Source organism: Mauremys mutica, chromosome 1 (genome assembly GCF_020497125.1).
Source record: "Mauremys mutica isolate MM-2020 ecotype Southern chromosome 1, ASM2049712v1, whole genome shotgun sequence".
Lineage (NCBI taxonomy): Eukaryota > Metazoa > Chordata > Testudines > Geoemydidae > Mauremys > Mauremys mutica.
The window spans coordinates 60080675-60224853 of NC_059072.1; the positions used below are offsets into that span (position 1 = coordinate 60080675).

General features: G+C 41.8%; 1 long non-coding RNA gene across 1 annotated transcript; it reads left to right on the forward strand.

Moving 5' to 3' along the window:
* The first annotated feature begins 1130 nt into the window (after window positions 1-1130).
* Window positions 1131-103240, forward strand: LOC123366741. The gene is made up of 3 exons (XR_006578170.1): window positions 1131-1249; window positions 99162-99232; window positions 103003-103240. It is a non-coding gene; the product is annotated as an uncharacterized LOC123366741 (long non-coding RNA).
* Window positions 103241-144179: the final 40939 nt, after the last annotated feature.

Sequence of the window (144179 nt, forward strand, 5' to 3'; positions counted from 1 at the left end):
AGGAGAATGGTACCTCCTTTGCACTGGCTGGACCAGGTGCAGGGCAATGTAGAATCAGGGCCAATGGGTTGAGAGAGCTCCCCCATATGTGCTCTAGATCTATATATTTATTAAGAAAGCTACCAGCGGGTAGGGTGAACAGATAGCAAGTGTAGGGGGTAATAGGAGCCTATATAAGAAAAAGCCCCCAAATTGGGACTGTCCCTATAAAATTGGGACATCTGGTCACCCTACCAGCTGAAATAGAGAGAGACTAGGAGCTAATAAGGGGGGTACCTGACCTTTGCTATTTTACAGCTCAGCTATATTGAATGAATGTTTAGCTGCTGACTGGAGCTGCTTACTGCTTTTCTTTATCGTTGGAGCATTCCCAAGGTCCGGCTCAGCATTGGGACCTATTGTACTAAGCAAGGTTAAAAACAGACAGGGAGATGCCCTGTACTGACAATCTTTAATTCAGAGAGCGAAGTGAGCATGAGGGGGTAAGACATTGTGGGGGAAGAGTATGACATGCAAGCAAAGGCAGACACACAGCGTGTTGGCTCAATCACTTTGCCTATTTCCTTGCTCATGTATGAGGAGCAGTGCTCAGCAGCCTGTGCTAGTCTAGGGGGAGGGGGAAGGTGCTTTCATTACAACAGGCTGTTTGTTTGGAGGAGGGCCTGACTCTTACTTGAAGTAAACTGATGTAACTCCATTGATTTCAGGGATGTACATCAATGTAGAATGTGGCCCAGAAGTTGTATGCAATACCCCTGTGCTAGGGAGTGTAATTTTAAATGGATTATTTACATTAAAACATTACCGTTTAAAGGCAGATGCTGTGCTTGTGAGAAAGCCCCAGGAAGTGGGTTAAGAAGGGTGCTATTAAACTAGCCTGAATTACAGCCCAACTGACACACGGGGGGGGAACCTGTCTGCTCTAATGGCTTTACCACTTTGGCCTAGTCCTGCAATCAAATCCATGCAGGTGGACTTTTTGCACGTGCAAAGAGCCCCGCTTCACAAGTGCTTGCAGGACTGGAGCCTCATTTGTAATGGACACATCTGTGTAAGTTGGTGGTTCATTGCTACAGGACAGCAGCAGCAGCAGCTTTGAAAATTCCAGCCATTTGTTTTACACAGGCAAACTCAGTCATCTATCTGTGCAGATGTTAGACTCTAGCCAGTGGATTTGCAAGTGAGCACTGGAAAAGCACAAGACTGGAGTGAGGCTTCATTGAAAATCAGTCCCAGCTGAGATGCCAAGGTATGTATGAAAAAAGCCCTCTGGCTGTCGTATATTTGTATAGGTTGTCTTATCTTATTTGTCTATACATTTTATTTAACCTTCTATATCTACTAAGTGTCCTCAGGAAAATGTAATTTATACCAGAAAGTGATTACTTCTCCTAGCTATTTACTCAGTACATCTTACATTTAATGAAAGCTGGGATGCAAAAAGGTCAAGCAAGTTTTGTACTGGCCTCAAAGTAATGGTTCTCAGACCAAATAATTTAAAAAGTCCATTATGGTATTTAGCTTTTACATGTTACCTGCACTTTCATTCTTCACATCATGGAAATGGTAAAGGTTCATAGGAATCTGCAGTATTCAGCATGAACTTCCTGTGGAGCTCTCCAGGTAACTTTCAGCTGAATTTCCATTTAAAATATTAATTATTAAAATCATTTTATATTTCAACTTTTTAAAGCTCTCCCTGCTCATAGGGAACAATCCTCATTTAATTCAAACAGTTTCTTCATATACATAATTAACTGTCTATTTTATATTTCACCTCCTTAAGCACTTCTTTTTAGGAAGATTATTTAAAACCGAGTATAAAGGAAAGGGTCAGAAATGTAGTCTGGTTGCACTGATCAGTAAATGGGATCTCTCCTTGTCATTGAAGCTATCAGGAGATCTCTCTAGAAACTAAAAGGAATGGCCCTGAAACATTCCTTTAATCAAAGCCAGAAATGTAATTGCTACTCTGTTCATGAAATCTGCAGTTTAACAAAAGAAATGAAAGGTACCCTTGACCCTCTCCTCCTTCAAGACTCCACAGCTGAGTAGTGAACTGAAGAGAATAAAAGCTCAGGGTGGAGACTTCTGAGGCAGTGGTTCCTGTCTCACTCTCAGAAACTTGAGTCCTCAAGGGGAGAGAAAGCTTTACTTTTTAAAATAGACTGAGAAATGAGGCTGTCCTACTATCCTGAAATGAAATTTAAACCTCATCACAGGCCAGCCTGGCATGTTGAAGTCATTTATGCTGCTATACAAGAATTTTAGGGTGAGACCTGTCCTTGGCTTTCCAACTATTTTGGTGTAAGAATCACTGGGCCTAAGTTTCCACTACCTTTCATGTTGTGTAGTCATTTACACCTGTGCAAGATGGTTTTAATGCTACCAGGTCAGAATTATCCACTCACTTCCTTACACACACTTTGCACAGATACAAATAATTATGTAAGTTGCAAGGCATTGGTGAATGAGGACAATTAGGCTGCTGTACTGAAAACAGCAAGAGGGAAAGTGAATTCAGATCCTCCCATTTTCTCTCACTTTGTCTTTAATTGAGGTTTAATTTTTTACAATGCTTTCATCAAAGGTGTCCTTTAACAGTATCTCAGTGGTAAGTAAATTCTTTCAGTGTCCATAAAGTTTCCATAGCTGCTACTTTTAGAAGTTTAGACTCAGTGCTACTGGGGACAGATGGGCTGGTGATGGAAGGGGACAGAACTCGTTAAAAAAATATGAATTTCCTCTCACACTAAACAGGCTCTGACTGGCAAAGAAATGAGATGTCAGTTACGTCACCTGCTTGATCGTTTTATTAGCTCTCCATGTGAATCATGTGTTCTTGAAAGCATTCCCAAGCCTGGTGCTAAGAGCTATAAATTTGTCATCAATAATTTGGGGGAGAACTGAAAGATTCGTTAGTGCATGTGTCTAAACCATGAAACTGGTTGAATAATAGGGAATGTGCAAGCATGTCTTAAAAGCAAAAAAATGGACTTTAGCAAAACTCTATGAAATGATACTTTATCTGTAGTTGTGGACCAAATCCTTGCCTGGTGTAAATCAGCATAGTTCCAGTGGTTTTACATTTGGTGTAAATGACTAGACAATATTCAGATAATGATGAGCTCAATAGAGCCACACCGATTACGCTACTGAGGATCTGTCCCTGTGTTCTTCACAGGAGCAGGGGAGATTGATGGAGGGTTTTTCTTCAGTCATAGTGCTGGGAATGAAGGGTTCCCTGAGCTACTGATTGATTAGATTCAAACTCCACTTCTAACTTCCATGCTACCAGGAAAACTAGGATTATGTTATGGGCTGGCTCAGCAGCCCTTACTCTCAATGGCTTCAATTCATCACTGCTCTCCATCTTCTGTAATCATTTACATGAATGCAGAAGAGTGAGTAAAATACTTCTAATCTGATCTTATAGCCAATTACACTCAGTTTGCACTCGCTTATCCCTGGGGTAAATGGCTACATCAAGTATGGCCAATCCAAGGCTTAATACTTATTCATTCAAATAGTCTGGGTGAATGTCAATGGGAGGAAGGGTTTAAAACCAGCCTCTGTGTTCTGCCCTGTGCTGGTCTGAGGAGTCTGAGGGTACGTCTACACTACGGGATTATTCCGAATTTACATAAACCGGTTTAGCAAAACAGATTGTATAAAATCGAGTGCACGCGGCCACACTAAACACATTAAATCGGTGGTGTGCATCCACGGTCCGAGGCTAGCGTCGATTTCTGGAGCGTTGCACTGTGGGTAGCTATTCCGTAGCTATCCCATAGTTCCCGCAGCCTCCCCCGCCCCTTGGAATTTCCGGGTTGAGATCCCAGTGCCTGATGGGGCAAAAATCATTGTCGCGGGTGGTTCTGGGTAAATGTCGTCAGTCACTCCTTCCTCTGCAACAACCCCACCTGTTGATTCCGTTCTTCCCCCAGCCTTCCTGGGCTACCGTAGCATTGTCCCCCCACTTGTGTGATGACACAGTGACTTGTTAGTGAGAAATGAGTGGAAGGCAGCCTCCAGCTGCTATGATAGTCCAGACAGGACATTAAGCAGTGTGTAGGAGAGGAGCCCAGCATCCCGCTGCTAGTCCAGGGGCAATTGAATCTTTTCTTTACACATGAAGGGTGGGGGCTGATGGAGCTCAGCCCCCTGTTGCTATGATGAAGACGGTTACCAGCCATACTGCACCATCTACCAGGAAAAATTAGGGGCAGGCACCCTTGATCGACCTCACTGATGCTAGTCGGCATGGTTACCAGTCCTTTTGCACTGCACCATAAGGCTGATGAAGAGGACGGTTACCAGCCATATTGCACCATCAGCCACCCGTGGTGGGGGGGGAGTGAGGATGTTGGTGTTGAGTGCTGCAGCATCGCGTCTATCTGCAGCATTCAGTAAAGATAGGGTGACATGTAAAAGAGTCAAGAGAGGATTGTTTTCCCTTTCACTTCTAGGGGTGGGTGGGGGGGTGCGTAAATTGCCGAGCTATGCCCTGACACACCGCGGACACTGTGTTTGACCCTAGAAGCATTTGGAGCTCAGCCAAGAATGCAAATGCTTTTCGGAGACTGCAGGAACTGTGGGATAGCTTGAGTCCTCCAGTCCATGAGCGTCTGTTTGATTCTTTGGCTTTCTGTTACGCTTGTCACGCAGCAGTGCGCTGAGTCCCTGCTATGGCATCTGTCTGGTGATTTTTTAAAAAATGATTTTGAATTTCGTCTTCTGTAACGGAGCGCTGATAGAACAGATTTGCCTGCCCTTACAGCAATCACATCCGCATGGTCCATGCTGGAGCTCTTTCTTTATTTTGATTTTTAACTGCATCGCCACACGTGCTGATCGGAGCTCCACGCTGGGCAAACAGGAAATATTCAAAAGTTCGCGGGGCTTTTCTTGTCTACCTGGCCACTGCATCCGAGTTCAGATTGCTGTCCAGAGCGGTCAGTGGTGCACTGTGGGATACCACCCGGAGGCCAATACTGTCGATCTGCGGCCACACTAACCCTAATCCGATATGGTAATTCCGATACTAGCGCTACTCCTCTCGTTAGGGAGGAGTACAGAAACCGGTTTAAAGAGCCCTTTATATCGATATAAAGGGCCTCTCAGTGTGGACGGGTGTGGCGTTAAATCGGTTTTACGCTCCTAAAACCGGTTTAAACGCTTAGTGTAGACCAGGCCTGATATCACAGATTGCTGCTAGAAAATAAATGCTGAGGGAAGAAGTGGGTCGTTCTTTGCCTGACTTTAATTCACTGCCCCCAAATGAATGTGCATCCATAGTTCTAGAGAGCTGGTCAGAAAATCCTTTTTTCCCATAAAAATGGAGAAATTATCACCTTTTTTCTTTTTTGTTGAAAAATCATTTCCCCCACTTTTTCCAACCAATTTTTAAGAAAGTTTTGTCTGAATAAAAAAAATTCAACATTTATCTCTAGATTTAAATAATTTAGAGCAGCAGATTAGTCTCAGGTGGTTCCTGGGGTGTGGTTAACAGGTCAGTGTAGTAAAGTGCTCATGGCTGGAGTTAACTGGTGTACCCAAAGTATTATGTGATGGAGTTATGCCCCAACTCTCCCTTACTACTTGTCTGGTAAGTGGGATTTCTCCCCTGCCCCCTGAATCCCACCATCTCTTGTGATGCAGTTGAATAAAGTAGCAAGTTGCCAGCCTGCTGTACCATCAGTACCAGGGATCGTTCTTGTTGAATTGAGCGGTCCCTTTATAAAAGTCAGGTTGAGAGGATGCGAGGTGGCATAAAATCCTCTTTTAAACTACCCTGATCCTGCTGTACTCTGTTCAGACACGTCTCCCTGCTCTGTTTTAGAGAAGCCTGAGGACTGTTTTAACTTATTTTGGGATACAATGATTAGAGGACCAAAACTACTGCTAAGTTTTGGGCTGGGTCTAGGGTATCCCAGCCATGTCTCCCTTTCCACAGCTACACAAGAAGCGAAAAGGGATAGAGACATATGAAACATTGGTTCTACATCTCTGGAGGATCACCATGGTTTGATTTTTGGTGCTTTGGAAACTATGCTTTAGCCAAACCCCAGGCTAAGCTTACAGCACAGTATTGGAGTGGGAAGGTCTGATGTGTTATCTTATCCTGTTGCCTGGTCCATGCCTGCACGAAAAATACAGATCCCATGACTCTATCTGAGAGGGGGATAACTAGAGATTCCCTGTCTCTGAAAACACACTCTACAATCGAAAGAAATGTGTGAGCAGCAACAGTAAGCAAATAATGGCTGCTGCATTTGCCTCTCAGTTACCAAAGCAGAGAACAAAGGGCTATAGATCAAGTCAAAAATTCTGTGGTAGTCCAAGGGATCTTAAAAACTACTCAGTTCTAATGGGCATAACATACCATACAACAAAAGCAAAAAATAAAATAAAACCACCCAAGCAACCCAACAAGCCATACCTCACTCATTGTTGCACTATACATTAAAAGAAATATACCTACTGCAGCTAGTGGATCTGATCACCAACCTGGGACAATCAATCAGCCACACCGGTTTCATTTACATCCCCTTAACACAGGGCTCTGTTTATTCTCCAACACAGCCAGGGGGACATGTAGAAGAATAGCAAATGCAATAGCCTTGTTCCTGGCTGAGAGCGCGGGGCCCTCTGGCAACCAGAGGTTGTAGATCTCTCCAGTCTAGGGATGTCTGCTTGCTCTTTTGCAAGCAGCCATCTGCTGCAGCCACAGGAGAGTGTACGCTCAGCTCTCCCCACAACCCATGGAGCTGGGGCCCAGTCATTCAGTACTGTTTCATCACCTGGGAGAGCTGATTCCCAGCACCTGCCTTCAGGCTTCCCTCCAGAACAGGGCCCTTAGAGAGGCATGTGGTGGTTGATCAAATGGGTTCTGATGGGTTTGGTAGTAAAAACATCACCAAAGTCTCCTACCAGCTCCCTGGTTTCTTCTTATTGTGTTTTCTCCTGGGGTACCTCTGTGCCCCTACACTTGGGTTCCTAAGTCTCCATTGAATCAGAATCTAATTCTGCTTCAAGAAAGTTCTCCACAAGGTATACTGTCTCCTCCAGGCAAGTTGGTCAGTGGCAACAGACCCATTTTTGGGTCCTACTGGCAGGATCTAGCAGAATTGCTCCATATTAACCAGCTTAACTGTTTCCACTGAAGAACATGTTTCTGGTTTCAATCAATGGAAGTAAAAGTCTCTCAGCTGCTGCCTACTGCTGTAGGCTAGTAGTCTGGGGTAAATGGTTCCCATCTGAATCACCATTGATGCCTTTCCTCACTGAGCCTTAGGCAATCCAATATGGCAGCCTTAAGCCTCTTCTTGTCTTTTTTTCACACTTCTACCCGAAGCATAGTAAATACCACAGTATTTAGTGGCCCACACTTTCTGGGGCCACTAATGGGCCTCAACCCCCCAACTAAGGTTTCTAAGAAGGCCTCATGGTCATCTTATGTCCCCATCTTAGAGAAGACTCCTCCCCGCCCCCCACACCAATCTGTATTCAGCAGACAAAGCATGAACTGCTGCTAGTTTTCCTGTTCCTGATGTGTTTCTTGCTGCCGTAACTGCTGCTGCACCAGGACCAGCTGCAGCTACTGGGTTGCTGTTGCTGTCCCATCCATTTTATTAGAGCTTCAGGATCCATAACTACCACTAGGTAGTGCCACACTATACCCATATTCTCCAACTCATGTAAATTGGGACAAGTAGCCTCCTCTACTTCTATTTGTAGCCCCTTTCCTCAGGGCTGTTTGTTCTCCCAAACAGAACAAAAAGAAATGTAGAACAATACCAGAAGCAAAAGCTCTGTTCTTGGTTGAGAATGTGGGGCCCCTTGTCCTCTGTAAACCAGAGGGTCTGGACCTCCCCATCCTGGGGAGGAGAGGTGGGCCACAGGGCTGGCCAACTGGCCTGCCTGCTTCCCTCTTGCAACTTTATGCTGCAGCCATAGGCAAATGTACTCTCAGCTCTCTCCTGATCCTTTACCCCCTCAGACACCTGGGGCCCTCATTTATATCCTCCAGCCTGGAATCAGACCCAGTCATAGAATCATAGAATCTCAGGGTTGGAAGGGACCTCAGGAGGTCATCTAGTCCAACCCCCTGCTCAAAGCAGGACCAAACCCAACTAAATCATCCCAGCCAGGGCTTTGTCAAACCTGACCTTAAAAACCTCTAAGGAAGGAGATTCCACCACCTCCCTAGGTAACCCATTCCAGTTCTTTTTCACCCTACTAGTGAAAAAGTTTTTCCTAATGTCCAACCTAAACCTCCCCCTCTGCAACTTGAGACCATTACTCCTTGTTCTGTCATCTTCTACCACCGAGAACAGTCTAGATCCATCCTCTTTGGAACCCCCTTTCAGGTAGTTGAAAGCAGCTATCAAATCCCCCCTCATTCTTCTCTTCTGCAGGCTAAACAATCCCAGTTCCCTCAGCCTCTCCTCATAAGTCATGTGCTCCAGCCCTCTAATCATTTTTGTCATAAGGTGCTATTTAGTTGGGTCAGCTAATTTCCCAGCACCTACCTTCTGGGCTTCCCTCCATAACAGGGTGGGCTGCTTCCTTCTCTCCCTGGCCCTTAAAGGGCCAGACCTTCTGTTACACCTACATTGTATGTCTTTACTTTTTTTGCTACATCAAAACTAAACATTGCATGCACCATTAAAAGGGACACTCAGTGTCCAACAAACAAGCACATTTAAGTAGCCACCAATAAGAATATTTAGAGCTGGAAATCTGAGCTGACTCTCCCACTTTACCTCATGCTGCTTTATCTTCTTTGACTGTAGTATTTATGCTTAGTGACACAAGAAGGAGCTGGAGCATCAGCCCACATAGTCTGCCTTAAATATAAATTTGAATGAAGTTCCTCACATTTTTTTTTATCTACAGTTGTAATTGAGGTAATACACTGATCATCTAGAGACAAGCCCATTAGTAGAGTTGGCCAAAAGTCAACAAATGAGAAATGCTGCATCATGTGTGTTCTGAAAGTAATCTGTCTAATTTGCTCAGGGAATATTGCATCAGAGAGGTACTTTTTTGTAACAGAAGACACACAATTATTAGGCATAAGACACTGGTCAGGTTTAGTGAGAAGGGAAAAAGAATAATTGGCTTGCATCGTATTTCCTCTCTTTGTCAATAAAGACACTTCTATGAGATCTGCTTGATTTTGTTTCAATTCTTCCAAAGCTGTAAACATTTTTTCTTCCCTCCCTCATGCTTTACAAATGGATTGTGCAGCAGTTGTTGCTATGATTGCTTTCCTCTCTTTCCTCTCCATTTTTCCCACCTCAAAGTCATGATCCTACTTGTCTTCCTTTCATCTCAGAGATAAGAGTAAACAATACTAATTGTTTTCCCTTGACCATCAGTAAAAGGAAGACAAAGGGATGCCTAAGATAGAGAGAACTGAATGATTGGTAAGGCTTAAAAACCAAATGTTGGAATCAATCCACAAATTACATTTTTGTATTTATATAAGGGTTCTCAAACTGGGGGTCGGGACCCTGCAGGGGGTCACAAGGCTATTACATGGGAGGTTGCAAGCTGTCAGCCTCCACCCCAAACATCACTTTGCCTCCAGCATTTATAATGGTGTTAAATATATAAAAACGCGTTTTTAATTTATAAGATGGGGTCACGCTGAGAGGCTTGCTATGTGAAAGAGGTCGCCAGTACAAAAGTTTGAGAACCATTTATATATATTTTTATTAATTTTTCCAAATACAACAAATAAACCAAAATGATTCTGAAAGAGTATTTGGCTTTGAAAATTAGACTTGATGTTTTTTAATTTCCTAGTTCTAGACATTTAAATGTAGTTTTGTCTTCTCAGATCATTATCTTCTGCAACATAGGTCTCTTCCAGGATCCTCTATCCCAATCCCAAAGAAATGCTTTTCTTGGCACTTGGAGATATTGCACTTTGAATATACCAGGCTCAGTATTCCTCTGGGGGTGCAGGGTAGCTTGTTCCCAGTTCTTGAGGGATGACAGTATTCTGCATTAAGTACACTGGCAGTCTAGCTATGTAAGGTGTGGAGATGTGCATCTTGGCCTATGTGAGGATGGTTCGGAGGAAAGGGAGCAGGGATAAAATGTGTCATATGAGTATCTAGCAAAGGCAGGCAGGAGGTCTGATAAGCACATTGCTCCTTCTGAGAAGAACAGAAACATACCTCCTTCAGAAATGATGTACCAGTCACAATGTGGATGCATAGAATCTGATTCTCCTCTGCCTGGCACTTACATATGCACAAAGGGAGTGTAAAACACTACTGTTCTGCTTGGCAGTATTTTACTCTCACTTTGCATAGATGTAAATGACTGCACCAGTTGCCAGGCTGTGAATAAATGAGTAGTAATGACTCCTGAGCTTGTGTTGCATTTGAACAAATAACCTAGAGGTGAAAGACTGCGTATCCTATGATTGATTCCTGAGCCATCCCATCTTAACTTATTCCAAATGCAAAGTGGAAAAGAGAGTTGACAGTTAAAATTTTATATTGCATGCAGGAATAGCGGCATTACATATGAGATTTGCTCATTGGTGTGTATTCTTTCTGTAGTAATCAGAAAGGAATAAAACTGGAATTCTTGCCAGCTGACAAGATAATCAAAACATGGACTGTGCTCCTTATTCACTTAGGGTATGTCTACACTACAAGACTATTTCGAATCAACTTAATTCGAATTTGTGGAATCGACCTTATGAAGTCGAAGTTGTGTATCCACACTAAATACACTAGTTCGACTGTGTGAGTCCACAGTAACGGGGCCAGCGTCGACTTTGGAAGCGGTGCACTGTGGGAAGCTATCCCACAGTTCCCGCACTCCCCGCTGCCCATTGGAATTCTGGGATTTCCCCCCAATGCATGCTGGGGGGAAAAATGTGTCGAGGGTGGTTTTGGGTAACTGTCATCATTGAACCGTCAATCATCGCCCTCCCTCCCCGAAAGCGGCTGCGGGCAATCTGTTCGTGCACTTTTCTGCTCAGTGACAGCGCGGGCGCCACAGCACTGCGAGCACGGAGCCCACGGCAGTTATGGCCGTTGTCAACTCCTCGCACTTTATCGTCCACCTCTTCCACAGTCAGCTGCTGAGAAATCGGGCTACTTTTCAATGGTGCTGCGAGCACTGGTGGACCATGGGGGACGTTTTACCAACATCAACGTTGGGTGGCCGGACAAGGTTCATGACGCACGTGTTTTCAGGAACTCTCGTCTGTTTAGACGCCTGCAGGAAGGTAGTTTCTTCCCGGACCACAAAATAACTCTTGGGGATGTGCAGCTGCCTATAGTGATCCTCGGGGACCCAGCCTACCCGCTAATGCCCTGGCTCTTGAAGCTCTGTGCAGGCGCCTTGCACAGCGACAAGGAACTCTTCAAGTACCAGCGAGCAGCGTGACCTGTGACTGTTCAGTTTCTTTACAGAAAAGCTGAACCTGCCCCTGTATCTTTACCAAGTTACTGCTGACTAGCATCTGCAGTTACATACCCCGTCCACCCCGCTTCCCCCACTTCCAACACATGTTTAAAAATAAAACAGATGGTCCACTGTGACTTTACAAAGGTTTCTTTATTGATGACTTTGCGTTAAAGGGTTGAAACTGGCACGCAGACTGTGCTGGGTAGGGTGTGCGGTGATGTAAAGACCGCCTCTAAACTCGAGGAATGACAGGCTCCTGCTCCCAGAGCGGTCCGCAGTGCCGGACTGGTTGTTTCAACGGAGCCTGCCATCCCTCTTTTTTGGGACTCTGTGTGCGGGGGCTATGTGGCCTTGCGGCGGGGGAGGACGGATACAGATTCCTCTGCTGCGTGGCTCTGTGGTCCAGGACAGGGACCGTTGCATGAGATCTGTAACCCCCCTCCCCCGCTACAAAGTCATGTACCCCCCCCACCCACACAGAACCTGCAAACCACCTCCCATACCGACCAGGGTGCCTACTGACTGCACTGTGTGTGTGACCTGCTGCTGATCCTGCCCCCGTCTCTGTACCCTGCTAAAGGTGACTGTCCTATGCAATACCCTACCCCCTTCCCCACCCACCCCTTCAAACGCAGCGTTGTGTAAAAAAGCATGAGGGAAACAGTAATTAACAGCAAAGTATTTTTAATAATTAACCAGACAGTCAGGGGATGAAACTGGGATTGGGGCTACGGTGAGTCAGGAAGGGAAGGAATTCTCAAAAATTAGGGTATGAGAGCTTTTGGGTACTTGAGCACTCTGCTGGGGTGCAGTGACAGTTTTCGCGGCCCCTGGCGCCACTCCTTCTGGTTACTTTGGGTGACGGGAGGTATGGGACTTTGTGGCGGGGGAGGGCGGTTGCAGATACACTGCGGGGGGGCTCTGTCCTCCTGGCTGCGGTCCTGCAGAACATCCACAAGGCGCCGGAGCGTGTCCGTTTGCTCCCTCATTAGTCCAAGCAGCGTTTGAGTCGCCTGCTTGTCTTCCTCACGCCACCTCTCCTCCCGTTCGCTGTGTGAGCGCTGCTGCTGAGAGAGGGTCTCCCTCCACTGGCTCTGCTGGTCCGCCTCGGCTCGGGAGCACCCCATAACTTCAGCGATCATCTCGTCCCGTGTCTTTCTCTTTCGCTGCCTAATCTTTGCCAGCCTCTGTGACGGGGATGCTGTGGCAGGTCTGGAGACAGTCGAAGCTGTGTGATGGGAAAGAGGGAGTGAATTCCTTGCAAAGATACATTTTTGCGAACAATGAACACAGTCTAGTCTGTGTCTGTGAACAACACCATGCACAGCACCTATCTCGTCCGCACTCCTGCAGCAGGCAATCCGGAAAGCATAAACTCTGCCCCTGTTCTACCCCATCGCAGTGTCCCCTGACCCTTGCACTTCTGGGTTGAGATCCCAGTGCCTGATGGTGCAAATTTCATTGTCGTGGGTGGTTCTGGGTAAATGTAGTCAATCATTCCTTCCTCCGGGAAAGCAATGCCAGACAATCATTTCGAGCCCGTTTTCCCTGGATTGCCCTGGCATACGCCATAGCGTGGCAACCATGGAGCCTGTTTTGCCTTTTGTCACTGTCACCGTATGTGTACTAGATGCCGCGGACAGAGGCGATTCAGCAGCGCTACACAGCAGCATTCATTTGCTTTTGCATGACAGCACAGATGGTTATCAGCCATACTGCACCATCTACCACACCAATGTAAATTGGCAAGGTGATGACGGGTAGCTGTCCTATTGCACTACACCTTCTGCTGCTGTCATAAGTGCCCCTGGCCGAGATCGGCCGGGGGCGCAAAAGACAAAACTGGGAATGACTCCCTGAGTCAATCCCTCCTTTATGGTATCTAAAAATAGAAACAGTCCCGCCTAGAATATGGGGCAACTGTACTAGGGTTTTAGTGTATCAGAGAACTACAGAGCACAGCCGCTCTGTGTCAGATCCCACAGGAATGACGAGCTGCGTGCCATTCACAGGGGGTGCCCCTGCAACAACCCTACCTGTTGCTTCTCTCCTCCTCCAGCCTTCCTGGGCTACCGTTGTAGTGCCCCCCATTTGTATGCTGAAGTAATAAGGAATGCAGGAATAAGAAACAGTGACTTGTTAGGGAAATGGAATGAGGGTAAGGCAGCCTCCAGCTGCTATGATAGTCCAGGCATTACAGAATCTTTTCTTTACACATGAAGGGCGGGGGCTGATGGAGTTCAGCCCCCTGTTGCTATGATGAAGACGGTTAGCAGGCCGTCTACCTATGGGCTGATGATGAGAACAGGTAGCAGTCCTATTGCACTACATCATCTACCGCAAGGCTGATGATGAGGACGGGTACCAGTCGTATTGCACCATCAGTCACCCATGAGGCGGGGGAGGGGGGGCGAGGATGCTACCGTAGCGTGCCGCAGCATCGCGTCTACCAGCAGCATTCAGTACACATAGGGTGACATTTACAAGAGTCAAGAGACGATTTCTTTCCCTTTTCCTTCTGGGGGTGGGGGGTGGCTGTACATTGACGAGCTATGCCCTGAACCACCGCGGACCCTGTGTTTGACCCTAGAAGCATTTGGAGCTCAGCCAAGAATGCAAATGATTTTCGGACACAGCGGGAACTGTGGGATAGCTTGCGTCCTCAGCCCCCCCTCCCTCCTTCCCTCCATGAGCGTCCATTTGATTCTTTGGCTTCCCGTTACGCTTGTCACGCAGCAGCGTGCTGACTCTCTGCTACGCCGTCTGTCCGGAGATTTTTTTAAAATACTTTGGACCGGGCGTAACATTACGGTAATTTTCCTAATTAGATGCAGGAGTCGCCGAGCGAGATCACCCTGAGGATGGTCACTGAAGGAGATAGAGAGTGCATGCTGCGTGAAAGCCAGCACAAACCAGGGCCCTATGCAGCCGTGCTCGGGGAGGCAATGCTCCCTGAGTACCTCATGAAAGCCTCGCACGGAAAGGTGTGCTACTATGGAGCACCCAATAAGGCAGCTCTCCCCAGGAACCTCCTGCGGAGGCTTTTCGATTACCTCTAGGAGAGCTTCGTGGAGATCTCCCAGGAGGATTTCTGTTCTATCCCCATATATATAGAGACCTCCTTTTCACATACTTCAGATTCCTGTTATATTAAGAATTAAAGTTTACATGTTTAAAGCACTTACCGACTGATCCTTCCCCTGATTCAGGGTCCGGGTTAACGGCCGGGGAGGGTTCGTAGGGGCTCTCCGTGAGAGTGATGAAGAGATCCTGGCTGTCAGGGAAACCAGCGTTGTAAGCGCTGTCGCCTGCCTCGTCCTCCACAAACCCTTCCTCATCTTCCCCGTCCGCGAACATCGCCGAGGAACTGGCCGTCGACACTGTCCCATCGTCAGAGTCCACGGTCACTGGTGGGGCAGTGGTGGCAGGCTCCATAGCGTCCGTTTGCCGCTTTTATTTTTTGGTAGCCTTGTCTGGGGTCCTTGATTTTCACGCGGCGCTGCGTTGCATCCCGGCTGTATCCTCTGTCTCTCATGGCTTTGGAGACCTTCTCGTAGGTCTTTGCATTCCGTTTTTTGGAGCGCAGCTCCGAAAGCACAGACTCCTCGCCCCACACACCGATCAGATCCAAGAGTTCCCGGTCAGTCTATGCTGGGTCCCTCTTTCTATTCAGAGATTACATGAACTCCTCTGCTGGAGAGCTCTGCATCGCTGCTGGTGCTGCTGAGCTCGCCCCGATGTCCAACCACGAAATGAGATTCTAACTGTCCAGACAGGAAAAGGAATTCAAATTTTCCTGGGACTTTTCCTGTGCGGCTGGTCAGAGCATCCAAGCTCGGACTGCTGTCCAGAGCGTCAACAGAGTGGTGCAGTGTGGGATAGCTCCCGGAGCTACTAAGTTCGATTTGCATCCACACCTAGCCTAATTCGACATAGCCACATCGAATTTAGCGCTACTCCCCTCGTCGGGGTGGAGTACCGAATTCGAACTAAAGAGCCCTCTAGGTCGAATTAAATGGCTTCCTGGTGTGGACGGGTGCGCGGTTAATTCGAATTAACGCTGCTAAATTCAAATTAAAGTCCTAGTGTAGACCAGGCCTTAAAGAGTAAGCATGACTGGATATTTTGCATCCAAGAGATTTAAAAGAGCAGGGTGAGAAGCATCCTGGACCACTAATGTTGATTTTTTTCTACAAGTTTTGGAAGTTCCAGAAGTCTGGAAGAAAGCTAATGTTATGCCAACATTTGAAAAGGGTAAATTGGATGAGCCAGGTAGTTATAGGCCTGTCAGCCTGAAATTGGTCCTGGACAACATAATGGAGTGGCTGATATAGTACTTTATTGATAAAGAATTAAAAGGAGGGTAAGGTAATTAATGCCAATCAACAAGAGTTTATGGAAAACTGATTCTGTCAAGCTAACTTGATATATTCTTTAATGAAATTACAAGTTTTATAAAGGTAACAGTGTTGAGGTAATTGCCAAATGTCTTACAGAAGTCTATGTCACAAATGACACGTTGATTAAAAAGCTACAAAGATATAAAATTAACATGACACCCATTAAATGGATTAAAAGCTGGCAAAGGAATAGGTCTCAAAATGTAATTGTAAACAGGGAATCATCATCAAACAGGTGTGTTTCTAGTTGGGTCCCCCAGGGATTGGTTGCTGGCTCTAGCTATTTAACATTTTATTAATGACTTAGAAGAAAACATAAAATGACTGATGAAGTTTGTAGATGACACACAAATTGGGGGAATGGTAACTGATACAGAGCGATCTGGATTGCTTAGTAAGGAGGGTGCAAGCAAACAATATCCATTTTATTATAGCTCAAGGTAACTGTATATGTCTCAGAACAAAGAATATATGGACATACTTACAGGATGGAAGACTTTATCCTGGGGAGCAGTTCCTCTGAAAAATATTTAGTGGTCATGGGGCATAATCCACTGAACATGAGCTTTCAGTGCAATGCTGTAGCCAAAAGGGCTAATGTAATCTTTGGTTGCATAAACAAGGGAATCCTGAGTAGGAGTAGAGAAGTTATTTGACCTCTGTATTTGGCGCTGCTGCTGGAATGCTGTGTCCAGTTCTTGTGTCCACAATTCAAGAAGGATGTTGATAAACTGAAGAGATTCAGAGAAGAGCCACAGGAATGGTTCAAGGGTTAGAAAATATGCTTTATAGTGATAGACTCAAAGAGTGCAGTCCATTGAGTTTAACAAAGAGAAGGTTAAGATTTAAGGGGTGACTTGATTAGTCCATAAGTTCTTACATGGGAAACAAATATTTGATATGGGGCTATTGAGGCTGGCAGAGAAAGGTATAATACAATCCGACAGCAAGAAGCTGAAGCTAGACAAATTGACTGGAAATAATTACTGTTAAAAATGTATGTCTTAACAATCGAAACAACTTATCAAGAGTCATGGTGGATTCTTCTTCACTGACAATTTTAAAATTAAGTTTGGATGTTTTTTCTAAAATGTATGCTCTGGGAATTATTTTGGGGAAGTTCTATAGACTTTGTTTTTTGGGAGGTCAAACTAGATGATCAGAATGGTCCCTTCTAGCCTTGAAGTCTATGAAAGATGATATCCTTTTTTGAAAACACTTTCCTAAATAGTTCCATTTGATTTTTGTTTTACAGCGACTAATTTAACATTATTCTGAATGCCGTTCTTAACAAATCCTTGAAGGTCTTTTCCTGGCACATGAAAACTGTCAGTAAAAAAATCTGTATTCATTATTAGTCAACTAATGAATAAGGGATCAGCCATCACTGAAAGAACCTGAAGGGATGAGGTTACATATTTTATTTTAATGAACAATACAAGAAGTGGCCACTACCTTAATATTCAGTACTTTTGACCTGAATATCTTATTTTGAATATATAGTTAAATTATTTCAAGATTATTTTTCTTTCCTTCTCTTATACAAAATATCTGCACATTATTCATTATTTTTAATATGAATTTTAATACTTAGCTCCTTAAACTAGTTATCACAACTTGAGAAAGCGTCTTGTTTTAGTTGATAGCAAGACTACATTGTCCTTGCCAGGGTACGGGGCACAAATAAACGCACATTTAATAATAAAAAATTTGAATAAAAATTCCTGCAAATTGAAAAGAACTATCTGAGGGGGGGGACAAGGTGGGTGAGGTAATATCTTTTATTAGACCAGCTTATCCACCTTGTCTCTAATAACCTGAGACTGACATGGCTACAACTACATTGCATATAATTGGTGGGGGATGGGAGGGCATTTTAGTTAGAAAACCTTTAGGAACATATAACTGTGATTTAATATCTCAAGGGATAGCTCAGTGGTTTAAGCATTGGCCTGCTAAACCCAGGGTTGTAAGTTCAATCCTTGAGGAGGCCATTTGGGAACTGGGGTAAATATCTGTCTGTGGATTGGTCCTGCTTTGAGCAGGGGGTTGGACTAGATGACCTCCTGAGGTCCCTTCCAACCCTGATATCCTATGAAGGACTGTGAATCTCAGTATTGTGCAGGGAAATAATTGATGGCTTTTAGGCAATGGGATTCCCTAAGTGCAGTAGGGCAATAGATGAAACACATATCCCAATTTTGGCCTCAGACAATCTTGTGATGGAGTACATCAGCTGAAAAGGGCTACTTCTCCATGGTCTTGAAGGTGCTGATGGATCACCGGGGCCATTTCACTGACATGAATGGAGGTAGTCAGGGAAGTTGCATGATGTACGCATCTTTCAGAACACTGGACTACATAGAAAGCTGCAAGCAGGGACTTTCATTCCAGGCCAGAAGATTCCAATGAGGGATGTAGAAATGCTCAGAGTGATCCTTGGAGACCCCATCTATCCCTTGCTCCCTTGGCCGATGAAGCCTTACACTCGGAACCTAGACAGCAGCAAGGAGTGCTTCAACAACAGGCTCAGCAGGTGCCGAATGACTGTTGAATGTGCCTTTGGCTGATTAAAAGGTCGTTGGCACTGTCTTTTTTGGCCAGTTAGACCTCAATGAGGAAAATATTCTGATGGTCATTGTGGCCTGCTGTACTCTGCATAATATTTATGAATCAAGGGGGGAAAAGTTTCCCCAGGGATGGACTGCAGCCGCTGATTGGCTGGCTCTTGATTTTGAGCATCCAGATACCAGGGCAATTAGAGGGGGGGCTATTCGAATCAGGGAGGCTTTGAAAGAGCATTTTGACAACGATTTCCAGTAATGTGTTGTGATGCATTCAGATAGGCAATGTTTACTTGCCACCTTGAAATACCCCTGTATCACTTGCTTCCTCAGGGTTAATTGTATTGGGCAAATACCTGTAGCCACTGTGTTTGAATGTTAGCACTTAATGACAGCACTTGCACCAGGAAGTTTCTGGAAAGTGTAGGGGACAATTTCCTGGTGCAAGTGCTGGAGGAACCAACTAGGGGAAAAGCTCTTCTTGACCTGATGCTCACAAACAGGGAAGAAATAGTAGATGAAGCAATAGTGGATGGGAACCTGGGAGGCAGTGACCATGAGATGGTTGAGTTCAGGATCCTGATACAAGGAAGAAAGGAGAGCAGTAGAACAGAGACCCTGGACTTCAGAAAAGCAGACTTCGACTCCCTCAGGGAACTGATGGGCAAGGTCCCCTGGGAGAATAACATGACGGGGAAAGGAGTCGAGGAAAGCTGGCTGTATTTTAAAGAATCCTTATTGAGGTTGCAGGAACAAACCATCCCGATGTGTAGGAAGAAAAGTAAATATGGCAGGCGACCAGCTTGGCTTAACAGTGAAATCCTTGCTCATCTTAAACACAAAAAAACAGCTTACAAGAAGTGGAAGATTGGACAAATAACCAGGGAGGAGTATAAAAGTATTGCTCAGGCATGCAGGAGTGAAATTAGGGAGGCCAAATCACACTTGGAGTTGCAGCTAGCCGGAGATGTTAGAAATAACAAGAAGGGTTTCTTCAGGTATGTTAGCAACAAGAAGAAAGTCAAGGAAAGTGTGGGCCCCTTGCTGAATGAGGGAGGGAACCTAGTGACAGAGGATGTGGAGAAAGCTAGTGTACTCAATGCTTTTTTTGCCTCTGTCTTCACAGACAAGGTCAGCTCCCAGACAGCTGCACTCTGCAGCACGGTATGGGGAGGAGGTGACCAGCTCTCTGTGGAGAAAGAAGTAGTTCGGGACTATTTAGAAAAGCTGGACGAGCACAAGTCCATGGGGCCGGATGCACTGCATCCGAGGGTGCTAAAGGAGTTGGCTGATGAGATTGCAGAGCCATTGACCATTATCTTTGAAAAATCATGGCGATCGGGGGAGGTCCCGGATGACTGGAAAAAAGCTAATGTAGTGCCATCTTTAAAAAAGGGAAGAAGGAAGATCCAGGGAACTACAGGCCAGTCAGTCTCACCTCAGTCCCTGGAAAAATCATGGGACAGGTCCTCAAGGAATCAATTCTGAACTACTTAAAGGAGGAGAAAGTGATCAGGAACAGTCAGCATGGATTCACCAAGGGCAAGTCATGCCTGACTAACCTAATTGCCTTCAATGATGAGATAACCGGCTCTGTGGATGAGGGGAAAGCAGTGGATGTGCTATTTCTGGACTTTAGCAAAGCCTTTGATACAGTCTCCCACAGTATTCTTGCCAGCAAGTTAAAGAAATATGGGCTGGATGAATGGACGGTAAGGTGGATAGAAAACTGGCTAGATGGTCGGGCTCAACGGGTAGTGATCAATGGTTCCATGTCTAGTTGGCAGCCGGTATCAAGTGGAGTGCCCCAAGGGTCGGTGCTGGGGCCGGTTTTGTTCAATATCTTCATTAACGATCTGGAGGATGGTGTGGACTGCACCCTTAGCAAGTTTGCAGATGACACTAAACTGGGAGGAGTGGTTGATACGCTGGAGGGTAGGGATAGGATACAGAGGGACCTAGACAAATTAGAGGTTTGGGCCAAAAGAAATTTGATGAGGTTCAACAAGGACAAGTGCAGAGTCCTGCACTTAGGACGGAAGAATCCCATGCACTGCTACAGACTAGGGACCGAATGGCTGGGCAGCAGTTCTGCAGAAACGGACCTAGGGGTTACGGTGGACAAAAAGCTGAATATGAGTCAACAGTGTGCCCTTGTTGCCAAGAAGGCTAATGGCATTTTGGGTTGTATAAGTTGGGGCATTTCCAGCAGATCGAGGGATGTGATCATTCCCCTCTATTCAGCACTGGTGAGGCCTCATTTGGAGTACTGTGTCCAGTTTTGGGCCCCACACTACAAGAAGGATGTGGATAAATTGGAGAGAGTCCAGCGGAGGGCAACAAAAATGATTAGGGGGCTGGAGCACATGACTTAGGAGGAGAGGCTGAGGGAACTGAGATTGTTTAGCCTGCAGAAGAGAAGAATGAGGGGGGATTTGATAGCTGCTTTCAACTACCTGAAAGGGGGTTCCAAAGAGGATGGATCTAGACTGTTCTCAGTGGTAGAAGATGACAGAACAAGGCGTAATGGTCTCAAGTTGCAGAGGGGGAGGTTTAGGTTGGACATTAGGAAAAACTTTTTCACTAGTAGGGTGGTGAAGAACTGGAATGGGTTACCTAGGGAGGTGGTGGAATCTCCTTCCTTAGAGGTTTTTAAGGTCAGGCTTGACAAAGCCCTGGCTGGGATGATTTAGTTGGGTTTGGTCCTGCTTTGAGCAGGGGGTTGGACTAGATGACCTCCTGAGGTCTCTTCCAACCCTGAGATTCTATGATTCTATGACACAAATAAAGACTTTTATTTCAGCCTCAAATTTAATAACAGGACAAAAAACCAAAATTTTTGGTCAAACGGGGTATGGCAATGAGGAACAATCTTGTGGTTAGAGCTTTCATAACGGTGTGTAACTCCAGCTTTTATCGTGAAACTAGTCCCTCGGCGTGGAGTGCACGGGGTACTGGGAGGGACTGGGAACACATGAGGAATGTGGTGGGGGAGTTTGGGGAGGGCATGTGTCAAGGCTGAATCCCCACTCTGGCACTTCGAGTGCAGATGGTGGAGGCCCGCAAGGATTTTAAAAATTAATACTTGCCACTCCAGGCTTGTATTACGCTCCCAAGGTTACTGCTGTTTAAAAGACAAACAAACAAACAAAAACCTTGGCTTGATAAATGCTGCCCCCTTGAGCCCAGGAAGGAGCATTTGGGAATTCCTCCCTGTGGGGTACCCTCAAGCCCTTTCACTCCACCCGCTCCAAGGAAGAACTGAGAAAGAAAACAAAGGAAATTAGCTGTTACCACCAGCTAATTAAACAACATGCACAAACCTCTTAGGACACCAAAAATCCAATCCCGTTTCTTAAAAAAGGTAAATTTTATTAAAAACAAAAAGAAAGAAAATATATCTGGAACTTAGGCTTTTGTTAGATTTTAAAAGAGCAATTCCAAAACCCAAGCACCTAAAATAGCTTTCTTGGGGGTTCAACTTAAAGGTTACAAGCAAAAAAAGCATCTGGGGTGAGCACAGAGGAGTCCACAAGCCAATAAGAAATAACCCTCATTGCATCTTTCTAGATATTCCCTAATTTTACTTATATCTGAGGCTTCAGATAAGTAGTTCAAGGTATGAACTGCTAATTTGTAATCATACCTGGTTTAAAGCTATTTACAGCATTACTGCTCCGTGTCCCTGAAGCCCAGAGAGAACGACAGACAAAGGGCAAGTTTTTTCCCCAATTTTAAAAAGTTCTAACTTCTCATTGGCTCTTTCACTCAGGTGCCCACTTCCTTTTCTTTACCTGTAAAGGGTTGAAAATCCCCGAGGTAAAGTAAGCAGAGAACAGCTACCAAGAGGGATTTTACAGCTAACTGGATGGTTGGGTGTCCATAAAAGGGAGCTATCCCCCACTTCATTTATCACAGCATGGAACAGAGTTCTGTATTGGCTGCAGTGGGAGTCATGCATGGATGTGCTCAGAGTGCAATGTAGTGAGGGACTTCAGCATCTCTGTCTGGCCCTCCAGTAGCTTTATCATCCTCTCCTGTCCATCTATCATCTGCTCCTGCCCTTGTCTCCTTTCCAGGCTATCTAACCTGAGCCCATGGGTGGCAGGTATAATAGGCCAGGGGAAGCTCAGCCTCTCCTGGTGCTGCCGCAGCTGCTGGACCCCCGGTTACAGGGGTTTGGGGGGAAGTGTTGAGTTATTATGCCCCATGCAGGTTCTGGGGTGGCTGAGGAGGAGGTATGTGGTATTTAGTTTCACAGGTTCAGGTGCAGGGAGTTGGGGTGTAGGAGGGGGTTCAGCGTGCAGGCTCCAGTTGATTACCTTGGGTGGCTCCCAGAAGTGGCGGCATGTCTGGCAGCGGATCCTAGGCTTAAGGGCAGCCAGGCTTCTTTGTGCGCTGCCCCCACCTGCAGGCACCGCCCCCGGAGCTCCCATTGCCTGTGGTTCCCCATTCCCAGCCAATGGGAGCTGCGGAGTCGGTGCTCGGGGCATGGGCACAGCCCCCTTGGCTGTGCCTTTGTCTAGGAGCCATTGCCAGACATGCCAGTCACTTCTGGGAGCAGCACGGAGCCAAGTCAAGTAGGGAGCTGAACTTTTAATAGCCTAAAATCTCCCGGATTGGCTTCAGTAGCCTCTGGGGTTCCAGAGTCCTCCCAGCCAAACTGGGAGGGTTGGCAATCAGCTGTAGGTATCAAAGTTCCTATAGCTCGAGTGAAGCTGCAACTGCACCGCCGCCTCCTCTCCCTATGGATTCAGCAGCTCCAGTGTACTACGCGGGAGACTCTCTGCTGCGGAAAGCTGGCATGGTCAGCTGGGAAGATGCTGCGTGGACTGTGTACACTGAGCAAACAGGAAGAGGCATTTCAAAAATCCCCAGGCCTTTAAATAGGGGAAGGGTGCATACCTGTGTACCTTCAGGTCAGCGGAGTTCAAACTGCTGACCAGAGCGGTCAGGATAGGCATTGTGGGATACCTCCTTGAGGCCAATTAGGGCAACATAACCAAATGCACTGTATCCACTGACACTGTGTCGATCTATCTATGTCACTCATCAAGGTGTTTTTATAATGTTGGTGTAGCAGGGGAGTTACATCAGTAGGAGGAGCATTTCAGTGTGTACACCTCCACTGTTTGTCAATGAAACCGTGTAGTGTAGGTAAGGCCTATGCGTACCATAGCTATGAGTATGAATTCTGCCGCTGCACAGGCTTTTTATTTGGAGGGAAGGGAATAACTTAAAGGTTAACACTGGTTGCTGTTATAGTAGCATTGCTCTCACAGGCACAGACTACCATGACAGCAGCAGTAAGTACTGATATCATGGGGAGATCAAATTCTTCAGCCAGCTTTAATGATACTAGGTGGTTCTTTAACATTTCTGACAGAATATTAATAAACCAGGTAATATGAATAATTCATTTAATGCTGTGAAATATCTTTAGGTTCTGTGTCATATATTTATAAACTTATTTTAGTGCTGTTGCCACAGAAATCTATTTTTCTTCAGTAATTGTTAGAGATGCATTTGTTTGTCCTACAGCCATATCACCTTGGGTCATGATCCTGCCAAATCTGATAAACTAAATGAGGTTGAGTTTGGATTGTAGACCCCCAAGGAAAATCTACATGTTGCAGGAATTAGTACTGATGATTCATTAAGTGGCACTTTTCCCTCTGTGTCAGAAGCTGAACAAATGTCTCAGTATGTTGCTAGAGGGCATTGTGCTGCTGTTGGAAGCGCTGTCTCTTAGATTAAATTTTAAAAAAATGTTTTTTCCCCTTTTTGCAGTGGTGTCAATATTAACCTCTTTGACCTTCTAGTTAATTGCAATTGGTTACATTATGCCCATGTAAATTTCCCCCTTCATTTTCAGCTGAGTAATGTATTATTCACTTTCTGTACTTAGCTAAATTGTACAATACTGCTTGAGCATTGCTACCTTCCACCTCAGAGTTGGTGGCATTTTAGAAGTGGGGGAAGGAAGAGAGGTTCTTATATATTCAGTGTAGCTTGTAAGTGCTTTGAATACTATAGGATTTTTGGAAGAAAGATGCTATGTGAATTTCAGTCATTGTCTTCTACTTCAGAAAGCTCAGTAATTATGTACATCTCAGGCACAATAAACCAAAATGTTACAAATAGGATGTGGCAACATTTTAGGCATGAAACATTTTTGGCAAAAAATGGAGATTCAGTGACATCAAAACATGTTGCAAATTCACATCAGTCTTGGCAAATTGTTTTGTTAAAAAAATAACCTGAAAAAATGAAAACTGCTTTGTTTCAAAAATGTGAATTGTTGAAACAAACTATTTGTTTTGGTTCAAAATGACTTCTTGTTTCACAATCCATTTTATATTTGTTGTAAAAGTAATCAAAAATGTTTTGAAATAGCCATATACAAAAGGAAATGTTTCAATTTTGCCAAACATTTCATTCAACCAAAAATGTTTCTTTTTATTTATTTTTTAATTTGACTCACTGAACAAAATTGTTTTCAGTTGAACCTGAAACAATGTTTTTCCCAATTTCTCTTTTTGAATTACCAGTGAACTGAAAAATCCATTATTCACACAGCTTTAGTTACAAAGTATGTTTTACCTTTTTAAAAAAATATTTCCAATTACTGTTGTTGCAGTTATAATCTCAGTACAATCCATTTTAATTTGCTATTCAACTGGGATTGGCCTTTTTCAGAATGGTGCATTCTGGGTTGGGTCTCTCTCCAGCTCTGCTTTTGAAGATGTCCCACTTTGCATAAAATATTTGACTAATCAGTGGGCCAGAGGGAGAGAGAGCGTGAGAATGGCTGTAGAGCTTGGTAGTCAAGGCACTGACTTTGGATGTGGGAGACCCAAGTTTAAGTCCTTGCTCAAATGAATATTTAGTTATTTATACAAAGTGTAATAGCTTTAACAGGAGAGAGTCCTACATCACAGTAACCTCTGTCCTGGTGGTAAGGGTATTCTGCTAGGCTGAGGGAGAGCTGAGTTCAAATCCTTGATCCAGAGATTCAAATATGGGTCTCCCAGTAGAGTACCTTAGCCGCTGAGTTAGAAGGTGAGCACCTCCTCCACCTGCCTGATGAATCAAGCTAGAAAATTTTTCTGGACAAAACTAGTTGGCAGATTCATATCAAACTCACAAATAGTTTCACATTGACCAAAGCTGCATGTTTTGGTGAATAAACTATTTGTTCAAATATTTTTTTCCCAGCTCTAGTTATAATTGACCCATGAGTAATGCATAATACATTTCCTCAAATTTTAAAAAGCCCTGGATTTTTCACCCTGATATTTGTACTTTTCAATAGGTTTCAGAAATGTCTGGTAAATTACATAATCTACTATTGTTTGCAGATCACAAGTGATTTTTAGCTCGTCAAATGAGTGCTAACTTTTTCCTTCACAAAAAATATGTTGTGTATATATAGTTTTTTTTCTTCACTATATATCCACAATATATTTTTGTGAAGGAAACTGTAAAATGTAGATCTATTAAAACTAATACCAAGAATATTAAAGGAACTGGCACATGAAATTGCAAGCCCATTAGCAAGAATTTTTAATGAATCGGTAAACTCAGGGGTTGTACCGTACAACTGGAGAATTGCTAACATAGTTCCTATTTTTAAAAAAGTGAAAAAAAGTGATCCGAGTAACTATAGGCCTGTTAGTTTGACATCTGTAGTATGTAAGGTCTTGGAAAAATTTTTGAAGGAGAAAGTAGTTAAGCATTGAGGTCAATGCTAATTGGGACAAATTACAACATGGTTTTACAAAAGCTAGATCGTGCCAAACCAACCTGATCTCCTTCTTTGAGAAGGTAACAGATTATTTAGACAAAGGAAATGCAGTAGATCTAATTTACCTCAATTTCAGTAAGGCATTTGACACGGTTCCACATGGGGAATTATTAGTTAAATTGGAAAAGATGGGGATCAATATGAAAATTGAAAGGTGGATAAAGAATTGGTTAAAGGGGAGACTACAACGGGTCATACTGAAGGGTGAACTGTCAGGCTGGAAGGAGGTTACTAGTGGAGTTCCTCAGGGATCAGTTTTGGGACTAATCTTATTTAACCTTTTTATTACTGACCTGGGCACAAAAAGCAGGAATGTGCTAATAAAGTTTGCGGATGACACAAAGCTGGGAGGTATTGCTAACACAGAGAAGGACCGGGATATCAAACAGGAAGATCTGGATGACCTTGTAAACTGGAGTAATAGTAATAGGATGAACTTCAATAGTGAAAAGTGCAAGGTCATGCATTTTTGGATTAATAATAAGAATTTTAGTTATAAATTGGGGACACATCAGTTGGAAGTAACAGAGGAGGAGAAGGACCTCAGAGTATTGGTTGATCACAGGATGACTATGAGCCGCCAATGTGATATGGCCGTTAAAAAAGCTAATGCAGTTTTAGGATGCATCAGGCGAGGTATTTCCAGAAAAGATAAGGAGGTGTTAGTACCGTTGTACAAGGTACTGGTGAGACCTCATCTGGAATACTGTGTGCAGTTCTGGTCTCCCATGTTTAAGAAGGATGAATTCAAACTGGAACAGGTTCAGAGATGAGCTACTAGGATGATCCGAGGAATGGAAAACCTGTCTTATGAAAGGAGATTCAAAGAGCTTGGCTTGTTTAGCCTAACTAAAAGAAGGTTGAGGGAGGATATGCTTACTCTTTATAAATATATCAGAGGGATTAATATTAGGGAGGGAGAGGAATTACTTAAACTTAGTACCAATGTGGACACAAGAACAAATGGGTGTAAACTGGACACTAGGAAGTTTAGACTTGAAATTAGACGAAGGTTTCTAACCATTAGAGGAGTGAAGTTCTGGAACAGCCTTCCAAGGGGAGTAGTGGGGGCAAAAGACATATCTGGCTTTAAGATTAAGCTTGATAAGTTTATGGAGGGGATGGTATGATGGGATAGCCTAATTTGGCAACTGATCGTTGATTATCAGCAGGTAAGTATGCCCAGTGGTCTGTGATGGAATGTTAGATGGGATGGGATCTGAGTTACTGCAGAGAATTCTTTCCTGGGTGCTAGCAGGTGAGTCTTGACCACATGCTCAGGGTTTAACTGATCGCCATATTTGGGGTTGGGAAGGAATTTTCCTCCGGGGCAGATTGGCAGAGGCCCTGGAGTTTTTTCGCCTTCCTCTGCAGCATGGGGCAAGGGTCACTTGCTGGAGGATTCTCTGCAGCTTGAGGTCTTCAAACCACAATTTGAAGACTTCAATAACTCAGACATAGGTTAGGGGGTTGTTATAGAAGTGGATGGGTAAGATTCTGTGGCCTGCGTTGTGCAGGAGGTCAGACTAGATGATCATAGTGGTCCCTTCTGACCTTAAAGTCTATGAGTCTAATACCGAACAATGAAATCTGTGACTTTTGTATTATTTGACAGTCTGTTGGAGCTTCAGGGTGCTCAAAATTAGTATTAGGCCAAAGCGAATCCATTTTTTTTTTAATAGAATTTGAGTTTTTTTGGATCTTAGAACTGAACACTTTTAACCAGAATAAGTTACAAGGTATAGTTCTCCAGAAAATTAGGGGAAAAAAATCTTAACCTGGGAAAAACCTGTACTACTCCATAGCAACAAAATAAAGCTAAGACTGAGATCAGTTCATTAGTAAGTTATTTTCTTAGGTTTTTATCAGTGTTGTTACAGATTTTAATTCAATTTGATTATCAAAGTAATCCTCAAGCAAACATTTGGATAAACAGTGAAAAAGGAGCTCAAATTGTTTATACCAATTATTTAATCTTTGGGTTTAGTATTAAACCTTCTTCAGCAGAATGCAAATATTCTAAATTAATTTAGAACATAGAGTTGGAATTACTGGTAAAATCGCATGTCATACAGCTGAATTAACTTAAGAACTATTAACTTTTGTGTGCAAGAGATTGAGAGAAGCTGCTTGATGTTTATTTACATTCCTCACAGGAGGCACTGTGAGGAGTTAGTCTTCAATTTTTATAGAGATTTAGGCATTGTGCTGCATTGAAATGCCTAATAATTTAGGAGCCCACAACCAACAGTATTCCTGCTCCGAAGTGAGGGTGAAAACCCCTTTTAAAATTAGATTTAAGCTCCTAAATCAGTTAGGCATTGCAATACCGGGCACTGCAATGCCTAAATACCTTTAAAAATCTGGGACTAAGAGCCCAATCCTGTAAACATGCACCCAAGTAACTTTACAGATGTGCTAAATGGAGTGTCTCACATGTGTGATTACAAGATTGGAGCCTAAATCATTAATGTTTGTAAAGTGCTTTGAAATCCTCAAATACAAGTTGTTTTAGATGTATATTTTTATGATTTGTGTGTGTTTTTCTGACTATCCACCTGATTCTGCCACTCTTACTCAAGATGAGTAGAACCTCAGCCATGCTGGTAGCTTTCAATGGAACTGCTTTCATATGTAGTGTACTACTCTGCATGAGTATCGGTGGCAGAACAGAGATTTGTGTAAGGTACTCATTACCTATTACTATTATTTTTATTACTTCTGAGACCATTCAAAATTGGTCCATATATATAGGAAAAGCCAGAACCTCAGAATTTTAGGCTCTGATTAAGTGAGAGGTTAAGTACATGGTTATGTCTATCCCTGTTCAGAGATACTTACGAACATCCCAAAAGTTAGTCACTTGTTTAAGTGTTTGTCTAGATAGGGTTGGACTGCTGAACCAGGAATTTAGAAACACATTTGATAAAAGGAGAGAAAGAAATGCAAAGTACTATTTGCATCCACAGTATGTAGAGCCAAAAAGCCATTATTGAGAAATATGGAGAATGGTTAAAACTTCCCCTGCCGGCAAGCATCTTGAGGAGAAACAATAACACTTTGAGCAAAGTAGAAACCCATAGCAAACATACATCGTCTCATGTCAATTAGACTTGCAGACATCCCTGTATTATTGACTGTAGCTGCAGACAATTCAGATAAAAAAACTTGGTAATGCATTTACCAGCCATTAAAAATCTATAGCAAGTCACCCCACAGCTCCTAAGTCCTTCCTGACAAACACTCCATTATCACATGGACAGCACTCACATCACAGGAACCAGGACTTCCTGGTGTTCTCAGAGTGTCACCGTGCTGATGTTTGGAAGCACTGGAGCAGCTTAAAAGCATCATCTTGAAGTGCATTTTCTACTGAAAATGTAAAAGAATGCTTTTCATAGTACAAAACCTTTTGAAAGGTTACATAGTATGAGAATGAATGTGTTTGAAATGTACTCAAATGCCTTCAGGCACCTATTGTGCAAAAACAGCTGAAAGATAAAATAACATGGACCTGACCAAGACAGGCACACCGGTTAGTTAGTAACAGACATTTAGCTTGTTCTTTTCCCTTCAGTTCACAAACATGGTTGGGTGAGCCATGAACATCCCACATTATTTAAATTATCTAACCGTGAGGCCTGTATTTTTACATGTTGTTATCATTATAATTCTTATTTAAAAATTATGAACACAAATAATTATGCTCACTGACAAAAATGGTTACTTTTTGTTTTGATTTTTATCTGCCAGCATTATGACACCAGGCAGATGAGGTGATACGAAAATATCCACACTATGATCCAATTTCTTTCTTTACCAATATAAATCTCATTAACTAATGGAGTTAGTCTGTGCTTCCAGCAGTACAAATGAGATAAGAATCTGTTCCAATAGTATATATAATTTTGCATTTGAATTAACGCTTTGTGTGCAGAAGATTTTCTAGGTGTGTCTCTGAAACTTGATCATACTGTTAACACTTTCACATATCACATAATCTGCCTGAAGTTATGATGCCATCAAAGTCAGGACACAGCGTAACTATTTTATTAAAAAAACAAACATGTTTGTGAGCATTACCCTGGACTTATACCCTTGTATAAGGTTATATATTATGTATGAGGTTAGAATATGAAATGTTATAATGCTACCTATTTCAATAATTTCTATTTAAATGAGTAATATTACTAAAGAAAGGTCAAAAGATGACAGGCAAAAGCATGTGAGAGTTATATTAATACCAGCAATTCTTAAGTGAATTTCTTCATTTTTAGGGAAGAAGCATGTTCACAAACGAGGTGATCCAACTGTTCTCTACTCATGTTATGAGGGGTTGGATCACAGAAACCCCCTTGGGGCTGCCAACTGATGTGCCAAGACTACTTCTGCCCCTGCTTGCCTGCCCTGGCAGCTTAGGACTTCAGTGCCCTGCCTGGTTTGATCCAGACCCACTAGCCTGCTGCAAACCCAGACCCAGGAGGGAACCTTCTGTTGTCCTATGGAATTGTGGGATACTTTTGGGTGTCTCCTGGGAGCCAAATCAAATATGGCTGCAGCTACACTGCAAAGAAATAGGGGTCAGACCCTGGGTCCTGGCTTATCTCAATCTCAGACTCTCCAGCCCTGCAGGATCCTGGGTGGAACCCTGGGTTTCAGCTATAGGTTAGAATAATTGCAGAGTAGAAGCAAGGCTGAGTTAACAAAGGACTGTTCTCTCGGGTGGACTTCACTTGAGTAGGGAGGGAAATAGAATTCTAGGATGGAGGCTGGCACAACTGATTAAGAGAGCTTTAAACTAGAAATTTGGGGGAGATGGTTGGGAGATGTCCAGGTAATCTCCACGCCGGATTTTAACATTGAGAGGGAAGAAAACGAAGTAAGAAAGGATACAGCTGTGGGTAGGAGAACGGACATAAGGAGGAAGGGTAGTGTAGATATCAGTCTAATGGGTGATACTGGCGGTAGAATGTCTGTGCCTAATTGGGTAAAGAATGTGAGAGAAGCCAAACAGCAAAAATTAAGATGTTTGTACACTAATGTGAGAAGCCTAGGTAACAAAATGGAGGAACTAGAGCTATTGGTGCAGGAAGTGAAATCAGATATTATAGGGATAACAGAAACATGGTGGAATAGTAGTCATGACTGGTGTACAGGTATTGAAGGCTATGTGCTGTTTAGGAAAGACAGAAATAAAGGCAAAGGTGGTGGAGTAGCATTGTATATCAATGATGAGGTAGACTGTAAAGAAATAAGAAGTTTCTTATGTGGGGAGGCATAGCTCAGTGGTTTGAGCATTGGTCTGCTAAACCCAGGGTTGTGAGTTCAATCCTTGAGGAGGCCACTTAGGGATCTGGAGCAAAAATTGGTCCTGCTAGTGAAGGCAGGGGGCTGGACTCGATGACCTTTTGAGGTCCCTTCCAGTTCTAGGAGATTGGTATATCTCCAATTATTAAAAAAAAAAGTGATGGAATAGATAAGACAGAGTCTCTCTGGGCAAAAATCACACTGGGGAAGAAAGCTACTAGAGCCTCCCCTGGGATAGTGCTTGGGGTGTGCTATAGACCACTGGGATCTGATTTGGATATGGATAGAGACCTCTTTAATGTTTTTAATGAAGTAAATACCAATGGGAATTGTGTGATCATGGGAGACTTTAACTTCCCAGATATAGACTGGAGGACAAGTGCTAGTAGTAATAATAGGGCTCAGATTTTCCTGAATGCGATAGCTGATGGATTCCTTCACCAAATAGTTGCTGAGCCAACAAGAGGCAATGCCATTTTAGATTTGGTTTTGGTGAGCAGTGAGGACCACATAGAAGAAATGCTTGTAGGGGGCAACCTTGGTTCGAGTGATCATGAGCTAATTCAGTTCAAACTAAATGGAAGGATAAACAAAAATAGATCTGTGACTAGGGTTTATTATTTACTTTAAAGAATTAAGGAAATTAGTTAGGGAAGTGGATTGGACTGAAGAACTTGTTGATCTAAAAGTGGAGGAGGCCTGGATTTACTTCAAGTCAAGAAGCCTCCATCCCAAGAAAGGGGGCAAAAACTCATAGGCAGGAGTTGTATACCAAGCTGGATGTGCAAGCATATCAGAAAGGTGATTTTTAAAAAAAGCAGAAAGCCTACAAGGATTGGAAGATGAGAGGAATCAGCAAGGAAAGCTACCTTATTAAGGTCAGAACATGTAGGGATCAAGTGAGAAAGTCCAGAAGCCATGTAGAGTTGGACCTTGCAAAGGGAATTAAAACCAATAGTAAAAGGTTCTATAGCCATATAAATAAGAAGAAAACAATGAAAGAAGAAATGGGACTGCTAAACACTGAGGATGGAGTGGAAGTTAAGGATAATTTAGGCATGGCCCAATATCTAAACAAATACTTTGCCTCAGTCTTTAATGAGGCTAATGAGGAGCTTAAGGATAATAGTAGGATGACAAATGGGAATGAGGTTATGGAGGTAGATATTACCACATCCGAGGCAGAAGCCAAACTCTAACAGCTTAATGGGACTAAATCAGTGGGCCCAGATAATCTTCATCCAAGAATATTAAAGGAACTGGCACATGAAATTGCAAGCCCATTAGCAAGAATTTTTAATGAATCTGTAAACTCAGGGGTTGTACCGTATGACTGGAGAACTGCTAACGTGATTCCTATTTTTAAGAAAGGGAAAAAAAAAGTGATCCGGGTAACTACAGGCCTGTTAGTTTGACATCTGTAGTATGCAAGGTCTTGGAAAAATTTTTGAAGGAGAAAGTAGTTAAGGACATTGAGGTCAGTGGTAATTGGGACAAAATACAACATGGTTTTACAAAAGGTAGACTGTGCCAAACCAACCTGATCTCCTTCTTTGAGACGGTAACAGATTTTTTAGACAAAGGAAACACATTGGATCTAATTTACCTCGATTTCAGTAAGGCATTTGATACGGTTCCACATGAGGAATTATTAGCTAAATTGGAAAAGATGAGGATCAATATGAAAACTGAAAGGTGGATAAGGAACTGGTTAAAGGGGAGACTACAATGGGTCATACTGAAAGGTGAACTGTCAGGCTGGAAGGAGATTACTAGTGGAGTTCCTCAGGGATCGGTTTTGGGACCAATCTTACTTAATCTTTTTATTACTGTCCTTGGCACAAAAAGTGGGAATGTGCTAATAAAGTTTGTGGATGACACGAAGCTGGGAGGTATTGCCAATACAGAAAGGGACCGGGATATCCTACAGGAAGATCTGGATGACCTTGTAAACTGTAGTAATAGGATGAAATTTAATAGTGAAAAGTGCAAGATCATGCATTTAGGGATTAATAACAAAAAAAATGTTATAAGCTGGGGACGCATCACTTAGAAGTAACAGAGGAGGAGAAGGACCTCAGAGTATTGGTTGATCACAGGATGACTATGAGCCGCCAATCTGATATGGCTGTGAAAAAAAGCTAATGCAGTCTTGGGATGCATCAGGTGAGGTATTTCCAGTAAAGATAAGGTGGTGATAGTACCGTTATACAAGGCACTGGTGAGACCTCATCTGGAATATTGTGTGCAGTTCTGGTCTCCCATGTTTAAGAAGGATGAATTCAAACTGGAACAAGTACAGAGAAGGGCTACTAGGATGATCTGAGGAATGGAAAACCTGTCTTATGAAAGGAGACTCAAAGAGTTTGGCTTGTTTAGCCTAACCAAAAGAAGGCTGAGTGGAGATATGATTGCTCTTTATAAATATATCAGAGGGATAAATACCAGGGAGGGAGAGGAATTATTTAAGCTCAGTTCCAATGTGGACACAAGAACAAATGGATATAAACTGGCCATCAGGATGTTTAGACTTGAAATTAGACAAAGGTTTCTAACCATCAGAGGAGTGAAGTACTGGAATAGTCTTCCAAGGGGAGCAGTGGAGGCAAAAGACATATCTGGCTTCAAGGCTAAGCTTGATAAGTTTATGGAAGGGATGGTATGGTGGAATAGCCTAATTTTGGCAATTAATTGATCTTTGACTATTAGCGGTAAATATGCCCAATGGCCTGTGATGAGACACTAGATAGGGTGGGATCTGAGTTACTACAGATAATTCTTTCCTGAGGGTCTGTCTGATGAGTCTTGCCCACGTGCTCAGGGTTTAGCTGATTGCCATATTTGGGGTTGGGAAGGAATTTTCCTCCAGGGCAGATTGGCAGAGGCCCTGGGGGTTTTTCGCCTTCCTCTGCAGCATGGGGCACGGGTCATTTGCTTTAAAGTCTATGAGTTATGTTAACACTCTCTGTTCTGATCACTGATCTGCAAGCACACCATCAGAGAGCCTCCTGGGTTGGTAATGGAGAGCAAACAGATTAAGTCTTTTGCAAAGTCAGCTGCTTCCTGGTAACATGAAGGGCAGGCCGTAAAGTTTTCCCACAGTGCACCACGTTCCTAGGGCGGTCACATTTTGAGGCAGGGTGTTAGGGAATGTGGGATATGGTTACTTTGACTTAGGTTTGCACACTGCAGTGTGGACACCAGCGCCCTAGGTTTGAGCACAGGTCAGAAGTCCTTAACCTAGTGTTAAAATACAGGGTAGATAGTCAAGCCCAGGGTTTCCTAACACAGATCAGCTGACTCAAGTCCCACTAACCCTGGGTTTACACTGCAGTGTAGACATAACTTTTAATGCCAAATATGATCAGCCGCAATAAGTGCTTCTGTTGATTATCAGTATGAAATATGAACCTCACTATGTCATAGAAAGCATTACCATGTGGGGAAGACAGAGCACATTGTGCTCTCTCATCTGACAGGTAAGCAGACAACCAGAATTTAAAAAAAGTATGAACTCAGCAATAATAATAATAATACATCATAATGGGTTACTCTTGTTCTCCAAAGGTAATGCCTCCATAGATCTGTGAAGTCCCACATTGTTTGAGTCAGATGGTCATAAAACTTATTTAAGCAGTACTTGACAGTTACAGGATGGCCACACATCTCTCAAGCCCTGTGACCTTTTAATACCTTATGCCCTTTCGTAGATTCTAAGGCCAGGAGGGACCACAGTGATCATCTAGACTGACTGACTGTATAACACAGGACACAGAAGCTCCCCCAAATAAATCCTAGAGCATCTCTTTTAGAAACACATCCAATCTTGATTTTAAAATGGTCAATAATGGAAAATCCACCATGACCCTTGGAAAATTTGTTCCAATGATTAATTACTCACCATTAAAAATATATGGCTTATTTCCAGTTTGAATTTGTTTTAGCTTCAACTTATAGCCATTGGATTGTGTCATATGTTCCTCTGCTAAATTGGAGTCCACTGTTAATTATGAAATATTTGTTCCCCACTATAAAAACTTACAGACTGTAATCAAGTCAACCCTTAACCTTCTCTTTGTTAAGCTAACTCATTGAATATATCACTATCATGTTTTCTAATCCTTTACTCATTTTCATGGCTTTTCTCTGACCCCTCTTCAATTTATCAAAATACTTCTTGAATTGTGGGCACCAGAACTGGACACGCTATTCCATGAGCAGTTGTACAGTGCTAAGTATAGGGGTAAAATAACCTCTCTATCCTACTCAAGATTGCCTTGTTTATGTATCCCAGGACTGCATTAGCCCTTTTGGCCACAGAGTTGCACTGGGAGCTCATGTTCAGCTAATTATCCACTCTGACCCTCAAATCTTTTTCAGAGTCACTGCTTCTCAGGATAGAGTCCCCCATCCTGTAAGTATGGCCCACATTCTTTGCTCAAAGATGTATAAATTCAACTTTAGCCATATTAAAATATATATTTTTCTTGCACCCACCTTATCCAGCTATCTAGGTCGTTCTGAATCAGTGACCTGTCCTCTTCATAATTTACCACTCCCCCAACTTTTGTTTTGCCTGCAAACTTTATCAGAGATTATTTCAGTTTTTTTCCAGCTCATTGATGAAAATGTTAAATAGAATAGAACCAAGAACCGAATCCTGCAAGACTCTCCTGGGAACACACACACCTGATGATCATTGTCCATTTACAGCTATATTTTGAGATCTATGAGTGTGCCAGTTTTCAATCCATTTAACATGTACCATGCTAATTTCATACTGTTCCAATTTTTTAATCTCATGTTGTGCCATATCAAGTCAAATGCCTCACAGAAGTCTAAGTATATTACATCCACACTATTACCTTTATCAGCCAACCTTGTAGTCTCATCAAAAAAGATATCTTTAAATGGTCTCCTAGTTCTTCTCTGCATCCAGAAGCCTTAGGACTTGAACTCCAAAGCACCAGGGAGGTGTGGGATTCCCAAGCTCACTTAGTACATAAAGTGCTTCAGAGATCTTGCTTTATTTTGCATCCAGTCCTAGCTGGCTGTGCATAACAAGAACTTTGTGGTGTCCACCCAGACTTTCTAGGAAGACACAGTCCCAAATACCACATCTTCCCTTCCAAGCCAAAATCTAATAACTACATTTACTAACAATGTTTCAATTAATCTTTAGGTGCCTTGTGCTGTCACTTGGACTTAAGAGGTTCCCCTGTAACATCAGGCTTTTGCTCTCAGGAGTCGTCCAGTCCACTTGTTCTGGTTATGTCACATCCCATGTGTCTATTGTCTCAACCTGGTTTCTATTGTCTCAACCTGGTTGTTGCCATGGTTGTTGCCTGTCTGAGATCCTCTTGGGTAAAATAGCATACTCAGTGCCATTTATCTTCCCCCAGTCTGTGATTTGGAGAAGGTGTCACCTATCCTTCCATAGTATTTGCACGTCTGTGGTGACTACCTCGGGATACATGCCTGTGGGTTCATACCCCACTGCTGATACCCTGCGATGTTCAGTGAGAACTCCGTGCTTAAAGTGCTTATAAAAGATCTGTTTTTTTTTCTGTGTCTGGATCCAACTGGCTCCGGTTGCCCAGAGTCTTTCTGGGAATCTCAGCCCTTAAAGACACAGTCTCCAATACCACAGGAGGAGAGAATGTCAGCAAGGCCGTGGAGGCAAAACATTAAGATAACAAGAGTTACGGTAACAGGTAACCCCTTTTTTTCCTTCTTGCCTTTGCTTCACTGTGCCACTCTGTAGGAGACTAGCCACCAGTGACATTATACAGGAGATGGACTGTGGAGCTCCATTAGTTGAACAATGATTTATTACCCTCCTAAAAGCAGCAACTACAAGTGAGCTTAGATGACCGCAAATGGTCTGATAGATCTCTTGTCAGATGCTATTTAGGCAAGAGTGAGTCCTTCAGCAATCTTTGCACTCAGGCTGTAGATTCATAGATTCTTAAGCTGGAAGTGACCAGTGTGATCATCTAGACTGACCACCTGCATAGGGCTATAGGAACTCCCTAAATTAATTCCTGTTTGAACTAGACAATTGCTCTTTGAAAACATCCTGACTTCTCCTAGAAGCTACAGAAAAAAACTACATGGATTGATTTAGATTAAAATCAACACAGTTTTCATGAGAAATATTGGACGAGACTTCAGAGCCCTCTGATTCTTATAAAAAGATTATACTAGGTGTGTTTGCCTTAAATGACTGCAACTCCTAGATCCTAGGGCAACCACTAAGAAAGACCTTCAGTAAAAAGTTGGTATATCTTAAAGGCTCAAAGGGCTCATCCATAAGCCCGTTCAACTTTAAATTTAAAACCCTCAGATCACTAGGCTTCTGAATAGGGGGATATAAATCTGCAAAGCCTTTCAAATATTGTTTTACCATGGGATGAACAAATTCCTTTCATGGGGACATAAGAAGAAATAGCCACTAGCTATGACTTAGCTGTTGCCAGAGATGATTTTTAGACATGAATAGAGCAAATAGATAATAATAAAATAGCTGGGAATGAATTGTGCTGTGCATATACCTCTAGAACAAAGATTACTTGTATCCGTCCAGGTTCTTATATGGTTACCCGCCCTGTAGTAGCTTTAATGGAGTTGGTCAACATTTTGAAAGTTGCAGTTAAGAAAGACAGATAAGTTATTTGAAAACAAAATCATGAAAATGTTTTCCCTTTTTGCATCCAGTTGTAATCTTTATCTTGTTGAATCTTTCTCAATACAATAGAGATAAGATGGAAGGAAAGACACTTACAGGGAAGCCCTTTTCCCCTAATGTAAAAAAAAGATCTCTTATAAGCATTTCAGTTCTTATCTAAACTGCAACCCCTTTTCTGATAAATTATGTTTGGGAGACTTTGCTTGGCAAGAGTCAGACACTGAGGGATCGAATGGCAACTCAAGCTGATCAGAACTTTGGAAACATTGATTATTGGCCATGGTGGTATTTTTTTGTGGGGGGAGAGGGGTAAGTGTCAGACTCAGCATTCTTGAAATCACCCGATGTGCCATTCCCAGAGATGGATTACTTCCTGAGGTACAGTGAGGAGGAGAGCCTGCTCAGCTAGTATATAATAGCCATATTGTCTGTAAGAATCTGAATGTGTTTCCTTCCTTTCTATGCAAGGAAAATTTGAGAGCCAGTCTGGTGGCTACAATATGTATGCAACACCTCAACTTCTGGGGCTGCCTATGAGAAAGCAAAGGTCCCAAATCAACCCTCAGACTATGTTGGAGTCACCTGTACTCATCATTCTCTAAGGTACTGGTTGTAAGAATAATTTTCCCTCCAAGAAATTATCTGGCTGCATCCACCACATGTCAGAATCTTTGAACTTCCTGGAGTGGAAAACAGCCATGACCAAACTGTTATCAGAAGGCTCTACAAACCAATTCCACCATACGATCAAAGAACACATCCAGAGCCTTTAGAAGCAGTGAGGAAAGTACAGGATGCCATCAGGCCCAATATCCCAAAGTAGAATCCAACTAGTCCATCTAGTATGGACTTAATTTGGCTCATTACTTGGAGACTATCATGAAACCTTTCCTGGGACAGGCAGTCTAGAGTTCTTGTGGACTAAAGGGTAGATCCTCCACACGCAAGAACCTCTAGATATCAGAGTATCCTTCTTTGTATTTACTCTCAGGCCAAGGGATTTGATAACAAAGAAAAACTGCAAAAGCGTATGACCAATGAAGTTGTAAAACAGGGCTCTTATTATCTAATTACACTATCTATGTCTAGAGCCAGTCATCTAAGTAAGGATACTCCTGTATACCCCAATGAAGACAATGACCCTTGACCACCTCCAAATATTTAGGCCCTGAGTCAGAAATGCGCTTAAGACTATGCTTAAGCACATGAGCAGTCTCATCAACAATGCTGCGAGTACATTGAATACCCTGTGGTAGAGTACTGCCACTAGAGAGTAGTACCTTGCACTGGTAGTGATAGGTGCTACTCTGAACACGAAGTTCTTCCTATATCTTCCAAATACTGCACATAGTAAGTCCATTTTAAATTATAAGAAATAGTGCAGTCGGTGTTTCCTGCTTCTTACATTTGTTGAGAAATCAGTTACAAATTTAATCACAAGTCTACTAATACACTCTATACGTTAGTACTTGGAAAACCAAATAACAGGAACTCTTCATTTCCTCACATTAAAAATTATTATTCTGGGGTCCTTAGAACAGGTCTATTTTATAGCCAATTTTAAGAGTGAGAAAAATATATAGCTGCAACCTACATTGGATGGTAAAAACTCAGGTGCTGGTGGACAAATTTAATCGAACAGTTTAGTAAGAAACATATATAGCAGTAGGGAACAGGGAGAAGTGTTATAATCAGATACTGTAGCATTAAGACCAAAGAAGTCTATGGGCCATTAATTTATATTTACACACTCCACTCCCATCAGATCAATAAAATATTCAGACAGTATTGGCACATACTTTTGACAGATGAGATGCTGGAGGGAGCAGTCTATCTTCCATTTCTCATACACAGATGAGAAGTTTGAATCTTACTGACTCAATCTGCCAGTGATTCAATGACACGATGACCCTCCTGACTCAACCAATTTAGCTATAAATAATGCTAAAACCAGTGCTTTCCGAAGGAGTGGTAGTTTCTCCTCCTCAAAATATGCACAGTGCTAAGGGCTAGATGGCACAGTCAGTCAATGCACTGTTCTTTCATTTCTGGTGGGCTTTGTTCACATACAGCCACAGTGCACAGGTTAGTGTTTTCATTCTAGTAATCATCACATAGCCACATCATGAAAGCCGTAGCAATTAAACCCTTACGTGGCTGGCAGCTTCTTCTCTAGGAGATTTCAAGAAAAGGGTACTTCAGAGGCACTGTCACAGGCATGTGGGGGCCCTGTCTGCACTATGCATTGATCCAACCAGTGTTATTAATTCTTCATTTCCATAAGTGCTAAATTAACTGATATTAATTTAGAATAAGAATAAGACAACACAGTCCAATAACAAGATAAAAGCAATTTGTCCGGCAGCATTACTTATTTAAGTTTAACATGGCAAAGAACCACAGACCTTTCTTTTTTTCTCTTCAGCCCAGTGTCTCCCTCAATTCTAGACATCTGGGCTGCTCTCCTCTCTCTGCAGCTCATGGAGGCCGATCAGTGTTTTGGAACCACAAGGTCTGGCCATGCCACCTCTGCTCCCACTTGCTGCCAGAATCTCTGTGTCTGCGGCAGCAGACAGTGGTGGTTTCTTTTGCTTACTCCTCCTATTTCAACTTTTCTGCCCTATTTTTGGACAGTGGGGAGCAGTGCTCTCTCCCTCAGCATTCCTCCTCCCACCAAAAAGCTGCGACTCCAACCAGGGAAAAATGGAGGGGAGCCTTGTGACATGACTAGTACCTCCCAAGTCTCAAAGTGGGTCCTGAGCACTCTGGGAAAGAAGCAGGATTTCTAATCAGGTCCCCTCCCTCCTGAGCCAACCAGGAGGACTCTGACAATGAGTTCCCCCTTTCCAGGGGGAATTGGACACAGTGGGGGGGAGGATTCTGAGATAGAGCTCTTGAGAGGGTTCCAGGCTCTACGGAAGGCAAACTGCAAAAGGTCTCACCAAATCTGCAATAGAACTTTTGTGCTCCTAAAGCATGCAGAAGAGTTTAAAAATCTAAAAAGGCTAAAAAGGGAAAGAAAAAATTTAGGCAATATCAGACCTCTGACTCCTCTCGCTCCTTCTCTTTCTCCCCTTCCTCCACTGAGAAAGTTGATCTGTGTGGCTCTGACTCCAAGCAGGATGGTGGGAAAATGAAGCAAAGTTTTTTTTTTCCCCTCCCCCCCCCCCGAGAAATTTCAAGCCGTGTGCAGCAAGGTTGTCGCCGCAATTCAAATCCAATCAGTGCAGGTTCCTAAGAATAAGCCTCAGAGTAAAATTTCTTCCCTGAAACTCCTCTCCTGAAGCTTCAGCACCCCTTCACTCCTCTTCTGAGGAAATGATTAGTGATGAATGGATCAAGGCTGATAAGGGTAAGCGTATTAACAAGAGTGACCTCAGGCTTTGTAACATTCAACAGCTAAAGGGCGGTATTGTGGTGATACCGAAGGTTGAAGCTGCTGTGGCAGCCCTGGACAGGGATATAGTTATTCCCTCAGAAGGGGAGTTCTACGCTAAGGATTCCACAGATAGAAAAATGGAGGCCACTCTCAAAAAGGCCTTCGAAGCTTTCTCCACTACCCCATGAGCATCCCTGCCAGCTACCTGCTTTGCAGGAACATCTCTTGCCTCACTGGAAGATCTCCAAGCCCTTAAGGACAGAGATCACCCTGACTTTAGGTCCGTTTTAAAGACATTCTCCCTAGTAACAGTATTTGTAGCTGACACCTCAATGGATTTGATGAGGTTCGCAGCCCCAGCAATGGCTTCCAGCTCAGTAGCCAGGTGCCACGTATGGCTCTGACCCTGGATACCCGCTCTAAGCAGGTCCTATGCTTGGCCAAATTTACAGGCTCCCTCCTTTTTTGGAGACAAGCTGGATAAGGTGGTAGCTAAAAATGCCACAAAATCCAGTCTCTTCCATCTTCACTAAGTGTCCCCTTCAGACAGAGGAGCTCCTTTCTCTCCTCATTCTCACAGAGGTACCAGCAAAAGGACAACAGATGCCCTGGGAGAAAACAGCACAATCAAGGTCCAGGGGAAAATCCAGAGGGACCTCAGGACCCTCCTCCCCTAAATACACTTTATGACAAAGATTACACAGTCCTCCATCCTGAACTGATGCTAGAGAGCAGGATTTCCCATTTCCTAGAGGAACGATTTTCATCAACCACAGACAAGTGGGTCAGGGAAATGGTAAACAGGGATACTCCCTCAAGCTGTGGGCTCCACCCCATCTGTTCTTCATCCAGTCACACAGCTCCAACAATTTTGTTAAACACAATCTGATCCAGAATGAAATATCTCAATTTCTGGACATGGGAGTGATAAGAGAGGTTTCTGTTTCCTCAGAAGAAAGACTCGCTGGGTTCTACTCCATCTTCTTCATTGTACAGAAGTAAACAAAACACTCCACAAGTGGATGAAGAAAATGAAGTTTCAGATGGGCTCTACAGTGTCACCCCTGTTATCTTGATTTCAGTACACCTAGCAGACATACATCTCTGTGCCTTTGCAAGCTACTAAGGCTCACTTATGGCAGGAAACATTGTCAGTACTGAATGCTACTGTTTAGCCTGTTGTCGGTCTCCTGGGTTTTGATGTTCATAATAGCCAGACTCAGGTGACAGGGAACTTACCAGTACCCTGATCAGACCTCCAGTCAGAGTGCAAAGGGCCATGTCTCAGAGCCTGAATCTCCTTCAGACACATGGCTTCATCACCAATGCCAGGAAAACTCTGGTTCCATCCTCCAGAATAACACACCTGCAGCGGAACTAGACACTTCAGTAGCAAAAATCATTAGAAAGATTTGAGAAAATCCAGGAACTTATTTTCTTGCTCTTATTTTTCTTGTTAAAAATGACAAATAAATGATGGCTGAGGGGGATGACTACATCGTATATGTGTATTAAGAATGATAAAAAGAAATTAATGCATTTTGCTATGATTTACCCTATTATTTCATCATTTCATTATTTTTTCTTTAATAAAATTAGCTCTCACTCAGCTAATTAGGCAAATTGGCTCAGACTTGTCTGTTAATCACACAAGATTAAGAACATTGTTTTCATCAAGAAAAAACTCTGATTTAAAAAACAATTGAGAGAAAATAAATAATCTTAATGAGATTAATATTTCCCTTCCCTACCGCTCTTTATAAAAGAAATTAGAGGTACACATTTCAAAACTACCTAGAATACTTAGGAACCTAAGTCCCATTTTCAAATATGATTTAAGCACTCAGGAGCCTATATTTCATTGAAAATCAGTGAGAATTAGAGCTTGTTCACACAGACATGTAGGACTTGTCTAAACGTAAAATGCTACACTGCTGTAGCGCCTCAGTGTAGAAACTACCACCACTGACAGGAGGGATTCTCCCATTGGCATAGGTAATCAACCCCCCCCACCCGAGATGCAGTAGCTAGGTTGATGGAAGAATTCTGTCAACCTATTGCTGTCTACACAGGTACTTAGGTAAACTTAACTATGCTGCTCAGGGGTGTGGATTTTTCACATCAGGCCTTAGTGCACAGAAATCTGGGGTGTAAATCTGTGAAGCATTAGCCTGCCACTCACTAAGTCTCCATGTGGACAAGTCCTTAGGCTCCTAAATTCCTTGGGCACTTTTGTAAATGTTACTGCAGACGTACTGTAATTCTTTAGTTTACAGACACCATCTTGTAAACTTGCAGTGCAGAATGAAGAACTGGTAGCCAGGCTGGCCACAAGTGTCCTATACAACATTCTCTACGTCTCTGCCAGTACACCTTCAATTTAATGATGTATCTTTAATAGTCTAATCCTGGGCCTTTTCTGATTAGAGACTGGAAACTGTTCTAATTTATAGTGTTTGTTTTTTCTGAAGGCAGCTACATTTTTATTGTAAAAATAATTTCACATATGATGACACCAGATCTACCTCCTTGACTTAGTTTCCCAATAGTATTCATTTCATGCAATATAGCAGGAAACTAGGCGGAACGTTAATTCTGGCATCATCGCAAGTGACCTGAAAACACTGCTGAAATTTAAAAATACAAGTAAATGTATGTACTTTTATTGTCTTTTTTCCTCTGTAGTCACAAACCTTGCAACCTTTCCTCAGGTACAACTCCAGTTAAAGTCAATGGGAGTAGTGTCCTAGTAAGATCTGCAAAATTCCTGTTTACTGTAATTGGAGTGTTACCTGAGTAAGGGCTAGGGTTTATCTCTCAGTGACAAAAGATATTAAGTAAGAATTGAAATCTTAAATTAACTTTTTGCAGTACAATACAAATCTCAGGCTCAATGAAAAAACCCATTAAGGGCTCTCTCGTGAGCAGCTTAACGTGCCCATACAGGAAAGTAAGGAGGAAAAGGTGACCCACCTTTACTTTTGGGATATCCTAGATATCTCATCTCTTGGGATATTTAATTACATAAGCTATCAAAAAGAAAGCAGTGATTGCAACACCTGTTTCGCTAGCACAATATCAGTACTCAGGCACTCATTCAATGCTGACTCCAAAGGAAGAATGTCAGCTATGAAATCAATACCAACTCTTGCCATATCTTGGGTTATCCTTAGAATTTCCCCATTCACATACAGGGCAGACTAGACCAGTGGTTCTCAACCAGGGGTACATCAACTCATCTAGACTGAGGTCTTCTGGGAGTTCGTGAACTCATCTAGATATTTGCCTAGTTTTACAACAGGCTGCATAAAAAGCACTAGTGAAGTCAGTACAAACTAAAATTTCATACAGACAATGACTTGTTTATACTGCTCTATATACTGTACACTGAAAAGTAAGTACAATATTTATATTCTAGTTGATTTATTTTATAATTATATGGTAAAAATGAGAAAGTGAGCAATTTTTCAGTAATAGTATGCTTGACACTTCTGTATTTTTATGTCTGAATTTGTAAGCAAGTAGTTTTTAAGTGAGGTGAAACTTGGGGGTACCCAAGACAAATTCCTGAAAGGGATACTGGACTAGACAATACTTAGCTTGTGAGAACTAATGAGATCATGGCTCAAAGTGCTATGACTTCAGGCTTCTACTCTAGACTTACTGGAAAGAATGACCGTAGAATTTTGTACATATTTAATTCAGAACATACAAATGTGTCTGCCTTTATGCTGAAGTTTACATCAAACAACACCTCAGCTTGAAGGATGAAGCATTTTAAAAATACAACATTGCATCCAAAACAATAAACAAACAATGAAGTCAATTTTAAAACTTTGCCTTTTTTTCTGTAACGATGCTGCTCCTATGTACCTACAATGTTCCAAGTGCAAATGTCTTAACTCCTATGGCTTTTATTTCATTTGATAATGGCAATTTATCCAAAGCCTTTTGAACCTGAGTGACATCTCTCAGACAGTGAATCCATCCTTCAGACAGCAGCACTCATTAATGTGCACTGTTCATTCTTCATAGCAAGGAAAGGAGCACAGAACTGTTTGAACAGAGTCATCTATAGAGGAAGAGACATTATTGTACAGCGCAATTTGGTTTTTTTTGGCTGGTATTATCATGAACAATGTACCCACTATCTCTTTGTAGAGGAATTCTTATCTTGTTATTTTGCCTTAAGTCTGCAAAGTATTCTTACAATATTTTGGCCTGTCAGATGTTGGAGGATTTGCTTTCTATTTGATTTGTGAAAATTCAGTCTGTATACTGAGCTATCTCTCTCTCTCTCTCACTCTTTCTTTTAATTCACTTCCTTTCATCTGTAAGAAAATGGTGGTTTCTTGCCTTAAAAATGACTTTAAAGGTGGGAAAACCTTCCTCATAAAGTGAACATTTGGTGTATGGAATGGGGCAAAAGGAGTTCAGTTCAGTGCTTTTGTGGAATCTGATCTGTTTCTCTGAAATATCATCCTTCTCATGTGTGGTTCTTCCACTTCTGTGATGTTCCCATGCTGTAGGATTTACCCTTCGTTGTTTGCAAGTGGAACAGACAGTGTGAGGAGCATGCAGAAGGGCCAGAAGTTTTGCACTCAAGTCAGCGCTGTTCTAGCCAAGTAATGTATGTGTCCACCATTACCACAGTATCTGAATGTCTCACAATTGCTAAGATACTTATCCTCACAACACAGTACGATTATCTCCATTTAACAGATGGGAAACTAAGGCACAGCAAAGGTAGTAATTTGTGCAAAGTCACACAGGAAGACTGTGATGGAGCAGGAAATTGGACACCACAATCTTGAGTCCCAGGATCATGCCCTAATCAACTATCATTCCTGTATAATGCCCAATATATAGAGAGAGGGGATACCAATAGAAGCTTCTTGGTTGTTGTTGTTGTTATTATGTACTGTATATGTTAGATACATAGGCCAAGCCCCGCCTCAAACTGTGGCTAAATTCTACTTGCCTTACTCCTGCAAATAGACCCATAGATATAAGTCGGGCTAAGTGCATGGGTGAAGCAAAGTGTTGTATCACTTTCAATAAACCTTTGCAACCTGTTTGTTTTATTTTACTTAGTAAACTGCCTTAGTGACCAGAGGTGGAGCTCAGGTACTATGCAGGCAAAGCCATTTGGAGGGTAAGCTAATTACTAAGGTGTGCCAAATAGGAGGGTTATGTGTGACAGAAAGTAAGCTGGAATCATCACACTCATTTCACTTATAAAAATCCAAACTGGCAGGAAGCTAAAGCAGCACTGAAATGAAAGGCAGTTGCCTAATTAGTTTAGCAACACAATTTCACAGATTTATTAAAATTTATAAATGTCATAAGTTGTGAACCGTGAACATTAAAAGCTTTCCAGTTAGAAACCTGGTAAAGTAAAGTGTTGTTACAGCACTTTGTGTAAGTGGCTGACTCTTTGTTTGCTCTGTGAATGAATTCTCTCAGCACCATTTGAAAAGTACTGCGCTGTTACTTAGAAGCCCATTATGGGCCAGATTCTTGGCTGTGTGTTTCAGATATTTGCACCACCCAAGGTGCATAAAGGGGCCAGACAAAAGCCCAACTGAAAATTCTCCTGACTTGGGAATTCTGAGCTTGCAGTGAGGCAGCACATCTAGCCCCAGCACCACTATCCCAGTGCAGCGGTTGTGCTCTGGTTATGCTTAGCTGGCATATGGTCCCTCTAGGCTGCCCTAACGTAGGGTTTAACTTACTAATAATACCTGGGTCGTATATAGTGCTTTCTATCCCTAGATCTCAAACTTCTTTACAAAGAAGATCACTGTCATTATTCTCATTTTACACATGGAAAAACTGAGGACCTAGATCACCCGGCAGGCTAATGCAAAGCCAGAACCCAGGTCTCCTGAGCTTCAGTTTAGAAGGTCTACCCACTAATCCACACTGCCTCCAGATTTACTCTGAAAATCAGGGAGGCGTAACCAGATTCCTGAGGCCCTCCTTCTCTGCTGTTGCACTAAGCAGAAGTTTGGCACAGCAGGGACTCTGAACCTATATCTTCCAAGTACTCTACAAATACTAACTAATCCTCCCAACACCTCTGTGAATAAGGTAAATTTGTTCCCCATTGAATCAACAGATAAACTGAGATAAAGATAGCATAAGTAATTAACAATGCCATACATTGATGCAGTGAAGGAGCCAGGATTACCTCTGCCCATTCTGTGCATGATACACTGTACTATCATAGTCTTATACTGTGCTCTTTATGATTTATTTTGCTTTTCCAGTAGCAGATGGCCAGAAGTTTTCAGAAATCGGTATGTAACATTAGGCTTCCAAGTCCATATTTAGACACCTAAATAAGTGACCTGCTTTTCAGGAGTGCTGAGATGCAGGTGCAAAAGAGAGAAACCAGATCTACTTAGTACCCAGCAGGCTTTATATTGAATTTTCTCTTGTCACAGTTCACAAATAACGGTTATGTCTGTTTCTATGGCCACCTTTCCTCCTGACTAGAGCTGCTGCTTCTGTATTTCTCCCTGAATAAGGAAGTAGGTGTGAGATCTTTCCTCCTTGTAAGCCCCTCACCATCATTCCAGCAGCTGAGCCCATGACTATTACCCTGTGTCTGTGGTTACACAGGGTAGTTGTAATCAACTGCAAATCTCTTATCCCTTAGCCTGCTTCAATACCTGGACACTTTGCCCCAAGTTCTGGGGCTAGAACAAAGCACAGAGGGTCTCCAGGCCTGCAATTCTTCTACGGCTCAGGCATGAACTTCCTTCCCACGCCTCCTCACTGTTATCAATGCTTAGTGATCAGTGATGGTATAAACATAAATATGCTTCTCAGTAATATTTCCCCCTCTCTCACCTCAGGTAATGCAACCAATTTCCTAGCCTTCAAAATGAATTACAGGTTACTTGGTTCATGGGATGGGTACAGAACCAGGAGCATGTGAGGTCTTGTTTATTGTCATCAGACTAGTTCTTTCAGCCTTAATTCCTAGTTCCTAACACTTTACTCTATCAGAACAACACATATTTCCCTTGATTTCCTGTTTTTCTGTCCCCCACTATCAAGATCGTGCCTAGCCTTGCTACTCCTTAATTAGCCAGGGAAGGGTGTCCATGAAATAATCAAGTTTTCCTTGAATCAGCAGGCTTTCTGGCTTCTTGGTTACCTAGGAGAATGAGAGTTTCTTGACTCCAGCTTGATATCCAACCGTTCTGCAATTGAGTGCAACATGCTACATTGGTGCATCTGTAGCTACCGTTGGTTTTCTTTGTGGGAAAACTCGTGAATCACTTACATGTTTCTTTTCTAGGTCAATCTCACAGAGATCGGTCTATTTCCTTTTTATTACAGAAACCTGCAGAAAGTATTGTTTTCATGACATTTCTTTTCAAACATCAATGAAATGTTGTATTTTTGTAAGAATTCCAATGGCTCTAATCTTCAGATTAAATTATGAGCATAGAAGTTTAGTTTCTTTAACATTTCAGTGATCAAGATGAAAGTTTAAAAACAAACTGAGATCCAAATTCCCACATTTAAGTCATGTGGTAGAACTTTGTGAGGATATATATCAAATGTTGTTTTCACAGTATCACCTAAAGGTTCCAGATATGTTAAGGACCCATCGTGGTAGGCTCGGTACAAAACCCAGCCCCTGCCTGCAAAAGCTTGCAAACAAAGTTGATCAGACAGAAAATAAGTATAATTATTTTTTCATCTTAGGGATAAGGAAGTTCAGGCACGGAGATACAAAGCTACTTGCTTAAAATCACAAAGGAAGTATAGGGATAGAACTAGGAATTAAACCCAAATGTCTCCAGTGTTGTTAACAAAGACCATCTTTCAGCTCTCATCTGTTTAGGAAGAGTTTTGGGCTGGCTCTTATCATTACAAATGAGTTCTGTAATTTCAGGAGTTTTGCATCTGAAAGAAACCAAGAGAAGTATTGCCTTGTAAATCAGTGTCCTACTGAAACCTACTTGACCTTCAGCTTTCCAGTACCATGAATTCAATGACAAATACACATTTGTGTTCAGCATAAGCTGGCCTGTCACAGGAATGTTTTTTGCTTCATTGTCAAGGTGGCTGCATGCTATTAAGAGACAGGAAAATGGAATCTGAGCCCCTGTACACTGATTGAGCCAGATGGATGCTGCTTGTCCTAGAACAGATATTATCAAGTAGTAATCATAGGGGAAACCACAGCTGCCTGGAGTCTCTTTTTTGGAGTCAGTCCATGTGCATTGTGCTGAGGACACTTAAGGTAACAGGACAGGTATGAAACAGAAAAATTATATAAATCACCAAAATAAATGTTTTCTTCTTATGCTTGAATCCTGCATAGAAAGTTACCTGACAGAAAGTTATTCACATTAAAATAGGTGCTGGCCCCTCCTCAACAGGTTAGGAGGGTCCATGGAACTTATGTAACTTAATTGTTCGGATTAGGAGTGAAATGCTGGGGAAGGCACAGCTAAGGGGTGTATTTTCATAATAATTATTAATTATTTTATTGCAGTAGCTCCAAGGAGCCCTAGTCAAGGACCAGACACCATTGTATTAGGCACTGTACAAACACACAACAGAGAGATGGTCCCTGTCCTGAGGAATTTACAATCGAAGCATAAAACAAGAGACAACAGAGGGATATAGACAGACAGGCAAGTATAAAGGAAAGATAAGACATTATTGGTCAGTGTGATGGGCACTGGTCTCTGCACACCAACAGCCTAGCCGTTGTCAAGTATTTTGTAGCATTATGACAAAGGAGAGTTTTGAGGAGGGACTTGAAGGTGGATACTGAGGCTTTGCAGAAGTTTATAGGGCCACCTGAGTGCTCGGGTCAGTGTGGGAGAAAGCATGAAGGTACCTGTTGGAAAATGTAACAAGCAGACAAAGGAGACTGGCATCATCAGAGGTGAGCATCAACATCTCAGTAGCAAATAAGAGATGCATGATGTGGAGTCTAACTGTGCAGGAACTCCATGCGTGTTGGGGCTGTGCCTGACCAGCTACAAAGGATACAGAGGAGGGATGGGCTTATTGTAAAGGTGCCGGACTGCGCCCATCATTCTCAACCTGCCAAGGCCCAAATATGTGTGTGAGAAACCCAAAATGAGGGTACACAACAATTATTCATGAAGATAATTTAAAATTTGTGGGACTCATTCATTTAGGGTAAATATTTCAATAATGTCACTCATTAATCATTTTGTTTCTGAAGTAAATAATTTTCAACAGTGAGTGACAGGACATGGAATTTCTATAGAACATAGCTAACTTGGGGACTAAAGTGAATAATGTCCCTCAAAGCTGAGAGGCATGATTTTAGTTTAGGAGATCTAGGTTCAGGTCCTGGCTCTGCCACAGACTTCTTTTGTGACTGAGGACAAGTCTTTGAATCTATCTATGCATCAGTTCCCCAGCTGAATATAGAGATGATCATTATTCCTTTCTCCCACCCCTTTTCTCTCTTTATCTACACTGTAAACTATTCAGGGCAGGGATCAAGATGATTATCATGCTTATACAAAATGACATAGTGGGGCCCCAATCTCAGTTCAAGCCTTTAGCTCCTACCATGATATAAAAACCAATAATAATCCAGTAGGGTTTGAGGTGGTGGATCTGAAATGTGTGGACCAGCCAGTCATTTCTCACAGGGGAAAAGGCAGCATTAAGATTACGGCATGCTCATTCCACAGTAGGGACAGCAAAGCACTTCCAGTGCCAATCTCTAACCTGGACAAGTAGAATTTTATGCCACTTCCATCCACATAGATTCCTAGCCCTCAACCCGGTAAGCTGAGCACTGGGAACAAGATTTGGTCTGTTTTCAGGCATCAGCAGCTGCATAGAAAGGCACTCATATCCATAGGTTCAGCGAAGGGCCCATTCACAGATATAAGGCCCAATCTGATAGCCTCCATTCACACGAATAGTCACATCAAAGTCCTTACTTTGTATATTTTTGTTTTCTAAAATCTCCTCTTTCCCATAACTTTAAGTTTACACCTTGGGGTTTATAGGTGCTGATAGTATATACTGGAAAATGTAAGTTTCTTCAAATGAGCAAAATTGGAGGTTTTTTGCTATATGACTAATTAGCATTAGCAAGCTCTTGTCTCATAGCAACACAGATCTGATGATGAACACCTGCCAGCCCAGATGGTTTGGGGAGGAATTTTCTAGTTTAATAGAATAAAGTATTGTTGCTGAGCTGCCTGGAACCATTATTTAACAGGAAATTTGCAAGAAGTCTGAAAAGTGATTATTGTGAAATTTCAACAAATAAACCTCTCCAAAGTTGTCATGTTCAAATGTCATCACTTGTAGAGGCACAGCTCTTCAAGATCATATAAATAATGCATGGCTGCTACTTCTTCCTCTATCCACATGTGTTACAAACAGTATTGAATTTCAATAGGCATGAACACAGTAATACTGCAAAATCAATAGGGCCTGCAAAATTACAAACCAAGGCCTTATACTGTAATATTTTTTTAATAATCACAATCCATGTTCTAATGAATTGGATGAGTTCCAAGAGCATATCTTGCTAAAAGCACAGACAAAATGTTCAAATAAATTAATCCTCAAATATTTACCAAGTTAAAGTTTCTAATTTATGGAAATGAATCAGGGAAAGGAGGGCTGAGTGCAAAGCACTAAAATATACCTGAAGACAAGAGTTGCTGCTTCATATTACACCAAGCCTGGAAATCAGTGAATGAAATCCTGGTTTCACTGAACACAATGGCAAATTGCCGTTGACTTCAGTGGGGTTAGGATTTCACTCACTGAGTGTAAGGAGTCTTATAAGAATCTGTACCATTTAGAAAGTACAAACTTCTCCCAAGCTCTTTTCCTAGTCTCTTTAGAGTACAGTCTTTTTAATATCAGTTAAAACTCCATATTTCCAACACATCTGCATTGTAAATAGCACCTAACACCTAGTTTCATGCTCTCAAAAATTCCTCTTTTACTCAAAGACTATTTAATCTGTTTCAATAATAACATATTTCCATTGTCTCCATCAGAAAAAAAAACCATGTAATAGTATAAACCGAAGGAAAATCTCTTTTGGAAATCCTGGAGAATATACATTCAGTGTATTTTCTCTGATGCTTCTCAATATTTAATTTTAGGGGAGTAAATGGATTAGGGATAAATGTTAAATGAAGTTATGGCAGGAAAAATGACTAGTTAATTCAGTGTCCCATGTTTTTCCCCTGCATTCCATATCCAGTGGGTTAAATTTACACTTTATTTTAAAAAAACCAAACCAAACCCTATGTTCTTTCTGTTTTGAACATCCCCATCAGACACTGCCTATTCAATAACATTCTCATACTGGAATTTAGTTGGCAATTTTATTGATGTATAAATCAGATTAAAAACTAGCTTCAGTTTGTGATGCTGTATTGACTCTGTAGTGCTGACAGCAAAGTCTTGATTTTTGTCAGTAATCTAAACAAAGATGGCTGAGAAAATGTATAAGGAGCAGCTAACTGTAGTAACAAGGCATCATTTTTACACCTTCTTCTCTAGTGATAGCTACACTTTAAATTATGTCTAGAATTTGAAAAGAGAGTATTTCACCATTCATTTCCCTTTCATTGCACATCTGCTATACAGTATATCTAAAAGGTTACTCAAACCTCCCCCGGGTTTCTCAGTTAAACAGACTAGAAGTGAGTGTGAAAAAGAACATACAGTTGTCCCTGTCCATTTATGACTGGGAAAACAACCTTTCATCATATTGGGAAAAATCTACATTCTCACTTAAAATTCAAACCACAGGACTAAAGGAAGAGCTGTCTAGAAGGAAAATGCAGTGGGCTAGCAGGAGGAGCAGCAGGACAATTTGTTGAGTCCAAAAACCATAAATGGACACTTAAATGTTTCAATCAGTCTGGATAAATCAGTCTAACCTCCCCTCATTTCCAAGCACATACACACATATACACAACAAAGCACACTCTGCTTTTGCTGATAAAATTGCTGGGTCCAGAAGTTGTGAGAGCTGTGGTGTGCAATTTGTATGGAAATCTTACAAAATCCAAATGCAATAGACTTTGTGATCATCCTAAGAACATTAATATTTTTAATTCAGAGTTTCAGAAGATTGAAAAGGAGATTGTTGTGGCTTCTAGGTCTTTCAGTTTATTGACAAAGGTAAGAGGGGTGTGTGTGTGAGAGAGAGAAAGTTCTTACTTCCTCTCCCTGCTAAGATGGCTGCAGGTGAAGCTGAAGGAGGCTTTGTTCCTTGAGTAAGTTTTCTGAATGTGAGAGTAGAGTTATCTGTCTGTTTAGAGACTGATGCAAAAGTTACTGGGCACGGAGTGGTGGATCCTATGGTGCTATGAGCCAACACCGTGAGCCTTTTTCGTGTGGTTCCTGAAGGTACCTGTGGGGAAGCTGACGGGAACTGCACTAGAGAAGGATTTGAGGTGGAAAGACAGGCAATAGGAGTATGTATGCAAAAGGAAAAAGAGTTTGCTTGCAGCTCCTTGCTGTTAGGGAACAGTTGCAAAAGGAGGCCCTGGATCTGGATGGGGTGGAACAAGGCATGGCATGTCCTCCATTTCAGACTCTGCCTGGGATCTTGAAGAGGGCAGGAACAGAGTTGAGCTTTACCCCTACATTACTGATACAGCCACACTGTGGCAAAGGCAGTTTAGTGGCCACACCTGTGGTCTTCCCATCCCTTGTAAGTGGAAAGGGGATACAGCACTGGGATTTCCTCCGTTGCAGGGGCTTCATTCTCTTTAAGGGACTCCACCCAGGGGATTATTCAGCATCTGAGTTGACCAGAGGGAAAAGTGGCCCACAAGAGGCAGTTTTTAGAATCTGAAGTGGGGTCTTTTGTTTTTCTTGACCCGGAGGTTCCCAGCAACACAAAAGGAAGCCCCCATGCCAAGGAGGGAGCACAAAGGCCTGTCCTGAGTGAGCAACTGAGGAACAGTGACAATAAGGAAGGACCTGAGGTGTCTGTTTCCAGTCAGCAGTTGCAGCCAGTCAGGACTGGGTTTCTGTGGGAACAGTTTGGAAATAGAAACAAGATTAGAGACTGGGGTGATTTGGTGGCCATTCTTTATTCCAATCTGTCTTTAAGCCTGTGACTATTTTCTTTCTCAGTGAAAATATACATGAAATGGATGTTCTACACTGAGTTTCAGGTTATATCAAAGGGTTGCAGCCTCCAGTTAAAGTTTGTGATCAATTTAGGGTTTTAGAGAACTTTTCCAGGTAAATAATATAGTACATCATCTCCCCAGTATATTTTATTTTGGTTCTGAGTGAGGTTACTCTTGGTATCCCAGGCAGCCACACGGTTGTTTTACCTGTGGCTCTATATAGCATTTTTGTGTGGGCTGTTGCATGCACTGTGGCTCTAATGCACACAACACTGAGGACTGCAGGGACCTTGTTAGAAGCAACATGTGTGGGAAAGTTGGACATGTCTATAGGCAGTGCCTGGGGGCTAGTTCAACAGGGAAATCATTGTTCCCAGGCTCCCAAGGACCTTTCCTCCTTCTCTGAGCCAGGGGTCAGAAGATTTAAAGCAGCTGTGCAAGGATTAATTAAAGTCCCATTTTGAGTGGCAGGGCCTCTCTTTTTCTGAGGTAAGGATGGACCCTGTCCTTTACTGGTGCAGGATTGGGAAGGGATCAGGGAGAGGGAGTGGGAACTATTGAAAGCCAGTGTGATACAGATGGGGACACGAGCACTGGTAATGTGGGGGAGACAATTGCCGATGGGGAGGGTGGGAGAGGAAATAGAAACTGGGGATGGAAGATCCACAGGCACAACTGGTTATGCAGGAAGGGATTGGCAGGCTATGGATATAGCAGGCCGCATAGCTGGGGAGCAGGATTTGATGTGCTCAAGGATTTATGGGTTGGAGATTGTGATAAGCCCTCCTGGGGTTATCGATATTTTGGGACTCACTTATGGGAGATTAAGGTGATGAGGTAGAAGAGATGGTGCTGCTGCTGCCCAGAGTGAGTGAGGTGTGGGGTCCCTCTCAACTTCCCGCCTGCTTCCCTCCATCCCACATGGAGGCTGCACTACCTGAGCTGAACCCAAAGGGGGTTGTGACCTAGAAAAGTTTGGGAACCACTGCTCTAGCCAATATGACCATGTAGGGATGTTGTAATGTTCAGTGCAGACAACACCAAAGCTGTATCTTTATCTTAGGGTTAATTTGTTATTTTGCTTTGATATTATGTTTTGTCTTGATTCTGGAGGGGGTGGAGGGATGTATGTGTGGAAATTAAGTCCAGCCTGTGTGTGTGGAGTTGTTATTTGCAGTGTTACAAAAATTAGAAAATGTATTAGATTATATTTTGCAGTGTAGCCAGCCTGTACTATAGAATGGTTCCAATAGCTTCAACATCTGCCAAAGTATGATTTTGTGGATCCGGTGTCACCTTTGGATATGTTTAGCTTTAATCTGTCTCTTTCCACAGCAAAAACAAGAGTAAACCTTCAATAACTGGCATCTCAGAACCCAGAACTTTGAAGCCATTAGACCTTGCATTTCAAAAAGTGCCTTCCCCTCACAGGATTTCAAAGTACTTTACAGACATTAATGAGTTACGACCCACATTATAATAATAATCTTATTAGGTAAGCAATTATTGCTGTATGAATAATAATGAATAATTTGACTGTGGCATCTTTTTCTGTAAAGGGATTCTTATTTTCTCTAATATATTTGTTATTCAAAATGATTCACCAAATACATTTTTCAAATTATTGATTTGTTTAAAATTCTGGCTGTTCTGAATGGTGACATAAGGTCAGATGGTATGATTGGTTGAGTGCAACTTTTCGAATCAGGGTTCCAAAGCAAATGCTTGCATATAAAAATACTAAATTCCCTTTTTGCAAATATTAAGCAAAAATGGCAGAAAAATCACCATTCTAGTGAACATTCTTGCCAGAAAAAAGGGCAAAGATGTTGCTCTGTGGCAGCTGGCAACTAGCTTTAGCACAGTAGCACTGGTCCCAGCTCCCTGGCAGCAGGGCCGGCTCCAGGGTTTTTGCCACCCCAAGCAGTGAAAAGAAAAGAAAAGAAAAGCCGTCATCGTGATCTGGAGCTCTACCGCCGTTGCTTCACTTTTCGGTGGCGATTTGGCAGCTAGTCCTTCGCTCCGAGGGGGAGTGAGGGATCCGCTGCTGAAGACCCGGATGTGCCACCCCTCACCCTTGGCCGCTCCAAGCATCTGCTTGCTGGGCTGGTGCCTGGAGCCGGCCCTGCCTGGCAGCCTGCTCACTATGTCTATCAGCCTTCCAGAGGGATAGCTGTGTTAGTCTGTATCAGCAAAAACAATGTGGTGTCCTTGTGGCACCTTAGATTTAGGCATAAGCTTTCATGGGCTAGAACCCACTTCATCAGATGCATAGAGTGAAAAAAAGTAGGTAGGTATAAATACACAGCACATGAAAAGATGGGAGTTGACCCAAGTGGTGGGTCAGTGCTAACGAGGCCAATTCAATCAGGGTGGATGTGGCCCATTCCCTACAGCTGACAAGAAGGTGTTTTGTTTTGTTTTTTTAGTGACCCAACCACTCCCAGTCTGCAGGGAATTAGAACTGCAGAACTGGAATTAATTTACAAACTTGACACCATCAAATTAGGCCTGAATAAAGACTGGGAGTGGCTGGGTCACTACAAAAAATAATTTTCCCTCTGTTGATACTCACCCCTTCTTGTCAACTGTTGGGAATGGGCCACATCCACCATGATTGAATTGGCCTTGTTAGCACTGATCCACCCTCCCACTTTGGTAAGGCAATTCCCATCTTTTCATGTGCTGTGTATATATATACTGCTTACTGTATTTTTCACTCCATGCATCTGATGAAGTGGGTTATAGCCCATGAAAGCTTATGCCCAAATAAATGTATCAGCCTTCCGTAACCTGCAGGCAGCCAGCTCCATCCCCTGGCTCCTGTGTCTGCAGAAAACAAGAAGCAACCAGTGCTAGAGTAGGCCAGGGAGCCTGCACTCCATCAGAAGCAGAGGGCATCTCAGAGGGAGAATATAATGGTTTCATAGGATGATTTTTCAAATCTGTGAGGAGCTGGTGACTGCTAGAATATTTTCTCTCTATTCTGGTAAATATGGGGTGTGTTTTGTTTGGTTTTTATCTTATTTGCTGTTTTTTCTGGCAACAATTTAAGAAAAAGAGAACTTACAATTCACCCAAATGCATATATGCCACTCCAGCAGCCCCAGGAACTTGGAACAAGTATTGTCCTTGTTGAAATGTCTCATATTGGGAGCTCTAGGTTTAATAACCCCTCTGCATTCTGCAAGAAATCAAAGTACCTAGGCAGGTCAGGGTCCTATGCACAGCATAGTGGATCTTATGCAGAGCACATATGTTAGCCACGCAGGCTGGGATTTCTATATACCAATGTAACAGCATTCAACTATTTTCAGTAGAACATCACACCACTAACCAAGATGTTATACCAGGACAAAGACTGTGTATAGACCAGGTCTTAGGATCCTTTGGAAATTAATCTTCATAGGCAGAAACAGTAGGCCCATGTTGGCTGTTTAGTCCAGACCTTCCACTATTGGCACAGCCTGGATGATTGGGACCTGAAGATTTTGCCTCTCAGCCTCAGTGTTTTCAATTTGGATATGAAGAAGTGAGCCCTTATATTTGGGTTTTACTCCATTTCCCAGGACTTGGGCCTGAAACTGTGAATTTTTGCGTAGAGAAATACTTAGGTCGCAATTGTTCTAAAACCACCCCACCTCCTCCAAAAGACTTCTATCGCGCTTGGTTTGGGGGAAGTCATATGTATAGGGGCTGCATGTTTTCTGTGTCTAGGATACCATTTGCCTTAAGCTAGCCCTTGTTTCCCAAACTACAGTACCATTGTTCTTTTCATCATTAAAATAACTGACAACAAAAATAATTTTGTGAGCAATACTTCTTCTGTTGTGTACAGTATTTGCTCTAGAAATTGTTAATTGTAGCTTATGTATGGCAGTCTTTGTATTTATCACGCACGGTTTAAAAACAAGGATGCAGTACCAGGAATCCGACTACAGAATAATCAGTTTTTCTTTATTTATTCATTAATGAGCTCAGAAATACCTCAGATGCTGTTTCTCAGTGGTTTACGTTGCACAATACTCACTTGTGGGTCATACAAGTGCAGATGCTGGTTTATAAAAAAGCAAAGCAAAGGTAAGAAAAAGATGAGACTCCCTGAGAGTGAGGCAGTTTCTATAAAAAGAAGGAAAAGGGGGGAAACTTTCCTAAGTGAAGCCCTACAGTGCAAATTGGGATATTGTAATTAGCTGATGATTAATTGATAGGTTGAGTTTTGCTGCAGTTCTGATAATACTGTTTTCATTTGAAGTTTGTCCAAATCCAAATGTAGTGAGTTTTGCATAGAGTTGCCAGGTGCCCAGTTTTTGACTGAGGCACCTGGTGGAAAAGGGACGCTGGTGGCTCCAGTCAGCAGTGCTGACCGAGCCATTTAAAGTCCGGTTGGCAGCGTAGTAGGGCTGGCAGGCTCCCTGCCTGGCTCTGCGCGGTTCCCGGGAAATGGCCAGCATGTGCCTCCAGCTCCTAGGCAGAGGGGCATCCCCGGGGACTCTGAGCACTGCCCCTGCCCGCAGGTACCACCCTGAGCACTGGCTCCTCAGCTCCCATTGGCTGGGAACTGAGGCCAATGGGAGCTGCGGGGGTGGCATCTGTGGGTGGGGGCAGCATGCAGAGCCCCCAGTTGTCCCTGGGCCTACGAGCTGGAGGGACATGCTGCCGCTTTCCAGAAGCTGTCTGAGGTCAGCAGCACTGCCCAGAGCCTGCATCCCGAGCCCCCTCCTGTCCCTCAACCCCCTGCCCGAGCTTGGAACCCCCTCCCACACCCGAAGTCCCTCCTGGAGCCTGCACCTCATCCCATACCCCAACCTCCTGCCCAAGCCTGGAGCCCCCTTCTGCACCCTAAGCCCCTCATTTCTAGCCCCCCCAGAGCCCACACCTCCAGCACAGAGCCCATAACCCCTCCCACACCCCTGCCTCAGTCCTGACCCCCCTCCCAAACTCTGAACTCCTCAGCCCCACCCTCAGTCCCCTCCTGCACCCCAAACTCCTCATGCCCATATCCCCAGCCAGAGCTCTCACCCTCTCCTGTACCCCAACCCCTGCCCCAACCCGGTGAAAATGAGCGAGTGAGCGAGGGTGGGGGATAGTGAGCAGCAGAAGGAGGAGGGATGGAGTGAGCAGTGGGCAGGACCTTGGAGAAGGAGTGGGGCAGGGGGCAGGGCAAGGGCATTTGGTTTTCTACAATTAGTAAGTTGGCAACCCTAGCTTTGCACTATCTGCAGTCTCTTGGGTATAACCCCAGTTTCCCTTCCCTCTAATCACTACATATGCCCCTAGTATCTATTAGTCTTCTCTGTGTGTGACTTCTTCAACAGCACTTCTGCCCTCCCTTCCAGCCACTTCTCACATCCTTCCACAAAATTGTCCTCATAGTTCTTTTAGACACCACCAATCTGAGAGACGTGGAAAATCTTGCAGTTTTGTTCCCCAATTCCTTCTAAGGCCCTCAAACACGACAAATCCCTTTTCCACTGACCTATACATTTCCACCCCTACAACCTCAACATTCCATGGACCCACCTCCCTCTGACCACCATTAATAATCTCCCAGTTAACAGACTTTAGGCTTCTGTAGAGAATTAGCTATCGACTTCTAGCTACTCCCTGTCTCAACTGTCCACTGATTAGTTCTGGTCACATTCAGAACGAATCTCAGATAAAAAAATTAACCACCTAAACCCGGCGCATCCCTGCCAATTACCATTCCATCAACCGCATTCATTTTTCTCTGCCATTGCCCACCAGTGAATAACTGCACAGATATTGTGAATTAGAGTTTCAGGTGTGTTATTCAGTGCCCCAAGACATGGCAGAACCACTCTTTGGCCTAGGTAGTACAAAACTACTGAGCTGACAACTGCCAGAATAGCAGAGAAAATACATGGCAAATGTCTCTCCTTCCTTATCAAGGCAGATGCTCTGGTGTCTGAAAGAGGCCAAAAGCCAGCTGTCCATAAGTCTGGCTATGCAGTTTGGAAGCCAACAAATACCAAATGCGGACACTAGAGGAGCAGAATAATGAAAAGTGCTCCATTGTCTCCTTTGATCCAGAGCTGGCTTCCTGGGGGCACCTCCCTCGTAGTTTACTTCTAACGTACAACTTACCATGAAATACCCGCCACCATATATCACTGTACTTGAAGGGAACTCTGTTATTTTGAAGGTACAACAATGCCCCAGAGAGACAATCATCTGGATCAATGGTTCCCAAAGTTTTCCAGGTCATGACCCCTTTTGGGCTCACTTCTGGTAACATGACCCGCATGTTGGAAGATGGCGGGAAGGAGGAGGTTTGAAAGGAAGCCTTCCCCACACTCACCCTCCAGGTGTCAGTGGTTCCTGTGTTTTGTGGGGAGGGGAGTTGAGAGGGAGCCAACCCTGCTCTGACTCAAGGAAGCGGCAGCTCCTGTGTGCCACAGGGCTGGGCCCACCTCCCTGCTGTGGGCATTGCAACCTGGCACACATTGTTGCAGCACCATTCAGATTTGGGCCATCTTCCCCTAGGGAGATGGAGGGGCAGATGGCCCAAACATCTTGTGACCCCCTTGTGATGAAGTGGGAATGTTCTTAATGTTTTCTCCGAATACTGTGTGGGTGCCTCAGTTTCCCCTATGCCTTTCTTAAGTATCTATGTGGTGGGATAAGGGTCTGTGATTTTGCAGAGCCCTAGGCAGGTGTGTTGTGGTCTGCAAAGAGAATGGCCACCACCCTGTCTCCTGGCAACTGATGGCCTGGGCCCCTCCCCTGCAAAGGTGCCAACTGAAGGTGTTGGAGAACAAAGAGATCAGATGGTCTCCTGGCCCCGAAAAGAGACAAGGGTGAGAGGAGGGGTTGGAAGGGATGTCAGTTTAGAGCTGGCTGGGGAAACAGAGGGAGGCCCAGAACTGGGGTCTGGGCTCCCTAACCATCCAAGATGGACCTGACTGAGGAGTTCTGTTCTCTGTACCTACAAGCTGTTTTAGACTGTGTTCCTGTTGTCTAATAAACCTTCTGTTTTACTGGCTGGCTGAGAGTCACGTCTGACTGCAGATTTGGGGTGCAGGGCCCTTTGGCTTCCCCAGGAGCCCCGCCTGTCCGGATTCGCTGTAGGAAGTGCATGGTATGAAAAGGGGATGCTGAATGCTCCAAAGTCAGACCCAGGAAGGTCGAAGCTGTGTAAGCTTCTTGCCCTGGAGACAGTATGCTCAGAGAGAGAAGGCTTCCACAGAGTCCTTAATGGCTTTGTATGGAATAGTCCTAGAGCATCGCCCGATGACTCCGTGACACAACCTGGTTCCCATTGCAACCTCCAACCCACAGTTTGGGACACACTGGACTAGAGAATTCAATCACTATTGGATGTTGGAAATCCTTTGGTGGAGGAATGCAGTACCCAGTGCAATTTGTGGTTAACAGTGGGGAAAAAAATAGCAATATAAATACCAAGAATGAACTTTTTTCATGTGTTTGGTTACAGATAGTCATTTATATCTGTAAAGTATATACAATTAGGACCTTAACAATTATGCTTAATAATCATTTATTTGTGGTTGGTATATTTCATTCATCACCCACTATGGATTTGTTTGCTACAGCATTTGAACTAAGTTTTCATCTGTTCTCTATTCCAAATATTAGAGGGGTAGCCGTCTTAGTCTGGATCTGTAAAAAGCAACAAGGAGCCCTGTGGCACCTTATAGACTAACCGATGTATTGGAGCATAAGCTTTCCTGGGTGAATACCCACTTCATCAGACGCATGCAAAAGCTTATGCTCCAATACATCTGTTAGCCACAGGACTCTTTGTTGCTTATTCCAAATATTGACAGTTATCTTTGCTTATATTTTGTAATCACAAAATGGTTCTTTTTTATGGCAATACTCTAATATTTTCAAAACTCAGCCTCCAATGAGGAAGAAAAACACATCAGTACTTTCCAGAGTTGCCATCTAATTTGTTACATTCTGACCTGTTTCAGACTTGTGAATATTATAAATAGGGTCAGCAATGCAATTTGAAGTAACAGATTAATTGCACTTCTTCTGTCAAGTTGCATGAAGCATAGGGGCACACATTCAATGTCCTTGTAGAGGAAATGATGAACTGTTGATTTGAGTTCTTCAGTTAATAATCAGAAACCGCAGAATAGCATGATTTGTAACAGCAGAAACGACATCAATTCATGAGTCAATCTGAAAAGCGCTGAAACTGTTTTCATTTGGTATCCCCTTTTCTTGGCATTTTATCAGATGACATGGTAGTTTTTCAACAAACTTGGAACAGACATCAATTCCAAAACCTGACATAAAAAATTACAGCCACATGTTCTCTCCGTTGATCCACAGGTAACACAATCAATATGTAAAATCTGCAGGATATGTAGTATCTGCAGTTCATTCAATTTTCTCCCTTTGTTCCCTGGTTTCATACAAGTGCACAAGATTATACTGAGGAGCAAGTGTTGTCAATATGACCAAACTGAAAGGGTGGAATAAACTCTCTCCGGGGCCATTTTTTAGGAAGTTAATGGATTCTAAAAGAGAGTGTTAATTTTACACAATATGAAAAAATATGTATTGGAAATGAAGAGAAATGTAAAGGATTCTTGTAAAGAAATTAATTTAATGTTAGTTACTAGAACACAGATGTTTTTTATGCCATACCTATACAACCATTTCACTAAATTCAGATAGCTAATTAACCAGCATCTGTTTCTTGTTCAGCAATAAAATGATTCATTGGAACCATTTGCAGAAACAAGTACATTTATATTAAAAAATGTATCCAACCTTTCTGTCTTTTCCCAAAATTAGTTAAAGTGGTGACTGAGTGGTCCAAACCTAAAGAAATGTCCCAGAGAATGTTGTAAGCTTGTTTCTTATTCCAGCCCTGAGCCATGTTTTAGCACACTGTGTAAGAGGTATCTCATGAGCCAATAGAAATTCTTAAAATTAAGGAAAGCAAAGTGAGTAATGCAAAATATTCTCTGTGACTATTCATTTGAATGATAAATTAATTCACTCTGGCTAAGTTCCATTTCTTTCTAGGTTTGCTTTCCACAGACATTCCAGTAATGCAGTACACTGGCTCATGGAAAGCAAATTTTAAGTGAATTTTTGTATTTGTGCTTATTGGATTGGAACTCTTATCCAATCAGTGAACAGAAACAATTCCGTGTAATTTAACTGACCCATCTCAACTAAGCAATAAAGCTTGAATTAGGAATATTCTTAATTGATCAATTGAGAACAAAATTCAGTTATTGGTTCAATATGTTCAAGGCAACAATGCAAGCAGAAAAGGCATACATTTATCAAATAAAATGCTACAAATTATTTGCTCTGCTCTAAATTAAGACTGTTTTCTACGTCTTTGCTAATCTGGGGGTAGGAGAACAAGAGGAACAAGAGGAAATGACAGAAAAATTGTGGATACATTGTCAGACTCAATAAATGAGAGAATCAAAGTCAAGCACAAAACAATAAAATGATAGATCTTCAAATTACCTAATTGTTCAAATTATCAATGATTGTTTAAATATTTCTGCACTTTTCCAAACTCCCTTATGGGAGCCACATAAGAATTGCCTCTCTATATATAATCAAATCAAAATCTGTATTATGACCACTGATTGAATTTGAGCAAGAATAAATGTTCCGGGAGACACTGTCCTTGTTAGGTGAATAGTGATTGGGTGAATTCAAAGCCTTTGAAAGTTTCATTTGAATAATATTCCAAAATCTGGGTTGCTTCTCTAATGCATCTCTAGACGTCAAAACTCTTTGGTCTGCAGCCCTGAAATACAAATCTCACAAAAAAATAGGTTTTGGCAAGATTTACAGTACTCCCATTGCTGGTAAGACTGGAAATACCCCAGAAAGGAGAAACATCTGAGAGCTGCAGGAAGCCATGAGCTGTCTGTTTTTAATACTATAATGAAGAGAAGGGGAAAGGATTGTAACAGCTTCCTCCTCGCCCTTCAGATACCGTCTGTGTACAAAGATGGTGGTACCAAGGGCAGCCCGTTTGGTGAAATATGGATTTGTAAATGCCTTCCCTTGAGATAAGATCATCTGTCTTGGGCAGGAAGGCTGTATGTGAATCGAGGAGTGGAGCTCTGGACAGGCTAACATTAGGGCACTAGAAATTAAAGGGCTTTCATTTTGCATGGCAGTTTGAAAAGAGAAGCCAGGAGAGTAGAATTTGGTGAAGCCTTTGGGAGATTGGGATCCTGTTCCTAGTAACCACATAGCATATTATGAATAGAGATGGGCTCACGCTGCAGAAATTAAGGTCTGTATTTCAAACATGATAATTTGCCGGCTGTTCAGATCTGGAGTTCTGGTGCAGGTCATTATTCATTACACAGATAGAACAATGATTATTTCTTTTTGGCTTCCATGGTTTACATATACATTTGGACTGTTTGTTGTTTTGGTTTCTGTTTACAGGTGGACCTATGCTGCAAAGTTTGGGGATGTACAGAGGCAGGGTTTTTTCTGCAGTCACCTTCTATGATTCAGATGCCACTGCATCCCTCATGACTTCTTTAGTCTGCTCCTTCTGGGGTCTCTTTAATGGCAGGATCCTCACAGGAGTGCCTGTCTCCTGGGACAGTAGGTCCTTGGCTGACCTGTCAGACTCCACTGCCTGCTTTTGGCCACCATGCTAAGAAAGGTGGTAGGGAAATAAGAGATAGAGTAGGAAGGAGGCTAGCTCTGTTATGGGTCTCTGTATAGACAGGGACCTGGACAAAGCAGTAGTGACTGGGGTGGGTGAGGAATGTCTCTCTCTAAGATAGGCATGAAAGACAACTAAAAAGTGTCTAGAGAGAGTGGAAGAAATCCAAGAACAGGTGAGATCATTTATTTTGGGGATTTTGTTGGAGAGATGTTTGAGGAAGGGAGCAGGGGAAAGGGTGTTACCCTGGGCATAGAAGTAGTGCTTGCAAGGAAACCTAGGATAACTCTCTACTTCCCTTTAGGGTCCCAGAGTTGGGGCTTCCAGTACAGAGTGAAGAAGTGCTCTGGCCCAGAGAAGGTAAAGAATGTCTGGTGGGAACCATTATTTGTTTTGACTTTTTTTTGGACTTTCCTAATTTATACGGAGAGCTAAATTTTATACTAACTTACCAGCTGAAAGGGAAATTGAGGAACAGTTGAAAGGCAGTACCAAGGCAAAGGTGTTGCTAGAGAGGAAAGCCACACTGTGATAATGGTGCATGAAATAAATAGCTTTATTTTGTAAATGATGGGGTCTAAATTAGCTGTTACCCCTCAAGAAAGAGATCTTGGAGTCATTATGGAGAGTTCTCTGAAAACAGCCACTCAATGTGCAGCGGCAGTCAAAAAAGTGACCAGAATGTTGGCAATCATTAAGAAAAGGATAGATAATAAGACAGAAAATATCATATGGCCTCTATATAAATCCATGGTACGCCTACATCTTGAATACTGCATGCAGATGTGGTCGCCCCATCTCAAAAATATATATTGGAAAAGGTTCAGAAAAGGGCAACAAAAATAAGGGGTATGGAACAACTTCAGTATGTGGAGAGATTAATAAGACTGGGACTTTTCAGCTGGGAAAAGAGACAACTAAAAGGGGTATGATAGAGATCTATAAAATCATGACTGGTGTGGAGAAAGTAAATAAGGAAGTGTTATCTACTCCTTCTCATAACACAAGAACTAGGGGTCGCCAAATGAAATTAATAGGCAGCAGGTTAAAAACAAACAAAAGCAAGTATTTCTTCACACAACACAGCCAACCTTTGGAACTCTTTGCCAGAGGATGTTGTGAAGGCCAAGACTATAACAGGGTTCAAAAAAAACCCCTAGATATGTTCATGGAGGATAGGTCCATCAATGGCTATTAGTCAGGATGGGCAAGGATGGCATCCCTAGAAGCCTCTGTTTGCCAGAATCTGGGAATGGGTGACAGGTGATGGATCACTTGATGATGACATGTTCTGTTCATTCCCTCTGGGGCACTTGGCGTTGACCACTGTTGGAAGACAGGATACTGGGCTACATGGACCTTTGGTCCAACCCAGTATAGCTGTTCTTACGTTCCAGATTCGAAAGGGACAACTATACAGGGTTGAGAGAAGAGTGTCTGAGCCACTACTAAGCCATAGGTGAAATACTGTTGATATACAATATCATGGTGTTAGTTTTGCAAAATGTGCTTTTTCACTTCTTCACACTTTTATATAGGACATAAGTACTTTTGTCAAAAGTACAGTATAAAGTATAAATTGTAAGAAATCTAGATAAAATTAGTTAGACAGAATTATTATGCTATGTAGCTTAATAGGCCCCATTCAGTGATCATATTATCTGCAATGTTTTGAGGGGAAAAACAGAAGAAAAGGACCCGAGGATGATTTTTCTACTTGTACATGTTTACGAAAGTGGCTAGATTAGATTAAAAAAAGAAAACACATTTACTTCAGTTGCAGCTGCAGGTACTCAGTTTAAAAAACCAGGCTATTTTTATGTAGGTGCCTAACTTTAGGCACCCAAATTTCAATTTTTGGACTAAGGGCGCGATCCTGTAATCTATTGAATGTCCTCACTTCCACTGACTAAATGGAAATTATCTGAAGGTGGTAAACACCATTCATGATACAGTCCTAGCTGATTTATAGAAAGTCACACAGGGAGTCAGTATCAGAGGGGTAGCCGAGCTATATTATAATAGTGGGAATAGAACCAAGATGACCTCTTTGTTTGTTTTCTCCCAGTCTTGAGCCCCACTCACTTGGGCATATTTCCTCATGTGGAGCACAGGTGGTATTGTGATGTTTCAAACATCATGACAGCAAATGTTGTGATACCATGATTCAGGTCAAGTTTGAGAAATTTTGTGGTTAAAACCTATATCATAACCCAGACTACTAATTACCCTAACATTGTCTAAAACATTCCTGTCTAACACACTGTTTTTAAAGAGCAGAGAGGTGGCTTTATAACTTTTGAAAATTCCTTCAAAACTCTCTCAAATGAAAGCAACTTTTTGTGCCAATTTTTATAGCAATCTTGTTTAATTTTCTTGCTCTCTCACTGAAGTCTAAGAGATGACAAGCTCACTTTGACAGGGTTTTAATTAGTTTCCATATGTGATCTATTTGTACCATGTGGCTCTGAGATTTTCTTTGTGGATGGAAAAAAAAGGCAATTCAAACTGTTTCAATTATTTACCTGCATCAGTTCTAATGTTCCCAAAACAGATGGCTTTGACACTTTTTGTTTTTGTTTCGTGTCTTTTGGATTTTTTTTCTGTCATTCCAGCTTGTTTAGATAGACTATTTTTCTCTCTGAGCAGTTGTATTAGAAGAAGAAACAAAGATAGACAGGAGGTCAACTGAAGGATTTTCGGCTGTTAAACTCAATTACAAGCAATGAAATGAATTTAAAAATGTCTTTCCTGAAGGGTAAATGTATGCTGTTCTCTGATATCTGACATGACAGTGCTTGAAGGTCCTTTTTGAGATGAACTGAGCTCTAATTTTTTTATTATTATTATTGTGTGTGTGTGTATGTTTTGCTTCAGCTGCTGTCAATTTTCATGGGTGCACTAAAAAAAAAATACTGTCAAGTATAAATCACTTGCTAGATTCCCATGATGAGCTGTTCATCTGACAGGAGCAATTTATTTACAACACACAATGTACAAAAATGTTTTATTCAAAGTTGCAACAATATTAAACAGCAAAATGAAACATTGACGGACAATTTGGTTTACATTGAAAGGAAAACAAAAACCCAATACCCCAACTATTCTCAAGGAAAGTTGATTGATTGTTTTATTTTAAAAATAAATAAATACAAAGGAAGATGTTTTCCTTTTCAAGTCCTTTCTGTGAGTCACTCTTAGTTAGGGTATATGTTTGGGAGCTGACACATTCCCAATTATGTAATTATCTACTTTGCTCAGTCTTTGGAGTGGCAGTTTTTTTTAAGCTGCTCATTATACTATTTTTGAGTAAGCACAAGAAAATATTTACATCTCTGTGTTGAATTAATAATTAGAGTTATTCAGAGCTTCTTCTAAAACCATATTTATTAGTTACAATTAACATTTTAGGGATCTAATCTATGATCAATGTAAAGAATATTTTACAAGGACAGATCTATAATAACAAGTATAGTGTATACTGTCTATAGAGAGATCCTGTATTTGCAGATAACTGGGCTCCATAATTTAAACCTTGATAAGAAAAGCACTTAAGTATATAGTGCTTTTCAAGACAGTGCTTAAAGCATGTTCAGAGAGGGTAGACCATCCTATCTGACCTCCTGTATAACACAGACCATATAATTTCACTCATGCTTATATTGAGACCAATAACTTGTCTTTGACTATAGCTAATCTTCTAGAAAGATATCTAGTCTTGATCTACGGATCCAAGAGATGGAGAGAGAGTCCATTACTTGGAAACTTCTTAACTTGAAGTCAAGTATTAATCGATGGGATTTAATCATGCACTTAATGTTAGGGAAATATTGAATATTACCTTTCTGAATATAGATGCTTTCCTGAATCAAGGCCTTAAGTTTTAAGTATTTGCATAATTGTTTGAAGGATCTAAACTTTAATTGAGGGCCTGAGGGCTCAATCCTGCTCCCACTAACATCAGTGGCAAAACTCCTACTTACTAGAATGAGAACAGGGTTAGGACCCATGGAAATATAGTAAGATAAGGAGAACTCAGAATATTGAGAGAGTGAGGAAAGCAAACTGAGGAGAACTGTGACTCAGGGCCAATGAAACTATCATTCTGAGGGCCTCTTTTCAACTGTTATTGGAACGTTCTTATAGAAGATCATGAGTATTTTTAAGCCAACATCATGATTTTGGGGAATCTGACTTGTAATTTTTGAATGTTTCAGACTGGCAATACTGGATTCATTCCTAGTTTCCCTGAGGACCTGGTAAATACAAACACCTTTTCTTCTTATGTGGCTAAAAGTTATAAGCAGGTTGGGGGATGGGGGGAGAACCACCTCTACATCCTCCTCTGACTGGTTTATGTGAATTTAGCTGTAGCATGGATTGGGCCCTGCAGACTACATAGATAGGGAATGCCTGGTGTTTTGAATCCTGCTGGGGCTTACCCATCAGTAGGCATTGAGCTTTTGGGCAGCTGTTCAAAGGCTGTTCAAATTTAGGTTTCTTGGGAACTTTACTGATGGAAGCTTAGCGTAGGCACCTATAGGGTTACTTCATGTCACTTCATGTGTCTGTCCCCTCTGTGAATCCCACCCCAAAGTCCTATCAGTTATGTTTGGAACACCTTGAAAATGCTGCCTTCTGTGAATTGCACACTTTCTAACAAACCACTGCACCACTTCAGAAAGAAGTTGTAACTTACTAGTAGCAACCTCTTCATTCACAGTCCACGAAACATGCCAAACATTCACAGGATTGGAAATTAGGCTTTTCCTGAAAAATGTTAAAGAGAAAAGCAGAGATTTTGTGTACATGACAGTTAAAGCTGTCAATTCCACTGACTGAGTTTGTTTTTCTCCTCCTCTTTCATTTCAGAGCACAGTGAAGGGAAGTTAATGAGAGAGCCATTTCTGTGGCTTTCATGACAAGGAGTTTCCAAAGCTGTTGGCAGGGCTTGATCCTTAGTCCATTGAATTCTGCAGGAGTTTTGCCATTAACTTCAATGGGAGCAGGAGTGTGCCCTTAGTAAAAGATTTATTTGCCTGCTTGTGTTCAAGTATTTCCGTGATGATGATGATAAAAATAATAGCCAAGAATCATTGGTATGACAATACCTAGATGACTGAGCAAATTAGGATCAATTATAGTTTGAATTGAAGAAAATGTGATGTTAGAAATAAAAAATAAAAGCTTGGTAGAATGTGTAAAAAAAAAAAAATTCCCATCTAATTAATATTATTAGTTTTACTGTGGTAGTGCCCAAAAGTCCCAATAAGGATCAGGGCCAATGTGCTAGGTTTAAACGTAGGAATAAGGTCCCTGACCATTGTAAGGTAATAAGGACTCTGTGAGAGGCTGGGAAGAGGGATACAGTCAGAATCTCTGCAGGACTGATTCTCTGATGTTGATAAGCCTATGAGAAGGGAGGCTGACAGGGAACTAATGGAGACTTCCTGATTCTTGGGCACCTGTCTTTGGCATATGTTTAAATTTACAGAGGGGCAGCTTTAACATGTCACTGTGACTGGCAGGAAGTCTCTCAGGGATCCAAGGCCAGCTGGCAGTTGGCTGCAGTGGAGTCTCACCTTGCTATGCCTCCTGATCTCCCCTCCCCTTCCTACCTCCAACTTGCTACCTGCCTCCCCTTATGCCAATCAGTAGAGTTCCTAGTGCTGGCACTGGCAGGCGACAAAAACATTACAGGAGGTAGCGGAGTCACCTCTTCCAGGTTTATGTCAATGGAGATACGCCCAACACAGTGGAAATTCTCCAGGCAATTCTCCAGCTGTTTTAAGATCCCATTGTGCCATGTAAACAGCACAAAATGAATTTAGTGGACTGAAGAATTCAGCCTTACATATTTTAGATATACATGTATGAACATTTTTAATTTATAAGTTGATATAACTAGCAAATGTATCCTTCAATGTGTCCTTGATTGGTTGGCTAACTTTGTGTAGGTGTCACCAAAAATGTGGGTTGTGAAGAGGGTTTGGAAAGAGTAGAAATTAGTGGCCTTAAGTTCCTGGAGAGTGTTCCCCAGGGGAGTGGGAGAGTAAAGTGTGTCAGTAAAGATGGCTGTGGGAAATGTGTACAATGCTAGTGTCAGTGGTACAACAGAGATCGGGTGGGAGAGATTCTCAGAAAGAGATGTGCTGATCGGTAATTGATTTTCTTTTCTTTTTTTTAAATCTAATACTGAACATCTTTGTCTCGGATACTTAGTGAAAAATTAAAGGCAGTTACATGATCAGAAAACTGTCATTTCCTCAAGAAATGCAGTTCTCACAAACAAACAAATACACAAACATTTTCTTCCACGCTGGCAAATACCAGTTAAGGCATTCATAAAAATGGAACTTTGCCAAGAGGGTGGAATTTCACCAGAATTTACTGCAAAAGTCTGCATTTCCTGGTGAAAATTGCAACATCTTACTCTCAACAAAATTCAAGAAGTTTCCCCAAAGTATTGGTGGTTTTGTCCCATATGTAAATACTCAGAGTGACAATTAGAATTCCTTGCAAACACTGTGCATTCTTGTCTTTTCATTTGGAAGATCATCAGAATATAAGGGTAAAGGGATTTTTTTTCTTAATGGTATAGGTTTGGTAATTTTAAAGGAAGATTTGTGTAGTAATTCAGAGCCTGATCCAAAGCCTATTCAAGTTAATAAAAAAAGTCCCATTGACTTAAGTAGGTTTTCCACTCGGGCCTAGTGCTCATGGAAGGTGTCAAGCTGATAACTCAGGAAGCAGGCCTGTATGTATAAATGTATCTCAGTAGGGTACTTTTATAACCCCTATTTCTTTAGTGACTAAGCACCTCATAATATTTATCATTGCAACACCCTTTTGAGGTAGGGAAGTACTGTTTTACAGCGGAGACCTGAAGTAGACTAAGTAACTTGCCCAAAGTAACAGAGAAGGGAATTGAACCCAGATTTCCACAGTGGTAAGTTAATGGCCATTGTGATGGGTTGGATCACAGAACCGCCCCCTGGGGAGCTGCCACCCGATGTGCCAAGACTACTTCTACCCCTGCCTTCCCTGCCAGCTCGGGACCCCAGCACCCTGTCCTGCTGAGCCAGACACTCCTGTCTGCTCCAACAAAGACTCAAGGTCTGAATTACTTGCCCCAAAGCTGCAGGTTTACCTGAAAGCAGCGAACGGAAGTGTTCCTGTCTTTAACACTCAGATGCCCAACTCCCAATGGGGTCTAAACCCAAATAAATCCATTTTACCCTGTATAAAGCTTATACAGGGTAAACTCATACATTGTTTGCCCTCTATAACACTGATAGAAAGATATGCACAGTTGTTTTCTCCCCCAGGTATTAATACATACTCTGAGTTAATTAATAAGTAAAAAGTGATTTTATTAAATACAGAAAGTAGGATTTAAGTGGTTCCAAGTAGTAACAGACAGAACAAAGTAAGTCACCAAGCAAAATAAAATAAAATGCACAAATCTATGTCTAATCAAACTGAATACAGATAATCTCACCCACAGAGATGCTTCAGTAAGTTTTTTCCGCAGACTGGACACCTTCCAGGCCTGGGCACAATTCTTTCCCCTGGTACAGCTCTTGTTCCAGCTCAGGTGATAGCTAGGGCATTCTTCATGATGGCTCCTCTCCTTTGTTCTCTTCCACCCATGTATATAACTTTTCAATAAGGCGGGAATCCTTTTCCCTCTCTGGGTTCCCACCCCCTCCCTCTCAATGGAAAGACACCAGGTTAAAGATGGATTCCAGTTCAGATGACACGATCACATGTCACTGCAAAACTTCATTACCCACTTGCCAGCACACACATATACAGGAAGATTTATAGGTAAAATACACCCATCTGCATACAATTGTCCTGGTTAATGGGAGTCATCAAGATTCCAAACCACCATTAATGGCCCACACTTTGCATAATTACAATAGGCCCTCAGTTATATTTCATATTTCTAGTTTCAGTTACAAGAATGGTACATTTGTACAAATAGGATGATCACACTCAGTAGATTATAAGCTTTGTAATGATACCTTACAAGAGACCTTTTGCATGGAGCATATTCCAGTTATATATTATTCACTCATTAGCATATTTTTTTATAAAACCATATAGACTGCAACGTCACACCCGTAACTACTGGACTATCCTTACTCTGGGTATATGTGCCTGTATCTTTCTCTCTCACACACACATTCACACTGACTGTTAACATGGAGAATAATCCGAAGTGTCTCATGCCCCAATCTGTAATATGCCTTAGTGAATAACCTGAGCATATGGAAGAGTAGACCGTCTTCTGCTCTTAACTGGACTGAGGAGGAGACTAGCAGCACATTCTCTAGAAGTTGTCAGGGAACTGGAAGGGGAGCAGCTCTTCTATGCTCTCCGTTAAAGAAGGTGGATGTGTGGTGTGTAGTTGCTGGTGAGTATTTGTTTCAGGTTGGGGGGCTGTCTGTAAGCAAGGACTGGTCTGTCTCCCAAGGTCTGTGAGAGTGAGGGATCATCCTTCATGATAGATCTAAGGTTGTAGATCCTTAATAATGTGCTGGAGAGGTTTTAGTTGGGAGCTGTAGGTGACAGCTAGTGGTGTTCTGTTACTTCCTTTGTTGGGCCTGTCTTGTAGTAGGCGACTTCTGGGTACCCTTCTGGCTCTGTTAAATAAACAAATACTCACCAACAACTACACACCACACAACAAAAACACCAACCCAGGAACCAAACCCTGCAACAAACCCCGGTGCCAACTCTGTTCACATATCTATTCAAAGGACCTAAGGCATATTATAGATTGGGATATGAGACACTTTGGATTATTCTCCATGTTAACAGTCAGTGTGAATGTGTGTGTAAGTGTGAGTGAGAGAGAGAGATTCAGGCACATATACCCAATGTGGCAAAGTACCTTCTAATCCTCAGCAGGCTCAGTCCTTTTTAGCCTTGGAGGCACAGGCTTGGGCAAGACAAATCCTTACAGGTAGCACAGGGTCCGGCTATTCCTTTCCTCAGTCAGTCCCTTGTGCTTGTTTTCCTTCCCTTCTGGGGAGGGAGTGCAGCCTTCCTTCCTGGAAGGGTTCAGTGTCTTGCTGCACCCAGTCTACTGGCAGCTTCCCTACTTTTCTCACTCTCACATTTCTCTCCTTCCACGCAGGGGAGGGTTTAAAAAGGTCTCAAGCAGTTGGAGCCAGCTGAACCTAATTAGTTCCCTAGTAACCCCTTTTCCAGCTGAACCTTATTTCCCTGTGGTTATCTCCCCTCAGTGGATAGGGAGAGGCCTTTTAACCCCCTGTGACTAATTACTACCCCCCCCCACCTGCTTTTGTAGCTGTTTATCCTGGGTTTACCACACCAGAGTAAGGATAGTCCAGTAGTTAAGGTGCCACAAGTACTCAAAAATTATTTGTCCTCCCTTCGTACTCTGCTGTTAATTGACTTTTCTCGTTAGACTGACCTCACAGTTGGTAAGGCAACCCCCATCCTTTCATGTATTTATACCTGCTCCTATATTTTCAACTCCATGCATGTGATGAAGTGGGTTCTAGCCCACAAAAGCTTATGCCCAAATAAATTTGTTAGTCTCTAAGGGTATGTCTGCATCAGGAAGTTAGGTCGAATTTATAGAAGTTGATCTTTAGAAAGACGTTTCAGCCTTCTGTTACTTGGGCAGCCCTCTGGGGTGGAGTGGTTGGGTGCCCGGAGGCCCTCCCATGTTCTTGGGCGTCTGGGTGAGGAGGCTATGGAACTTGGGGACGATGGTGGGCAGCGGTCTGTGCTCCTGCTGCCTTTCCTGCAGCTCCACCAGACGCTGGAGCATATTAGTTTGATCCCCCAATAGCTTCAGCATTGCATCCTGCCTCCTCTCATCGTACTGCCGCCAGCTCTCATCTTGCTCCCACCACCTCTCAGTTTGCTTGTTCCACCTGTCCTCGCATTCATTTTCTGCTTTCCTGGACTCTGACATTGTTTGCCTCCACACATTCTGCTGAGCTCATTCAGTGCGGGAGGACTGCATGAGCTCAAAGAACATTTAATTGTGAGAGCATTTTTTTTCGCCTTCTTATCTGTGCCAGCTTCTGGGATGGAGATGATGGGGGAGCGTTGAAACATTTGCAGCTGCGGGAGGAGAAAAAGACACATTTAAAAAGACATATTTTAGAGAACAATGGGTAGACTCTTTCTCGGTGAACCAAGCTGTTAACATTATGTAGCACATGTTCTCTCAGTACAAGGTCGCATTTTGCCTCTTATATTGAGGGCCTGCCGGTTTGGTGTGAGAGATCACACACGCAGGGCCGGGCAACAGAATTCAGCTTGCAGGCAGCCATGGTAAGCCACAGTCTTTTGGCTTCTTCAACCTTCATAACATGTGGGAACGGTTTCAATCAGCAGTGCCCTCCTTTCCCATACTAAGCACCTGTTGGGTTGATCATTTAAAAGGAGGGGCTGTACTGGCCGCGAATGCATCCCAACTCTTCAGGGCAAATTAATCATTAAACACGCTTGCTTTTAAACCCTGTATTATATTTACAAAGGTACACTCACCAGAGGTGCCTTCTCCGGCTTCATGGTCCATGTGCCTGCCTTGGGAGGGTTGGGAGAGTATTGGCTTCAGGGTGATAAACAGTTCCTGGCTGTCGGGGAGAATGGTTTCTCCACTTGCGTGCTGTGTGCTATCCTCCTCCTCCACTGCTGCGAGTCCCTGCTGTAGCCTCTGTCCATCGTGCCCTTGGAGATTTTTTTTCAAATATTTTGGCATTTCATCTTTTGGAACGGAATTCTGATAGCACAGATTCGTCTCCCCAAAGAGCGATCAGATTCAGTACCTCCCATTCGGTCCATGCTGGAGCTCTTTTGCAATTCTGGGACTTCATGGTCACCTGTGCTGATGAGCTTGCCACGCTGTCCAAACAGGAAATGAAATTCAAAAGTTCCCGGGGCTTTTGCCGTGTACCTGGCTAGTGCATCTGAGTTGAAAGTGCTGTCCAGAGCAGTCACAATGGAGCACTCTGGGATAGCTCCCGGAGGCCAATACCATCAAATTGCATCCACACTACCCCAAATTCGACCTGGCGATGTCGATTTTAGTGCTAATCTCCTCGTCGGGAAGGAGTACAGAAATTGATTTTAAGAGCTCTTTAAGTCGACAAAAATGGCTTTGTTGTGTGGATGGGTGCAGGGTTAAATTGATCTAAAGCTGCTAAATTTGACCTAAACTCGTAGTGTAGACCAGGGCTAAGGTGCCACAAGTACTCCTCGTTCTTTTTGCTGATACAGACTAACATGGCTACCACTCTGAAACTTGAAAGCGTGTTAAGTGTAACAAGTTTCCAGTGGTGCAACATATTTCTGAATGGTAATTGGCTAGCACTGAGACATTAGCTAGCTCCTGAAATGGATGCCTTTCAAAGACAGAACTGCTGGAAAAAATTTCCAAAATGATGCAATTCTGAAAACCCATGGTATGTTATGATACCATAGCTGGTAATGTAAGTTACCAACACCACTTTTCTAGTGCATTTCTGCAGAGTATTTGACTTGTGTAGCCCAGGCTCAGTGGCTTTGTGCCTGGACCACATAGACTAGAGTTTGAGTCTGCTGCTGCCTTTGAGTTAACAGACTTGCGTCTTTTAGCTAGAGAGGGACATTGGGTAAGTGTGGGTTACCCTTATTTTACAATTATTTTATTGAGAATAGTTTCAATATAATAAAATTTATTTTGGGGTGATAACACAAAGATACAAATCCTATCTCACCTATCCCTCCAACAATATCAGTCGATTTAGAACAATGACTAAGGTTACCTCTAAATTCTGTGTTAGGGGTGTGAGTCCCAGTTTGCATACACATACTCATGGTAGCTTGATGAGAGCTAGCACAAGTCTAAAGAGTAATGCACCCGTAGTAGCACAGGCAGCAATGGCATGGCTTAGCTATGCATTCAGCATTCAGGAGGGTTTGCACTCACCATGCCAAAGCTGCGCTATCACTGCCTGTGCTACTGTGGCTACATTACTCTAGCTCTCATCGAACTATGGCAAGTATGTACAGGCGAGTTGGGAATCCACCCCAGCTCACAGTACAGGCATAGCCTGTCAGACACAATTAGGTGCAACAACAAATCTGATGTAACCCTGACTACACAACAGTTGTGGAAGCTTACTTCTTTTTTTTTTTTTTCAAAACGTACCATATAATCAACTGAAATTCTGAAAAATATTGAAAACATACTTGATAAACTTCCATCCACCAATATTGTAGGTAACTATTTGCAAGGTAAACTACAACAGTTATTTATTAGTTTGGTATTTCTCCATTGAGTCAAATAAAGGCTTTTTAGAACTATTGGATTTGATACTCTGTACTGGGGAGCTTTCTGCAATAAAATTCAAACTCTAATGTTTCAGTCTTCACCCTATTGTTTGTCATTAAATTGCATAGATCAGATACACAACAAACAAGCTTTGACAAGCAGAGGCAGTTGAACCTTGGCAAATAGAAATGGTTGATATCTGATTTAAGAGTTACTTTGCTTATCCCTAACAGGAAAGTTGATATCTCATTTTGAAGTTTGTTGTTCTCCTCTTTAATTTATGGGCAGTGTATTCCACTTTCATTTATAAGAGAACTATCCTTCAGAACTAGAACAGGATATTTATGGTGGGTTTTTTAAAGAATACTGTTTGTGGTTACTAGAGCATAGAAAGATAGAAGACACAATACAACTAAATATGATCCTGAATTATGTTCTCCTTATATACATCGCAAGGAAGACTCAGCAGATAGCATGTTAATTTCAATCCTTCTTGCCTCTTGCAACTGCCTGTTAAGGAGTCAGCAATGTAAAGAAGAAGAGTATGTATAACACCTTCTACTTTTCATTAGTCCATCTGTTTTTCTTACCTTTCTTACCTAATTAACAAGCCAGACCTACAAATTTTAGGTCCTGATTTCATCCAGCCACAGGATCTGGCGATGCTCTGATCTGGGATTTTGTTTCAACCCTTCATGACAATGGTGACCACACAATTCAATTCAAAATCCAGGTTAGGAATCCAGTAGTTCAGATCTGGGATTGCGTTTTTTAATTACAGTGCTAGAAATCAATTCAAGCTAGAAGTTTAATTTTTAAATAGAAAATGCTTTTTAAAGCTGTTCCTTAAGACACAGAATATATGGTCTGCAAAGAGAAGCAATACTGTCCCTAATGTACAAAGACAGTCCTTCTCCACCTTTGACACACTGTAATTGGAGGAGACAAACATTTAAATGATATCCTCCTCATGCATGAGCATATAGAAAAAATGGAGCCAAGCTGCACACTTGTTTAACTATTGTGATAGGTTTTTTGTATTAGAAACCCATTAGAGAACTATGCAGATTTTAATTTCTTTTCTCTTTACAAAACTTTCTCGTTACCGTCACATCTCTGTATCTCTTAAATAATCTCAGTTGGAAGGAATTGTGCATACAATTCCTGTAGCATAAATTAGGTGATTGTATGCAAGTTTTTCTGGTTTCTCTGGTCTAGGCATAGGCAATCGGCCATCCATGGCTTCCATAATTCAGTTCTTAGGTCACCATGGGCTAGTGTTTGATATTCTCAGCAGCAGTTTCTAGCTTTTGAAAATTTAAAATCTAGTTTCACAGTGGTGGTGGTGGTGAAATATCAGCAATTATAAACAGCGAATTCAGAGACAAATTGTGAAATCCTAGACCCACTGAAGTCAATGGCAAACCCCCCATTAGCTTCAGTGATGCCAGTTTTTCACCCACAATCTGTACTTTTTACTATCAATAAAGAAGTTTTGCTTAAAGACTGTGACATTAGAACACACGTATGTTAGCAACAAGAAGAAGGTCAAGGAAAGTGTGGGCCCCTTACTGAATGGGGGAGGCAACCTAGTGACAGAGGATGTGGAAAAAGCTAATGTACTCAATGCTTTTTTTGCCTCTGTCTTCAAGAACAAGGTCAGCTCCCAGACTACTGCGCTGGGCAGCACAGTCTGAGTAGGAGGTGACCAGCCCTCTGTGATTCAGGACTATTTAGAAAAGCTGGATGAGCACAAGTCCATGGGGCCAGATGCGCTGCATCCGAGGGTGCTAAAGGAGTTGGCGGATGTGATTGCAGAGCCATTGGCCGTTATCTTTGAAAATTCGTGGCGACTGGGGGAAGTCCTGGATGACTGGAAAAAGGCTAATGTAGTACCTACATTAAATAGGGAAGGAGGAGTATCCGGGGAACTAGAGGCCAGTCAGCCTCACCTCAGTCCCTGGAAAAATCATGGAGCAGGTCCTCAAGGAATCAATTTTGAAGCAGTTAGAGAAGAGGAAAGTGATCAGGAACAGTCAGCATGGATTCACCAAGGGCAAGTCATGCCTGACTAACCTAACTGCCTTTTATGATGAGATAACTGGCTCTGTGGATGAGGGGAAAGAAGTGGATGTGTTATTTCTTGACTTTAGCAAAGCTTTGATACGGTCTCCCACAGTGTTCTTGCCAGCAATTTAAAGAAGTATGGGCTGAATGAATGGACTTTAAGGTGGATAGAAAGCTGGCTAGATCATCAAGCTCAACAGGTAGTGATCAATGATTCCATGTCTGGTTGGCAACCGGTATCAAGCGGAGTTCCCCAAAGGTCGGTCCTGGGGCTGGTTTTGTTCAATATCTTCATTAATGATTTGGAGGATGGCATGGATTGCACCCTCAGCAAGTTTGCAGATGACACTAAACTGGGAGTAGTGGTAGATATGCTGGAGGGTAGGATACGATACAGAGAGACCTAGACAAATTAGAGGACTGGGCCAAAAGAAATCTGATGAGGTTCAACAAGGACAAGTGCAGAGTCCTGCACTTAGGACAGAAGAATCCCGTGTACTGCTACAGACTAGGGACCGAACGGCTAGGCAGCAGTTCTGCAGAAAAGGGGTTACAATGGACAAGAAGCTGGATATGAGTCAACAGTGTGCCCTTGTTGCCAAGAAGGCTAATGACATTTTGGACTTTATAAGTAGTAGCATTGCCAGCAGATCAAGGGACGTGATCATTCCCCTCAATTCAGCACTGGTGAGGCCTCATTTGTAGTACTGTGTCCAGTTTTGGGCCCGACACTACAAGAAGGATGCAGAAAAATTGGAAAGAGTCCAGCGGAGGGCAACAAAAAATATTAGGGGGCTGGAGCACATGACTTATGAGGAGAGGCTGAGGGAACTGGGATTATTTAGTCTTCAGAAGAGAAGAATGAGGGGGGAGTTTTAGGTTGGATACTAGGAAAATCTTTTTCACTAGGAGGGTGGTGAAGCACTGGAATGGGTTATCCAGGGAGGTGGTGGAATATCCTTCCTTAGAGGTTTTTAAGGTCAGGCTTGACAAAGCCCTGGCTGGGATGATTTAGTTAGGGATTGGTCCTGCTTTGAGCATGAGGTTAGACTAGGTGACCTCCTGAGGTCCCTTCCAACACTAATATTCTATGATTAGAGCTGAGTGAAGAACTGATTTTTTTTCAGTTCCCTGGCAGTTCAGAAACAAAACAAAAAATCAGTTCGACCCAAACCAAATTCAATAATTGCAAAAAAAAAAAAAAAATCAGCTCACTCTCTCCTATTGAAACTGCTCCATTTTCTATGAATTAAATACTCATAGGAGCAAGGGCACTAGAACTCAGGTGTCTTTCCACTAGGGTATAGAGACATTCTCATTCTCTCTCTCTCCCCCTCTTAAGGACTATTCATTGTCATTATGAATGACTCTGAATTGCTTTTATGAATAATAGGGACTAGTTATTGAGCCAGAGCAAGCCAGAATGGTGAGGGGCACAATGTAAGAGGCTCTTCTCCATCTTTGGGGGAAGGTAGTGGTGGAATTAAATCCAGTTGAATGCTCTATCCACAGAGTTAAAGTTTATAAGGGAGACCCTCCTCCTGCCACCCTCTGCTTATTATTATTATTATTTTTGCCAAATCTATTTGGCAAATTTGTGTCAAATTCACAAATAGTTTCTGGTTGGCCAAAATTATTTTTTTCAGTAAATAAACTATTCATCAGAAAACTTTGCCCATCTCTAAGTATCCTAGGTAGCATGACCATATTTCGCAAAGGGAAAATGTGATGCCGTCCCTCCCCGACCCACATGAGGACTGGCCCGAGCCACTCACCCAAGTCCCACCTCCACACAGGGATGGCCCAAGCTGCTTGCCAGAGTCCCCCTACCCATGCTCAGGAGCAGGCAGGACTCAGATGAGCAGTGACACACATACTAGATAGGGTGACCGTATTTCCCAAAGGCTGGGTCTGATGTCGCTGCTCCCCCAAACCCTGCCTGTACCCTGCCAGAACCCTGCCTCCCACCCCCGCGTGGAGCTGGCATTGCCACTCACCCCCTGCATATTCCTCTGCATCCCACTTTTTTGACAAATGCCCACTTTTGCCAAAAAGTTGGGACAGCCATGACAGGGCTTAAAAAAGGGACTGTCCCAACTCTCGGCCAAAGCAGGACATCCTAATCCTAGAATGTTATTGGAATACTAAACATAATCATTACAAATATTCTAACAAGGGTGGTAAGTCATTAGGGGAAAAATCCACAACAAAGAACCACTGGTTGAATCAATCATTATTCTGTTAGTTCGGAAGTCAATTTCCTTTTAGTTAGGGACCAAAAGGTTTCAATGCTTAGCCAAATTATCCAGATTTTTGGGTTATGACAGAGTGTCCATCCTTCCTTTTAAAATTGGATGTTTAATTCTCTGAAAGGACCAGACTTGTACAGAATGGGACTAAGGTAAATGGTTTTCAAGTATGGTGCGCAAATGTAAAAAAAGGCAACTGAGACTTTAATATTTGCACACAAAAGGTGGGATCTCTCACTTCTTAGTGCAGATCTAATGACAGAGTGTGACAGTGCAACTGAATGGCTACAAATAGCAGGGGAGGGATAGCTCAGTGGTTTGAGCATTGGCCTGCTAAACCCACGGTTGTGAGCTCAATCCTTGAGGGGGCTATTGGGGATTGGTCCTGCTTTGAGCAAGGGGTTGGACTAGATGACCTCCTAAGGTCCCTTCCACCCCTAATATTCTATTAACTCACTAGTTTTACAAACTATTCTGCACTGCATTTACTAGTAAGTTATGAAGAGTTATAAATCAAAACTAAACTAGAGTTGTCAAAGACAATTGATCTAGGTACATCTGATGGTATATCCCTTGTTTCTTCCATTGTTTATGTACTCAGTTTGCTAAATTCAGTAGTTTGCAACATGTCTTCCCATTATTTGTAAAAATTAGAGAGGTTACACTGTATAAAGCCATGTTGTTATTTGCACTACATTTTAGTGAAGACAACATTAAATAGGGCCTGAATTATACCTCCACTCACTAAGAAAATTTGCACTGGTGTAACTACATCCAGGTAGTTATGGTTGGTCAGAATCCTAGCATAGATTCATGGCATCATTGCACAGTGGGGTTTAAACTACTAAACTACAGTGGGGTTTACAAAGTAAACTACAAAGTTTACTTTGGTATGGTAGCAGGTGCCAGTGTAGCAGATCTGCATTATGTGTCTGCACCAATGTACTTACACCAACGCAGATATCCTTAATGTAGACAGGGCCTATATTGGATTAGGTTAGTAATTGTAGAAGATGGAGTCAGTGGACTGTGCCTCTATAGCTGACTGCTGGAAAATGACAGCACCTGGTGGGAAACTAGAAAAAACAGGCCTGAAGCAGTATGTTGAAGGACAGAATTCAAACATGTCAAACTGAGAGAATGTCATCATGCCATGTGTCAAATTAATAAAACAGAACCCAACTTGGCAGGCATTGGTGCTGGCAATCCCAGGAGCATCTTGGAAACAGTCAGACAGCATGATTGTGGAGATCAGGGATGGCCCCAGACCAAATGGCACCCCAGGCAAGAAGCATCTTTGGTGCCCCCCTCTACTTGTCAAACTTTTGAATACCTTATTTTTATTGCTTTTGTAGCCCATTTCACTACTTTGATTGCACGATTTACATGCATGGTTTAAATTTGTATGCTAGGATCTATACATTTGTATTTATTCATGCCATATAAAAGCAAAAAAAAATTTCCTCTAATCTTATAAAAACTTTTTAATTTTAAGAATAACTGAACTGTACGAACATCAAGAAATTGAACTGTGCACCAATATTGGGTGGACCAGTATTAAATAGTGTTACAGTACGTAACAGTCTTAGAATGTTAATCCTAGTCCTTTAGTTCAAAAGGTGCTTTTCTCACCTTTGCCCTCACGAACTGAAGCACAGCGTCAGAGATATCCAAAGACTGGCCAATGGCATTTTCAGGTAATAAAACGGCAAGTGATGTCAATCTCTTGTTGGCCTTCATCGACTGAAGAAGTGTTTTAATGAGCCTGAGCTTCTAAAACTTGCACTCACCACTCGCGACTGTGACCAGCAGTAGAAGCTGAATTCTCAGTGCTAACCACACATAAGGAAAAGTGTCCTTTAGTTCTGCACCATGAATGAATTGGAAAACCTGGAGCGGTGAGTGCTTCTCATGTGGCAAAATGTGACGGATGTTTTCCAATTCAACATAGAGGTCTTTATGATTGACGTCCAAACATTCCCCATGTGTCAGCATCTGGTGAAGATCCAGACAATTGTTCAAGACTGTGTTCCTGTACACCGGCAGCTTACTAAGATCATACAACCCCACCCAGGTGTTTTCATGGTGCTTCATTTGTCCAAACCTTTCTTCGATGTATGCTCATGTAGTGTCAACAAGCAAGTGAAGAAAAACTCCCTCATTAATTTTTCTTCTGAGCTTCCCATCACCTCATCTCTGCCCTCATAACCAAACCACCTCTTCTTCCGGTGAATACGAGTTTCCTAGAAGACAGGCTCAACTTCTAAGTTTTCCACCATTTCTTTGGCAGCAGTGATGGCATCTTCAAATGTCTCTGTAGGTCACAACTAAATCAAGGCAGCTTCTCATCACAGTAGTAGCAGTTGCAATGTCCGTTGACTAAGTCTCTAATGCCTTGCTTACAACATTTACTTGGAACAGGATAACGTGACAAACCATAATTGAGACCAGACATTTGAAGTCAGTGATCTGGTTTGCCAGGCTTTGCACCTCACGTTGGAATCTGGCTTGGGCTTTACTCAATTTCACCAGTTCCATTAGGGCGTCATAAACCTCAGTCACTTGTTACCTCACTGACCTTACACTGTCAATGAGACTCTCTCAGTTAGTGTCATTTAGTGGCTTCATGGTCAGATTAGTAACATTGTCCATGAGGATCTTCCACCTGATACTTAATGCTGAAAACAGGACGCATCCTTTGCAGTACTCCGAAGAGAGATACTGAATCTAAAGAAGATGATGCTGCATCTGACACAACTAGCTAGAGGGAATGGCAGCCACAAGGCACAAAGAAAGCTTTTGGATTCAGCACAAGGATCCTTGTCTGGATGCTACTATTTCTTCCCTTCATGTTCACGCCGTTGTCATAGCCTTGGATGTGGCAGTCCTGAAGCTTTATTTTATTCCCATTCAAAATGTTCATAAACAGTTTTGTTAGGCCTTTTCCAGTAGAGTGGTCCACAGACTGGAAACAGATAAAGTTTTCCTTTACTTGGATACAGTCATCCTCATCGTCAACAAATCTTATTGTAAATGACATAATTTCACCATGACTAATGTTGGGAATGCAGTCCATTGTTATGTCACAGTACTTTGCTTTGCTGAGCCACATCAATATGATATCAAACACCTTCCTTGTGCTATGTTTAATCAATTTGTTTTGAATTGTTTTCTTGCAATAATGGTCCATAGCTTATTTACAAAATACTCGACATAGGTACTCACACATGATGTTGTCATATTTCTCAGGGAGCTCTACCAAACTGAGGAAATTACAACAACTTATCCAAGAGCCCCAGAAAGCCAAATTGTTTTTTGCAAGGAAGAGGGTAATTGAGATCAGACATTCGAGCATGTTCTTCCAATGCTGTATTTCTACATTAATAAGGCACTGGTTTTCTGCATCTGTGCATTTATTCAGCTTGAGCCTGGACTCAACCGCCATCCATTTGGAGTAGGCCATAAAATGGCTGGGTGACTTTTCATGTTGCTTCAGATCATCAGCTAAGTTATGCCAGTAATTGAGCCCAGCAAGCACAAGCTATGATTTGGTATTCTTGTCAAATATTTTGCAACAAAAACAGAATACTGGTCAGTGGTTTTGACTAAACTAACCAATGTCAATTTAGTTTCTCACCATGCTCGAACACTCTTCGCAGTGTGACTTTAAGAAGTGTCACTTCCGCTCATTTACTGGAAAATGTAATATCCTCAGTTTTTGCCTGGTCTGTTCAAAATTGTATGATCAATATCAGCAGAGTTTAGGACCACCAGCCATAAAGCAGGATCTGATGTATCAATTTGAGGTATTCAATTTTTCTCACTGCTGTTTCTGTCATCATGCAAGGCTGATTCTTCTTTATTGTTTCTCTCCTTTTCATGTAAATCAGATTTTTCCTTGTCATTACTTTCCTTTTCCTGTGAGTCACATTCTTCTTATCATTGCTCTCCTTTGTCACCAAGAAAGCTGGAAGATTCTCCTTCACTTTCCTCACATTTCCATTCCTTAGTAATAGGACTTCCATCATTTACATTTCGCTCCTCAATTTCTTCTGTTCTAGGATGATTGCTACTGCCTAAAGCTCAGTCTATTATTATATTATATTTTCTATCAAATTTGCCTCTTGGTGCAAACTAGATTGTAGTTGAGCTTTTTGCTTCCTATGCTGAGCTCCTGAAGGCTTCTTCAGGGGCATATTTTATTTTCTATGGGGGCGAAAAAAGACAATATTAGGGGAAGCAAAAGTCTATGTTCCGTAGTCTTCGAAAATCATCAAACATTATGTTTTAAGCATGGCAAAAGAAGTAACAGTATTTTTTATATTATTGTGTAGATAGGGGTTTGATAGATAACTGTGGTATCTCATTAAATATGTCCTTTATTAGTCATTACTTATACTCTTCAAGTCTTAAAACACAAGTACACTTTCACAATTACACAATAAAACAAGGTTCACAATATTGCAGCTAGGCTCTCACTTCACTTCAGTTCATTCTTATATCTCACTGACTGACTGGAGACACCCCACCACTTAACACCCAAAAGGGCGTGGCTGACAACATTCTAGGAGGTCTGAGGACAATGTAGTTCTCAGCAAGTCTGGAAGGTCCCATGAGAGTCTACAAAGGTCCAGAACATTCTCAAAGGTTAGTGAAAAATGAATCCAAATACAAAATACCTGAAACATTTTACTTCAAGCATTCTATTTTCCCTTTTGTCACTAACAACAAAAGCAGCACTCCGAGCCTGGCGCCCGCTAAGCCTGGCAGCCTAGGGAGCTACCTGGGTCACTTGCACCTAAAACCGGCCCTGGTGGAGACGTCACCATTGTGTACAAAGGATTTTTTTTTCAAATCATACACAAAATCAGAATAATTTGGCTTTCTGTGGATGTTTTGCCCAGGACATGGGGGAAGGAGCATGAAATCCACAACCCCCAGTCTAGAGGAAGGCTGCACACTTCATCCATGACTATTAATGACTGGTAACCCCACAAGCCACATGATCTGATATCTTTTCATTAGTTTGTCCTTCTCCCAGTCCTAGTACACATAGACAGAACATAGTTAGCTGCCTCTTAAAGTCTGAACAAAATGGTCATTGAAGGAATAGAAGCTGTGGGACTAAAAGAAGAAAATTAGGCATCTGTAATAATTCTTCCTTTATCAAGAATTACAGCACACTTAAAAGTAAACTGCATATAATTATCCTCAATGCACACTCCACAGAGGTCAGTTATTACATTTAGCATGTGACCCATTGTGGGAGTAACACAATAGCTATACATTGGAATGGTAATATTTATGAAATATATATTTTATTGTTATTGCTGTAAAATGATACCAAAGTTAATGAATAAAACTGACAAAATCTAGTGAGTAACATACAATAGTAAAATAATATTTAAGTAGATAGGAGAGAAATTTTTTTTAAATCAAATGAATGGTAAGGTGTTATAGTAAAGCAGTGGTTCCCAAACTTTAACAACCTGTGAACCCCTTTCACTAAAATGTCAAGTATCACGAACCCCCTCCTAAAAATTAATATTTTCAGGGATTTTCTCCTTTACCTGAGTATAAATTATAAAAGCAGTGATCTCAGAAATATAAAATTTGTTTATGTGACATGCTTATTGCACAGTATTTATTATTAATTATTATTTATTATGACAGTATATTTATTGCATTATGAAAACAGCAACACTCGTCCAAGATCTCTCTTTCGTAGTATGTATCACTTTGAATAAGCCTGTTATAAGACAAGGCTCGTATGTTTCATCAAGGAGTATCAGATGTGAAACAGCATGTAGGGATTTGAGAAGCCAACTCAGAGTTCCTCCTACACAAGCATTCAGGTCTTGAGCAGTCCAGGCAAACAATGCATGTTACAACAAAGCTTAAACTTGTTCTTCATAATAATTTTAAAAACAATACTAGCTGCCTATTTCATTTTAAAAACAGCCAAAAATATCCATCTCCCTTTCCATTTCTTATAAGGAGTTTTGAAGTTTAAATCTCCTCAGTGTGATAGATACACTTGCTTTGATCTGCTTAGCTCTTGGAAGTTCAGGGGCTCCAGGATGCTGGCCCCATGCTTCCCAGGGTCCCTAGGGACAGCTCTGGCTGCCATTAGGGAATTTTTTCCCGAGAACCCCCTGTAACATTTTGTGAACCCCCAGTTTGGGAACCACTGTAGTAAAGTGATGCATATATTTATATATTGATTTGAGAAAAAGTGGGAGGATTTTTGGATCGCTTTATTTTATTTTCCACTAGTGTTAATCTAACGAGTTACAATAAAATGTACAAACACATACTGCGAGACAGCCCCAACTCCAAAGTGCTCACAGTCCAATCTTCTTTCGTACACCTGGTGTAGAGCAGCAACTACAATTTCACCTGAAGTTGATAGAGCCAAATGGCTACATCAGGAGAAGCAGAATTTATTGCAGTGACGCCTCCTTCATATTTATAAATTGAGCAGTAGGTAGTGATATGTTCGATGGTCTGTCATAGGGAACCCCACTTGCACGCCAGGGACGCTTTGATTTTCCATTTGTGCCTTAGATGTCTGCATCTATCATGGTTGGTTCGAATTTGGTTCAGAGTTGACCAAGATGACCATGCAAGGTCAAACCAAAGAACCTTCTGAGAGGGATCCAGCACAAGGTGCTTATTTTTTAAGTGTTGTTTAGCCCAATCTGCTTTCCATGCCTCCTTCTGATCGTAGCCTGATTGCTTGAGGCTAAACGAATGTTTCCAGAAAGGCTTGCAGGACTTAAGATGTTTTGAGGGTGGGGCATTGTCAAGGTCTTGGTGAATAGGAAGACATCTGTTTTCCTGGAGTCGCTGAGCTTCACGGAATGTTGCAGCAGTTAAGCATATCAGTGGGGGAGCGATGTTAGACAGAACAGGTAGCCATGATATTGGAGTCGACTTAAGGGTTCCCATGATGCACCACATTGCTGTATTCAGCTGGATATCCACAAGTCACGTGTGGCTGCATCTGCTCCATACCAGTGCACAATATTCAGCTAGTGAATATACAAGTGGTATTGCAGATGTTCACAACACTCATGCTGATGCAATCCAGGTTGTACCTGATAGTTTCTGAATTATGTTGGCTCTCATTTTTATCTTTGCAGCTACCTTCTCAAGATGATCATGGAAGGTGAGGGTACAGTTGAGTTTCACTCCAAGATATGTTGGAGTGCAATCATATCACACATTTTTACCACAGAAAGCTACTTCAAGTGTGTGTTTTTGGTACTCCTATTATCAAGATGAAATGTGCTTACTATTGTTTTTCCAGGGTTTGCTTTGAGACGCTATTTCTGGAAGTATTGTTCCATAATTTGGAGGTTCTCAGTTAATTCTTTCTCAATGTTATGGAGGTTTGATATTTGGATTGTCATGGCAAGATCATCTGCATATCCAAATTTTCATGATTTAGTTGGAGGCATGTCACTTATGTAAATATTTAAAACGGTTGTCTAATTAGACGAACAGGCATAAAAGAGTAAAATGCCTTGCTCAAGGTTACTCAACAGACAAATAGCAGAGTTAGGACTAGAACCTAGCATTCTTGGTTCCCTGTCATGGTTGCTAGCACATCACATTGCTCCTTTAAGTATAGATACACTTTGTCTGGATGACCTACTTAGACTGTATGTTCTTTGGCCCATGGTCTGTCTGTTTGTATGTGTTTGTCAAGTGCCAACCACAATAGGACCCAAATCTTGGTTGAGGCCTCTAGACTCTACCATAATACACATATAAATAAGAGACTAAGAGTATAGGGGGGAAAAAAAACCTAAATAAAAGTTTGTCACCCAGTCTTGCTGTAACTGATTAGCATAGTCTTAGTTTTTCAGCACTCTGCTTCCTGTCCTGGTGGAAACCAAAAAGTGAGAGATGCTTGCACACTGAAAATAAAGATAGTGGTGGTAGCATGTCAAAGGAATTATGCTTTTTTTAAAGCTTTAAAAAAGATTTGGTTCTACTTCTGTGCAAAGGTTCTGGTTGTTCTTATATTATCCCGCACCAGTTTTCCCATCCTTAAATACTAGTATAGAGAAACTTACCAAGGGCTCAAGACATTGTGAATTGGCAGAAGTTAGGTGGGCAGAAAAATTGTTAGCTATTTGTCCTTTGGTTCCGTAGTAATATACAGGATTTTGACTCTGAACCACATGCAGTTATAAGAGCTATGATTTAAAGCTGGATGAACAGTTTGGATGGGAAATCCCAGCTCATTAGAGCCAGATATGTTAAACAAAATCTCGGACACTGATTGTAAATTGGTGCAACAGACAGTGTCTTGATGTCAGGCTAGCAACAAGATCATCAGATGCAAAAAGACATCCCTAATGTTCTAGGTGACACGTCCAGGAACAATTGATGGTTATGACAGGACAGACATGTAGGAATATATGCAAAGCCTAAAGAAGGATTAAAAATTCTGTGGCAATCACCAAAGAGGAGAGTTTCCCATCATTCCTCAGTAGAAATAGAATTCTTATTCTCCTCAACCAGCAATATCCACAATGTTACCTGCTAGCACTCTTACAAATTGCATGTTAATGCTTGAAATACTGTTTTGACTACCACAAGCACTAAATGACGCAGTTCTGTCTTCCAGTGACAGTGTCCTCAAAAACTGATATTTCAGAGTATTGGCTAAGAGTGAAAGGGAGGTATAGGTTGGGAGGTGCCATTTTTTTATCTGAACACCTCTATTAATGTGTCAACAGTGAATGTGGAAATAGTAAGTACTGTGTATTAAAAAATAAATGATTTGTTCTTACTGTTTTAAAAGAAGTCACTTTGAATGATCCCTTTTTAAAATATAGATCCCATTCTTAACTTAATTCTGAATGGATGATTAGCAAGACTGTATTACCTAGAAAAGATCAGTTATTTTTCAATTACCCACTGAGAATTAGCTAATAGGGATCTAGACAACTGAATTTTTAGGCTGAAACTCCTAATTAAAGTTGCCACAGCATATGTCACATCACAGTACGGCACAAACTTGTTAAACATACTACCTAATGCAGGGTGTCAGGATTTTCCATGGCAGTGCACTAATCTAAAATGTATTAATGGTAAAACCATGGGAGATCCAATATAGCTAATGCCAAGGGATACATAGGGTTTGTTCCTTTAACACACTTCAGAGAATCTTTTATGAAAACATAATTGTAACTATCGGACGAGAAGTAATTTTAAAACCCCAATCCCTGTAATTGGTTCACTGATTAACAAAAGTACTGGCCATATCCAATGTAGCTGAATGCACCTGGCAAGTCCTAATGATGTATTTCTTTTATTATGTTGGGCATTCAGACCCAGATCTACAAGGAGTTGTGACTGAGAATTGCAATGCCTAACTTTTAGGTACCCAGAAAGTTTTAGGACAACATTGCAATCAACAAAACCTGGATTAGGCATCTAAGATCCCTATATAATGAATGGAAGAGGTAGGCACCTAAGAATGCGATCCACAAACCCAGCATTCTAGGCAGGGAGATGCCTAAACTAGCCAATAGGAAATGCTAATGAGAAGGGTGTGTCTTAAGCCCCACCCATTTCACAGAGATGTATGTGTAATTATAACCTGCAGGGAGGTGCTTATACCTACTTGTGATCCACAACTGGGAACCCCTCTCCTGATGTCAGGAAGCTTAGGCACCTAAATTGTTTCTTCTAAGAATGAGTTAAGCTCCTGGCTAACTCTATGTAAAATGGTTGGAGGAAGAGCTGACTTTATGACTTTATGCTTAGAGCACTCACCTGGGAGTGTGGGAAACCTGGATTCAACTCCCTCTCTGCAGAGAGGGAGAACACATTTGAACAGGGAGCTCTTATGCTATTTTAGGGGGGAAGGGGATGTGCTAACCACTGAGCTATGGGATATTGTGATCTGGTTCATCCTCAATGTCTCCTATTGAAGCTGTTCCACTTTGGATAAAGCACTAAGAATAACTGGAGTGTGGGGTCTGGCTCCTGGGTTTTCCATGTAGATTCCATAGCCACCAAACTATAGAGTCACTCATTCTCTGGCCCAATAACTCTTTAGTTAGTTAACCACAGTGGAACACCTTCAACAGGAGAGACTAAGGAAGACCTACATCAGGCCTGTTTATTTGTTTTCCTTACTGCAATAATAAAATAGCAATGGTCTGTTCTTCTGCCTCTCCATCTCCTTTTCTGTCCTCATAGAAGTGAAAGTAAGCCGGTACGCCCCGGTACGGCATTACTGGCAAGAGCCGGTGAGCCATACCGAGGCAGCCTGGCTTCCCCAGATGGCAATTTAAAGGGCCCAGGCCCTTTAAATTGCTGCCAGAGCCCCGCTGCTGGAGCCCTGGGGTAGCGGCAGTGGGGCTCCGGAGCTATTTAAAGGAATGGGGCTCCCATTGCCTCTACTGCCCTGGGCCCTTTAAATAGCTACTGGAGCCCTGCCGCTGCTACCCCAGGCTCTGGGGGCTATTTAAAGGTCTGGGACAATAGAAGCAGGAGAGTCCTGGGCCCTTTAAATAGCTGCTGGAGCCCTGGGGTAGCAGTGGCAGCCGGGGGCTCTAGCAGCGGTTTAAAAGGCCCGGGGCAGTAGTGGCGGCCGAGCCCTGGGCCCTTTAAACTGCTGCCGGAGACCCCGGCTGCCGCTGCTACCCCAGCGGGGGAGGGGAGGGCACTTACCGGTACAGGGCAGGCCAGGGCTGGCTCTGACCCCCCATCCCCACCCCTTCCACCTGAGGCCCCACCCCTTCCAGGGGCCAGAGCCAGCCCCAACCCAGCTCCGTACCGGTAAGTCCCTATTTCTACTTTCACCGCTGCCTCCCCATGCACCGTACTTCCATGGAACATTGCAATGACAGTCTCTCATAAAAAGTCAATGCATGCAAGTCTGATCTTCACCTTGTCATGCAATGATTGTTTCCCAACTCTGTTTTGTTTCATGAATTATTTAAACCAGGAAAATAAGTCTTCTGATTTTCAGATTCATAGATTTTAAGGCCAGCAGGGACCATTAGGATCATCTAGTCTGACCACAGAATATAGTTTCACCCAGGATTGCCTGCACCAACCTCATAAATTCTGGTAAGATATGGTACTTATCAATCTTGAAAGATTTTTTTTAAAAGCTTTGTGTGGTAGTTCCTTTGAGACTTTCTTCTACTCTAAGAATAGGCCAAAGTATACTTCAGATAACTGTTCAAACTATTTTAGCCTATTGGATCTCCATATTTGGACTGGAAACCTCAGGTGAACCAGTTATGAAATTTCAAATACTTCCTGCTTACAGTCAGCCTGGAAGTATCATAGCAGCATAGCAGAGTGTCCAGGGATAACTTCTATCTGGCCACTAGCATAAAAAACAAAATGGAAGAGAAGTCTTTCTCTTTGTAAAGAAGTGCTAGCAGCTTGCAGGGGAAAAATCTGTTCAGTGTGGATGGACCAATGGTAGGAAATAAAATATAATAAAACCTGCACTGGGAGACCTATAATGAATTCTCTGAATAGCTGAGGTTTATTAATAGGTATGTTTTAATTTTAGAGAACATAACACTCATACAGGAACTAATATGATTTACAACGTTAAATGTGAATTGGAAGTTTTATGGGAAACATTTTAATGGGCTTCAACTGAAACAATTTTTTTTTCTTTTTTTTTTCCGGAGTTAATGTCACCAACTCCTTGAATGGTTTAACAAATTGTGACAAGTCTCTCAGCACATTCTGTATATTAATTTAGATATCATAGTAGCAGGCAAATTTATCTCCTTCTTTCTTTTTCTCTCAAGTGTCAGTAAGCTTAAAGTGATGTCCCAGCCTGAAGTCAGCTGGGATGACTGGAATTAGACCTGTAGCTCAGATCTGTCCATGAGCTGAGTTTGTGTGTTTTTTGCTGCTGCTAAAAAGTTTCTTTTTAAAAGTGTTTGCTTTGACAACTGAGTGCTGGGTCAATAACCACATGCTGAGGTATTCCTTATTAGAACAGAATATTAAAATGTGTATGATTTATGTCCCACCTAAAACCATCAGTCATCAAGTAATATTTTCTCATTTTTGGCTTGGTTCTGCATGGTGCAGAATGACTCTTTTGAAGCAATGAGCATTCACAAATCCCACTGTACCCAATGGGATTTAAGGGTGCTCAAAACCTTTACTGAAATGCTTAGCACCTCCCAGGATCAAACTCATTGCTCTTATTTTAGGGCCTGATCCTGCAGCTGCTCCATATGTGGAACTGAAGCCAAAATGAAGCACTAGTGGAGTGGTTTAAATGAGTCGACAACTATAGTATTGTCACGGAGACTGAGCAGCTGGGCTGACTTATAACAAGATGCTACAGACCAGTCAGGGTGAAAATAAATATATTTATCTTCAACACTGCTAACCCATACACATGCTGGCTCGCTCATGCTCTCTCTCTCTCTCTCTCTCTCTCTCTCTCCCCAACAAAAGTTACCATCACAGCTAAAATTGAGGAGGGAGAGGATTACTAGCCACTTGCAGCTCTAGGTTCCCTTTCCAGGGCCTGGCCTCCTTTCCCCAAGATTCCAATTTGTATTTACTATTTATATTTAATGAGGCAGGCTTCACAAGCATAAAGAATATATAGTATCTACGTGACTGAAGTGCCATAGAAGCTACTCCAGTTCTTAAGTGAGAGTCTGGGTGGCAGAACAATTCCAATGGAGCTACATGGAGCAGGGAAGAGGATCACCCTTCCTCTTCCTGCAGTTTTCTAGTATCTAGGACTAGGTTGTGGGGCCTGGAATTATTATTTATTTGTACTGCATTTTGTACTGCAGTAGTGCTTAGAGGCACCAATTAAGGATCAGGGTCCACTGTGCTAGGCATTATACAAATATAGAGTAAAAAGACAGTCCCTTCACTAACATGGAACTGAGGCTTACACTCAGATTTTTAAATCTATTTAGGAATTGCTGTGTTCAGTGTCAAAACACTCAACTAATTAAGGAGCCTAAATCTCATTTTCAAAAAGGATTAAGGATGGAATTTAGACTCCTGAGTGCCTAAATCCCTTTTGAAAATGATGGTATGTCTACACTACCCTCCAGATCTGCAGGCAGCGATCGATCCAGCAGGAATCGATTTATTGCATCTAGACTAGATGCGATAAATTGACCCCCGAGTGCTCTCCTGTCAACTCCTGTACTCCACCACCACAAGAGGCACAGGCAGAGTCGATGGGGGAGCGGCATCAGTTGACTCACTGCAGTGAAGACACCACGGTGAGTAGGTCTAAGTACGTCAACTTCAGCTACGTTATTCACGTAGCTAACGTAACTGAAGTTGCGTAACTTAGATCGATTACCACCCCCCTGCTCTCCAGTGTAGACCAGGCCTAAGATTTAGGCTCCTTAATCAGTTAGGTGTTTTGATGATGAATACAGCAATACCTAAATAGCTTTAAAAATCTGGGCCTTAGTGACTATGTGCATTTGCAAATATTGTATCTAATTGATGTGTAAAGCAAGCACTTCATGTGATCATGATACAATATTCTCAATACATTGCTGTATCCTTTTATGAAAGCTTCATCTGGACTACGTAGGTTTTCTGATGGGTAAGTTGGTATGTTAGATATCTATCAGTTTCTAACTGGAGATGTGACAGATTTGCATTTCCTTCTACCAAAACTTAATGGGGAAAATAAGGGTATTTGGAGATATCCCTAAACTCTAGCATGCAGAATCTTGTGGTATGAGATACTGATACCTCTGTGAAGGTCTTTCTGCACTTAGGACGGCTATCTGGTTTCTTTTGATGAAGTAAATATTTACTAATCATTCAACATGGACTTTTTTCTTGTGTGATGCACTCTAGTAGATAGCTAAGGAAACTGCACTCGAAAAAGAAACAGCTAATTTGAAAGAGATTTTTTTTTAAATCACTTAACATTTAGAAAGCGGAAAATGCCCAATTCTGACTCTTTGTGTTTATACATGCTTGATTCATCCTAAATTACCGCAATGCTTCATTCACCATCAAAATTCACAAGATAAAATTCATAACAGAAGTGCTTGTTAAGCAAAACAAACAACATAAATTGTATCAATGCTGAGTAAATGGATTTCTGAAAATGCTTTTTACTTGGCTCCTAGTACCCTATGCCGAGCAAAGTTACTGCTGATTCTGTCAGGCAGCTGGAGCTAAGGTCAGAGTGGATAATCTGATTGATAACGATTAGATTTACAAACAGGATACCCAAAATAGATATTGTTCCACATACTGTGAAGGCAGCAAACTCTTTTCACCATTTCCTTTAGGATCATGAGATGATTTTACCCAGGGTTCCTTCTCCTTTTCAGTCAGGCATGCAAAATCAAGCCAAAAAATTTCAAGGGGTTTTAACCCTTTACAGGTAGAGCAATTAGAGAACAGCTATTAAGAGGGATTTTATGGCTACTAGCTGGCTGGGTGTCCATAAAAGGGAGCTAACCCCACCCCACCCCCTGACTTCATTTATCACAGGGGTACAGGGAGAAATCTGGGCAAATTGGCAAATCACAGAGACTAAAGTACTACCAACATAAAGAATAGTCTCAAGGGAGTTTATTGGATCAGGACCAATGGCTGTGTGTAGGTGGGCTTCTTATTTTTCCATTTGTCCAATCCTAAAATATCCAAAAGAGATGGTATTTACACTACTGTGTAAAGTGAATTTTTGTCTGTTGATTTTCCACTTAAAGGAATCTATTCTAAGCATTCATGTGTTGGAGTGTTCACTCCACACTAGTCCCTGAAAGGGATAATGTAGCCTACGTAGTACCTGGAGGAGGAGCCAGGGAGCAATGAGGACTACTTAAAGGATGAAGTTCACATGGACAGGATCATGTGGGGCTTGTATAAAGCCCAGAAGCTGAGGGCAGAATGGGGCTGCAGTGAGGATGTCTGTACTCTCTCTGAGGCTAGGGAGAGAAGGGAGCTTGGCCTGTAGAGAAGGGCATACCTTGAGGAGGGTGGAGAAGGAGACTGAGACAGGGTGTAGGAAGCAGTCCAGGGAAACAGCATCAAGATGCGGTTTAGTGCAGACCTATCTAGGTGGTTGTAGAGTCCCTGGTATGGAACCTGGAGAAGAGGGCATGCCTGTGGGGAAGTGGCGCCATTCAGGGGCAGTGAATTTGAAGACTGCCTGGGATAGCTCGTATAAAGAGATTTTGGTACACACACCTCTCAAAAATGGAAAAACTACAGCGACCTGGCTGGAGGGTCAAGCCATAAAGAGGGAGCAGTCGAGTCCTGAGTGAGAGACCCACAGGAGGAGGCACCAGACAGGCACAGCTAATCCCCAGCTGTGGCCTCAAGGAGGTGCCCGAGCAGTGAATAGACCCCCCTGCGACCATTCATTTTTAAATTGTTTCACTCTGAACTAGAGTCACAAACTTTTTTGTTAAATAAATGGAATTAATGGTCCTAAGAAGTAAAATGTTGCTCGTGTAGCTGAGTTTGTGGAAAATATTAACTGAATCTTAGAGAAGAGATCAAAAAATGTTTTCACCCGAAGGACAATTTTAATTGAAGAAAAAATACAAATTGTCAGAAAACTCTTTAATCATTTGTGGGGTGTTGTATTCCTGGCTGTCAAAAACATAAAGCTTTTGCTATTTTTAATTCTACCTGATCTTCCTTCACCAGAAGAGATGGAAAGAGGGAAGTGTGACACTTTCTCTACCTAATTAAGAAAACTGTTTCTTGATCCTTTTCATTTTTTAAAAATATCTATAAATAGTTTATTTGAAGCTCACTGTCTGCTCCTCTGACTGCCCCACATTAACCATACTTGCAAAGACTGGAGGAAAACATGGTTCCTCTTGGAGGTGGTTAGGAGGAATTGGTGTTTAAACGCTAGAGTCAAGAGTACAGCTGGGTGAAACATTTTTTCATGAATAGCTTATGCACTGAAAAAATGAACTTTCAGATCTACTGCAATTACTCATTAATTCAATATGTTCAAATCCCTGCTCTGGAACAGGAACTGTGAACCCAGGTCTTCCTGGTTATCCTAGCAGTACGTGTGGGTGCCTACATCACTAGGCTGTTTGAATTATCTAGGGTTGGAAGGTTGTTCTCAATCTCTCCTGTTGGAGCTGTTCCACTTAGTATAAAATACTTGAATAGTCACTGGGCCAGAGAGATAGTGAGTGATTCTATGACCTGGAAGACAAAGAGAGAGCTCCTTGCTTTTCTGAGGCCAGCTCTTGAGTGTCCTGCACTTTGAGTCTCAGGGACCTGAGCAAAGGTACAACTGTTTCTTTACAGTGGCTACCCCAGAATAGATTGTGCTCTGAGACCCCATTTTTTGACGCATGCATAAGGGATCAGCTTTGAGTTAAACAGCCAACCCCACATGCCTCTGAGGCTGTCAACTCTTAGATTCTAGTAATGACCTCGATTATCTTCATGGAGGTGCTTCATCTCCAAAGCCCAAAGAGCCCTCATGGTCAGTGCCCATGCAAATATAATGTGATATAAATTGAGGACTGATGATCAAATGTTGTTTTAAATAAACAATAAAGAAAAAGGGGAAAGTCTATTAAATGTAATGTATGTTTAATTTCAGCTACACATAATTCAGTTGATAATCTGTTTGGAGATTGTAAATAGTAGAGAGCTCACTGTTCATTGTCTCCAGTGAGATGATCTGTCTGAAGAGTACTGATTAACATTCTTTTAAAGAGCTCAGCTTGTTTCAATGAGAATCGTGATTGCTTTTTGATATGGCAGCTGCTGAGAGTATTTACACTTCTTCCCACTTTTAGCTATATGCTGCTGGAGGCTATACACTTGCATCCAGGCATGACTTAAGTGGTCCAAAAGCATTTGTCACATATCCTGGAAAAATTAGAAGTCTGAGTGTAGCTAGATTTGAGTGAATAATTTGTGATGAATAATTTATTCAGCAGATTTAACCTCTTTCCTGTTGGAATTATCAGTGAACAAGTGATTTTATGAATATTGTTTGCTGTTTGTCACAGTTTAATCTTTTGTGCAAATAAATTCCAGACGATGGGTTGCTTGTGAATTGTTTAACATGAGTATTCATTGCTCCTGGTTGGCTGTTCATGCTGTGCAAATGGTCTTCCTAGTCACATGCTGGTGTTTCTGTTCCCAGATTTAGATGACCTAAGCCTTATGAATTGGAGCAGTGCCTGAAAAATCTCTGAGACTTTGATTATCTCCAGGGTAAGATTTGATTTTCCTTTAAAAAGATAATTCCATCTACCTGCTGTTTGTTTCAAGCAGTGACTTGTTAGTAACTGTATGAAACTTGTACTGGTCATGCACACTGCTAGACCTGAAGTCAATGGGAGCCTTCCAGGTCTGTAATGAAAGAAGGCAACCACAGTGGAAGTGTAAGTAAGGAGGAGTCTTTCTTTCTTTCTTTCTTTCTTAGGCCCTGTGCAGTAGCTACAGGGCAGGCCTCACACATCTGTCTAGCTAGGTACTTATATAACTTCAATTACCAATTTTCACTTGAAGGGCAATTTTAATTGAAGAAAAAATATGAATTGGGACAAAACTTCATAATCATTTCCTGGTGTCATGTACCTGACTGTGACGTCGTCAGAAGAGATGGAAAGAGGGAAGCATGACACTTTCTCTACCTAATTAAGAAAATTACCATGTTATTTGAGTTCCTCACAAAGATTAATGATTTTAATATTGGAACACCCCAGTGAGCTAGGGAAACATAACCCCTGTTGTACAAATGGAGGACTGAAGCAAAGAGAGTTAAGTAGCTTGTTTAACATCAGATGGAAGGCTGCAAGAGCTGGGAATGGAACTCAGAATTCATATGTCCACTGTATTAACGGCAAGAGTATCCTTCCTCTCAAGGGTGTTCCCAAGTTAGCTTTGTCTCCACCTAATAGTGCTTCTGGTAATGGCAGGTCGCAGAAAAGTGCTCCCCCCAAATCAGTCTAGCCCAGTTTGACTGAGAAAAGAAGAAAGTCAGGGATCAGAGAGACCCATTTAAGTACAGATAATTTGGTGAGGGTTGCTGTCCAATCACAAGGGCAGTGTACCTGCAGGTTTTATGTGTAGATGCGCTTTTAAAATTTTAAATGAGATGATGATGATGATGATGCTACAGTAGTGTCAGTTATTATGTCTCTGCAGAAGGAAAAGTACAAAGTAGGACAAGAACAAAGTCTGTGGGAATCCCCTGCTACCATTCATGGTGACAATGGTGATGGTTGCAACACCAGTACCTACTTACTATGCTTTTCAATAATTTATTTATTTATCACCCGCCGGCTCCTGTACAATATTCTTAATTCTCCCCCTCCCGTTTTAACTCTCAGAAAACCGAGAACTTTCAAAATGGCTTCAGGATCACTCCCAATGCATGAATGCAACCTCACAGATACTAGTATGTGTGACACATTAGCTTTCTGTGAATATTATTGCTTATCAAAATTGCTGGCCTGAGTGTTTATGAATAAAAGGATTTGTTCCTCTCCGGCTGCATAACTTCAAGTGTCCCCAAGAGAAATGTGGTGTCGCTAAGTAAGAGACTATTGTTGTCACACTACTATAATGACCCAGCTGCAAAAGTACATGGAGATATGTAACACAGTTGATACAAACTACAACAGATCAGAAGTGAAACTGAGTAAAGTTGGTTGAAAAATGCAACTGATGCATCATACAATGCCAATCTCAATGAATTGAGTAGATTGCTGGGTAGACGAATGTTGGTATGTTTTGTTTATCTCAGTCAGGACCAGATTTTGACACCCCACTGATGCTGAATAACTCTTTATTTCACAAATTGTCCCCTCTTTTGGTGCTAGTCATTGCAAGCAAGGGTGTTAGGATCTGGTCTCCACTGATTTACTTGTTTCACCTAGTAAGAAAGTGCATGTGTTATTAAGAAAAGTGCTGTCATCCAGGCTATGTATTTTTAAAGAGTTCCTCTCACATTGGTGTTTCATGTTTTTGCTGAACAGGGATATTTTTTCTCCCTGTAGGATTAACATTGCCCAACCTTTGAGTGAAGAGACAGGGCAAATCTAATGTATTCGCATCAGTCCTTGAAAATATTTCCATGTCTCTTATATTAACCCTTAGAACAGTATTCCTCTCCATTATTGTCCAATCCACTGAAAGTGACTATAATTTTCAGGGTTTTCCCTTTTCCTTCTCCCCTCCCCAATGGGAGCCCCTTCCTCCCACCTGCTTTCTCTTCCCCCCCAAAATAAAACTAATCCTACCCTGTTCCCCACATGTGCACACTCTCTCGCTGACACTCACAGATGCCTTTATTAATCCAACTCTGAATTTACTCATCCTTCCTACCATTTCACACGGCTACCTCCTCACTCTGGTTGCAGTTGGTTACCATGATGACTGTTCCATTATTTATATTTATTATATATTTAGTCTGTCTCCAGAGATTTAGGAGCCCTAGTCATGGATCAGATCCCCATTGTGCTGGGTGCTGTACAAACAAAGAACAACAGACAGTCCCTGCCGCAGAGAGCTCACCATCCAAGATTAAGACAGGAGACAACATGTGGGGACAGCTAGCTGGTGGGAATACAAGGAAACAAGGGGGTGGGGGGGGTCATGATCTGCTTTTTGTTTTCCATCCTGAGGGACAAATCAAGAACTAGCTTTAAGGGAGGTAGTATGTATCAGGAAAGCAGGCCAGGGGATGAAGAAAGATTTCTCTCAGCAGGATACTGGATTGAGATGGGCCAGGGCGCTCTTGAGACAGATTGTTATGTGGGCCTAGTCTGAATCTCTAGTAATTTCCTCATTCCTGGGATTTTCTGTCCCCCTAACTCTAGAACTAATTTTTAAGAATTACGTCTATCTGAGAGTTGCTTAATCTACATTATAGAGACTAAAAAAAGGTAATAATTGGAGATATACCAATCTCCTAGAACTGGAAGGGACCTTGAAAGGTTATTGAGTCCAGCCCCCTGCCTTCACTAGCAGGACCAATTTTTGCCCCAGATCCCTAAGTGGCCTCCTCAAGGATTGAACTCACAACCCTGGGTTTAGCAGGCCAATGCTCAAACCACTGAGCTATCCCTCCCCCCACAAAACCACAAAAAAGATACATTTATTTAAAATCACAAACATAAGGTCATTCAGATTTAAAACAGAAATGTTATGTCTGCCTCACCTCATTGGTACCATGCAATGTCTAATAATGTACAAAAATGTCAATGAACATAACACAGAATTACACTCATTCGTACAAAAGCAATGCACCTGTCAGTTTTGTTCAGCCAAAATATTATCTGTGCATTAATATTCAGACGTGACTTGTATGACATACGGAAGTTATCAGTTAGATTAGGAAGGCTAATAGGCATATTTTATTATTTCACTGTGTATTGCTGTTATCTTCCCTTGGTGGTTATTTCATTATTTCTATACATGACTGAGAGAAAAAGGGCCAAATTTTAATCCTACTTTAAATTGAATTCCAATATTGTGTCTGCAAGATTTTTGTGTTACCAAGATAACTGGCCAAACTATATAAAATATTGTAATACATGTTCTTTCATGTATTCCTGCTTACATTTTTGCTGAAATACATGGCAAAGTTCAGATTTTTTTTCCAGGAATCATTAGTCAGCCTGGGGCTATTGTACTTAATCAGACTTAAATTAAACGTTAAATAGCTTCCCACTGCCTTGAAAGAGAATACCACATATCTGCTTAATATACAAAAAATTGCATTTTAATATAAACAAAACAATCATTTTATTTTAAATGCCATGGAACTCTTTAATATTTTTCAAACAAAAGGTGTTAGGTAGTAAGACCTCAAGCATATCCTTGTTATACAGCTTTCCAGACTCTTTGCAGCTGGAAAGTGCATATTCATGGATTTCTAATATCTGCATCACAGTATAGGGTTCTCAGCACAACAGTCATACTCCATTTTGCACAGACACATATATACAAATTCTTTCCTCTGTGATTTTCTCCAGCGACTATTTTACTCTATGGGTGGCCTAAAATGAATCCTTCAGAACTGGTGACTTCAGGATGAAACAAAGAGGAAGAGGAAAAAGAGCAGGGTAAGGGGGGAGAACCCTATCTGGAGGTGCACATCAAAAATTTGCTCCACTATATTTGGGAGTCATAGAAGACATCCTGGCATCCTTCACTGGAAAAGTAAAAGGACAACAATTTGTTTCATGAAAAAGGTGTCTCAGCCAACCATGGTTGAAAACACTGGAGTGGACTTTGGGTGAGAAGCTTCTTTAGACAAGAGAATAATTTGTTAGTTAAGTTTAATCTTTAGAAAACGTGTTATAATTTTGTTTTATATTTGTGGGTTGGTGTGTGCCTTTTGCTACCTGTACAGAAAGAGCAAGGCCTACAAGGGCCTGGAAGTGCTCATTCTGCCAGAGGCTTTTGGTTTTAGGGAGCTGTGCAGCAGGCATACATAAGACTGCTTCAAACATAGGACAGGTGGTGGTGAGGTGCAGGGGCTCTAGGAATTTGGCTGCCCCAAGCACGCCGGTCCCGCGGCTCCGGGGGACCTCTTGCAGACGTGCCTGCAGAGGGTCCTCTGGTCCCGCGGCTCCAGTGGAGCATCCGCAGTCATGCCTGTGGGAGGTCGACCGGAGCCACGGGACCAGCGGACCCTCCGCAGTCATGCCTGCGGGAGGTTGACTGGAGCCGCGGGACCAGAGGACCCGCAGGCATGACTGCGGAAGGTCCGCCGGAGTCGCCGGCCGCCCTCCCGGCAAAATGCCGCCCCAAGCGCACGCTTGGCGCGCTGGGGTCTGGAGCCAGCCCTGGTGAGGTGTAACTCTTGGGAGTGTGACAGATACAAATACCCACTGTTTTTTTAAAAAGTAATCTCTGTAAATTATTGGCAAATTTATTTTCTTTCTATTGTACTTGTTTCTAATATAAAGGAAACTAATTGAATGAAACAGAGAAGTAGTGCCTTTTAAAAGTTTTAATCTGGGGAGCATGAGTAATTCTGTGGGCAAGTTAATGATAAAAAGGGAAGAGAGATTTTGTTGGATGCACAGAATCAGAATTTCAGTGGTGTCGTACTGTGTGGTGTGGCAGGAGGAATAGTTGATCTCCCCACCCCGATCCAGGTTTGCTAGGTTGGTGGAAATCATGATAATACAATATTGTCAGAAATGGGTTGAGATGGGTACCATTGGAAAGCCCTTTCTCCCCATGAACACAGTGGTACCAAACATGACAAACCTAGAACAATTATGTATGCCATCTGTCTTGAATGGTTTAGACGCAACAAATCCTGCATTTTATTAGGGAGTTCGACTGGATGACCCTTGTGGCCCCTTCTAGCCCTGTGGTTCTATGATTCTATGATATATATTTGAGAATATTTTAAAATCTATATCTTTTAAGTATACAGTCAACATGCAACCCTCACAAAGTAAAATTGTGGCCCTCTCCTGACAATATTGTGTTGTCAGCTAATGCTCAGAATGAGATACCTGACTGTCTTTTTTGTTAATGTTACAGATTACTAGAAATGGAAGAAGTGCTACAAGTTGGCTTGCCATAATCCTCAAAAAAAAAAAAAAAAAAAAAGATATTCAGTGGTATTGATTATTAGCTTTGTCTATTATGCCAAGAGTTGCAATGAGGCACTGGTTAAGATGTCAGCATCCAGTCAGAAACTACTGGATCCAGCCACAAAAGTATGCACATAGTTACATAACACACATTACATAATTTAATTACAATCCCAAATTAATTTGTTATAAAAATCTGTGGGGAGTTACATTGAGTCTGCCTGGTAGATGCCGTCAGAGAGAGAGACGGAAAACTGCAAAACCACAAGCTTACATGTGTTCACTGACAGAGACAGATAAGTGCTGAATAACAAGCCCTCATATGGCAACAATGGTCATGAATGAAGGTAAACATAAACAGGGCCAGAGAATTTAGCAGGGAAATTAGATGGCAATTATTGGGGCAAGACCAAGACCAGAACTGCCCACCTGAGGAAAGGAAGGGCTGATGATTACAATAAAGAGGAAACACAAAAGGATCTCGGTTCTCACTCCTCGGGATGTGGGGAAGGTAATCGGGTGGTACTGCTTTGCTTTCGTTTCTTGCTAAGTCCCTGCTACAATAAATGGTAATGTCATAACCGAAGACTCTAGTCTCTATGTGGTCCTATGTGTAGGCTCGGCAAGCCAACAATAGTGGGATCCTGGGAACCCCAACTAAATCCTTGGTTTTACTTTGGTCTTGATCATTTTTAGGCATGCATGAGGAGATGAACAGTATTGACTAATAGCTGAATCTTTAGAAAATACTCCTGTGGAGGACCTGGGTAAATGCAATTCTTGGTGGCACTTTACATGCTATAAGAAGTTCATCCATAAAATGAATTTGGCAAGGTTAGAGAAGAAGTATGTTAAACAACAGGGAAAAGTTGAAGAGGCTGGGCCAAGTACTAGCTGTGAGTGAGACCTGTCTTACGCTAGGTATCATGGCATGCATTCTGAGAACACTTGCTTCCTCTGCAGTAGGCCAGAAGCCTGAAAGCATCCATTAAGCACAGTTTCAACATGTGAGGCAGGTGAGAAATTGTATGAAACTGTCACCCTTAGCAAGAACATTGCATGGAAAGTAAAGTGGGTGCATTGACTCAAAAGATGCCCACACATATCACACTGCATATCACATTGAGTGCTACACCAAGAATTATGTAATGTGTTGCATCAAAAGATGAAAACAACAGATACAAACTGATTTTACTACTGCAAACTGTGACTCGGATGGAGTTCATAAATTGCCTCACAGGTGCCAATGGATGGAAAAGTGGTGGTGATGGCCAATGAAAAGGCTAAGTACCAAAATCTGTACCAAACTCATGCAGCTTGTGCATAGCACTGGCTGCTCCATTGACTACAATAAAATACTCTGCCTGAAGATTGCAATGGCAAATGACATTCTTCTCTGCATGGAACTGAATGAAGGGTTGTACTTTTCCTCATCAAGACTTATATTTTGTGCTGCCAATAACTTAGGCTTCCTTGAAGATACAGCAGATGGTAAATGTACCCTTCATGTTATTGTTTTGGTCTGTTAACAGGAGTGTATTAATGGGGATCAGTCCCCTTCTGTCGGTGCTGTCTGGACCAGCAAAGAACTGTTCCTTCAAGGAGCTTCATGACACTAGTTTTCTTACCAAGGTCCAAAATTTTGAAGCCCAAAAGTTCGGTGTTTAGAGAAGTAGCAATTAAGTTGACTATAGTAGAGCTTTCTATATTCACTAACCTTGATCTCATTTGGTTATTGTGCAGAAGTGAGATTTGCTCCAGAGGTAAAAAAATCATTGAGTATGGCTTCACCTAAAGAGATAGAAGCACCACCCTTAAATTACACGGTCTACAATTTTTGAGAAGTCATCTGCTTCAGAGATAAAATGTGCTATTTATTATGTATTTTGATGTGCTGAATTCAAATATGACAATTAAAACAACTGATTGGCTACTGTTTCTAAGATATTTAAGTTTTTACATTTTATGTCTATGTATATTGTGTAGATAGTAGAGTTTTAATCATAAATTGTAAACCTAGGTCTTTTCATGTGTTTATGGTTGCTTTACATGATAATATTTCACCTGTCCTGTTTATGTAACACTTTAAAAATCAGCAAAAGGGTTATATAACTAAAATTTATTATGAAACAAAAGGCAGAAAACTATTATGTACATAGTTTAGTCCTATTCAGTGTCTACTCGGCGCTTCTTGGCTTGTCTCTTGTATTCATTAAATGAAGCATCTCTTGTCACTGTCCAGCAATAGTCTGCAAGCATTGATGGGCTCCATTTGCCCTTATAGCGTTTCTCCATTGTTGCAATGTCCTGGTGAAATCGCTCGCCGTGCTCGTCGCTCACTGCTCCACAGTTCGGTGGAAAAAAAATCTAGATGAGAGTGCAAAAAATGTATCTTTAGTGACATGTTGCAACCAAGGCTTTTGTATGCCTTGAGGAGGTTTTCCACCAACAACCTGTAGTTGTCTGCCTTGTTGTTTCCGAGAAAATTTATTGCCACTAACTGGAAGGCTTTCCATGCCGTCTTTTCCTTGCCATGCAGTGCATGGTCAAATGCATCATCTCGAAGAAGTTCACGAATCTGAGGACCAACAAAGACACCCTCCTTTTTCTTAGCTTCACTTAACCTTGGAAATTTTCCACGAAGGTACTTGAAAGCTGCTTGTGTTTTGTCAATGTCCTTGACAAAGTTCTTCATCAGACCCAGCTTGATGTGTAAGGGTGGTAACAAAATCTTCCTTGATTCAACAAGTGGTGGATGCTGAACACTTTTCCTCCCAGGCTCCAATGACTGTCAGAGTGGCCAATCTTTCTTGATGTAGTGGGAATCTTTTGCACGACTATCCCATTCGCAGAGAAAACAGCAGTACTTTGTGTATCCTGTCTGCAGACCAAGCAAGAGAGCAACAACCTTCAAATCGCCACAAAGCTGCCACTGATGTTGGTCATAGTTTATGCACCTCAGAAGTTGTTTCATGTTGTCATAGGTTTCCTTCATATGGACTGCATGACCAACTGGAATTGATGGCAAAACATTGCCATTATGCAGTAAAACAGCTTTAAGACTCGTCTTCGATGAATCAATGAACAGTCTCCACTCATCTGGATCGTGAACGATGTTGAGGGCTGCCATCACACCATCGATGTTGTTGCAGGCTACAAGATCACCTTCCATGAAGAAGAATGGGACAAGATCCTTTTGACGGTCACGGAACATGGAAACCCTAACATCACCTGCCAGGAGATTCCACTGCTGTAGTCTGGAGCCCAACAGCTCTGCCTTACTCTTGGGTAGTTCCAAATCCCTGACAAGGTCATTCAGTTCACCTTGTGTTATGAGGTGAGGTTCAGAGGAAGAGGATGGGAGAAAATGTGGGTCCTGTGACATTGATGGTTCAGGACCAGAAGTTTCATCCTCTTCCTCTGCCTCGTCTGACTCAAGTGAGAATGATTCTGGTGCATCAGGAACCGGCAGTCCTTCTCCGTGGGGTACTGGGTGAATAGCTGATGGAATGTTTGGATAATGCACAGTCCACTTTTTCTTTCTTTGACACACCTTTTCCAAATGGAGGCACCATGCAGAAGTAACAATTGCTGGTATGATCTGTTGTCTCTCTCCAAATCATTGGCACTGCAAAAGGCATAGATTTCCTTTTCCTGTTCAACCACTGGCAAAGATTTGTTGCACAAGTGTTGCAGGATATGTGTGGGGCCCACCTCTTGTCCTGATCTCCAATTTTGCAGCCAAAATAAAGGTGATAGGCTTTCTTAACCATAGTGGTTATACTGCACTTTTGTGATGCAAAAGTCACTTCACCACAAACATAGCAGAAGTTATCTGCACTGTTCACACAAGTACGAGGCATCTCTCCTCACTTTGGCTAAACAGAAATGTGTCCCTTTGCAAAATCAAACACTGACAAATAAGAGAGCATGACACTGTATGATTTCTAGAGCTGATATAGGGCTATTTGTTCAGCAGAGTGATGTAAGCTTCGTTATGATTGCATCATCCATGACTTCTAGGAATAACATGATGCAATTCATATCAGTATGACACAATACCAGCTTCAGATTGCATCATTCATTGTTTTGCCTAAAAAGCAAGTACTGTCCAAACCAAGTCATAGATTTATTCATAGATCCAGTCAAAGATGTATTTTAGTCATTTCTGGTTTAAATTGAGATCCCTTCCCTTTATAACTCACTTATCCTCTGCCATTCCCAAGTCAAGGGTCGTATATACTGACCCAACAGCATATCTTGAAAACTAGAGCCAATCAACAATTTTAAGCACCATTTTCGTTCTCAGTGACCCAGAATTAGTAAAGTTTGACTACATTTATTTCAGAAGCATTTTGGCTGTAAAGCAGTGTTATCCAGACACCCAGGACATACCATATCACACCATTTCAGGAGAAAGGTATATCCCAACATGGTCAGAGTTTTACTCGGCACTACATGAGGTATTAGAATGATTGACCCATATATGCATCCTGACAATTATCGTGTTAGCCCCACTGTTCACTCAGTTCATTCAGAAAAATTGGCATTGAAAAGGGGTAAATTTATACCTGCTACCGAGAGAGGAAATTATCAAGTAATGGAATGGCTCAGGGATGATAAAAAGCATCCGAAACTACCCGCTCCTATTGGGAATGGATGGGTCTTGAAGAATGGACTGATCATACCAGTTATGTGTGAAATACCGTGTGGTTCTGAATCAATCCTTCAACTAATCAAATGCTCATGTGCAAAGACCATACTCTCTCCACCCTACAGAAGTTTGGTCAGAAGCCTGCCTTGTACAGGAATGAGTGTGGTGAGCTCAAGGATCAGTGTGGCCTGTGTATCTGACAGTGGTGCCCTAGACAGAGAACACTGATGGCTTTCATGAATAAATGTTTTCAGTACTACATGTGAAAGCTAACTTCCTCAGATTACCAAAGATCAACGTCTTTTTAAAAAAAAATGTAAGCAGTGCATCTGTTGATTTTTAAACATTGTCTTGAATATATATCTACATAATATCTACATATACATCTACATATATCTACATATATATATGTACATATATCTACATATATCTACATAATTGTTCTAGATTTGTCATATTTGGTACCACTGTGTTGATGAGAGAAGGCTTTCGAACAATGCCATTTCTGACAACTTATTATATCCACCAACTCGAGGACCTGGAATTGGGGGATCTGACACATTGCACAGTGTGAAATAATTGTTTGGAATTCTAACTTTTACTCATCAAATGACACCTCCTGTGCCCCCACTCCTTCTAGGATGCTACCTGATTTACTGGAATTTCACTGAGCCTACCTGCTCCACTAGCCTGGGCTCCCTCTCCCTGTTTTGATTGAATTATGATCTCTGGCCGCAGTCAGGATGGCCTTCAACATTGGTTCTCCACTTGTAAGGTAACTCCCTTCTCTTCATGTGCCAATATATATTTATGCCTGTATCTGTAATTTTCACTCCATGCATCTGAAGAAGTGGGTTTTTTACCCACAAAAGCTTATGCCCAAATAAATGTTAGTTTTTAAGGTGCCACCGGACTCCTCATTGTTTTTTTAGCTAGGAAATCACCCAGCACTCAAATGCAACTCCCCTCAGGAAAGTACACCCAAAATAATATTGTCTTGCACTGTAGAGAAATCTATACAATGTGAGCTCATAAATTTGCCCCCTCCCTCAATGTGGAGGAAGATATGCACACCTTCTTGCCCCCCCTCCATTACAAATTGCACAAACTAGGCTTAATAATAAACAAAAACAAGTTTATTAACTATAAAAGGCAGATTATAAGTGATTATAAAGTATAGCAAGCAGAACAAAGCAGATTACCAAGCAAATAAAACAAAACACGCATACTAAGCTTAAGATCTTAAAGAGACTGATTTCAAGAAATTATTTCCCTAAATGTTGTTTTAGGTAAGTTGCAGAGTTTTTGTTATTTCCAATTATTTCTCTTTACAGACTAGAAGCCTGTTTTAGTCTGGACTCAGCCCTTGCCTTTCCCATCGCTCAGTTCCTTTGTCTCTTCAGGTACTTTCAGCAGTCTTTCTTCTTGGGCAGGAAGGCAAAGGCAAAGAGTCCTGTTTGCTGTACTCCCCAGCCTTAAATAAGATTTACATAAGGTGGGAATCTTGTTTCCCAGTCTTGACCGCCCCTTCCTTTTAGTGGAAAATTACTGGAAGTCCAAGATGGTAGTTAGTACCAGGTGACAGGACCACTTGATCTAGTAGTGTCACAGCTACATCCCAGGATGCCTCTCCAGAAGGAGAGAGCTTAGTATCTTCAAAGTTTTATTGTTTCTTCCTAATGGCCCATCAAGGCTGGATGGCCTGTTGTCTGGTGGGTGTCTCCCAAATACACACACAATTGTCATTGTTACATAGTCAATATTCCTAACTTCAGATACAGAAATGATACATGCATACAAATTGGATAATCACATTCAGTAAATTATAACCTTTCTGATGATACCTTACAAGACCCATCTTGCATAAAATATATCTCAGTTATACCATATCCATATCATAAGTATATTTCCATAAAGAAGATGGGGTGTAACGTCACACCTCCCTCATCTTCCTATCACTAATGTACCCACTAAATGAGACTTTACTGCACTATTACTGTAAAATGTCTGTGTAAATGACATGCTCTAATTCAACAAATGTGCTCTTACTGTGTATTCAGAGTTATATCTTCTTTCTTCAATGAAAACAGAGGGGGTAATAAGGGATTAATTCTCTGAGTCTGTACAGAGCTGAGACGTGATGGAGAAGGAGGGGGGCGGGGGCTGATAGGAGGCAGAATCCTTCTCCCTGAATTTTAACTGCCTGGCCCAGAATAAGTTAAAGCTGCAGGTCATCTGCCAGCAGAGAAATGGATGTTGTGGACCCTCCTCCACTATGTCTCACTAGCTCACTCCTACACCAAGGGACTCAGCTCGATTCTAGGGCGAATCGCTGGCCCACAAAAGTGACTCTGAGCCTTGATTACTTTTTACTTCTGTCAGCTCTGTAGAGTCATAACTGCTTTGAAAAATTGAATTGGATTCCTCTGGCTTGTGCATTATATATGGAATTGGGAGCTAATTTCTACCTATGTAGCAATTGTCAAAGAATGATGCTGTCAGTTAAACGTGTGCAGTCTCAGCAGGGTGGCACAAAATTGTTTTTAAATGATCAGTTACTAAGCGATTGCTTGGCATTGGCCTAGTAAGAGCTTGGATAGTTCACTTTTGTTCCAGTACTCATAGAATTTTATTTGTGTAATGATTTGAAATACAGTAGTTTTACTAAGGAGTGTTGATTGTTTAGTCTTCATTCACTGTTTAGGATTGCCTGAGACACATCAATAAAGTTTAAAAGAAAATTGATCATAATCTGACCTCAGTTGAAGTCCAGAGACATTTTTATGGCTGAGTTATAAACCTCTCTGCATAGGGATTTGTAATAGAAACTCTGACAGTCCCTTAAACATAGCTTCATATGAGGCACAAGTATATTATTTACCACATCTACATTTGTAGTCATATAAAGTGTAAGCAGTAGTCAGTGGTGACATGAATTATGCATAGTTATTGTGAAATATCAAATTCAGTATCATTTAAAAGAAACTAGGCAGTAATTACACAGCATATCCACTGGAAATAGGATCTTGTGTTATTTGTCCTGCTTTATCTCAGGATTTCATAGTTTCATAGATTCTAGGACTGGAAGGGACCTCGAGAGATCATCGAGTCCAGTCCCCTGCCCTCATGGCAGGACCAAATACTGTCTAGACCATCCCTGATAGATATTTATCTAACCTACTCTTAAATATCTCCAGAGATGGAGATTCCACAACCTCCCTAGGCAATTTATTCCAGTGTTTAACCACCCTGACAGTTAGGAACTTTTTCCTAATGTCCAACCGAAACCTCCCTTGCTGCAGTTTAAGCCCATTCCTTCTTGTTCTATCCTTAGAGGCTAAGGTGAACAAGTTTTCTCCCTCCTCCTGATGACATCCTTTTAGATACCTGAAACTGTTATCATGTCCCCTCTCAGTCTTCTCTTTTCCAAACTAAACAAACCCAATTCTTTCAGCCTTCCCTCATAGGTCATGTTCTCTAGACCTTTAATCATTCTTGTTGCTCTTTTCTGGACCCTCTCCAATTTCTCCACAGGATAACTGTGAATAACTTGTCAATATTGTTATTAATTTATATTACAATAGCACCTAGAGGCCCCAAATGAAATGGGAGAGCCATTATGCTAGGCACTGTACAAACAGCTGGCGAGACACAGTCACTGCCCTAAGGTGATTATAGTCTAGCAGGCAATACAAGCAATCAGGTGCAGAGAAATCTGTGCCTATGTCAGTTTTAAAAACAAGAATGTTAAAAGCACCATCTCATCCTCTGAGCTTTGCTTACAATAATTTACATTATACTAAAATGGTAAAATTCATTTTTGCTCTAATCATAGTTCATTCCCCCTCCATAAACCTATGATATCCCAACTTTCAAATACCCCATTCTCTTGAGTGAAAAGGTGAACATTGCAGTATGCCTGGAAGATTTATCAATCTCAGCTCTGGCAGACCAGGGTTGGCTTGTGTGAAAGAGTTAGGGCATGTGTCATGTACCAGAGTCAAGAGGCCCTCACAAAGAACCTCTTGCCCATAGCTGCCTCTCAGCTGTGTTGGGGGAAACTCAGGCTTGAGCAACTTTGCTGGTTGCAACTGTGGAAATATGGGGTGAGAAGAGAGGTCTCAGGAAATACAGACCAACACCATTTAAGCCTTTAAATGTGAAAACAAATGCAGGCAGTCAGTGGAGGTCATTTCACCAGTGTTATGTGCTCCCAATGAAAGTGCTGCTTGAAGTCCAGAGCATGGCAGCCTGTCTAACATCTGTTTTCTCATGGACCCAAAATGTAGCCCCAAATAGAGCTATCTTCAAGCCTGAATCTCTAGCAAATGCTCCAGTGTTCCACTGCACATGTGGTACCAGACATATTGGAGCTGTATAACTGGGTATTTTACACATTGAATAAGGGGGTGGGAACACAGAGCTCTGCAAAACACTCCACAAGTATGAGTTGTAGTTGTTGGATGATACCCAGCATGGGTTCCAGTGTGGGGTAGTAGGTGACAAGTAGATGTGTGCAGTCAGAGGAGGTGGGTGAAACCAGACAATCACTATGCTTTTGAAGGTCCTGTATGAGTACATATCAGTCCTCACCCCCACAAGAAATGTGTTAACTATGGTAAACAATCTGTTCCACCTTGTATTTAGCTGTGGCACTGACAGTTTAACTGACAGCTGTGGCCAGATCTGAAGAAGAGTTCTGTGTAAGCTCGAAAGGTTCTCTCTGTCACCCACAGAAGTTGGTTCAATAAAATATATTACCTCACCCATCTTGTCTGTGTTTTAATATATTGTGCACATATATGAAACAGACTATTATAAATAGTTATATATTATAAATAGGACGTTCTAAAGATCCTAGCTCAAGTCAGTATTTCGATGGACAGGTGAACACTCATTATGAACATTTGTATCACTAGTCCTCCTCAAACCAAATAACTAGTCCTAAAAATCAAAAGCAGTTTTTATTTTCAGTGTTGGAATACATCAACGTTTTGATTTTATTTATTTATTTTAAATGGGATAAAGTGAACTGGTATATTTCCCCCACACACACACACACACCTCGGTTTGATATGTATAGAATAGAGTTCCATTTTGTGTATTCATGGTTTCCTCTGATGTGGAGAGACAGAAGTGACTTGGTGTTATGGGCCTTCAAGATACTTTTTGCATCTTAGAAATTCAAGTAAATACTAATAAGGATCACCTATGAATGTCAATGTAATTTTTTTCTAAAGGTTCGGTTTTCTATAATCATGGATAATGATATTGATCTTTTGTAGAGCACGGTGAGAGCTAAAGATGAAAAAGTGTTTAAAAACTAGGTTTATTTTATTTGTATTTATTCTAAGTTGAAACAATAGTTTCTAGTTTCTCAGGCATAATCTTTAGGCAAAGTTCACGAGAGTAAGCATTGAACACTGTAAAAAACAAGAAACCGTTAGCCCTTTTCAAAAATTGCTTTACTCAGCAATAATTTCTTTTGAAGTAAGAAAAGTTCTTTATGAAGTTGTTCACTGTGACCAGAGAGTTGATACTGCTAAGCACAAATGCACCTGTTCTCATACCTTGTTTTACATTCATTTAGGCAGTTCACTTACTATTTCTATTTCTTTTCCATCAGTCAAACATCAACCTGACTTCTTATGCATCCGAAAATGCTTGCTTAGTACTACTTATCCTTTCCCTCTAAACTCTTATGTGCCATTCACCGTACTGATTGCATGTGTGGAAAATGAACAAAATTGATCTTAACACACCCTCTTACTCTGAGAAACCTGGATGAGAGAATATCTATATCCCTGGTGTGTTTGGAGGAAGAATTATTGCCTAAGAATTACAGAATACATGTTATTAAATTATAAGTTTCATATACTGCGATCCTCATTTACGCATCTTAGTGCTAAATATTTCACAGTGGTATAATGTGGTTTCTGGTGGGAATGCTGTACACCAGATGACAGTTTTTGTTGAAGGTTTACAGAGAAGACATGTATTAGCAGTTCATAGAGAGTGGGAAAGAGAAATACTAAATCACCCAGTTATTCACAGGCACTGAGGAAACCAGATCATCTAAAAGAACAGGAGTATTTGTGGCACCTTAAAGACTAACAAATTTATTTTAGCATGAGCTTTCGTGAGCTACAGCTCACTTCTTCGGATGCATAGAATGGAACACACAGACAGGAGATATTTATACATACAGAGAACATGAAAAGGTGGAAGTATGCATAACAACAGGAAAAGTCTAATCAATTGAGATGAGCTATCATCAGCAGGAGGAAAAAAAACTTTTTGAAGTGATAATTAAGACTGAACTCTCAAAATTAGATACTCTCATGAAAAACCAACCTTCTACACAAACTTCCTCATGGATAGACTTTACAAAAACTAGACAAGCCATTTACAACACAAACTTTGCTTCTCTACAAAAGAAAAAGGACACTAAACTGTCTAAACTGCTACATAGCACAAGGAGCCACAACAGTAGCTCCCTTAACCCACCCAACAATATTGTTAATCTTTCCAGCTATTCTCTTAGCCCAGCAGAAGAATCTGTCCTATCTCGGGAACTCTCCTTTTGTCCTTCCAGATCCACGAATATGATACAGTTCTGCGGTGACCTAGAATCCTACTTTCGCCGTCTCTGACTCAAAGAATACTTCCAACACACCTCTGAACTACACACTAACCCACAGAATCCTTCCTACCAACACTATAATAAAACGGATTCTGCATGGACTCCTCCCGAGGGTCGAAACAACAGACTGGACTTCTACATAGATTGCTTCCGTCACCGTGCACGGGCTGAAATTGTGGAAAAGCAACATCACTTGCCCCATAACCTAAGCCGTGCTGAACACAATGCCATCAACAGCCTCAAGAACAACTCTGACATCATAATCAAACAGGCTGACAAAGGAGGTGCTGTCGTCATCATGAATAGGTCGGAATATGGTGCCACAAGTACTCCTGTTCTTTTTGCGGATACAGACTAACACGGCTGCTACTCTGAAACAGATCATCTAAGAATCCAGGCTGAGTAGAAAAATTTCCCATAGAAATACGGGAGTTAAAAATGGAGTGCCTGTTCTCTCCATTTGGAATGTTAATATTTTTTATTAAGCTCATTTAATTCACTTAATTTGAAGGTCACAGGTTCATGACTAGTAGATACTCTGTAGCTAAATTATGGGAGCTTCAAAGAATTTAAAATGTCTCCAAGGTAATTTTGAATTCTATTGTCAATATCTTCCCAAACAGATGCCTGTTTGATAACTGAATAAACATTTTATATAACCAGTCCATGGAGCTGAGTGAAGATGCAACTGGAAGAGTCTCAGGATGGAAAAAATAAAATGAAAACAAACAAAATAAAAGTCCAGGGTGGAGCAGAGATGCGAGGATGAATAAATTCTCTGTTTTACACAAACATTATCTAAAATATATTGAAGATCAGTTGAAGCTTAGATCTTGCAAATCCAATGTCCAATATTCAGAGGATACTTTTATTTACCTGATATGACTTATTTTTATTCAGAAAAATATTTAGTCCCATATTTTGTAAGTGGTTACACAAATACTTTTTCCATTGACGTGATAGAGGATAGAAATTTATTCCTAAAGAAGTGGAGAGGTTGGAAAGCATGTTTCATTTCTTTCTAAATTCAGTTCTTTTAATTAAAAAAAATTAGAACTAAGCCTAAATAAATTGGCACACCATCTTGATCACATATATATAGGAAAGAAAATATCATTTAGCACATAGATAGCATTTTATATCTTCGGTGTGCTCTGAAGTGATTAATTTAGTATGAGCTAAATTGAGAATATCACTAATCTGCACTTCTTACATCTTATGCACCCTATACTTTGCTCCAAATTGGTGATTTCCAGTTCTAAACAAAGATTTAATATTAGCATTTAATGAGATTTCATACCACAAAGACTTCATTATCTCTGCAAAAGATATATTACAGTACAATAAATACTACTAGCCAAATTCTGATTCCCTTAATTATACCAAATAATTTCTTACTGCACAATTAGTCCCATAGAAGTCAAAGGTTGCTAATTCAAAGTATCTTTCAATGTACAGCTATTAGAATCTGGCCCTAAATTGGAATTCACAATAATAAAACAAAACTGAGTTAAACAAAATGTGCAAAAATATACCTTGTGATGTTTATCTTCATTTTTATTCACTTAATCTCAAATTCATAAATGTATTATGATGAATTAGCAAGATTATATTATATTTTATATATACTTTGTTTTTCAATAATGCTTTTTCAAACTAATAATTAGCTTGCACATCTGGGGATCTCAAAAATACTTTACAAAGGTGGGTAAATATTGTCTTTCATTTGCAAATGAGACAACTGAAGTCGACCTCAAAAGAGATTAAAGGCCCCATTTTTATAACCATACATCTAAATTTCCTGTAAACTGTACAGCCGCAGCCTATTTAGCGCAGTGCAGGTTGTCAGGGAACCCAGCCAGAGACCTGCGCCTCTCCCCTGACCCCAACCTAGCCCAGCCCCCAACCTGCCACAGCCGGGTGCCCCCTGGATCCCAACTATGCTGCAGCCTGGACCTGCAGGGGCTGGGGCGCTCCTACCCCAGCCTGAACCCAGTTGGGGTGGCATGGCACAGCTCAAACACAGGCGGCCCAGCCCCAGCTGCAGCCGGCGTGGTCTGAACCCAGGCGGCCCGGCCTGCACCCAGCTGCAGTGGCCCAACCCAAACCCAGCCACGGCCAGGGCAACCCGGCCTGGACCTGGCGTGGGGTGCCCCTCCCCAAATCCAGCCCCAGCCCAGACCTGTTGCAGGTAGGGAGCCCCTCCCTGAACCCAGTCCTGGCCTGGACCTGCGGGGGCTAGGGGAGCAGGGCCCATTCTGCAGGGCCCAACTCAGTCCCAGAGTTGCCATGACGGGGAGAGGTGCCTCTCCTCCCCAGCCCAGGTGTTGCTGCTGGGAGAGAGTGCTGGGGGGAGTCCTCTCTCCCTGCCATAGTCCCAGAGCACCCTCCGGCACCACCAACCCCTCATTCCCTGCCCCACTCCAGAGCCCACACCCCCAGCTGAAGCCCTCACACCCCTGCACCTCAACCCTCTGCCTCAGCCCTGAACCCCCTCCCATACCCCAAACCCCTCATCCACAGCCCCACCCCAGAGCCCGCACCCCGCATCCCCCAACTCTCTGCCCCAGCCTTGAGCCCCCTTCCACCTCTCTGAACCCCTCGGCCTCACCCCCACCACATGAATTTTGTTATGTGCACTGATATGAAGGTGGTGTGTCACCTCTACCACCTCCATATTGGTGCACATAACAAAATTCATTCTGCACATGGGTGGGAAAAATTGGAACACTGCCTTACTTTGACTAGTACTTTTTCTGTAAGTAAAGCAGTGGGACCATCTATGGACTAAGATACTATTCAGTGTGTATAAGGATAATGGAATCTGACCCCACACGACTCACTCAGGGCTGCAAAGTAGTGTACAACAGAGCCAGGATTTAGAACCTAGATATCCTTGGTCAATCTTCTGTCACCAGCAGAATACACTGCCTTTTCAGCTAAAATAGTCGTCATCTTATGGGAACTAGCCATTGTCAGATGTTACAATCTACATATAAAAAGTGTGTGTAATGCAGGGATCGACATCCCTCAGCCCATGCCGCTTCCTGAATCTCCCATTGGCCTGGGACGGTGAACCGCAGCCAGTGGGAGCCGCGATCTGCCGAATCTGTGGACACGGCAGGTAAACAAACCGGCTTGGCATGCCAGGGTGCTTACCCTGGCAGGCCATGTGCCAAAGGTTGCCAATCCCTGGTGTAATGTTTAACGGTTAAGTTGTTTATGAAGATGAAGTCATAGATAAGATATACCAATAATTAATAACAACAATAATAATTGGAGGATTTTATTATTTTGAGCCAAATGCTCTCCTCCCTCAGAAAAACATGTGAGAATATAGGAAGTGCTCACAAAACTATGGTAGTAAACCTGAAATTCTTCCCTGTGAGGTATGAGGATAGTGACTACACAGGGGATTGGTGTTGGCAACTAAAGAGAGACCAATGATCCATGGGAAATCCTGCCCCCATGCCTTAGTTTTTAGGATGTCCACTCAGTGTACACATTCCCATATCCTCTTTAATCCCCTCTTCAATGGCATGGATCACTCCAGAATCAATTACCTATTGTCTCCCTGAGGTATTTTTCCATTGCTATGCATTCCAAAATACAATCCAAGGAGAGCAGTTGGCACAGAAAACCTAACTGGCTTCAAGACTGAGCTTGATAAGTTTATGGAGGGGATGGTATGATGAGACTGCCAAAAATGGCATGTAGCCAATCTGTGGCAGCTAATAGCAAATGTCCCCAATGGCCAGTGATGGGACACTAGATGTGTGTGTGGAGGGGAAAAGGGGAGGCTCTGAGTTACCACAGAGAATTTTCTCATGTGTCTGGCTGTTGGGTCTTGCCAAAATGCTCAGGGTCCAACTAACCTCCATATTTGGAATTGGAAAGGAATTTTCCCCCAGATCAGATTGGCAGAGAGTTATGGTTTTTTTGCCTTCCTCTGCAGCATGGGGCATGGGTCACTTGCAGGTTTAAACTAATGTAAATGGTGGATTCTATGTAATTTGAAGTCTTTAAATCATGATTTGAGGATTTCAGTAACCCAACCAAGGGTTAGGGGTCTATTACAGGAGTGGGTGGATGAGGTTCTATGGCCTGCAATGTGCAGGACAGACTAGATGATCATGATGGTCCCTTCTGGTCTTAAAGTCTATGAGTCTATGCAGGGGAAGGGGGAATGGGACAGAGCTCAAGTTAAGCTCAAGTGCTCTGAGCTCCACTAATTTACATGGACTGGAACCAAAATGGAACCAGATTGCTGGTGCTTAAAATTAAATCATAGAGCAGTTTTTAAACTAAGGGCTGGGGGAAAGCTGACAGGTGTGGAGGATCATGTGGTTCGGACATCCCTTAGGAAAGGATCTATAAATGGAGATTATCTATGTCCTAATAAGGAGGCAAGGATGAAAGATGATAAAATACTGGTAGGATCTGATGAGAAACAGTCAAATGAAAAAAAAAGTCTCATTCAATTACATCATGTAATTGCAGACAGCTAAAAAGTGATAAGTTTTTAAAGTGCTTATATACGAAAGCTAAAGTCTACATAATAAGGTGGGTGAATTAGAGTGCCTCATATTAAATGAGGATATTGATATAATAGGCATCACAAAAACTTGGTGGAATGAGGATAATCAATGGTTATGCTGGTAGGGGAACTGGCACTATATGTGAAAGAAAGTGTAGAATCAAATGAAGTAAAAATCTTAAATGAACCAAACTGTACCATAGAATCTCTATGGATAGTAATTCCATGCTCTAATAATAAGAATATAGCCATAGTGATATATTACCAACCACCTGACCAGGATGGTGATAGTGACTGTGAAATGCTCAGGGAGATTAGAGAGGCTATTAAAATAAAAAACTCAATAATAATGGTGGATTTCAACTATCCCCATATTGACTGGGTACATGTCACCTCAGGACGGGATGCAGAGATAAAGTTTCTTGACACCTTAAATGACTGCTTCGTGGAGCAGCTTGTCCTGGAACAAGAGGAGAGGCAAGAGGAGAGTTTAATCCTAAATGGAGCATAGGATCAGGTCCAGGATTTACTTGGTAATAGTGACCATAATATAATTAAAGTTAACATCCCTGTGACGGGGAAAACACCATAGCGGCCCAACACTATAGCATTTAATTTCAGAAACGGGGACTACATAAAAATGAGGAGGTTAGTTAAACAAAAAATAAAAGGTATGCACTAAAAGTAAAATTCGTGAAAGCTCCATGGAAACTTTTTAAAGACACCATAATAGAGGCTCAACTTAAATCGGTCTTCATGGTTGAGGATATGAGGGAGATTCTTAAACCTGAGCCATTGTTTTTAGGTGAAAAAATCTGAGGAACTGTCCCAGATTGAAGTGTCATTAGAGGAGGTTTTGGAACAAACTGGTAAACTAAACAGTAATAAGTCTCCAGGACCAGATGGTATTCATCCAAGAGTTCTGAAGGAACTCAAATGTGAAATTGTAGAACTACTAACTGTAGTCTGTAACCTATCATTTAAATCAGCTTCTGTACCAAATGACTGGAAGATAGCTAATGTGATGCCAATTTTTTTAAAAGAGCTCCAGAGGTGATCCCAGCTTCAGTATTAGGCAAATTGGTTGAAGCTATAAAGAGCAAAACTGTTAGACACATAGATGAACATAACTTGTTGGGGAAGAGTCAACATGTTTTTTTATAAAAGGAAATCAAACCTCACCAATCTACTAGAATTCTTTGAGGGGGTCAACAAGCATGTGGACAAGGAGGATCCAGTGGATATAGTGTACTTAGTTTTTCAGAAAGCCTTTGACAAGGTCCCTCACTAAAGGCTCTTAAGCAAAATACACTCTCATGGGATAAGAGGGAGGGTCCTCTTATGGATTGGTAACTGGTTAAAAGATAGGAAACAAAGGGTAGGTATGGATAAATGGTCAGTTTTCAGAATGGAGAGAGGTAAATAGTGGTGTCCCCCAGGGGTCTGTACTGGGACTAGTCCTATTCAATATATTCATAAACGATCTAGAAAAGGGGATAAACAGGGAGGTGGCAAAATTTGCAGATGATGCAGAACTACTCAAGATAGTTAAGTCCAAAGCAGACTGTGAAGAGTTACAAAAGGATCTCTCAAAACTGGGTGACTGGACAGCAAAATGACAGTTGAAATTCAATGTTGATCAATGCAAAGTAATGCATATTGGAAAACGTAATCCCGACTATACATATAAAATGATCGGGTCTAAATTAGCTGTTACCATTCAGGAAAGAGATCTTGGAGACTTGTGGATAGTTCTCTGAAAACATCCACTCAATGTGCAGCAGCAGTCAAAAAATCTAACAGAGTGTTGGAAATCTTTAAGGAAAGAATAGATAATAAGATAGAAAATATCATATTGCCTCTATATAAATCCATGGTATGCCAACATTTTGAATACTGTGTGCAGATGTGATCATACCATCTCAAAAAAAGATATATTGGAATTGGAAAAGGTTCAGAAAAGGGCAACAAAAATGATTAGGGGTATGAAACAGCTTCTGTATGAGGAGAGATTAATAAAACTTGGACTTTTCAGCTTGGAGAAGAGACGACTAAGGGGGATATGATAGAGGTCTATAAAATCATGACTGGTGTGAGAAAGTAAATAAAGAAATGTAATTTACTCTTTCTCATAACAGAAACTAGGAGGTCACCAAAATGAAATGAGTAGGCAGCAGGTTTAAATCAAACAAAAGGAAGTATTTCTTCACACAAAACACAGTCAACCTGTGGAACTCTTTGCCAGAGGATGTTGTGAAGGCCAAGACTATAACAGGGTTCAAAAAAGAACTAGATAAATTCATAGAGGATAGGTCCATCAACGTCTATTAGCCAGGATGGGCAAGCATGATATCCCTAGCTTCTGTTTGCCAGAAGCTGGGAATGGGCGACAGGGAATGGGTCACTTGATTATTACCTGTTCTATTCATTTTCTCTGGGGCACCTTGCATTGGCTGCTGTCAGAAGACGGGATATTGAGATAGACCTTTGGTCTGACCCAGTATGATCACTCTTATGACTGTTCTGCGTGGTTTTCCAAGATGACCATGCTACATAGAGTGGCTACTCCCTGGCTCTGCTCCCTTTAGCTAGATTCTTCTCCAATTTTCTGCAAACCCCCAACCACACACTATTTATGTTGTGTGTAACAGTACCTGCTGGACCTTTTTGGGAGGGAGTCTGCTGGCCAGGCATGGCCCTGATCCTGGTTCAGCCTAGAACAAAGGAATTTTGAGAAGTGTAGTTGAGGGACACTGGAGACTAGAAAGTAGGCAGCAATGCATTTTGGCAAAAGGAGCAAGGAAATAAGTCATCTTTTTGGCTCTCTTTGAGTAAGATCAGGGAGGGAGTAGGACTTGTATTGGCACTCTCTTTGAGACAGTCTGGAAAAGTTGGGCTATAGTCTAGGTAATGACAGCGTCTTTTGATCTTTATACAACAAAAACCATGTGAAGAAACCACATGGGCACACTTGGTCCCAAATAACCATGTTTACTAAATATATAGAAACATGCCAGGTCTGGCTACGTATTGGCCACTGCTTTGACTGGTTTCTGGCAGTTTCTAAAATATAAAATATTGTGAGTGCAACTGCAGCTCAGAAATTACGCCAAGGGATGCTACCCTATTCTTATATACTACCTCCTGGGAAGAAATTAGCTCTAGGTCTGTCTACTGAGGCAAAGAGAATAAGAAAAGGTAGCATAAAATAGAACCCATCATGTGAAAGTGGTGGATAGAATTGGGGTCTGGATAGAACCCACAGATAGCTGCCCAGGAAGGGCAGTGGGAAGAAGCATGAGAAAAGGATGAAGAGGAGGCCTAAAGAGGGACCAGCAAAGTGAAAGAAGAGGCTGCAGGCAAAGGGAACAAACAGTGCTTTGGATGTGTGCTAAGTTCTATCTTTTTGTTTTCAGGCCCACAGCTGGGTCTTCCAAGGGATGGTTGTATGTATGGACCAGAAAGCAAAGAAAGGCTAGTGGGAGCTGTTGTTTGTTTGGACTTTTTATTTACCTCAGGAAGAGTGGCGTTTTCCTAATATAGTCAGGTGCTCATTTAAGCTACTGTATTAGTGGAGAGTGACACTGAGGTACAACCAACTGTGGAAATTGAGGAAGAAGCCATAGGATGAGGTGAGAACTCTGACACAGGCCATTTTAATGGCAAACATGCTGTTATTGCAACTATCAGTTTGTGAGTTTAGTTCATCATTACAAGTGTTGCCTGCTCCTTTGCTTCTCTTCATCATATGGATAGTAATATCTAGGCCATTTGGTTTTCTTTAAGCTGCAGTAGAAAAAGGTACATTAAATTGTAGAGCAACATTATTTTAAAAAGCCCAAACTTATGAATGTTAATATATTTGGTTTCTGCAACTAAATGGTTGTGCTTAACCTTCATCGAGAGACTCGACCCTTTATTTGTTGCATGCTGGTCTCAGAAGCAATGTCTCTTGTGCTGAAGAGAGTATAAACCATTCAGTGATTTATTCAGGTATTGTACATCTATCTATACTGTCAGATCAGTGTTGAGATCTGCCAGACTTCGAGGTCCCTCATGTCCACTCTGCCTTCACGTAGCTAACCTCTTTCATTTAGCCAGGAAGCCTAATACTGTACTTTGTCTTTTGTACTTTTGGGAGCTGCTGCAAGCTGTTCACTCAGATTCAAACAAGCTCCCATAAGCGGTCTTGGAATAGATTTGGCAATGAAGGGCCCTGATTCATCAAACAAAAATCTTCAGCTTCTATGCTGCACAAGGACTTCATCTGCCATTTCATGGTTGGGAGCATATAGTAAACATATGTTTTGCACCATGTGGTTTTCCAACCTGTGCTAATGAGGCAGGACGATATGTCACCAACAATCTATTGCCAAGATCTTATCTCCACCTCAGTTTTCTAATGCCACATTGCTTTCCCTCCTTTGCAAAAAGTTGTCACTTTTATATATCATAAAGAAGTACTGGAAGAGACAGAGACTTCAGGGAGAAAGTCAAAACTGAAGCAAAACTTCATTTGTAAATTATAGTTGTGATGTTTCCTTTTATTTGGGCAGCAATTTTACTGATCTCTGAGAGTTAAACTTCCAGAACCAGTTCAGAACAGTCAGTGGAAAGATACTGGGCTGATCCAAGAGGAGAATTTAGCCCATTCCCAAGAACTGAACAGTTACTGTAACTACCAATCCAGAATTTTTTCTGAGTTTGGACAAGCTTCTTTTGGCTTTCCCACCAGGGAGTTTCTTTATCTTTTTTTATCCTTTATCCATTTCTTTATCCTGTTTCATGTAAACATTGGGCACTAAGGCCTAGATACTTTGCTAGTGTGTATTAGCATAAATCCATTGACGTCAATGAAGCTTTACCCATTTACACCAACTGAGGAGCTGTCAAATTAGATCTGGTAGATTTTTTTTCAGTACTGTTTTAGGGGGCTGGGGAGATGAACATGGGCTTTTAACCATAATGATTTTTTTCATAGATTTGTTTGACTTTTTTACCCCCCCCCACTTTTTTTAGGTTTCTTCTCCCACCCTTTTCCAAGTGGGGGAGGGGGAAGGGACAGACAGGTAGAAGAAAACCAGCTTTGTGAAAGAAACACATTCTGTAAAAGCAGCAAAGAATCCTGTGGCATCTTATAGACTAACAGACGTTTTGCAGCATGAGCTTTTGTGGGTGAATACCCACTTCTTTGGATACAAGTAGTGGAAATTTCCAGGGGCAGGTATATATATGTAAGCAAGAAGCAAGCTAGAGATAACAAGGTTAGTTCAATCAGGGAGGATGAGGCCCTGTTCTACCAGTAGAGGTGTGAAAACCAAGGGAGGAGAAACTGGTCCTGTAGTTGGCAAGCCATTCACAGTCTTTGTTTAATCCTGAGCTGATGGTGTCAAATTTGCAGATGAACTGAAGCTCAGCAGTTTCTCTTAGAAGTCTGGTCCTGAAGTTTTTTTGCTGTAGGATGGCCACCTTAAGATCTGCTATTGTGTGGCCAGGGAGGTTGAAATGTTCTCCTACAGGTTTTTGTATATTGCCATTCCTAATATCTGATTTGTGTCCATTTATCCTTTTCCTTAGAGACTGTCCAGTTTGGCCGATGTACATAGCAGAGGGGCATTGCTGGCATACGATGGCGTATATTACATTGGTGGACGTGCAGGTGAATGAACCAGTGATGGTGTGGCTGATCTGGTTAGGTCCTGTGATGGTGTCGCTGGTGTAGATATGTGGGCAGAGTTGGCATTGAGGTTTGTTGCATGGATTGGTTCCTGAGCTACAGTTACTATGGTGCGGTGTGCAGTTACTGGTGAGAATATGCTTCAGGTTGGCAGGTTGTCTGTGGGCGAGGACTGGCCTGCCACCCAAGGCCTGTGAAAGTGTGGGATCATTGTCCAGGCTGGGTTGTAGATCCCTGATGATGCGTTGGAGGGGTTTTAGCTGGGGACTGTATATGATGGCCAGTGGAGTCCTGTTGGTTTCTTTCTTGGGTTTGTCTTGCAGTAGGAGGCTTCTGGGTACACGTCTGGCTCTGTTGATCTGTTTCCTTATTTCCTCGTGCGGGTACTGTAGTTTTGAGAATGCTTGGTGGAGATTTTGTAGGTTTTGGTCTCTGTCTGAGGGGTTAGAGCAGATGCGGTTGTAACCCCTCAGACAGAGACCAACCAATGGACACAAATCAGATATTAGGAATGGCAATATACAAAAACACTTCAACCTCCCTGGCCACACAATAGCAGATCTTAAGGTGGCCATCCTACAGCAAAAAAACTTCAGGACCAGACTTCTAAGAGAAACTGCTGAGCTTCAGTTCATCTGCAAATTTGACACCATCAGCTCAGGATTAAACAAAGACTGTGAATGGCCTGCCAACTACAGAAACAGTTTCTCCTCCCTTGGTTTTCACACCTCTACTGGTAGAACAGGGCCTCATCCTCCCTGATTGAACTAACCTTGTTATCTCTAGCTTGCTTCTTGCTTGCGTATATATACCCCTGGAAATTTCCACTACTTGCATCCGAAGAAGTGGGTATTCACCCACGAAAGCTCATGCTGCAAAACGTCTGTTAGTCTATAAGGTGCCACAGGATTCTTTGCTGCTTTTACAGATCCAGACTAACACGGCTACTCCTCTGATACTAAACACATTCTGTGCATTTTTGAATTAAACAAAATTTGCTTTGTTAGAAATTTTCCCAGAAAATAGAAAGCATTTTTCAACCTGCTCAGTCCTCAGTATCCAATTCAGTCTCTCAATTCTGCAGAAAAAAAGAAAAGCCAATTAATAACTGGTGAATATGAACAGCAGACATTTCACATCTAATTAGGTCATACATAAAGTATGTTTTGATTGTCAATGAACCGGGGGAAATCTATACAGCATCTAATTTGCATCTGAAGTAGCTACTTTTTATAAAACATTCTACTATATTTTTCATTATATGCAAATGTGTATTATTTAAAGCACATTAAAATTTAATTAATTTGAAGGAGCCTTTAACAGAGCATGCATATTTAGAACAAAATAATCTGTAAAACTCAGCAAATATCAATGTATTCATTGATGTGATATTCGGTTGAAAGGCTCCTTTTATGCCACACAATGTCAATGAAATATTACTTTTTATATTGAACAATACATTAAAAAAATTAACACTCATTTAAATAATGTTATGACAAAACAGTTACAAAAACAATTCAAAATAAAGTCTCACTTTAGAATTAACATGTTCTATTGAATTTAAGCATTGTAGTACTGGCTATGCGGGGAATTTTAGTGTTCACTGTATTTAGTCTAATAATTCTGTAATGCTTGGATATTGTTCCTCATTGCAAGCAGATGGGAACAGAAACATTTCTTTGAGATCTTTCTCCTGTTAACAAGGAGTTTGCCCATTTAGAATCATTGGTTGACTTTATATATATGCTAGCCCTGTGGCCTGAACCTCTAGAGAGAAAAGAGCTCACTATTGACCCTTGTTGGTGAATACAGAGAAGAGTGCCCTAAAGTTCCTTGGGAATTCTATAAAAGCAGCACAGAGTCCTGTGGCACCTTATAGACTAACAGACGTATTGGAGCATGAGCTTTCGTGGGTGAATACCCACTTCGACGTTGCATCCGACGAAGTGGGTATTCACCCACGAAAGCTCATGCTTCAATACGTCTGTTAGTCTATAAGGTGCCACAGGACTCGTTGCTGCTTTTACAGATCCAGACTAACACGGCTACCCCTCTGATACTTGGGAATTCTAGATTGGCAGGGCTCCATAAGGGTGGGAGCCCTTTACTGGCACCTGTGGGTGAGCAAGGGGAAATGACCGAATGGCCCAGGCCACAATTGCATTTAAATTATGTGACAGTTTGGGGCAATTTGGTTAAAATGTAGGTAAGTTTTGAGTTTCGGAGCAATAAAATGATATTATTCTTGTTGGGAAATGTAAGGATTATACTAAATATGCCTGCCGTGAGGGTCACCCTGACTGCTACTGCAGTCACATGCAGTTGGGTAAGGGAGCCTGTAGTAGACTAAAGGTGTTTTTCAGCTGGGTTTGCTTCTCTAGTGGTAAGGACTCAGTTGGGGGTTCTATATACATCAATCATTTCCTGCTGATGACTTAGCATAGAGGTAGCTTTAAGACGGAGGATGGTTTGAAATGATGGACAGAGCTGAGTCAAGGCAGCTTTGAGGTGATGGGCAGAGTTAAGATTAGCTGATGGACAGAGCTGGGCAGAGGCAAGTGATAGTACTGAGGTGGGTTGCACTGAAACTCCTGAGAACAGCCATCTCCCTCAGAGACTTTGGTATGAGTCTAATCAAAACTGAAATCACTTCGGGTGGGTTAGGTAGTAGGGCCCCTAGGGCAGCCCAGGAAGGATTTGCTTTAGGGGTGGAAACTGACCTGCCAGCAGACTTGGACTCCTCAGTCCCTAGACAACAAGTGAGGAGTGATAGAGTTGGGGAGGAGAGAAGTGGCTAGAATGTATTAGGTATTTACAGCTTCAAGAGGAGGATGGAGATTATGACTAGTGCTAAGACACCTTGGAGAGGCTTACCTAATCAATATTGTTTGTTTATTAATTGCTGGCTTTTGCAAATGTATTATTTTGACACCTTTTCTCTCAGCCCTCCCCCCAATAACATTATCATTGTTTTAAACCTCTGGACTTAGTGCTTGCAAATGGGGAGGCATTACCTGTCAAGGGTGCCCCAGGATGATGTATACAGTTTCTGGGTTGGGGCTCATGTTGTTTAAATTTTCAGATGGGACCGCTAGAAATTTGAATAGCCTGGCAGAAGGATTACACATATATTGACTTAATGTATGAACACAGAAACAGTATTGCCAATCCCAAAGATTCGATAATCATGAGACCAATTTAAAAACAAACAAACAAAAAAGCCCAGCAGTTCTCTTTGTCTCTTGAGTTTTGAACTGTTGTAGGCTCACACTTTCAAGCTTTTCTCTGCAATCAATGAGGTGTACAAAATTAATTTTTATTTCAGTGAAAGATGAGATTCTCGGGGCAGCCCAGTGCAATGTCAGGAGGCCACATGTTCACAGAAGCAGACGAAAACATAATTATTGGGAATGCAATGACATATCTTCGTTAATGGGTCCACAACACAATTAGCAATGTTTGGAGCCCTTATGGGTAGTCTGAATGGGCAAGGAGACAGATTCCCCTTCTCAGCCCTAGAAGAGGTCATTCAGGCCAGGATAGTATGGACACATCATTTCAGAGTTTCTATCCTAGAACATCTATGGTACATGCAGAATTTCCATTTCCAGAGCTGTCAATCCAGCCATTTTTAGGAGCACTAAATTATTTTTTTTAAAGTGTATTGTGTCTGGTTTGTCATTTTTTCTTTCAAAAGACTTTCTATTAATACTAAGAGACATGAGCAAAAGCATTTAAGGAAAAATTTTCCAAAACAAGAGACTAAAATTAGGCTCCTAAAACTAAATTTAGGCACCTACACAAAGTGACTTACTTTCAAAACTGTGGTACATCAGTGACTCCCATTTACTTTAAAGGGAGTTGTTTGAAGTTTAGCATTTTTGCAAATAGGTATTTAGGTGCCTAAAGATGGATTTAGAAGTCTGACTCCAGACTCCTGTTTTGGAAAAAAACTTGACCTACAATGTTTTGGTTTAAAACTGTGTACTTTACAGTTTTTTAAATACTTTTTATCTCACAACACTTTTTGGTCAACTGCAACAGTGCTTTTATTTTAATTTCTGATGTCTCTCATTGATCAGCTATTTATGTATATTTTCACTTCAAAATGTTATTATCTAAATTATTTTGGCTACTTGCTGGTTATGCACAAACAAAAGCATGACTGTCACTATGTTCATTGTCAGTTACACAAATATGGCCTTCTGGAGGCACTGCTTCTGAGGAAATATATTACAGCATTACTACTCAGCACTGGTGAGGCCTCATTTGGAGTACTGTGTCCAGTTTTGGGCCCCACACTACAAGAAGGATATGGATAAATTGGAGAGAGTCCAGCGGAGGGCAACAAAAATGATTAGGGGGCTGGAGCACATGACTTATGAGGAGAGGCTGAGGGAACTGGGATTGTTTAGTCTGCAGAAGAGAAGAATGAGGGGGGATTTGATAGCTGCTTTCAACTACCTGAAAGGGGGTTCCAAAGAGGATGGATCTAGACTGTTCTCAGTGGTAGAAGATGACAGAACAAGGAGTAATGGTCTCAAGTTGCAGAGGGGGAGGTTTAGGCTGGATATTAGGAAAAACTTTTTCACTAGTAGGGTGGTGAAGAACTGGAATGGGTTACCTAGGGAGGTGGTGGAATCTCCTTCCTTAGAGGTTTTTAAGGTCAGGCTTGACAAAGCCCTGGCTGGGATGATTTAGTTGGGTTTGGTCCTGCTTTGAGCAGGGGGTTGGACTAGATGACCTCCTGAGGTCTCTTCCAACCCTGAGATTCTATGATTCTATGATATGGCATTTTACCATGTCAGTGGTGAATTCAGTCTTTACGAATCATTTTTATATATTCTTAAATCAGAGTGAAAGCATCACAGAGTTCTGCAACTGTGCTTGGTATAACCTTTATGAGTAGATGGAAACTTCTATATGCAATTATTTTTTCCTGGTGATACTAACTGTGAATCACCATTTTTGCTCAGAACAGGGCCTGGTAAATACAGGTTTGTTTAGAATAAAGGCATAAGGCCAAATTTGCAACATTTTTGTGTGCCTCAGGTTTGGCACTGAAGACCTGACTTTCAGAAATTTTGAGGAGTATAGCTGGCAGAAAATAAAAACTAAAAACAGAAACAAGAAAAGATGGGAAGAGAGAAAGTTCTGTCCAGTTTTATAGTTGAGGAAAAATCAAGGAATAATCAGTTGCACAAATAGAAAATGGGAAATGACTGCCTAGGAAGGCGCAGAGAAGACTGAGACAGGAGCATGATAGTCTTCAAGGACATAAAAGGTTGTTACAAAGATTAGGGTGATAAATTGTTCTCTTTATCCACTGAGGGTGGGGCAAGAAGTAATGGTCTTACATTGCATCAAGGGAGATTTAGGTTAGACATTAGGAAAAAACTTGCTAACTATCAAGATAATTAAGCACTGGAACAAATTACCTAGGGAGGTTGTGGAAACTCCATCACTGGAGGTTTTTAAGAACAGGTTAGACAAACCCCTGTCAGGGATGGTCTAGAATATAGATAATACTTAGTCCTGCCTCAGTGCAGAGGACTGGACTAGATCAGTGTTTTTCAAAGTTTGGGTCACGACCCAGTAGTGGGTCGCAGCATATCAGGCACTGGGTTTCTCTGGTCAGCAATACCGACCAGGATATTAAAAGTCCCTTTGGTGGTGCTGCCCAGCTAAGGCAGGCTAGTGCCTACCTGTTTTGACACCATGCTGCGCCCTGAAAGCAGCCAGCAGCAGGTCCGGCTTCTAGGTAGAGGGGCCACAGGGCTCCGGGAACTGCCCCCGCCCCGAGCACCAGCTCCGCACTCCCATTGGCCGGGAACCGGCCAGTGGGAACTAGGTAGGGCAGTAACTGTAGGCGAGAGTCACATGAAGCTGCTTGTGCGCCTCTGCCTAGGAGCCAGACCTGCTGCTGGCCTCTTCTGGGGCGCAGCACAGTCTGCAGTGCCAGGACAGGCGGAAGCCTGCCTCTGCATCCCGGCTGCACTGTTGACCAGAAGCTGCTGGAGGTAAGTCCATGTCCCAACCCCATGCCCAGCGGCAGCTCCAGGCACCAGCACACCAAGCACATGCCAGGGGCGGCAAGCCACAGGGGGCGCTCTGCCGGTCACTGTGAGGGCGGCAGGCAGGCTGCCTTCGGCGGCATGCCTGTGGAAGGTCAGCTGGTCCCGCGGCTTCGGCAGACCTCCCACAGGCATGCTGCCGAATCTGCGGGACCAGAGACCTCCCGCACGCAAGCCGCCAAAGGCAGCCTGCCTGCCGTGCTTGGGGCGGCAAAATACCTAGAGCTGCCCCTGCCCATGCCCCAATCCCCCGCCTCAGCCCTGAGGCCCCCTCAAACGTGGAACCTCTTCCTGCACCCCAAACCCCTCATCCCCGGCTCCAGCCCAGAGCCTTGACCCCCTCCCGCACCCCATCCCCCTGCTCCAGCCCAGGCCCCCTTCCTACACCCCGAACCCCTCATCCCCAGCTCCATTGGGTTGCGAGCATCAACAATTTCTTCAACTGGGTCCCCAGAATAAAAGTTTGAAAACCACTGGACTAGATGACCTATTACGGTCCTTTCCAGTCCTATGTTTCTATGGGTACATCTACACTTACCTGCCGGTTCGACGCGGAGAGTTCGACTTTTTGGAGTTCAAACTATCGCGTCTGATCTAGACGCGATAGTTCGAATTCCGGAAGCGCCGCGGTCGACTCCGGTACTCCACCTCGGCAGAAGGAGTTGGCGGAGTCGACGGGGGAGCCGCGGAGTTCGACCCCGCCGCGTCTGGACGGGTGAGTTGTTCGAATTAGGGTACTTCGAATTCAGCTACGCTATTCATGTAGCTGAATTTGCGTACCCTAATTCGAACCCCCTTCTTAGTGTAGACCAGGCCTATGATTCTATATTGCCCCTCAACAAAAATTCTTAAGAACAAGGAAATGCCAAGTTAAGAATACAGCTTTACCTTACCCTATTGCCCAGGCAACATGTTTCCATTGATGGTGACAGACGGTTGCCTCACAAGGAAATGTAATCTGAGTCAAAAAAATGAACAAACATACAACACACAGTAATCTCCCATAGAGTATAACACAAAACTTCAGGGAAGGTGATGGTCATTTCACTAAAGCCATCATATCTATAACATTAGTTGTCTCACTGTAACTTCTTCCTCTTCTTCAGGTCAGTGTCATTCTGGCTCCTGAAGTTAGGTAATTTCAGGCTAAGTTTTGTGAAATGTGCAGAGAAGACATTTGTGCATATGTATTGCACTTAATTAATTGGCATAAAATTAATGCCATTAAAAGTTGACATTTATCACCTGGAATAGTTACATTTAGCAGGTAGTTGCAGTTTTACTCCTTCTAAGGAGAATGATACGGAAAATATGCAAAATGTCCATGTTTGAATGTTACCCACTGTATTTTCTGTTGGGGTCTGACCTTTGAGAGGGCCTGATCCAGAGCGTCTACTAGTCCAGCGCCACTCAGGCCCAGTCCCAAAAGTTGTATAATAGCGTCGCGATGTAGTGAATTGTGAAGATAGATTAAGACCATGGTTTTCTTGAATGCATTTTTACTGTAGATCAATTGAACACATTTTTACAAAGTGATTTGCAGGGCTCGTATTCTCACAGATATTCATATGCCTTCGAATCACTCCTCAATAACAGGGTCACCTTTGCCTGATTGAGTCAAGAAATTTTGAATCACATATATTAATTATATCGTCAAGCAATGAAGTGTTTTTTTCAGAGGGCAATGATTTTTCATTTTAAGGTGGGTTAAACTAGCACTGAGTAATAAAGACATTTAACAAGGCTTAATAAAATGCAGTCATGGTTTGTAAATGCAGCTCTATATCTAAAGCAAAGAAAATATTTGATGAATATCTACCCTTAGAACTGGAACTATAAGCTACTATTTGAAGTGAGCCTGTTAGTAAAGCAGTTGTGGATGATGTTATTTGTACTGAACTATGTAATGGGGGTAAATGACACAGGTGCTTTGATTTTCTTAGAGAAAACTAAAATGGTCTATTTTGTCATTATCCTGTCTGCCAATCCTTAACTATAGATTGGTCTGCCTCTCTAAGGACCTCAGGGCAGTAAAAGCTGAAGCATGAATCTGGCCACTAAGAAGAGCCTTTAAGGTCTCAATAGTAGAGCTGTGTGAATAATGGTTTTTTTGATTATCTGGCAGTTTAAAAAATTGAAGTAAATCATTGCTTCAGGTTAAACCAAAAACAAACATTTTAGGAATTTTGGGTTAACTGAAAAGCTGAAGAAAAAAATCATTTTGGGTGGAACCAAATACTTCAGTTTGATAAAATGTAAACATTTCATTTCAATGTTTAAATATGTTTATAGTTTTAAAATAAAATTAAAGGACATTTTGAAACAAAATTTTTGACATGCATCTGACGAAGTGGGTATTCACCCACGAAAGCTCATGCTCCAATACGTCTGTTAGTCTATAAGGTGCCACAGGACTCTTTGCTGCTTTTACAGATCCAGACTAACACGGCTACCCCTCTGATATTTTGAAACAAAGACACTTTGAACCAAAAAAAATCAAAACATTTAATTTGGTAAATATCAATTTGTTTTAGGGTGTTTTGCCTAAAACAATTTGGTGAAATGGATTCAAATGCACAAAACATTCAGTTGTTGCCGAATCTGCATTTTTTTTTCTGAAATTTTTTTTGGCTATATAATTTCACTTAGGTGTACATAATAACTCTGTTTTCTTAGATGGAACATGGCAGCTAGAACACCTTAATTTTTTCTTTTAGAGATGAGGAAAAGCAAGTGTATTTTGGGGAGGAGGGGGCCTTTTCTTTGGTTGGGTTTTTTTAAACCTAGCTTTTGGGGATTTTGTTCAGTGATTATCCACACAAATTCTTTCCCACTGAAATAGTATTTCTCTTCTGTATCCTTGCATTTATGCCTGGGCATTGATTATTTGCACTTGTTTTGTAGCCTTTGCAAGACCCAAGTAGGCAGGCTTTGTGTATGAGAAATATGAAGGAACTGTGAGATATGGACTCCAAACCAGCAAACTTGTGTGAAGGATATTGAACAATTGTGAAACTCTGCCACAACTGCTGCTGTAACCCCTTCTCATTCTAAATGTGAGGCTTTCTGACCACAGGGTCCACTAAATCATTGACGCTCATCACCAAAACTCAACACCCCACTGGCCTAAGCTGAGTTAGCATGGAGTGCAGGTGTGCACATGCAGGGATTATGCATCTATGTTACCCTAACACAGCACTATGGAGGTATGTAACAGAGTCATTGGTAATTTTTCCCTCAGGGGGTTGGGTTAATTCACCCTGCCCAGTTATCTACGCTGAGTGGTCACAACACAGGCCCTACTTCCCCACTGTTTGCAGGAGTTGTGGGTGTTCTGCCCTTTGTGGGCCTCCTTAAGTCTCTCTGCCTGGGCAAAATGAAAGTCACAAACCCCCTGCATTCAGGGATACTTGCTCCCTGTGTACCAGCAAATCAGGGATGGGGGCTGTGGATGAGTCTATAGTGCTGCCACTAATTGAGCCCCAATGTAATGGGTTTGGGGAAATTGCTCTAGCTGGGTCTAAGATGAGCTCAGCCTGTCTGTCTTATCCTGGGAATCCTCTCTACTCTCCTCAGGGTCGGGGTGAAGGTTTTCTGCCTAGGAGTTCCTTCAGAGCTTTGGGAGTCACTTCTGCAGTCTGTGTCTCCTGCTCCTGACTGCAGTTTCTTCCCTTTTAAAGGCCTCCTTCCTATCATGCACAATTGACAGGACCAGAGGGGTGGGGCTAGCCCTGCCACCAGGCCTCTCTGGCCCCTTCCTCATCCATGTGGGGCCAATACATGCTGTGACAAAGTAATTCTATTGTTTGATGGGGGAAATAGGGTGGGAGGGGAGGGTTTGGACACACTATGTTGATTGGTTAAGTTCACCAATAATGTGCAAAGTTTTAAATATCTAGCCCTTACTGTATGGGTAATAATGTATATATGGTCATCAAGATTTTGGTGCCTAGTAATTTGTACATTAACTCCTACTACATTATCCAAGATACACATATGGGTAAATCAATCTTCCTATATGGCTCTTATTACTAAATTAAACCAGCTGCTTGTTAGTTTCTATCATCTTTCGCTAACCCCCACATAGTTATTTTCGTGATTTCATACTTCTTTGTGTGAAATCTTCCTTTGATTACTGTCATTTCTACGTACAAGTTTTTTTGCTTGCATATTCTAACATATCATCAGTGAGAATAGGCTTTTTCCACCCCCTGTAGTCATATTTGTTTTTTGTTTTGGACAGGTTTCTCTTACTTGATGTTGACAATTTTTATTTTTTCTGTGCCAATTTCCTTTGGAATCTATGAAGTATTTTTTAAAATGCAGTTTAGATTTACCTGTTCAAATAGGCTAGTGAATATATTAACCAGTTCTGAACATGGATTTTGCATAAACAGCTCATACTGTATGCACTTTTTTATTTGTATTTTCTATTCACAATCACAGAATCATTCAATCATAGCTGATAGGGCTGGAAAAGACCTCTTGGGTCATCCATTTCAATCCTGTGCACAGCAGGATTTTTCTCACTGCTAGTTTCCTGAGTGTTTATAATCTTCTCTTAAACAACTGTAGTGATGGTACCTCAGCTCCCTCCCCAGGCATCATTTCATTGTCTAATTGTCCTTGCTATTAAGAAAATTTTTTAATGTCAAACTTATTTTTCCCTTTCTGTAGTTTCTAGCCAGTTATGCCACTTCAACCACTGTCTATAATTTATCCCTCTGCTTTAGAGAATTACTTCAAAAATATTCATGGCTCTTACTGTAGCCTCCCATACATACCAAAAAAACACTTCATTTCTATCTGTCTACGCTGTTTTTCTGTCTTTCTCTCATATCTTAATTTGCCTTAATCTCATTCATGGATAACTCATTTCCCTTAATCTCATTCATGGAGAAGTTAGATAGAATTTGGAACCTACCTGAAATCAATCTGTGTGTGGATACTTTATTATATTGACAAGAATCAACCCAGATTCACAAACAGTTTGTAAACCTGAGCTGTTGCTGTTTGCACATCAGCCATCCTTGTATTTTGATCTTTTCAGGGTGTTCAGGTGGCCTCTCTTGCTCTGATCAGGAATTAGATGGCTCCTTTCTTCACTGTTCACCAACCCCAGTTGAGGTTTTGGGATAGAGGGTGGATTGTCAGCCATAGGCCAGAGCTTTTAAAAGGGTCTTTGGGAGGACACAAAGTCTTCCTTCCCATTTGAAGGGGGGTTGGAACAGGGAAACATTTGCCTCAGGAATGGCTGTTAAGTGAGCTCAAAGCTAGGGATGCCTGATAATCCCTGTGCACTAATTAAGGGACCTCAGGAGAAATGGGGAGGGATTTCCCTAGCAACCATGTACTTGGAGCTGAAACCCCCATAATTCCTAGCACAGATTCTGTAACAAACTTTCTCTCTATTATCGGGCATCTCTGTGGAAGCTGTCTAGTGAAGTTCTCTGTAAAGACCCTTTGGGGTCAAGGAAGCCAAACCTGGATGTCCTTCAAGAAATCTGATTGGGGATGGCCATTCAGTCCTCTGGTGCTGCCTGATGTTCAGAGGGAGGCAGGAAAAGTCTATTCAGCCCAGTGACAAAATGAGTGTGGGCTACCATATTCCCCACAAGATATTATAGGTAACAAGTGTCTCAGGGTTGGAGAGAAGCAGGAGTGCTGAGGTGTAGGAAAGGTGTTTCTGTGGAAATGCTGCTTAGAATTTCTCATTCAAGTGGAAAGAGAACATCAAAACAAATCTGCAGTGGTTGTTCTGCTGCCAGTTATTGTGAAGAGTCTTTGCCTGGTTCAGTTTGTATGAACCATACAAACACTGCACCATTTGCAGTGGTGGGTCCTTGTACACGCTGCCTTTCTTTAGTACCCTCATTGCACCTTCTTAGCAGTTTGAGACAGACAATATTTTCATCTATATTTGGACAGCACCTAGCACACTGGGGGTGACAGTGCAACACAAGTCATAAAAATAACAAATGACATCTTCTGACATTGCCTTGGAAGAAGACAAAAGCCTTTTACAAGCCCCTAACCAGTATACAGGCGTTGTCACATTCAGCTTTAATGTTAATTACATCTGAAAAGAAAACTACATTAAATCAACATTAAGGTTACAAAGTCAAGCACTTACAAGTTAGGAAATGACTTAAGGCTCCTTGTGCATCCTTAATTCAGCCACCTTGTGCACCCATTCCATGCACCGAATGAAGAAAGGTCCTGTATGGAAAATAGCATGTGATTATGTAATTATAGACTGTATCATAATATGTATGCATGGGGGAAGGGCAAATTAAGGCTGCATATGCAAACTTAATACTGTCACTTAGGGCACATCTTCACTAGCAATGTTAAAGCGGTGCCACAGCAGTACTTTAACGTGGCTCGTGTAGTCGCGGCACAGCACTGGGAGAGAGCTCTCCCAGCACTCTGAAAAAACACCTCCACAAGGGGCGTAGCTCTGAGCACTGGGAGCGTGGCTCCCAGCACTGGTGCACTGTCTACACTGGCACTTTACAGTGCTGAAACTTGCAGTGCTCAGGGGGGGTGTAGACAAGCCCTTACTAACTTGATGTTGCAACCATCATGCTGTTTTTAAATGTAATTCCCTACATTAAAAAAAAAACTTAAACATTGAAAAAATAAAAATTACATCATGTGGAACCATAGTCACCCTACACACTGGTCACCAGCAGGGCTGGGATCTCTAGATCCACAGCACAGACCTCTACCACCTGAGCTAACTGTAGAAGGCTGTGGGTTATCTTTTGTATGGTCCTGTCACTAGACGGGGATGGAGACACACCCTTTACAACTGAGTTTCACAGTTATTTGTTAGATAGCAAAGGGATATTGAGACTCAGGAATAATAAGTTTAGTTTCAGGTTCAATGTGAAATTTTCTCTAGGTTGCAGACTCTTCTGTGCCTGTCGCTTATTCCTGTCCCTTTTTCCTCCTGCCCTGGCCCCTTCCCCTCAGCTCTTGCTCATGTTTCCCCTCCACTTTCTTCTCCTGCCCCTTTCACCCCCAGACTTCCTGTAACTCTTTTCTGCCCAGGTTCTGATCTCCCTTACCCTGCATCTTGTTTCTCTCTCTCTCTCTATTTCTCACAATTAGCCTGACTCAAATGCATCTTCATTCTCTTTTGCCTGCTGTCAGTTCCAGTGCTTGGCATCATTGCAACCCAAAGCAGTAATTGTAGGGGAAGTCCAGCTCATCCTGTCAGCCTTAGGGTGAAGCATGCTCAGTTGCTCTGTGGGGATGGTGCATGTGCAGACTAGCAGGACTGGGCACTATGAGGGGATGGAGCATAATCAATGAAGATGGAATCCTCAAATAATTTAGCTGCCAAAGTTAAACAAGTCTCTCCTGAGCATGTGAACTGATTTTGTTCAGAGGCTTAACTTGGGGGTGGATTTTCACAGAGAGGCAAAAGGCAAATCCCTAACATTAAAGCAATTTTTGGCAGAGTTTCAAATTCTTGCTCCAAAGAATGGAGGCATTGGAGCATCTTAACCGTGGTAAGCATTTTTAACATGGCAAAATAATGTAACGACATTCTCAGAAATGGCTAAATGATTTTTGCTGAAACTTTGTCAATTTGTTGAAGACCTAAGCAATGCCTTTCATAGAACGTCCATGGACGGTTAACAGCTTTGTCCATCAACTGATATCTATGTATATTAATAACCCCACTGTCCTACAACTGATAACCCATTGTGACATGAGGCCATGCAACTTTCAGGCTAATTGACACTGATTCAAGCTTTAGAGAAATATTAGTAGATAATGTTTGGGTTTTGTGTGTTTACATATATATTGTTAGAGGTTAACAATGTAACCAAACAGTTTGTGTCAATTCTCTATTCTGTTAATTCAGAGATCAAAAGAAGATCTTAACATTTGAAAGTACTAATATCACTGTCATAATTTCTTTTTGAAGTTTGTGGTAAATCCCCTGTAAAATGGTGGGAGATAGGCAATAGCCTGATGTTAATCCATGTAGCTAATTACCAGCAATGCTTAGGAAATAGATCTACTTTTAAGCCACAATGATAGCCTATTGTTCACCCAGGACTGGTGCTGCCAAAGAATGCCCAGAAACTGTATAAAGGACTTTTGGGTCCTGATCCTTTTTATCTCAGATCTGCTTAAGCTTTGTTCGGAGGATGTTTGAATAATAAGACTGACATCTCCAGTCCCATCTGTACTGCCCTGATATTGACTATTTGGACATCGGACGATGACCTGATGAACTGATTCTGAAAAGGGCACTTTGTGATTCTAAAGCTTACCATCTCTGCTATGAAACTGACTTAAGGACTCTTTTCATATCTGTATATATGATCTTTTACCCAATACGCTCTCTCTCTTTTCTTATTGAATAAATTTTAGTTTAGTTAATAAGAATTGGCTGTGAGTGTGTATTTGGGTAAGATCTGAAGTATTCATTAATCTAAGAGGTAATGTGTCAGATTTTTAGTAATCTCCATCATATTTGACTTGTCTTTCTGGGAGGATGCCCAAGGCTGGGTTGCGGGAACTGTGTTTTGACTTCTGTGTAACCAGTAAGGTATTGTAGAAGCTGTTCTGTTGATAGCTTGGTGGATCTAAATAGTAGAATAACCACCAGTTTGGGGGATTGTCTCCCCATTCTTTGAAGTTTTTCCTAATTGAGCAATCTCAGTGTGGCCCCCCAGGGACCTGAGTCACACCCATCTAAACATTTTGAATGAATCCCCCAAGTGACTCTGCGTCCTCTTTCACACCCACCATGCCATATTTGGAATGGCCTATTTGTGATGGGTTCTTGTCTAGTGTGCGTTACTCAAGTGTAAGTACATTTGAAATACTGATATATAGTCAATCTTCATAACTTCAGATACAAAAATGATACATGCATACAAATAGGATAATCATATTCAGCAAATCATAACTTTGCCTTACATGACTTATCTTGCATAAAATGCATTCTAATTATGTCCTAATCATATCACAATAATATCACTGCGAAGAATATGGGGCTCAGTGTCACACTCTTGTATTATATGCACCAGGTAACTTTATCCTCCTTCAAGAGTCACTTCAACAGTACAATATTGCTTTCCACACCAGCACTTCTGCCCTATTTCCCTGTCTTTACTTCCTCAGACTTGTTAGCACTTATATTAGTAATAGCAAAAAAGCACAAACAAATCATTAAAAACAAAATAAGAATCCAGCAAGAAGTGTATGTGACTAAAGCACAAACCGGGATCACATTTTTTAATCCTTTCCCTATCTGCTCACACTCCCTTCAGCTTGTATTAGCAACCTAACTTATGGCTAGTTTGCAAGATGCTGAGTGTCTCCCACAAGCTCTCAATGACCTTCTTTCCCACTGACATCAGTGGAAGCTGACCTCACAGGAGCTACTCAGCGCATATCTAGGGCTGTGACATTTGATTGTAAACTCTTTGTGACATCTATACTACTACATCTACTTCAGCTATCCACTACATCTGTGAAGTTCAATGCTAACCCATGGAATTGTAGAAATATCAAATGATATATTCCTCTCCAAGTAGCATTTACCTTTGCAGGGACACTGCATTGTGTATTCTGTATTCTTTACCAATTTAATATCCATTGTCTCACCAAAATCCTTGTTCTGAATATTCATTAAGCAGAATTATCTTCTGCTGGACATTAATTCTCCCTTTGCCCACCTGATCAAGTAAGTATGTTATTTATATAGATTCTAATTGAATTACCTTTGAGACAGGTACACTTTTAAGTGTTTCTGCTTCAGTCTAGCTAAAAAGCTCTTCTTAACAAATATTTTTATTATATTTAACTGAAACATAAAATAATGCAAAAGTTCTCAGTATTATTTTAAATTGTGACTTTATAATTTAAGCAGTTTAAAAGTATCATTATTATACAACAATTTAGAATGTTTTTACAGTAATATTTGGTCTAACAGCTGCTCTGGTCATATTAAACATTATGATGTGAATTAATACAGTTGCCAATTTCTTCCTATAAATATTTAAAAACTCATTACAAATAAAATTAAAACCTGCATGGAAGTTTTTTTTTCCCCTTTTTAATATTGTTGGGAGGTGTTGTGGTTTATTTTACCTTAGTCATAGTCAAAGAGTTTAAGGGCAAAAGGAACCACTAGATCATTTAGTCCACCTCCTGTATATCAGAGGACACCACCACTACCCACACGCTAAACCCAACAACTGAAATTAGACCAAAATATTACAGCACACACCTGTGGGAAAATTCTTTCTCAACATCACATATGGAAATAATTTAGACTCTGAACTTATGAGCAAGAACCATACAGCCAAGCACTTTAGAGAGAGAGAATGTTCAGTGCCACCTCAGAGTCCTCCCCTTCCAGTGTTCAATTTCCTCCCATGGCCATCCCTGATGCTCTCTAGAGAAAGGAGATTAAAAGCAACAACAGCAACAACCAGAGAATACAACTTTGTAAACCTAGTCTTATAATAGGAATAATGTTCATTGCTTTGGAGTATACTTCCAGTAAACTGATTTTATAGTTATCAAATGCCTCTGCATCCCTGTTTAACCAACCACAAAAAACACTAATAGGCTCTGTCATTATAAAGGGAAGGGAACAGCCCTCTTATGTACAATACTATAAAATCCCTCATGGTCAGAGACACCAAAATCCTTTTACCTGCAAAGGGTTAAAAAGCTCAGGAAACCTGGCTGACACCTGAGCCAAAGGACCAATAAGGGGACAAGATACTTTCAAATCTTGGTGTGGGGAAGGCTTTTGTTTGTGCTCTTTGTTTGGGGGTTGTTCGCTCTTGGGACTAAGAGGGACCCGACATCAATCCAGGCTCTCCAAATCTTTCTGAACCAGTCTCTCGTATTTCAAACTTGTAAGTAACAGCCTGGCAAGGTGTGTTAGTTTTATCTTTGTTTTCTCAACTTGTAAATGTTTTTTTTTGCTGAGAGGATTTTACCTCTGTTTGCTGTAACTTTGAACCTAAGGCTAGAGGGGGTTTCTCTGGGCTCTATGAATCTGATTACCCTGTAAAGTTATTTTCCATCCTGATTTTACAGAGATGATGTTTGCCTTTCTTTCTTTAATTAAAAGCCTTCTTTTTAAGAACCTGATTGATTTTTCTTTGTTTTAAGATCCAAGGGAATTGGATCTGGACTCACCAGGAATTGATAGGGGACAGAAGGGAGGATGGTTAACTTCTCCTTGTGTTAAGATCCAAGGGGGTGGATCGGGGTTCACCAAGAACTTGGTGAAGAAGTCTCTCAAGGCTACCCAGGGAGGGGAAGGTTTTGGGGGGGAAAGAGAGTGTTCCAAGTACTCAGAAATCTGGATGGTGGCAGCGAGACCAGATCTAAGCTGGTAGTTAAGCTTAGAGGTGTTTATGCACGTCCCCACATCTGTACCCTAAAGTTCAGAGTGGGGAAGGAACCTTGACAGGCTCATATATTCCACTGCCATGAACAGTAGCCCTTAGAAACATTTTCATACTAGTTCATCCAAATGTTAGAAAGTCTGATTTCTTGGTACAATAAAAGAAAATGGGAGCTGTGAGTGTCTCCTAAGAGAAGACCTTCAGAAACTTGTCATATTGGGTTCAGAACAGTATGTCTGCATGCAGCATCCACACACATGCAAAAATCCACAGTAATCTTAAATTACCTCCATTTAGCATTTATCTTTAGCTCTTATTTGCTAATGCAACCAAGAATGAGGTTGCCACATTTTCTGCCTCATCATAGTTGCTTGCTGTAATAAGCAGGTGTGTGAGTGTGAGAGAGAGAAAGAATACACCTTTCTGGTAATTCTTCCATAAAGATAAAGCTCATAATTGAAACTTGGTCTCACATTATTAAAATTAGCTTTAAAAGCAATTAATTTAGGGCTAACATCTTGGTTGGTTTTATTACAATAACATGCTAAAGGTATATTGAAATGGAGCTGAATTGCTACAGTAATGGGCAGGCTAGAAATGGGATGGAATTGA